At 37.9% G+C, this 137,006-nt stretch overlaps 8 protein-coding genes across 12 annotated transcripts; 6 read left to right on the forward strand and 2 right to left on the reverse strand.

Moving 5' to 3' along the window:
• Window positions 1–9,350: 9,350 nt before the first annotated feature.
• On the forward strand, window positions 9,351–26,009 carry LOC128208304 (exportin-1-like). Of its 3 annotated transcripts, none has more exons than XM_052911859.1 (23): window positions 9,369–9,490; window positions 11,143–11,310; window positions 11,675–11,818; window positions 12,167–12,341; window positions 12,540–12,646; window positions 12,940–13,055; window positions 13,798–14,032; window positions 14,399–14,453; window positions 14,668–14,741; window positions 15,091–15,249; window positions 15,668–15,862; window positions 16,190–16,328; window positions 16,840–16,943; window positions 17,402–17,636; window positions 17,992–18,155; window positions 20,641–20,742; window positions 21,002–21,139; window positions 21,647–21,955; window positions 22,205–22,352; window positions 22,581–22,808; window positions 23,039–23,204; window positions 23,821–23,917; window positions 24,295–26,009. In XM_052911859.1, exons 3-23 carry the CDS (start codon window positions 11,690–11,692, stop codon window positions 24,439–24,441), a joined length of 3,222 nt encoding a protein of 1,073 aa, XP_052767819.1. In that variant the 5' UTR covers window positions 9,369–9,490; window positions 11,143–11,310; window positions 11,675–11,689; the 3' UTR covers window positions 24,442–26,009. The 3 variants fall into 3 exon arrangements, with proteins under 3 accessions (XP_052767821.1, XP_052767819.1, XP_052767822.1); XM_052911862.1 differs by having other exon boundaries at window positions 11,143–11,248; XM_052911861.1 differs by lacking the exon at window positions 11,143–11,310 and having other exon boundaries at window positions 9,351–9,490.
• A 1,293-nt stretch (window positions 26,010–27,302) lies between these two features.
• LOC128208958 (mitochondrial amidoxime-reducing component 1-like) lies at window positions 27,303–38,724 on the forward strand. The gene is made up of 7 exons (XM_052912709.1): window positions 27,303–27,883; window positions 29,121–29,294; window positions 29,626–29,800; window positions 30,034–30,174; window positions 33,090–33,154; window positions 37,708–37,782; window positions 38,061–38,724. Exons 1-7 carry the CDS (start codon window positions 27,651–27,653, stop codon window positions 38,170–38,172), a joined length of 975 nt encoding a protein of 324 aa, XP_052768669.1. The 5' UTR covers window positions 27,303–27,650; the 3' UTR covers window positions 38,173–38,724.
• A 2,595-nt stretch (window positions 38,725–41,319) lies between these two features.
• LOC128208425 (uncharacterized) lies at window positions 41,320–43,386 on the forward strand. Its single transcript, XM_052911985.1, has 3 exons — window positions 41,320–41,734; window positions 42,807–42,955; window positions 43,126–43,386. The coding sequence occupies exons 1-3, from the start codon at window positions 41,320–41,322 to the stop codon at window positions 43,384–43,386; spliced, it is 825 nt and encodes a 274-aa protein (XP_052767945.1).
• Window positions 43,387–46,896: 3,510 nt separating this feature from the next.
• Window positions 46,897–54,073, forward strand: LOC128208072 (calmodulin-beta-like). The gene is made up of 6 exons (XM_052911397.1): window positions 46,897–47,037; window positions 47,274–47,316; window positions 48,285–48,428; window positions 49,572–49,682; window positions 52,247–52,375; window positions 53,681–54,073. Exons 1-6 carry the CDS (start codon window positions 47,035–47,037, stop codon window positions 53,707–53,709), a joined length of 459 nt encoding a protein of 152 aa, XP_052767357.1. The 5' UTR covers window positions 46,897–47,034; the 3' UTR covers window positions 53,710–54,073.
• A 138-nt stretch (window positions 54,074–54,211) lies between these two features.
• Window positions 54,212–59,662, reverse strand: LOC128208071 (uncharacterized). The gene is made up of 4 exons (XM_052911396.1): window positions 59,477–59,662; window positions 57,474–57,534; window positions 57,159–57,262; window positions 54,212–56,416 (listed from the first exon to the last, which is right to left on the reverse strand). The coding sequence occupies exons 1-4, from the start codon at window positions 59,645–59,647 to the stop codon at window positions 56,270–56,272; spliced, it is 483 nt and encodes a 160-aa protein (XP_052767356.1). The 5' UTR covers window positions 59,648–59,662; the 3' UTR covers window positions 54,212–56,269.
• Window positions 59,663–59,708: 46 nt separating this feature from the next.
• Window positions 59,709–67,908, forward strand: LOC128208070 (actin-related protein 2). Its single transcript, XM_052911395.1, has 8 exons — window positions 59,709–59,857; window positions 60,123–60,233; window positions 62,875–63,090; window positions 63,301–63,373; window positions 63,718–63,854; window positions 64,374–64,523; window positions 65,237–65,515; window positions 66,360–67,908. Exons 1-8 carry the CDS (start codon window positions 59,810–59,812, stop codon window positions 66,528–66,530), a joined length of 1,185 nt encoding a protein of 394 aa, XP_052767355.1. The 5' UTR covers window positions 59,709–59,809; the 3' UTR covers window positions 66,531–67,908.
• A 2,554-nt stretch (window positions 67,909–70,462) lies between these two features.
• LOC128207301 (glutamate receptor U1-like) lies at window positions 70,463–82,081 on the reverse strand. Its single transcript, XM_052910142.1, has 8 exons — window positions 81,930–82,081; window positions 80,858–80,887; window positions 76,222–76,386; window positions 75,280–75,472; window positions 74,795–74,953; window positions 73,118–73,283; window positions 71,569–72,145; window positions 70,463–71,134 (listed from the first exon to the last, which is right to left on the reverse strand). The coding sequence occupies exons 1-8, from the start codon at window positions 81,978–81,980 to the stop codon at window positions 71,024–71,026; spliced, it is 1,452 nt and encodes a 483-aa protein (XP_052766102.1). The 5' UTR covers window positions 81,981–82,081; the 3' UTR covers window positions 70,463–71,023.
• An 18,691-nt stretch (window positions 82,082–100,772) lies between these two features.
• LOC128209737 (uncharacterized) lies at window positions 100,773–107,972 on the forward strand. Of its 3 annotated transcripts, none has more exons than XM_052913917.1 (3): window positions 100,773–101,017; window positions 102,569–103,082; window positions 105,294–107,972. In XM_052913917.1, exons 2-3 carry the CDS (start codon window positions 102,569–102,571, stop codon window positions 106,346–106,348), a joined length of 1,569 nt encoding a protein of 522 aa, XP_052769877.1. In that variant the 5' UTR covers window positions 100,773–101,017; the 3' UTR covers window positions 106,349–107,972. The 3 variants fall into 3 exon arrangements, with proteins under 3 accessions (XP_052769877.1, XP_052769876.1, XP_052769878.1); XM_052913916.1 differs by lacking the exon at window positions 100,773–101,017 and adding an exon at window positions 101,028–101,760; XM_052913918.1 differs by lacking the exon at window positions 100,773–101,017 and adding an exon at window positions 101,028–101,760 and having other exon boundaries at window positions 102,569–107,972.
• Window positions 107,973–137,006: the final 29,034 nt, after the last annotated feature.

Raw genomic sequence — 137,006 nt, forward strand, 5'->3', positions numbered from 1 at the left:
TGACTCCTCGCAGCCACACTCTAGCCTTAGTCCTCGCTGCAGCCAAACTCTAGCCTGACTCCTCGCTACAGCCACACTCTAGTATGACTCCTCGCTGCAGCCACGCTCATACCTTACTCCTCGCTGCAGCCAAACTCAAGCCTGACTCCTCAATGCCGCCAAACTCTAGCCTGACTACTCGCTGCCGCCACGCTTAAGCCTGTCTTCTCGCTGCCGTCACGCCCTAGCCTAACTCCTCGCTGCCACCCAAACTAGCCTGACTCATCGCTGCCGCCACGCTCTAGCCTGACTACTCGCTTCTGCCACGCCCTAGCCTGACGCCTCGTTGCCACCACACTGTAGCCTCACTCCTCGCTGCCACACCGCACTAGCCTGACTCCTCGCTGCCGCCACGCCCTAGCCTGACTCCTCGCTGCCGCCACGCCCTAGCCTGATTACTCGCTGCCGCCGCGCCCTAGCCTGACTCCTCGCTGCCGCCACACTTTAGCCTGTCTACGTTGCCGACACGCCCTAGCCTTACTCATCGATGCCGCCACGCCCTTGCCTGACTCCTCGCATGTTCCAAGCCCTAGACTGACTCCACGCTTGCTCCACGCCCCAGACTGACTCCTCGCTGCCACCACGCTCTAGCCTGACTACTCGCTGCCGCCACGCCCTAGCCTGACTAGTCGCTGCCGCCAAGCCCTAGCCTGACTCCTCGCTACTGCCACACTCTAGCCTTATTCTTCGCTGTCGCCACGCACTAGCCTGACTCCTAGCTTGTTCCACGCCCTAGCCTGACTCTTCGCTGCCGCCACACTCTAGCCTCACTCCTCGCTGCCGCCAAGCCCTAGCCTAACTCCTCGCTGCCGCCACACTCTTCGCTGCCGCCACGCCTAGCCTAACTTCCCGCTGCCGCCACGCTGGAGCCTGACTCCTCGCTGTCGCCACACACTAGCCTAACTCCTCGCTGCCGCCACACTCTAGACTGACTCCTCGCTTGCCCCACACTCTAACCTCACTCCTCGCTGCCACCATGCTCTAGCCTGACTCCTCCCTGCCGCCACACTCTAGGCTGATTCCTCGCTGCAGTCACACTCTAGCTTGACCCCTCGCTGCCGCCACACTCTAGCCTGACTCTTTGCTGTCGCCACACTCTAGACTGTCTCCTCGCTGTAGCCACACTCTAGTCTGACTCCTTGCTGCAGCCATACTCTAGCCGGACTCCTAGCAGCCACACTCTAGCCTTACTCCTCGCTGCAGCCAAACTCTAGCCTGACTCCTCGCTGCCGCCACACTCTAGCCTGACTTCTTGCTGCCACCACACTCTAGCCTGACTCATTGCTACCGCCACACTCTAGCCTGACTCCTCGCAGCCACACTCTAGCCTTAGTCCTCGCTGCAGCCAAACTCTTGCCTTACTCCTCGCTACAGCCAGACTCTAGTCTGACTCCTCGCTGCAGCCACACTCTAACCTTACTCCTCGCTGCAGCCAAACTCTAGCCTGACTCCTCGCTGCCGCCACACCCTAGCCTGACTCCTCGCAACCACACTCTAGCCTTACTTCTCGCTGCAGCCAAACTCTAGCCTGACTCCTCGCTGCAGCCACACTCTAGTCTGACTCCTCGATGCCGCCACACTCTAGTCTGACTCCTCGCTGCCGCCACACTCTAGCCTTACTTCTCGCTGCAGCCAAACTCTAGTCTGACTCCTCGCTGCCGCCACACTCTAGTCTGACTCCTCGCTGCCGCCACACTCTAGTCTGACTCCTCGCTGCCGCCACACTCTAGTCTGATTCCTCGCTGCCGCCACACTCTAGTCTGACTCCTCGCTGCAGCCACACTCTAGTCTGACTCCTCGCTGCCGCCACACTCTAGTCTGACTCCTCGCTGCCGCCACACTCTAGTCTGACTCCTCGCTGCCGCCACACTCTAGTCTGATTCCTCGCTGCCGCCACACTCTAGTCTGACTCCTCGCTGCAGCCACACTCTAGTCAGACTCCTTGGTACAGCCACACTCTAGCCTGACATCTCGCTGCCGCCACGCTTTAGCCTGACTCCTCGCTGCCGCCACGGTTTAGCTTGTCTACTCGCTTCCGCTACGCCCTAGCCTGACTACTCACTGCCGCCATGCCCTAGCCTGACTCATCGCTTGTTCCACGCCCTAGCCTGAATTCTCGCTGCCGCCACGCTCTAGCCTTACAATTCGCTGCTGCCACGCTCTAGCCTGACACCTCGCTGCTGCCACGCCCTAGCCTGACTACTAGCTACCGCCACACACCGGACTGATTCCTCGCTGCCGCCACACTCTAGCCTAACTCCTCGCTGCCGCCACGCCCTAGCCTGACTACTCGCTTCCGTCACACTTTGGCCTGATTCCTCGCTGCCGCCACACTCTAGCCTGACTCCTCGCTGCAGCCAGACTCTAGCCTGACTCCTCGCTGCCGCCACACTCTAGCCTGACTCGCTGCTGCCACGCTTTAACCTAACTCCTCGCTGTCTAGCCTGACTCGTTTATGCCACGCTCTAGCCTCACTCCTCGCTGCCACACCGCACTAGCCTCACTCCTCGCTGCCGTAACGCTCTAGCCTCACACCTCGCTGCCACCACGCACTAGCCTCACTCCTCGCTGCCGCCACGCTCTAGCCTCACACCTCGCTGCCGCAGCGCACTAGCCTCACACCTCGCTGCCGCACCGCACTAGCCTCACACCTCGCTGCCGCACCGCACTAGCCTCACTCCTTGCTGCCGTAACGCTCTAGCCTCACTCCTCGCTGCCGCACCGCGCTAGCCTCAATCCTCGCTGCCGCAACGCTCCAGCCTCACACCTCGCTGCCACACCGCACTAGCCTCACTCCTCGCTGCCGTAACGCTCTAGCCTCACACCTCGCTGTCAACGCGCAATAGCCTCACTCCTCGCTACCACACCGCACTAGCCTCACACCTCGCTGCCGCAGCGCACTAGCCTCACACCTCGCTGCCGCACCGCACTAGCCTCACACCTCGCTGCCGCACCGCACTAGCCTCACTCCTTGCTGCCGTAACGCTCCGTGCCTCACTCCTCGCTGTCGGTGGCACCGCACTAGCCTCACTCCTCGCTACCACACCGCACTAGCCTCAATCCTCGCTGCCGCACCGCACTAGCCTCACTCCTCGCTGCCGCACCGCGCTAGCCTAAATCCTCGCTGCCGCACCGCTCCAGCCTCACACATCGCTGCCGCACCGCACTAGCCTCACTCCTCGCTGCCACACCGCTCTAGCCTCACTCCTCGCTGCCGCACCGCGCTAGCCTCAATCCTCGCTGCCGCAACGCTCCAGCCTCACACCTCGCTGCCACACCGCACTAGCCTCACTCCTCGCTGCCGCACCGCTCTAGCCTCACTCCTCGCTGCCGCACCGCGCTAGCCTGAATCCTCGCTGCCGCAACGCTCCAGCCTCACACCTCGCTGCCACACCGCACTAGCCTCACTCCTCGCTGCCGTAACGCTCTAGCCTCACACCTCGCTACCACACCGCACTAGCCTCACTCCTCGCTGCCGCACCGCACTAGCCTCACTCCTCGCTGCCGCACCGCGCTAGCCTCAATCCTCGCTGCCGCCACGCTCTAGCCTCACACCTCGCTGCCGCACCGCACTAGCCTCACACCTCGCTGCTGCACCGCACTAGCCTCACACCTCGCTGCCGCACCGCACTAGCCTAACTCCTTGCTGCCGTAACGCTCCGTGCCTCACTCCTCGCTGCCGGTGGCACCGCACTAGCCTCACTCCTCGCTGCCGCACCGCTCTAGCCTCACTCCTCGCTGCCGCACCGCGCTAGCCTCAATCCTCGCTGCCGCAACGCTCCAGCCTCACACCTCGCTGCCACACCGCCCTAGCCTCACTCCTCGCTGCCGTAACGCTCTAGCCTCACACCTCGCTGTCAACGCGCACTAGCCTCACTCCTCGCTACCACACCGCACTAGCCTCACTCCTCGCTGCCGCACCGCGCTAGCCTCAATCCTCGCTGCCGCCACGCTCTAGCCTCACACATCGCTGCCGCTCCGCACTAGCCTCACACCTCGCTGCCGCACCGCACTAGCCTCACACCTCGCTGCCGCACCGCACTAGCCTCAATCCTCGCTGCCGCACCGCTCCAGCCTCACACATCGCTGCCGCACCGCACTAGCCTCACTCCTCGCTGCCACACCGCTCTAGCCTCACTCCTCGCTGCCGCACCGCGCTAGCCTCAATCCTCGCTGCCGCAACGCTCCAGCCTCACACCTCGCTGCCACACCGCACTAGCCTCACTCCTCGCTGCCGCACCGCTCTAGCCTCACTCCTCGCTGCCGCACCGCGCTAGCCTCAATCCTCGCTGCCGCAACGCTCCAGCCTCACACCTCGCTGCCACACCGCACTAGCCTCACTCCTCGCTGCCGCACCGCTCTAGCCTCAGTCCTCGCTGCCGCACCGCGCTAGCCTCAATCCTCGCTGCCGCAACGCTCCAGCCTCACACCTCGCTGCCACACCACACTAACCTCACTCCTCGCTGCCGTAACGCTCTAGCCTCACACCTCGCTACCACACCGCACTAGCCTCACTCCTCGCTGCCGCACCGCACTAGCCTCACTCCTCGCTGCCGCACCGCGCTAGCCTCAATCCTCGCTGCCGCCACGCTCTAGCCTCACACCCCGCTGCCGCACCGCACTAGCCTCACACCTCGCTGCTGCACCGCACTAGCCTCACACCTCGCTGCCGCACCGCACTAGCCTAACTCCTTGCTGCCGTAACGCTCCGTGCCTCACTCCTCGCTGCCGGTGGCACCGCACTAGCCTCACTCCTCGCTGCCGCACCGCTCTAGCCTCACTCCTCGCTGCCGCACCGCGCTAGCCTCAATCCTCGCTGCCGCAACGCTCCAGCCTCACACCTCGCTGCCACACCGCACTAGCCTCACTCCTCGTTGCCGTAACGCTCTAGCCTCACACCTCGCTGTCAACGCGCAATAGCCTCACTCCTCGCTACCACACCGCACTAGCCTCACTCCTCGCTGCCGCACCGCGCTAGCCTCAATCCTCGCTGCCGCCACGCTCTAGCCTCACACATCGCTGCCGCACCGCACTAGCCTCACACCTCGCTGCCGCACCGCACTAGCCTCACACCTCGCTGCCGCACCGCACTAGCCTCACTCCTTGCTGCCGTAACGCTCCGTGCCTCACTCCTCGCTGCCGGTGGCACCGCACTAGCCTCACTCCTCGCTACCACACCGCACTAGCCTCACTCCTCGCTGCCGCACCGCACTAGCCTCACTCCTCGCTGCCACACCGCGCTAGCCTCAATCCTCGCTGCCGCAACGCTCCAGCCTCACACATCGCTGCCGCACCGCACTAGCCTCACTCCTCGCTGCCGCAACGCTCCAGCCTCACACATCGCTGCCGCACCGCACTAGCCTCACTCCTCGCTGCCGCACCGCTCTAGCCTCACTCCTCGCTGCCGCACCGCGCTAGCCTCAATCCTCGCTGCCGCAACGCTCCAGCCTCACACCTCGCTGTCACACCGCATTAGCCTCACTCCTCGCTGCCGCACCGCTCTAGCCTCACTCCTCGCTGCCGCACCGCGCTAGCCTCAATCCTCGCTGCCGCAACGCTCCAGCCTCACACCTCGCTGCCACACCGCACTAGCCTCACTCCTCGCTGCCGTAACGCTCTAGCCTCACACCTCGCTGTCAACGCGCACTAGCCTCACTCCTCGCTGCCGCACCGCACTAGCCTCACTCCTCTCTGCCGCACCGCGCTAGCCTCAATCCTCGCTGCCGCAACGCGCTAGCCTAACACCTCGCTGCCGCACCGCACTAGCCTCACATTTCGCTGCTGCACCGCACTAGCCTCAATCCTCGCTGCCGCAACGCTCCAGCCTCACACCTCGCTGCCACACCGCACTAGCCTCACTCCTCGCTGCCGTAACGCTCTAGCCTCACACCTCGCTGTCAACGCGCACTAGCCTCACTCCTCGCTACCACACCGCACTAGCCTCACTCCTCACTGCCGCACCGCGCTAGCCTCAATCCTCGCTGCCGCCACGCTCTAGCCTCACACATCGCTGCCGCACCGCACTAGCCTCACACCTCGCTGCCGCACCTCACTAGCCTCACACCTCGCTGCCGCACCGCACTAGCCTCACTCCTTGCTGCCGTAACGCTCCGTGCCTCACTCCTCGCTGCCGGTGGCACCGCACTAGCCTCACTCCTCGCTACCACACCGCACTAGCCTCACTCCTCGCTGCCGCACCGCACTAGCCTCACTCCTCGCTGCCGCAACGCGCTAGCCTCAATCCTCGCTGTCGCAACGCTCCAGCCTCACACATCGCTGCCGCACCGCACTAATCTCACTCCTCGCTGCCGCACCGCTCTAGCCTCACTCCTCGCTGCCGCACCGCGCTAGCCTCAATCCTCGCTGCCGCAACGCTCTAGCCTCACACCTCGCTGCCACACCGCACTAGCCTCACTCCTCGCTGCCGCACTGCTCTAGCCTCACTCATCGCTGCCGCACCGCGCTAGCCTCACTCATCGCTGCCGCACCGCGCTAGCCTCAATCCTCGCTGCCGCAACGCTCCAGCCTCACACCTCGCTGCCACACCGCACTAGCCTCGCTCCTCGCTGCCGTAACGCTCTAGCCTCACACCTCGCTGTCACCGCGCACTAGCCTCACTCCTCGCTGCCGCACCGCACTAGCCTCACTCCTCGCTGCCGCACCGCACTAGCCTCACACCTCGCTGCCGCACCGCACTAGCCTCAATCCTCGCTGCCGCACCGCACTAGCCTCACTCCTCGCTGCCGCACCGCACTAGCCTCACACCTCGCTGCCGCACCGCACTAGCCTCACACCTCGCTGCCATACCGCACTAGCCTTACTCCTCGCTGCCTTAACGCTCTAGCCTCACACCTCGCTGCCACCGCGCTCTAGCCTCACACCTCGCTGCCGCACCGCACTAGCCTCACTCCTCGCTGCCGCATCGCACTAGCCTCAATCCTCGCTCCCGCACCGCACTAGCCTCACACCTCGCTGCCGCACCGCACTAGCCTCAATCCTCGCTGCCGCACCGCACTAGCCTCACTCCTCGCTGCCGCACTGCACTAGCCTCACACCTCGCTGCCGCACCGCACTAGCCTCACACCTCGCTGCCGCACCGCACTAGCCTCAATCCTCGATGCCGCAACGCACTAGCCTCAATCCTCGCTGTCGCAACGCTCCAGCCCCTCGCTGCCGCATCGCACTAGCCTCACTCCTCGCTGCCGCACCGCACTAGCCTCACTCCTCGCTACCGCACCGCGCTAGCCTCAATCCTCGCTGCCGCAACGCTCCAGCCTCGCATAGACCTTTCTCATCCGTATTGCTTTTATTTTAAATTTTGATATGTATGTTTGGGTTAAAATGTTATTATTTCATGGAATAATCAACTTCGTTTTCATTGTTTAATAAGGTGTAAAATGTGTAGAATTATGCCTGGCTGCCCGGCAGCCAAGCTCTATCTCGTTGTCGCAACGTTTTCATGTAGTGAATTGTTGTGCTCGTTGATGTCACGCTGTAAAACTAGCGGGGACACGTGAGCGTAATTTGCTGAACATGTCGAAAATTAAAATTTCAAGCTCATGTTTTGACACGTCTTAGCCACGCTGTTCCAATTTTGCTCACGCTGTCGCCAGGGCAAAAAAACATGAACAAGTTTACACTTAGCCAAGTTAATCACTTAAATTTAGTCAATAGTTTTACTTGATTAACATCAAGACACTTCCCTTCAAGTCGCGGAAAATTACACATACTAAAAAAACCCTTAGGGCCCGTGTTGTTTCGGTCTTGTAAAAAACCTAAGGCCGGGGTGTTTTGTTCGCTTTGTAAACCTCGTAATCACTAGCGGATCCAGTGGGGCGCACACGCCCCCCCCCCCTCCCCAACACACACTTAAATCGTCTAAAAAAGTTTACTATTTATCACCATTTCGGACTAGAAATTGTTAAAATTTTCTTAGGGGAGTACCCTCAACCCCCCCCCCCCTGCCAACACTATTTACCAAATAAATTTCGGTTCTGAGGGAGGGGCGCAATTCAAAAGGTTACGCCCCTAATTTACGCCCCCTCTAACGTGGAATCCTGGAGCCGCCCCTGATAATAACAAGTCCTTAAAATATATGAAGCAATATGCTTTAAAGTTAATAACACAATGTAATTCCTTAAGAAAACGGCATATTTTTTTATACATGCTGCCTCATAAAAATCTGAATAATTCAAACGTTAATGTTGAGTAATTTTGCTTAATATGTTATGAAGAGCAGCTGCCAGATACTCGATCATTTGAACAGAGTTATGTAATTCAATGTCCAAAAAAATTACTCCGTCTTTGTATTTATGTTTTATGTTTCATTAACACTAAACACTTCAATGTTGCTTTTTTATTCAACAATATTAAATATATTACGTAGCTAAATTACTGATAAGATTATTATTTTTTGTCTCTCAGACACAGTAATGTAGTCACTGTATAGATCTACAGTACAGTACGGCCTCAAAATAGTTTGAATTAAACCATTGTAGAAGACCCCCCCCCCCCCTAAAAAAATATAAAAAAAAGTACCAAAACCAATAATAGTGAGTGAAAATTATAATGCACGTGTGTGAATCATGATAGACTAGTGCACGTCTATGGATCATGATATATTTAAAGACTCTTTCGGAGTATAGTTTTGTATATTTGTGCCCTGGAACTGTACATTATGTGTATTTTTTCGATAGTGTTTTTTTCTTCAAATTAATAGGAAAACAATACTTTTGTATTTTCTGGGTACATCATACTCCCATTTATGATTGTCTTTAAAAATACAATACAAAATAATAACTGACCTATTTTCTAAACTGCCCTATTTTCGGTTTATCAACTGACCGATATTTCAGATGTAAAATTCCACAACGTCATTCGCAAACTAACTATTTTCATTTCGCAATTTTGCGATAAAGTAACCATCCTTTTGATTGGCTGTAATAAATAGTTCAGCTGAAGTTTTCCATAGTAAAATAACAGGAATAGTTCGACTAAAACAAAACATGCATAGTAAGTTCGTTCATATTGTGAAGATATGGCAAAATAGTACAGATCTAGTTGTGAGAAATTCTCGTTTTCAAATGTTTTTTTTCTAAAAACAAGGTTCCTTATTTCAATGAACGCAATGAAGTCATCCAATCAAATAGTCTCTTGGTAAGATAAACTTGATGCATAAATTACGGAAATTAATGAGCTTGATTTAAATGCTAAAATAGCTCAAGTTTGTAATTATTACGCCAACAAACGTAAGAAAGTATTAACATCTTTACATTTATGATACAAAATATCTTGAAAGGATGATGAATAAAACCATTTGCGCATTTTAGCATTTTACGGAAATTGCCGATTACAAACGAGATGGCGGCTACGTTCCAGTTCCAACCGGTTCAGGAAAGTTTGTTAGAAATACACAATTGTCCTACAGACACGGAAGATCACCGAAAGCAAGGTAAATTTGGTGTTTATTTTATTATGTGCATATAAAACACTTTATTCCATCGCAATACCGTTGTTTAGAATATTGGCCATTTCCATTCTGAATTTGAGTACCATGGGCGCCGCCATATTGGTTTTGTTTACGGAAGTAACCAATGACTGTCAGAAGAGCGTGACGGGCGCTTTTTTAAATTTGACTAGAACAAGTATGATGTCAGAACTTAACTTTGTCTAAACAACGTGGCTTAACGTTACCATCTCTTTTGTTGAATAGTCTTCAGCTTATTTGTTTATTGTTTTTGGAACAAAATACCTTCAAAAATGATTAATCACATGTGCAACTAATGTTTACATTAATTTAATAATAAAATGCGACCACCCTGAATTGCAACATCAAATACATTTATGGGTAAACCCTGAACTTGTGGAGAATAAATGCTACAGCATATTGAGTTAATTATTCTCATTTATAGCCTGTTGAAGAAAAAGCGTTGTTGTCATTAGTTAAAAGCATGCCGTTTGTCAAAATATAAACAATTCTATATCTGACCGATTTGGAGAAAGCTACCGTAATGCTCCAGTAATGCTGGTGTCTGGAAATACCTTGGTTGTGAAAATATAAATATTAATAATTACTTAATTTTAACTATGAAGTCTTGTTAAACATCAAACCCCTGCATCACTGACAACATATTGTTTTCCCAACCTTCACTCAAAAGTCCAAACAACAAAACCCTATAGCTTAGCAGCCTCTCACAAAATGACAAGAATAAAATTCAAAGTTCTAGTTATAAACTGTCGATCAATTGTAGACATAAAGAATGAATGTGAAAAACCTTGTTCACATCACCAACTTGATAAAGAACCGAATCCTGGCTTAAACCAACAATCGTTTTAATCAAGGCCAAGGGTATACACCATTTCGTTGAGACTGGGTTGGTCAAACTGGTGGAACGTTCAGTGCTGTCAGAACTGATATATAAGTACCCAAGAAATAAAAGCTTTTCAATCAGACTGTGAAGATTTATGGATAAAATTTAACTATTTTGGTAGCAAATCTCTTATCATTGGATCATATTTTAAACACTATATACATGACCAGCATAGTTGGGATGAATTCACAAAATTGCTAAACAAAGCTGGTAAACTATATTGCAATATCTGGGTTTGCCCTTGGAAGGTGTTGACCTGTCCTCATGTCTTTTGTGGGACACACAGGTAAATCACATCTCAAAGAAGGCAAACAGCACAAAGGGCTTTCTGTAAAGAAAAATTAAGGTACACTCTGAACAAATGAAATCTTTTGCCTTCAAAGTTCTTGTCCATCCTTAGCTTGAGTATTGCTCCACAGTTGGGTGTCCTTTTACTGATGCCCAAATATCCCAAGTTGAATTTGTCCAACATAGGGCTGCCAGATAGGCAAAACAGGACTATTGACAAACATCAAGTGCCACAGATATAGTGCAGTCTTACAGTGGTGTAGACTTGATCATAAAATAATAGATTACAGACTCTTGTCTTATGTACAAAATAACACATAACCTAATAGCCATCCCCATCTGTGGCTACCTTATCCCACTGACAAGACCATCACAACATTATCACAACTCCTTACAGATTTGTTTCTGCCACCATCAACTTTTACAAATTCTCCTTCTTCCCCAGAGCTGTCTTCCATTGGAACAACCTCCCACCCAACCTAGTGGCCTGCCCTTACCTGAAGCAGTTCAATCAGGCTGGCGGTCAGATTGAACATGTCTCGACATAGGGAGTGATCAAACTTTTACTTTTAACCTTATCTGTACCACCTATTTTTAACATTGCTTTAATACGGTAAGTTCTGTTTCTTTCACAACCTTTACAGCTTGCAGCTTGATGAACAAATGTGTAGGTCCAAAATTATGATATTTGACCGTTTGACATTAATGAAAAAAAGATAGATAGTAGCAGGTATTGTCATATAAATCTGTGTCTTTGTCTTCATGCAAAAACCTAGATACACAAGAAACAATGGGGGAATTTATTGGAAGGTCCATAACTCTAATTATTTTTTGGATATGTCCCTTATCGATTGAAAACCAGCAGGAGATGAGTGTCCATATTACTTGATGTTTGTTTTACTATGACCACCAAGGCAGTGATTATAGAGTTAACTCTTTTCATTTCAATTATAACTTCACTAATACCTGTATTTCAGAGATATTTGCCCTTGATGCCCTCACCAGCAGCAATGGGGACGTTGGCGGATGAAGCTGCCAAGCTTCTGGACTTCAACCAGAAACTGGACATCAGCTTGCTGGACAACATTGTTACTTGCATGTACACTGGAGATGGCCAACGAGTAAGTGTTTACTAGTTAGTAGTTACTTAAGCCATTATATAATGCCTTAATTGCCGGGTAGGTTAGAAGCATTGTATACTAAACGTTTAAATCCTGACAATAATTCACTGATTGGAAATGAAAAGTAGATGTAAAAAAGCAAAGTAAAAATTCAATGTAGAAAAAATCTTTATTTTTTGTATTTCAATTCATTAGTAAATGGAGTCCTAAAAATATGAGAATATTTCTTTTTCTTGAGAAATTATTGAAATCAAATTAATATTTTATTGTTTGTTGGTTTAAAGACAGCCACATACTCTGATAGACAGTCACTCATTGTTCCTAATGATTTTCTTCTTCTTTTTTCAGCAAAGAATGGCACAGGAAGTCCTCACAAATCTCAAAGAACACCCAGATGCATGGACCAGAGTGGACACAATTCTGGAGTACTCTAGTAACCAGAAGACAAAATACTATGCTTTGCAGATACTTGAAAATGTGATAAAAACTCGCTGGAAAGTTCTTCCACGGCCACAGTGTGAAGGTACCTTTAGCTGGAAACTTATTTTTAATGTTAAACTTAGAATTAATATTTCATCTAACTACAGAATTTTCCTTTCTTGTTTGGTTGTAAAACAGAGATTTGGTTTAAATCTGCTGCGCTAATAAATGCTTTTGTCAGAGTGTCTCTTGCATTATTGTATTTTGAATTCAATTGATTTGTCACCTTCTATATTAACAGGTATCAAGAAATATATTGTCGGTCTTATAATCAAAACATCATCAGATGCACCTACACTGGAAAAAGAGAAAACATACCTTGGCAAATTGAACATGATTCTTGTACAGGTACCATGCTTCTTATGAATATTTTGTCTTGTTATTCCATGTTAACAATGATGAAATTAGTAAAATTACTCTATCATAGATAATGACAGTATAACTGATTCTGTGTTTGGACAGAATAGACAGAAACATTTAAATTATGTTGATGTCTTTGAACTACAAGATAGAAGAATATATTGGCTCTAACATAGTTTTAAACAACTTTCTTTTGACATGGTTGTACATTAATGCTCTTTTAATTGGTAATTAGTTGTAAGGTTGTATTATTTGTTTATTGAGTTTAATTTGTAATGCAGATATTGAAGTATGAGTGGCCAAGGAACTGGCCCTCTTTCATCTCAGACATTGTGGGGGCCAGCAAGACAAATGAATCTCTTTGTCAAAACAACATGACCATACTGAAACTGCTCAGGTTTGTCATAGTAGATGATCATATATCACCTTTAGCCAGTTTTTTTTTTCAAAATAGCAGGGTGCTACAGAAAGTGACGAGGTGCTTAGGGTTAAAAGTGCACATTGTATAGGGCTGTGAAGAATTTCTGTATTATAATTTGAAAAAAAAAGAGTTAATATCATGTTACTGTAATTGAGGAAGTTTTGACTGCCAGATATTAAGTTTGCATGTATTTTTAAGTATCTTTTTTACTTTGAAACAAAACAAAAGTTAATATTTCATTATTTAAAGCATTGACTTCTATGAAGGCAGAAAGGTGCACATGCTGGTCTTTCTGGGGGCAGAAGGGTGTTTCCAAAAAGAACATAGTTCAGCTACCTTCTATAACTCTTAAGCAAAGCCCCAAACTTACAGCAGTTCACATTTACTTGTAATTTACTAAAAATTGAATTTGTATAAAATGAATGTGCTTTTTTATAAAATCAGTGTACAAGTCAAACTAGAAAATGATTGGCTGTCCAACAGTTTTATCAAATTATCATAGTTTAGAACAAAAATGTACATGCATTTATTTAGAATAATTAATTCAATCTTTTTATCATGTAGTTGAATAATGAAATTATGTTTTTATAAAAAATGATTCTGATTACTTCCACTGGAACCTTGTATTGAAAGGAAATGCCATATGTTTAGAACTTATTGTCATCTTTTGTTAAGTTTTTTGTTCTTCAGCTCACCATAATTGTACCATTTATTTCAGTGAGGAGGTATTTGACTTCTCGAGTGGCCAGATGACTCAGTCAAAGGCAAAACACCTGAAGGACAGCATGTGTAGCGAGTTCTCCCAGATCTTCCAGCTTTGCCAGTTTATCATGGACAACTCACAGAATGCACCACTTGTTGGCTCCACTCTTGAGACATTGCTTCGGTTCCTTAACTGGATACCACTCGGCTATATCTTTGAGACTAAGCTTATCTCCACTCTGATTTATAAAGTAAGTTTAGGAAATGGAATAGATTGCCCTAAGTTGATGATTTATCAAGTTTTGAATTGACCAAACAAATAGAGGACCCCATAGGGTTACATCCTGAAAGCAGGTTTACCTATATACATTTATATTTAAATTAATTTTAGGAATTGTTTATCTGAAGTTGATAATTGGCCAAAATAATCAATATTTTTTAATGCCATAAAAAGTCATTAATATTAAAATGAATATGTATTTGATTACTGATTCCTGGTGTTAGCCTCTGGAGATGATTCTTTCTGAATGTCAATGATTGAAGTGTGCATATAACCATTACTTGACAGTTAAACATTATGTATGGGTTGGAATATAAAAAAACTTGTGTTTTTTCAGTTCCTCAATGTCCCGATGTTTAGAAATGTCACCCTGAAGTGTCTTACAGAAATAGGTGAGTTCTTTACTTAAAAAAAGTGTCAAAATAATAATTCAATAAATTGTGGCCTTGATTTTTGAGTGTTTACAACTGTTGTTTTCTTAGCTATTGACATGAATACTTTAAATATCAAGTATTTTTGGAAAACTTATAAATGTAAATTGTACGATATATTTTAATGTATTACACTTACCACCGAATGATATGTGAAGTTATGTATATGTTTCAGCGAGTGTACAGGTTTCACAGTATGATGAACAATTCATCCAGTTGTTTAGCTTTGCATTGACACAATTAAAACAGGTACTAAACAAGTTGACTATTATTAACATATTCTGAATAATGGGTGTTAGTCTAATTTTCATGACACTAAACCACCATTTTTCTAATATATATACATATTCAGTAAATGAAAGGAGAGATGTACTTCTCTCGGACTAACCTGGGAAACAAATGCACTTGGATTCATAAAAAATGTTAAACCTTGTTGATTACTGTTTTAATTTGATTAACTGTATTCCTATTTACACCAAAGTGTCAAATATATTGTCTAATTGAACTAAATGTATTTGAAAATATCAGTGGAGTTATTTGAATTATAAATTATAAAAGCATTGTATAACAAATGACTAAGTGCTTACTTTGTTGTCAGATGTTGCCGACAGCAACAAACATTCGTGACGCGTACCAGCGTGGAACAGACGACGAGCAGATGTTCATACAGAACCTGAGTCTCTTCCTATGTACGTTCCTTAAGGAACATGCACAGCTCATTGAGAAGAAACCAGACCTCAATGAACCATTAATGGCTGTGAGTATTAAAAGTGTTTGCTCTGGAGCCTATCAGACTACCACAATTGTGATTCTGAGTGATAATCAAGGAGACTTGAGGAGACTCCATAGTTTTATATTTAGTAGTCTGGGCCTATAAATAGGTGTCTCAGACTGCAAAGACTCTATTTTTGTCAATGATTTTGACATGGTACTGTGTACATGCAGAATTCAAGGATTCAGTAAAAATCAGCATTTTCAAAACATCTTCAGATTGTCTCTGTTGTTGAATACAAAGAGTTTTTACTAATCAGAAATTGATTCTGGCTTGCAGAATTATGCTTATTTTGGTAGTTGCATTGTTTTTAAAGGTTGGTGTATTCAAAGCTAATGTTTATTGTTTAAAGATGTTTTAGACAATAGATAAAGTTTAAACTTGAAGTTGTAATTGTTTGTAGGCACTTGGGTACCTGATCTTGATCTCGGAGGTAGAGGAAGTTGAGATATTCAAGATATGCCTGGAGTACTGGAACTCACTGGCAGCGGACCTGTACAGAGAGAGCCCATTTTCCGCCACATCTTACTCCCTCCTGGGCAAGACACACACCGAAATGCCCATACGACGACAGCTGTATAACCCTGTTCTCTCACGGGTAGGCAAGTTTGATGAGATCTAATCAGGCACCATTAAAATTAAATGAAATCATGATTTAAAAGAAATGAAAAACCAGATTTTAGATTGTTCTAGTCTCTATTTACAGAAACATTTTATTGGCATAATGCAAAAGAATATAATAATTATAACTGAAAATGTTATAATAATGAAAAAAAGGAAGATAATTACTGAAAATGGTTTTTACTGGTATATCGAAATGCTGTTAATAATTGGCAGAAAACAACATACATGTATGTTGTATTATAGTAATATGACTTCGTAGATAAAACTAAATGGATGTGTAATAAACTGACCCTCTGCACAGGTACGTCGCGTGATGATATCTCGTATGGCTAAGCCAGAGGAAGTACTGGTCGTGGAGAATGAGCAGGGAGAGGTAGTACGAGAGTTTATGAAGGATACAGACTCCATTAACCTATACAAGAACATGAGGGAGACACTAGGTATGTGTTACACTTTCTTAGATCAAAATTAGGACTAGCCTGAAGCAAGCCAAGGCTTGTGAAAAAAACCCAGAGTTATGATGTGTTTGTATATATTGTTCAGGTCTTGGATATAATGTTATAATACTATAATTATCATTTTTGGTAAATGTATTTTGGCTTGTTCATAAATGTTAGTTGTGTTTACTCAATATACAGGAAGATAGATACAAGAGATACAATTCAGTCCACTACAACATAATTTCAGTTACTAGGCAACTGAAAGGAGTTGATGAAGTGAATACCTTTCTTATGTGTGTGTTGTGCAAATGTATCCTATTTTAACATTGGACACACTTAACCACTTTTAAAATGCCGGAAGGGCTCACCGGGCTTAATGAAATTTTCAAGGAAAATCCCAAGAGTTATACTTGTTATTAATGTAAGGATTTAAGTGTGTTGTCCTAAAATTTAACATTGAAGAAATTTGATGCTTCAAAAAGGTCAATACTGGCATTGTTGTATTCTTCAGTGTACCTGACCCACTTGGACTACGCAGACACAGAGGCCATCATGACAGAGAAATTACACAACCAAGTCAATGGCACAGAGTGGTCATGGAAAAACCTTAATACAGTATGTACCAGTTTGCTCTTTTAGTTTGAACCTAGGGTAAAGATAATATGCATTCTGACAGTTAATGTAAGGTGAACAGCAGTAAGATAAGAAGTCTGTAAATGTTAGGTGATTGACACAGTTGTAGATTAGGGCTTTTCAAGTAAAACATATAACCAAGCAGGAAGGCAATTTTTAAATAGTATATGGGTGGATGTCTTCGCTAATTTGGACCCCGAAAGGGTAAATTTGCTTCTGTAAGGGGATGGTATATTTTAAAAGTACCTCCCCCTCCCAGGGGTTATATGGTTAAATGGAATAGCCCTTAGTCAAGCCAATAACAAACTTGAGTACCCGGTATTATTGAAAAATTTCAAAGCATTATGATAAGAAAATTTATATGAGTGTTCTTGGTTCCCTATACGAAAATGAATGTTCTTACAAGGGATAAAAGTTTCACCTTATAAATCCATTTGCAGTTATGCTGGGCTATTGGCTCTATCAGTGGAGCCATGCACGAGGATGATGAGAAACGATTCCTGGTAACCGTAATCAAGGACTTGCTGGGCTTGTGCGAACAGAAGCGAGGCAAAGACAACAAGGCCATTGTGGCCTCCAACATCATGTATGTGGTGGGACAGTATCCACGTTTCCTCCGTGCACACTGGAGGTTCCTAAAGACTGTCGTCAATAAACTGTTTGAGTTCATGCATGGTATGTGTTTCAAATTATAGGAATGTTGGAATATTTTTTTCAGTTGAAGCTTCAGGACCTTGTATGCAATCTGTCTTACACTCTAGTAGAAATATGAGGCAACTCAAAGCAGTCAGATATATGTCATTTAACCATCATACTTTTAAAAACCAGCCTTTAACATCATTTGTAGAGCCCAGATCCAAGGAGTTCATGTGTTTATTGATCAAGTGTAAAAGGATAGTGCAAAGGCACTAGCGATGGTTTAATGCGAACAGACGCATAAAGATTGTGTATTTTGTAATTGTCAGTTATTATTGCAGTATGGTGATGGCCATATAGCGCATTAATCGTTGTCATTGTCTTTTTTTTCTAGAGACCCATGATGGTGTACAGGACATGGCATGTGACACATTCATAAAGATAGCTCAGAAATGTCGTCGCCACTTTGTACAGGTGCAGGTCGGGGAGGTGATGCCGTTCATAGAGGAAATACTCAACGGCATCAACACCATTATATGTGATCTCCAGCCGCAACAGGTATGCAAATCACATTGAAACTTCAGTCATTGATCAAAGCAAGAAGTAAAATTATTTTCTTAAATTATGGGAGTTCATTGTAACATTAAATCAGGTTCTTGTAAAATTGTCAACATAAGCTGCTATCATCAAAATACTGCCACACAGTTGTTTATTATACCCCCGACAAACGAAGTTTGAAGGGGTTATATTGGAGTCACCCTGTGGTCCGTCAGTTTGTCGGTCGGTCCGTTGCAATTTACCTTGTCCGGAGCATAACTTAAAAACTACTGGATGGAATTGGATAAAACTTCATACAATGGTAGAGCATAATGAGAGGAAGTGCAGTGTACAATAACCATAACTCTATTCTTGCAATACTGAGTTATCGCCCTTTGTTACTTTTTTTTTGTCCGGATTATAACTTGAAAAGTACTGGATGGAATTCATAGGAACTTCATACAATGGTAAAGCACAATGAGAGGAAGTGCAGTGTTCAAGAACCATGACTCAACTTTAGCTAATTACTGAGTTATTGCCCTTTATTTGTTTTTTTTTGCTGTCAGTTTTTTTCCAGTCATTAACTTGCAAACTACTTGATGGAATTTATTAAAACTTCATACAATGGTAAAGCACAATGAGCGGAAGTGCAGTGCATAAGAACCATAACTCTATTTCAGCAAATTACAGAGTTACTGCCCTTTGTTACTTTTTTCTTGTCCGGAGCTTAACTTGAAAACCATTGGATGGAATTTAATAAAACTTCATACAGTGATAGATCAAATGAGAGGGAGTGCAGTGTACAGGATCCGCAATTCTATTTCAGCTAATTACAGAGTTACTGCCCTTTGTTACTTTTTCTTGTCCGGAGCATAACTTGAAAATTATTGGATGGAATCTAATAAAACTTCATACAGTGATAGATCATAATGAGAGGAAGTGCAATGTACAGGAACCGCAATTCTATTTCAGCCAATTACACAGTTATTGCCCTTGGTTACTTTTTTCTTGTCCGGAGCATAAATTGAAAACTACCGGATGGAATGTAATAAAACTTTATACAATACTATAGCACAATGAGAAGGAGGAGTTCAGTGTACATGAATCATTACACTATTTTAGCAAATTACAGAGTTATTGCCTTTTTCGGTGTGTTTTTTTTTGTCAAACTTTTGTCCGGACAGTTACTTGAAAACTACTAGATGGAATTTCATAAAACTTCATACAATGATAAATCATAATGAGAGGCGGCGTTCGGGGGTATTAATCACCTTCAGTGATAGCTCTAGTTTCCATTAAATAAAAGCTTTATAAGATTCATTGATATAAAGTGAAAAACATTATTTGTTTATACTAGGGATGCAAACGAATGGCAAAATTGATATTCGAATATTCGGTAATTCTTTCGAACGAATATTCGATTACCAAGATACATCTTTTAAAAGTGTAGTAAACTTTTATAATATTCTCTAAAGTAATAGCCGGGGCATTTTAGCTCTACTTTGTCGTAACAACTACGCGTGGCGGACCCTGAATTTTACCAAATGAGCCTCTGAAATTCTTCATTTCAGAAAGACAAAATTCATACTTTATGAACAAAGAAAAATAAACAAAAACTTTTAATTAATATTCCTCTGCCTTCATATTTGTAAACCACGTGAACCTAGATGGATTTCTGGTCAATTGGCGTTATGCGCCAATAGAGAGTCCGTAGGACGAGCAGCCTCGTTCTGGGATTGACCTCTACTATACAAACTACGGAAAAACTAAACAAACTTGGGTACTAGTTTATTTCAGAAATTCTTAATTTACCTAAAATTATTGGATTTTTTCTGTCACTTGTTGTTTTCTGTCACTCCCCGTGTTTTTACAATAAGCCAGTTATTGTAAAAACACGGGGACTTTTTAGAGTACCTGACGATATGTCCCTAAATGATACATGCCGCGTGTTTAGTGTATTGTCATCAGATTCACACCTCTGGCATTATGGGCAAATCGTTGTTAAAACAAGACAAACGAATCTTGAAACACAACAACATAGTTGTAGGCAAAATATTTATTATTATAATTATTCAACACAAAAAACATCGAATATTCGAATACTGATTTTGACATTCGAATACCAAACGTTTGATCGAATATTCGAATACTCGAATATTTGTTTGCATCCCTAGTTTATACTAAATAAAACTTGATTTTGAAGAAAGCTGATAGCTTATGAGATCACTTACGATTCCGTTTACTGGGTAGTAACCAGTACTGTGTCCTTTTTGAAAGGCCATCAGATAGTTCCCCTCCCTAGTAGGAATCAAACCCACAACCTCTCAGTTGAGAGGCTGACACCTTTACCACTATACCACTATCACCCTGATTAGGATCAAATCCACAACCTCTTGACATACAATACATTATTGTGAATTTGATCTAAATAGTTTACTCATAGTAAGGTGTTTTCGATTTAGAAATTGTTAAGCTCTCTAGCTGATATTTGTTTAATCTGTTTCAGGTGCACACATTCTACGAGGCAGTGGGGATGATGATCTCTGCGCAGACTGACCAGGTGGCCCAGGAACACCTGATTGAGCGCTACATGCTGCTCCCCAACCAGGTCTGTTGGCACTTTTTATGATATTATTGCTGTTAACAGGTTGTTTCCCGAAGCAAAAAAGCTGCCATTTCCCCCCAAAAAAGACACTTTCTAAAAAAAAAGATGTAAAAGTTGTTATGTTCCTTTACACAATGACCTATTAACAAGAAACTGTAAAAAATTTAAATTCTGTATTTTTATTGATTTTCATTTTATTTGTTATTTGTTACAATCAAATAGGCAAAGACAGTTTAAAAATGTACATAACAAACCACTGCAGGTCTGGGATGGAATTATCAACCAGGCGACCCAGAACGTCGAAGTTCTCAAGGATGGCGATGCTGTCAAACAGCTGGGAAACATCCTCAAAACCAACGTCAGAGCTTGCAAGGCTCTTGGTCATCCATATGTTGTACAGGTAAGAAGTCTTATATTTGTACATTTAGTCTCTGACAAAAAAATGTTCCATCATCTAAAAAAAAATTTGAGATGTGATAGCCTTGGTGTCATTGTCATCATCATGCAAAATCTTACTCATAGCTGAAAACAGTTGAAGATAATTATGTTCAACTTGGTACACATGTTGCCAGTGACAATACTGGTCTTAATAATTGCATAGTTATTATGACTATAAGTGTTAATAAAAAAATACAGTTAAAGGCCGCTTTAAGTGCTCTTGTTTTAGATCTGCGTGTTTACTTTTGATTACCTTGCCATTTCTAGATATTAAATTGTGCCTAGAATGCAACACATCATCAAATTTCTGGAGGATTGATGTTTTGTTATCAACCAACAATTCGTTTCAGTTGAACAGATATTTTATTTTGTTGGAACAGAAATAAATGTGTAAGGAAGAAGGAGTGGCGTTTGGGGGAAAAGTAGTGGTTGAAACTATTTATGTAGAGAACCTCCAATTGTTTTTCAGCTTGGGCGCATTTATTTGGACATGTTAAATGTGTATAAAGTGATGAGTGAAAACATAAGTAGTGCCATTGCATCCAATGGTGAAAGTGTGACAAAACAGCCGCTCATTCGAAGCATGAGAACTGTGAAGAAAGAGACATTGAAGCTTATCTCCGGCTGGGTCAGCAGGTCAAGTGATCCCTCAATGGTGGCGGAGAACTTTGTTCCACCCCTCCTAGACGCAGTATTACTTGACTACCAGCGTAACGTGCCCGCAGCTAGAGAACCAGAAGTATTGAGCACCATGGCAACCATTGTTAACAGATTAGAGGTATGGATATGAGGGCACAAAACATTTGCTAGCATATTGGAGTCAGAAGATTGTAACGGCCAATGCTATGAATGTTTTAGAACATTGCAAACATTCATGGAAAATTAATACTACATCAGCCTGTTTAAAATCATCTTTGTTGAAACACTTTTAAAAGGATATATATATATATATATATATAATGCTGTCATTTTGTAATATGATTTTAATGGTGTATGAGCTCGTATGATATAACTGCCAATGTTTCAGAACCATATAACGAAGGACATTCCCCAGATATTTGACGCGGTGTTTGAGTGCACCCTGGAGATGATCAACAAGGATTTCGAAGAGTTCCCGGAACACCGCACAAACTTCTTCCTCCTCCTACAGTCTGTTAACACACACTGCTTCCAAGGTATGTATTACAAATCCAGGAACTTGATTGTATCGAGGTATTATATGATCATGAAATGGAAAAAAACACATGTACTTTTAAAGATATTTGAAAGTTAATTAAATTGTTCTTAAACATGGTTTTGTTCACATTGTGTTTTTTAAGGGGATTTTTTGAAGAAAATTAGCTCTTTAATTTTGTTTAAAATTGTTCAGTGGTTTTAAATTTTATTGATTGTGTATTTTTCAGCATTCTTGAACATCCCAGCAGCACAGTTCAAGCTTGTGTTGGACTCCATAATCTGGGCATTTAAGCATACAATGAGGAATGTGGCTGATACAGGACTTGACATCTTGTATGTGCTTCTGCAGAACGTGGCTAATGAGGAGAATGCAGCACAGAGTTTCTACCAGACATTCTTCACAGACATCTTACAGCACATCTTTTCAGTGGTGACAGATAGTTCACACACTGCAGGTATGGGTTGATGCCATTTATTTCAAAAGACTCAGGAAAGCAAATCAATCTCATCCAGGAACTGATCAATACTAGTATCAGAAACAAAATGTAAATATTTATGAATAATACAATTGCTAGTTTTGGCAAGAGATGTACAACACATTCAGAGCCTGTAAAAAATAAAAATAATTAAGCATTAGTGTGGAAGGATTCCGGCTTTTTCATTAAATTGTGTTGTTTTTCATTAGGTTTGACGATGCAGGCAACCATCCTGGCATACATGTTCAGCCTGGTGGAGCGAGGCAAGATCACAATCCCCCTGGGCGGCAACACGTCCACTATTGCCGACAACATAGCATTTATACAGAACTTCCTTCTTAACCTCCTGAAGGCAGCTTTCCCTCACCTGAATGAGTAAGTGTACCGGCCTATAATAGTGACAGTAAGCAGCAAAAGCCTGAATCAATCACCTGCAGGATATATGGGTCTTGAATCTTGTTTATTATATATACGGCCTTGTGGGTTATAATCCTGTTATGATATGAACTTATAATATTCAGGCTTGTTCAAGAAATGTCATTCTTTTTAATAATGTTAAATAGTGTAATAGGTATTAAAGTGTGTTCTGGAATATCACGTCGCTATTCAAGGAAATACTGACTGTTATTTGGGGCTGTTTGTACTTGATAAGCAGTTTCAACCTCACCTCTTGTGAATTTCTATCCGCATACAAGCTTTTGCACACTATTTTAAAAAAGAAACGCATCCTGCCAAGCCAAGCCAAGTATTTTTAATTATTAAAACAGACACAGTATTTTGTTGTCTCAAAACAAGAGTGTTGACTGTAATAGTTTAACACAGCTAGATCTTGAGCTAACACTTCAATTGTTTATAGACTTTCAAGTATACTTCTTAAGCAGTATTCCTTATAAGGATAACATTAAATTTAATGTAAAATGTAACTTGTTTCCTAAAAATAATTCATAAGGAAATAGTGTGTAATTTATTACAATGATATTCTACCTTTCAGACCACAGATAAAGATATTCATTGAGGGGCTGTTCAGTTTTAACCAAGACATAGGAGCATTCAAGGAACATTTGCGAGACTTCCTTGTACAAATTAGGGTAAGTCTAGAATGAAAATAGTCTTGAAAACATATTAGGAAATGTGACAAAATTATTATTGTTTATTAAGTAGATGGTATAGGTTTCTATTGTAGGATTGTCAAATAGTATACCATGAAATAAAAAAAGATAAGAAATGATCACACACTTGAATTTTATTTTGAAGTCTAAACCATCCTAGATGTATTTTCGCAAGTATTTGAATAATCAAACATTTTCAGTTTAATGATGCTTCCCTGAGAAATAGGCGCAAATTTTCAGCCTCTCAAAATTGGTCTCAATAAGTAAATACTGCAAAATGTAAGCGGAACTGTTGTAACCCTGTCAGGAGTATAAATTGTCGCCGGTTTGTATGAACCTTATATGTTCTGTTACAGGAGTTTGCGGGTGAAGACAACAGTGACCTGTTCCTGGAGGAGCGAGAGACGGCCATCAAGCAGGCCCAGGAGGAGAAGAAAAAGATACAGCTATCCGTGCCTGGCATCATTGGCCCACACGAGATACAGGAGGACATGCAGGACTAGGGGCAGGACAAGGGGCGTGAGACCCGCATTGTGTAGGAATGGGGAATGACGTTGCATCCAACGGGGCCCGGGGCGTGGGATGGCTCACTGCCTTGGTGACATGGTTCCTTGGATGGCCACAGCATTGCTTCCATTGTGGACTGTTAAAGTTGAGCAGATAGGAACTGGAATCTTCTTCTTTTCTTTTTATAGCTTTTGAGAAACTGAAAGTCTTAGTCTTGTGATGGAAAAACCTCATGATAAAGGAATTGACAGAAGTTGTACAGTGAATCACAAATCATGAGATGGATTATAGATGTTTATATCCTTACTGTGTATGTGAAATACAGGCCCCTGCAGATACACCTAGCAAATGCTTTGTGTTTTTCAGAGATATGTGCTTGCGCAGGAGTGAAGATACAAATGTTTTCTTTTGCTTTATTGATTAATCTTGCAAATAAATGGCCCAAAGTGAGCTTATCTTTTGAATTGCAAATGGCAGATTGCAAATTGTAGAAGAATAGGAGACTTCCTGATGGCAAAAGACAAATATATATATTTCATGATGAATGCTGAAATAAAATGCAGATACGCCTGCGTGAATATTTTCTTAATCATGTTAGGATTTTGCACAAAAAAGGTCTTTTGGATCAGTTTGATCTGAATTTAGATATTGTGTGATTGTTCAATATTTGAACTTGCTAAATAGTCTTGTTAATTGCTGCATTAAGTGCAATATAATTATGTGTATATTCACTTGCTTATTATCTATGATATGACTGCTTCTGGGGACTATAAACTCTTTAGTCTCGTAGTAATGGATACAGCAAGTTTTACCATAATTGCTTTTGTAAGAGAATTTTACGACATTTCCATTTTGCTTGGGAAAATCCTCATCCTGTGTATGACATTGGCACTTCTCTGAATCATTGATGATAAAAAAAAAAATGAAATTTCATGAGTTCATGTCCAAACATCATTCTTCATTTAAGAAACGACTATCAAACATGCTTATTTGTACATTGTACATTTATGTGGATATGTTCATATTTAAGTAAACTATGTAGCGATTAATTTGAATGACTTTAGTAAATATGTTGATCAGTAAAACACAAAACCATACATTTTGCAAGATGATAGCAAATAAAACATGATTGTCCTCATCTATTGTTTGTACCGTTTGCTAGGAACTATGTTTTAATCATGTAACGGTTATTTCCCACTAATATATAGGTCATTGCCATTTGAATCATCCTGTGCACAATAATCCATTAGGCCATTTACCATATATGTTTCCTGTGTCATGATTGACATAATCCGAAACCAGTGATTTTTTTTTTCATGTCTGTAATCTGACTGTTTAACAAGTGTATGTACATATTAAAAGTTGGTACTTAATTCATGTGAATGTGTATATTACCAATCCTTGAATTTATGTTTGTACAGAAGTGTTCACAATGATCATTTTTCACTCTGACAGCATTTTTTTTTTCACCTCAACCATGTTATAAAAATGTATGTTGTTCTGTCGTGCAGGATTAAATGTTCTTATGTTATGATGAAAGTTGACAATAAAGTGACCAAAATTTCATTGTCTTAGTTATCTTTTATTCTCTAATATTTGAAGACATTTCCCGAAAGGAAGAAGGAAATTATTTGCAATTTACCTGATACCGTCGTCTTTCAATGTAGGTGACTACATGTGAAGGGGGAACTATTGACAGGCCGGTATTCATAAAGACTCTTATGCAAATTTCGAATTTCATAATTTAAATTTTCAAAATCAAATTCAAAAAAATGTATAAGTGTTCTTAACACAATTTTCGATAAAGTCTATGAAAGTGAAATATTTCAAAAATCTGAACTGTTTTTATCAAAATATAAACAGTGAGATACTGAAATGAGAAAAGTGATTTAAATGAGGAAATAACTACAGATGATTTTTTAATACTGGCTAGACTTCACAGTTTGTTTGGCTCTACAGACTTGGTGTCTGCAGCTGTGGTGGCGTAGCTGTGCAAAAACCTGAACTTGGCCATGACTCTAAAACTGTTCAATATATTTACATAGGACTTAATACACACGGTTCTAGTGGCACTGCACATCGATGTTATTTCTACATTATTAGCACAGAACTTGTCGACTGAAGTCACAAAACAGTGTTGATATCTTGCAGCAATAAAAGCAGATTTATGACAGTCTGAGCGGCTCTTTATCTTGTTTAAAATGTGAGCAAATATAGCTCTTTGAACTTCCTACATCGGCTTAGATCGCAGACGCTATCAGGTGGCATATTCTTGTGTGATTATTAAATTGTAACCCACCATATTTAATCTGTTAAAGGCACAGCACATATATGTATAGGTTGGTGCATTTTTTTCTACTTTTAATGCATTTTCATGTTTTACTGGTTTGACTTAAATGATTTAACACCCAGAAAAAGCATATGCATTATTGACTGATTATTTTTTTTACCTTTATAAATGTTTTTTTTAATGGCTACGTAGCCACAAATTCTCTAATAATATCCAAATATCGCTATTTTGTTATCTGCACCTCAATCGAGTGCGAATTTTTGTTTTTATCATTAAAGTCAAATTAGTTAAATATGAAAATGCATTTAAATTTTAAAAAAATACAATAAAAAATAATTGCATTAATACCTATATTGTTCGCCTTTACGGGCAAAAATAAATCGAATACGAACTACTTTAAGTATTACTCTAATTATATTGAAATTGAAATGTACCATGATATTTGTGTACACAGTACTATTAATGGTTAATTAACTAACTAGCTTTTTACTCGGTGTATTGACAAGCTGCATGATTGTACATGTTTATGGTTTACATAGCATGACAGGGGTTAAAATCTGTGTCGAACCTACTTGCATCACGAAGAACAATCTTGTACAAACAAGAATGTTAACTGTGTTGGATATATATTAATAAATAAATCTACGTGCATGTAAAATCTAGTACAGAAAATCTACTAACTAAACGTGCCGCTGATTTTATTAATATTCAGGGGCATTAGATGGGTTTTATTGTTGAATATTTAATTGGACATAAATTTAGACACCTGTATTTGTTTATAAATACACACGTGTTTACACTCAACGTTGTTAAACTACTCAACCGAGCAACGTGTGTAACGGTTTGTGATCATCGTATTTGTTTATGCTCCTCAGCAAATAGAATATAACGTCACATCACCGGATAGTAACAACCATGACAATAATGTCGATGCCATTAAATAACGAAACCCTTGTAGCCTTGCTGGTTGGTTCTGTGGTGAAGTTTCTTGGCCTTGGCATTATTTCGTCTCGGAAGAGGAAGGAATTGGTTGGTCACGTTTCACGTCTGTACGTTTTCCCGCTGAAATCTGCGCGTGAGCTGCCGGGCGAGACCCATGAGGTGGAGCTCACTGAATATGGCATCGTGTACCGGGGAGCTGGGGACAGGTATGTGCATTTGACTAACAGACACTCGTATATACTGCCGCTCGGTTGACTTAAAAACAGTCGTATATATTCCCGCCTAAGTCAGCGCTGAGCTGCCAAGTTGAACTGACCGGATACTGATCATGTCACCATGTAGCGGGTGACAGGTTTGTGCACTTGAACAACAGGCAGTCGTATATATTCCCGCTGTAACATGGGCGGGAGCTCCCTTGTTGGACTGACCGGATATTGGTAATGCCAGCCGGAAGTGAGGTATATTGGCCGTGGCAACATGTAGCGGGGGACAGGTATGTGTACTTGACTTAACAGACAGTCGTTTATGATCCCCATGTAGTCTGCGCGATAGCTACCAGATTGAAATAACCGGATACTCGCCATGTCACCAGGTAGCGGGGGACAGGTATGTGCACGTGACTAACAGATCTGTCGTCGGTCGTATATATTTTCGACTGCGCGGCGAGCTGCCAGGTTGAACTGATCACAGGGGCGGTTTAATGGAACTGACGTTAATGGGGACGTATCTGAAGGGTGCAACATTTTGAAATGACGATATCAATATGGTTAATGCTACTAGCAGGGGGAGGGCAATCTATGTGCACTTGTTTTCCAATTAGTCGCATATATTCCAGCTGTGGTCAGCGCGGAAGCTGCCAGGTTGAACTGACCGGATATTCATCATGTCACCTGGTTGCGGGTGACAGGTATGTGCGCTTGACTAAGAGACAGTCGCATGATATTATATTCCCGTTGAAGTCAGCGCGGGAGCTTCCAGGTTGAAATGACCGGATATTGGCCATGTCTCCAGGTATGTGCACTTGACTTAAAGTCGTATATATTCCCACTGACGTCTGGTCGAGAGCTTCCTCGTTGGATCGACCGGATAATGGCTGTCACCGGGAAGCGGTATGTGCACTTGACCTTCAGACATATAATACCACTAGATGTCTGCGCGAGAGCTGCCAGGTTGACCGTAAACACCAGGATGATGCAGAGCCACATTTTTTTTCGGCTGCTTATTACAGTTGAAAGTAACCAAAAGACAAGCATCTAGACTGTTTATTGAAAAACACGCCCTGTTCAGACATGTAATTACTCGATATAATTACAAATTTAAGAAAGATTTCTTATAAGTATATCAGATAGTACACCGGCTAGCCTTGTTTGATGACATGAATAGAATTGTAACATGATGCTTTAATAAAACATATCGAATCCTTTAATTCCTTTGACTTTGCAGACACTGGTTGGTGACGAGGAATGGTGACATGATGACGATGAAGCAAAGCGCCCGGCTCACCCTGATCAATACAAGCCTTGAGGCGGACTTCCTGTGCCTGGATGCTCAGGGTATGGACACGCTCAGGCTATCGCTCCAACCGGAAGTGGATCCAAAACGAGTCTCAAACGTAACGTAGGTTGCCGTGGTATGACACGTATCGATCATTGATTGATCTGTTTGAAATCTTAAAAGCGTAAACATAATGTGTATGTTTAAATGAATCAATTAAATAACCCTTATAAGTAATTTATTTCATTATTGCAGACGTTAAGAACCAACCGATAACTATTTTGTAACCATCTTTAAAAAATAAGATGCAGAAAAAAGCTCAACAAACAAGATTTGTCCGCAGCAAAGGGTTCGATATTACCTGTATGATCTGGAAACTGACATTTTTTCTTGCATTATATTAGTACTACTAGAGACGACAATTATTTTTAGTTGTTATCATCTGTCGTCTAAGGGTGAAGGAGACGCCTCTTCCGGCGCTTGATCTGGGAGACAAGGCGGCGGCCTGGGTGAGCGCTGTGCTGAGGATGGATGGGTTGCGGCTGCACCACGCCGCCCCAGGTCTTCAGCGCCGCCTGTCATGCAAGGTCCAGAAAGCCTGGCCTACACAGATCGCAGACACGGACGAGGTGGGAGATTTGAAATTTATTGTTCTTCATAATCGTTGAACCAACTTGTCTGTGGTTAAATGTAAGACATGTTTGGTTTGTTTCACCGGTATGATGTATCTTTGTTAATAAACAATATGTTATTTACTTCATTATGTCAACCATTTGCCACGCTGACATTAAAAATAAGGCGATGCAGTCAATTTTTGCAGTAGGACTTTCCTTCATATTCAGAAAAAAACGTTTTCTTTCAGGTAGCTTTTCAGGATTTCGGACATTGCATGATAATGACGGAGTCATCGCTTGATGAGTTGAACGACCGCCTTCCGGAGCAAATGTCCGCCATCCCCTTCCGGCCTAATGTCATAGTGGATGGTAGCCGTCCTTTCGATGAAGTGAGTAATATATTATGCAATGGTGTGTGCACTAGCGGGTCAAGAGGGCAGGGCGCACCCGGCTCGTGTCCCCCCCCCCCGCTCCCCTCCAGAAAAATCGTACAAGTTTACTTATTATTTCAATAAAGGAGAACTAAAGTCATTAAATACCCATAGTGCACCATTTCGAACTAGAAATTGTTTAAATGTTCAAGGGGGAGTGACCCCAACCACTACCAACACTTTAAACCAAATGAATTAAGGTTCTGACGGAGGGGCTCAAGTAAAAAAAATACGCCACAAAAGTTTCGCCCCCTCGTCAAATCCTCGATCCATCCATGCCATGGGGTAAACTAGGAGATTTTGAAATCGGCGATTACAATAAACACCAACTTTAATTAGTTCAATCATAAGAAAGAATCAACAAAACTCATAATACCGCAACCAGAATTGTTTCTCCTGTTGAGTTTCGGCCGGTGTTACTACATGTTTGTTTCAAAGGCTTTAGGAAATGCTCATGCATATGGAAAGCCTTGCTGTTCTTCACCTTTCATAGTTGATTTTCCAGCAATCTTTTTAAAAATAAATGGACACAGCTAGCCTGACTTTCAACTAAGTTCATCTACAAATAGATTTTAGCTGTGCCTTGCGAAGTGTATTGCAATTGTAGTGAAGTCTTGGATAAAGTGTGTATTTAAGTTATAGAAGGAAAACTTTGTATTCAAAATGGTTAACGTGGTCTATCCCAAAATTGTCAATGAGTCCGTTCTTAGTTCGCAGTTTAGAAAACCTTGGGCAATGCTATCAACTATTTATATGGCTGATAACAAGCATGGATTCATCCTTTATTTAGTCATTGCCCTACCACAACGTCAGCTTTTTATAGTGGTTTAATGTAGTTTCATCCGGTTTTGCGCAAAATTTGTCATTGAGTGCGTACTGATCGTTAGCGCTGTGACATGGACAATGTTTTTAAACAGGCGCGTCGCTGACTGTACGCAAATACGCAGTTGCGTATTGATTTTTTTATCATACCCAAAACCCTGAATTTGAAATAAAAACCGAAGGAATATGGGGTGAGGGGGATCATTCATATATTTGCAAATTTGAAATGAACCGAAATGTTAAATAGGGGACCAGGTATACATTTTATAAGCTATGTGTTTCATAACTGAATCTAGGCTGGTAAAATTGAAATATGACCTATGGCTAAATGATATTTAATGAATACAATAATTTTACTTCCATTTTTTTCAATTTGGATGAAAAGCTATAAATGTACGTGAAGTTGTCGGTCTAGCGGCGGGATGCAGGGGCATATTCAGGCATTTACCGTCGTAAGAGGTGGTTTAACTTAGGGCCGTAACCTTTTGATTTGCGCCCCTCGCTCAGAACCGAAATTTGTTTGTTCAAGTGATACAGGGGTGGGGGAGGGTACTCTCCTAAGAACATTTTAACATTTTCTAATTCGAAATGGTGCATCATTGGGTATTTTATAACTCGTTTTCTCCTTTATTGATAGTACGACTAAGCCCTTATTATCCACATATAGGAATAACCTTGTCCCGTCCGTCCGAGATTCCCTCCGTCCGACATTCCCTCCGTCCTTAGATATGGGGACACGTCTACTCTTCTCCATTACTCCATAATTATTATATTTTTAAAGTATTGCCTTAACACTTCATACAACTGTATAAATGTAGATTGCTATGCAAAAATAATAAATGTGTATAGTATTTTTAAGAGTTATTACCCTTGTTTATACATATTTCACCGCGCAGCAACTTGAAGAGTCTTTGAGGTATTTACTTTAAAGGTGCACTCTTACTTCCAGATAAGATTTACCACAATTACTAATATTGTTTTAATATTCCAAAAAGGATGAATTCATGTCGGAAACAATGGTTCTTATGAAGGATACCAAGTTTAATTTGAAAGAAATGAGCATAGAACACGGAATTTCTACCTTTATATGAGACTATAGTAGACCACAGTAAATCTTTTAGCATTCACCAATCATTTAATATTTTTGCGCCTTCTGCTATTAAATACACGGTTACAATCTTGTTATCAGTATTTAATATTTTCTATAAATACATTATTTAATAAGTAGTTAAAGGTTTATCAGTCAAATTCGATGTTTGTTATACATGTGTATGTTTATATTTTGAATAAGAGTGTCACTTTAAACTTCATTTACAGCTATATGTCATTGAGGAGAATTTCAGTGTACATGAACTATAACTCTGGCTGCGGTATTGCTTGAGTTGTTGCCATTTTTTTCATTTTCATACGTATTTTTGTTCGGAGGATTTGAGTTATTAATTTTAAACTTCATATACAGATAAATCTAACTGAGAAGTGTAGTGCACATGAACCTTAACTCTGGGTGCAGTATTTTAAGTTATCGCTCTTTCTTTATTTTGATATTTATTTTTTGTTTGGAGCATTCAAATGTACAAAAGAAACATATTTTTTTGGTCAGTCAACTTGATTTAAATCTGCGGTATGAGTTTAAAAAGATAAATAGAAAATGTCATGCATTATTTCACAGATGTTTAGTCCTTGTTTCTATTTAGAATGGCCATTAGCTTAATTGATGCCGGGCAAAGGGCATTTAAGGAGCATACACCACTCCATAGGTTACCTCTCATTACAAGAGGGTGCTGTAGTGGGGTTATTATTCACATCCAGTGATAATTCTAGGTTTAAACATATATGTTGATGAAATACGTAAAAATATATAAACATGTACGTACCGAACAAATTTGGATTTTTTTTAGTAGAATGTGTCCGACTGGATTGGAAAACAGGCGTGTTAAATAATGCTCATATGCGTTCCTTTCCATGTCCGTGTTTACTTGCTCTGGATTGAAGAAATACCTCATAATATAGGAGTTTAGATTCCATTAAATTCAAGCCCTTCAATTTTGCAGGACAACTGGAAGGAAGTACACTTCGGCGAATCAGCGGCCGTAAGATACGTTGACAAGTGTACAAGGTACATACACACAATTTGTTTCCGGCTTAAAAGTCACACCACCAGCAACAAGTTATTGCAACATCATGTTAATACCTGTTGTTGGCACGATTTTATGCGAAAGTGTGGTCTTGTGTTGTGGGATAAACCGAAGTTCCCAGAGGAAACCCACTTGTCCGCCTGGTGACCACAAACCGAACTCACATGCGCCCAGGCCGGTAATCGAACCCTAGGAGAGAAGCGAGTGCGCTAATTCCAACCATGTTGTTATTTTTGTATTTCAATGCATACTTATTTTTAACTCATTTGTCTTTAATGTTAAAAAAGCATATAATTGATGAAAAATATTAGCGATACTTCGAGGGTTTTTTTATACGCCCGTTTATAGTTTTACAAGCGGCGGGTTGGGGGAGGGGGTGCGGACAGGCGTCGTCCATTATGTTGTCCACTCAATAACTTTAGAAGCCATTATCCAATCATAACCAAATTTAGCCAAAATGTATTTTCATAATATCACAAACAAGTATGATAATCATACATATTGCTTTAGACACTCGAGCGTTATCGCCCTTTAATTATAGAAATTACCTTAACTCGGTCAGATCAATATTTTTAGAATCCTTTTCCAATCTTCACTGTGACCAAATTTGGCCAGAATGTGTATGGGCGGAATGTCTTGGTTTGGCCAAGTCACATCAGTCTTGCAAGTGTGACCCTTGATTTACAGTGTCTGCTCTCTAAACTTGATTTAATTAACACGTATTTTATTATATTTGGCGTTTTTCTTTTAACTTTTTACAAAGACTAACACATTTTTACAACTGTACACAAATCATATGTTCGTTTTGTTTTGATCATTAAAGTCAAATGAGTTAACCATAACAATGAATAAAGAGTTTTCCAACATTGAAATTACATTTACGCGGCTGCAGTCTCACAGATTGACCAATTAGACAACTTTTTCTCTTTTTTTGCCTTATAATCAGGTGATTTTAGCACAAGTGTTTTAAAAGCAGTCATATAGGATAACACACAATAGAGCAGATCTGAAGTGTTTGGAAAACTGCCGAAAATTTATTTTTTCCTAAAGCTTTAGTAACGCTTTAAGCCATAAAACATCATTTTTTTAGCGTAAATATTAAAAACTGCGATCTGTTTTATCAGAAATTTAATATCGACGGTTTTCAGACACTTTTTGGGAAAATTTGGCTCACTCCAAGACAAAAAAAAAAAGTTGTCAAAACGATCAATCTGTAAGAGTGCAGATTTAATTGAGGTTTTACTTATATCAATGCCAAAACCTTGGCGTCGTAGTCGAGGATTGGTCAATGCCCTAACCTTGGCGTCGTATTCGAGGTTTAGTCAATGCCTTAACCTTGGCGTCGTAGTCGAGGATTGGTCAATGCCCTAACCTTGGCGTCGTAGTCGAGGATTGGTCAATGCCCTAACCTTGGCGTCGTATTTGAGGTTTAGTCAATGCCCTAACCTTGGCGTCGTAGTCGAGGATTGGTCAATGCCATAACTTTGGCGTCGTAGTCGAGGATTGGTCAATGCCCTAACCTTGGCGTCGTATTCGAGGTTTAGTCAATGCCATAACCTTGGCGTCTTGGTCGAGGCTTGGTCAATGCAATAACCTTGGCGTCGTAGTCGAGGTTTCGCCAATGCCATAACCTTGGCGTCTTGGTCGAGGCTTGGTCAATGCAATAACCTTGGCGTCGTAGTCGAGGCTTGGTCAATGCTTTAACCTTGGCGGCGTAGTCGAGGCTTGGTCAATGCAATAACCTTGGTGTCGTAGTCGAGGTTTGGTCAGTGCTTTAACCTTGGCGTCGTAGCCGCGGTTTGGTCAATGCTTAAATCTTGGCGTCGTAGTCGAGGTTTGGTCAAGGCCATTACCTTGGCGTCGTAGTTGAGATTTGGTCAATGCCATTACCTTGGCGTCGTAGTCGAGGTTTGGTCGATGCCATTACCTTGGCGTCGTAGTCCAGGTAGGTTTGGCCGATGCAATAACCTTGGCGTCGTAGTCGAGGTTTGGCCGATGCAATTACCTTGGCGTCGTAGTCGAGATTTAGTCAATACCATAACCTTGGCGTCGTAGCCGAGGTTTGGTCAATGCCATTACCTTGGTGTCGTAGCCGAGATTTGGTCAATACCATAACCTTGGCGTCGTAGTCGAGATTTGGTCAATACCATAACCTTGGCGTCGTAGTCGAGATTTGGCCGATGCCATTACCTTGGCGTCGATGTCGAGGTTTCGCCAATGCCATAACCTTGGCGTCGTAGTCGAGGCTTGGTCAATGCAATAACCTTGGTGTCGTAGTCGAGGCTTGGTCAATGCAATAACTTTGGCGTCGTAGTCGAGGCTTGGTCAAGGCCATTACCTTGGCGTCGTAGTCGAGATTTGGTCGATGCCATAACCTTGGCGTCGTAGTCGAGGTTTGGTCAATGTCATTACCTTCGCGTCGTAGTCGGGGTTTGGGCGATGCCATTACCTGTGCGTCGTAGTCTTGGTTTGGCCGATGCCATTACCTTGGCGTCGTAGACGATGTTTGGCCGATGCCATTACCGTGACGTCGCAGTCCAGGTAGGTTTGGCCGATGCAATTACCTTGGCGTCGTAGTCGAGGTTTGGCCGATGTCATAACCTTGGCGTCGTAGTCGAGGTTTGGTCAATGCCATTACCTTGGCGTCGTAGTCGAGGCTTGGTCAATGCAATAACCTTGGTGTCGTAGTCGAGGTTTGGTCAGTGCTTTAACCTTGGCGTCGTAGCCGCGGTTTGGTCAATGCTTAAATCTTGGCGTCGTAGTCGAGGTTTGGTCAAGGCCATTACCTTGGCGTCGTAGTCGAGGTTTGGTCGATGCCATTACCTTGGCGTCGTAGTCCAGGTAGGTTTGGCCGATGCAATAACCTTGGCGTCGTAGTCGAGGTTTGGCCGATGCCATTACCTTGGCGTCGTAGTCGATATTTGGTCAATACCATAACCTTGGCGTCGTAGCCAAGGTTTGGTCAATGCCATTACCTTGGCGTCGTAGCCGAGATTTGGTCAATACCATAACCTTAGCGTCGTAGTCGAGATTTGGTCAATACCATAACCTTGGCGTCGTAGCCGAGGTTTGGTCAATGCCATTACCTTGGCGTCGTAGCCGAGATTTGGTCAATACCATAACCTTGGCGTCGTAGTCGAGATTTGGTCAATACCATAACCATGGCGTCATAGTCGAGATTTGGCCGATGCCATTACCTTGGCGTCGATGTCGAGGTTTCGCCAATGCCATAACCTTGGCGTCGTAGTTGAGGCTTGGTCAATGCAATAACCTTGGCGTCGTAGTCGAGGCTTGGTCAATGCAATAACTTTGGCGTCGTAGTCGAGGCTTGGTCAAGGCCATTACCTTGGCGTCGTAGTCGAGATTTGGTCGATGCCATAACCTTGGCGTCGTAGTCGAGGTTTGGTCAATGTCATTACCTTCGCGTCGTAGTCGGGGTTTGGCCGATGCCATTACCTGTGCGTCGTAGTCTTGGTTTGGCCGATGCCATTACCTTGACGTCGTAGACGATGTTTGGCCGATGCCATTACCGTGACGTCGCAGTCCAGCTAGGTTTGGCCGATGCAATTACCTTGGCGTCGTAGTCGAGGTTTGGCCGATGCCATAACCTTGGCGTCGTAGTCGAGGTTTGGTCAATGCCATTACCTTGGCGTCGTAGTCGAGGTTTGGCCAATGCCAATACCTTGGCGTCGTAGTCGAGGTTTGGCCAATGACATTACCTTGGCGTCGTAGTCGATGTTAAGTCAATGTCATAACCTTGGCGTCGTAGTCGAGGTTTGGCCAATGTCATTACCTTGGCGTCGTTGTCGAGCTTTGATTAATGCCATAACATTGGCGTCGGTGTCGAGGTTAGGTCAATGACATTACCTTGACGTCGTAGTTGAGGTTTGGCTAATGCCATAACCTTGGCGTCGTAGTCGATGTTTAGTCAATGCCATTACCTTGGCGTCGTAGTCGAGGTTTGATTAATGCCATAACCTTGGCGTCGTTGTCGAGGTTTGATTAATGCTATAACCTTGGCGTCGTTGTCGAGGTTTGGCCAATGCCATTACCTTGGCGTCGTAGTCGAGGTCTGATTAATGCCATAACCTTGGCGTCGAAGTCGAGGTTTAGTCAATGTCATAACCTTGGCGTCGTTTTCGAGGTTTTGTCAATGCCATAAGATTGGCGTTATGGTCGAGGTTTGGTCAATGCTTTAACTATTGCGTTGTAGTCAGGGTTTAGTCAATGCCATAACCTTGGCGTCGTAGTTGAGGTTTGGTCAATGTCATGCCATTGGCGTCGTAGTCGAGGATTTGGTCAAAGTCATAACATTGACGTCGTATTCAAAGTTTAGTCAATGCCATAACCTTGGCGTCGTAGCCAGGGTTTGGTCATTTGTATAATCACGGTCGTCGTTATCATAACTTAAAAACTGATTTCATGTATAGTTCTATGCATGGCTTACATTTCGATATGTTGTATATATACATAAAATTATGACAGCCGGCAATGGATTTATTTTGACCTCTTTGTGATATATTGCATGCTCCAGGTGTTTGATAACAACTATACACCACGAGACTGCAGAAAAGTACAAAGATGATCAACCTCTCACGGAACTGAAAAAGTAAGGAATATTCTGATTTTGTCCTCATTAATATGTTTTGGAAATAAAATGTTTTCAACTTATAGTTACAAAACACGTTTTGCATATGACGTCTTTCTTCAGTTACGTAATTCAGGTCATTATCCATGGACATTTGTCTACTCGCAATGGTTTTTGTTTATAAAAATGTAACATGCCCGTTATGGAAATATTTCTCAAAACATTATTGCACATGATTATTACAGATTGAACATCTATCTATGAAAGAGTTTTATAGAATATGCCATACTTTACCCCAGGTACCGATGTATGCCCCCGTACGGTCCAAAGCCATGCATGGGCATTCACACGGTTGTATTGAAACCCGGCCACATCCGCCTCGGTGACCCCGTCTACGTGCTTCGGAGGTAGCGACATGGGGATGCATGATGACGGAATTATGATCTGGAGCGTATAGAACTGATTTATAATGTTAGATTTTGTTAATTATCGTACCGACGCAGACAGACCGATGCAGTCAGAGCTTGGACATACAGCAGGGATACCGCAGCCCGTTTCATCGTTGTACCGAAGCAGAGAGAGCTAGAACACAGGGGCCCGATCCAATGAAGATCTTTGGCGATCTTTGTCGTAATATGGAAGTGTCTTAGTGTGATTTTTTCATCATTGTTCTGCATATTTGTGTGACTATTGGGCCAGTATCAAAGAACACGAAATTAACAACATACAATAAATGAATGATTCAATTTGTGGCGTTTATACAGTGATTTATTGAGTATTTAAGCTACGGCTAATATTGTAACACATGAAGTGTTTCGATTGTACAGATACTATTTATTGAAGTCTGTGTTAGGTTGTAAATGTTGTCTAGTATATATCAGACACTTTTACTGTATTAACCAAAAGTCTAACTAGAACAACGGCGGAACACTTTTTACATGTAATACTGGTTTCCGCACTGTCGTTATTAAAGAAATGACCTCGACTGAAACTTGCATAATTAACACTAGATTTGATGGAATGACATACTATCACGGTACCCACTCATTGGTAGAAATAATAAGTGCATCTGGAAAAGAAACTGGCAATGAAAAAAGATCAGATTAAATCCGGATCGCTGGACTGCCGATCCATCGTGATTTCCACTACACAATCTCAACTGAGTCTTTGGACTTCTTATATATTTTTGGCAGAGCTTTTTTAGGGTTGTCTATTTTAAGGTTATTGCTTTGACGTTCGATTTTTAACATGCTATACATATATATCTTTATATATATATATATATATATATATATATATATATTGTTTGACTATTTCTATATATTATATATAAAAAATATACATAAATGTATGCTGTCATTAAATAGTTTACTGATCTGCGGATAGAAATGAATTTTTGCGGGTTGAACCGTACAAATCAAATGTGTGGCTTATTCAATGATAAGCAGCCAGAGGTCACGTGGTTTATCTTGGGCTACCGTAAGCTATCACTAGAAACTCTTCAGAAATAAATGTTTTCAATTTTAAGCAGATTTTATACAGTTCACCTCCAGCTCCGTCAATTCGCCTCCGCATATCAATCAAAACAAGTTAATATTCATTGTACTGTATCTCTTTGTTTACGTTTTATATCCGAGTAATAATTAATCGAAATATTCCATTAACAGTCGAACCCCGTTGGCTCGAACTCGCTTGGCTCGAACTCCTCGTTGGCTCGAAATGGATGATAAGTACCGATTTCTAAATGTAAGCATTACCGCTTGGCTGGATGTTTTCAAAGGTTCGAGGTATTTTTGCCGGTCCCTAGGAGTTCGAGCCAACCTGGTTTTACTGTATTGTGTTTGCCTTTTTCATTATATTATCCACACGTGCATATGTTCATTTCATAGCTTGGACGTCAAATATGATCCTTCAGTCCTAAATGCTATTGTTTCAAAAGTAATAGACTGTAATATGAAATGCGATATTATTTCTTTTTGATCAGTTAATTTCGTTAAGTGCAGATGAGTTGCTAAGTTACTGCTGTGTTCATAGAACCCATGTGTTGAATATTGAAGTACCTATATATATATATATATATTTATATTTATATTATACAATATATATATTGGACTTAATAACATGTTAACTGTTTCTATGGTGCAAGTCAATAAGTGTTACCGACGGTTAGGAGAAACCTATGCCCAAGCTGAGGCACAACAGTTTTGGTGGCGGCGGTTCGATTGGCATACACGTTGCCAGTTACGTGATACGAACCTTATAACCCAGTGCTTATATATTAATATAGTGCATTCATTCGGTTTAACATAGTTCTCAATATTGGATTAAACTGATAAGTGTTTACATAATATGATTAGTTAAAGAACATGAGCGGCAACGAAACAGACGAGGAGGTAACCTTTCGGACGGTAACGACTCGTGACGAGGCCGCAGACGAAGTCGGCGCTACCAACAAAATAGAGGGTTTGTCCGGCAATAACGGAGGACCTTCTCTAGCCGACGAGGGCGTGGGCATGACCGAAATGATAACGTAATCAGTGAACTCAGGAGCCTTGAGAGAGCTCAGCGTTAACGCAAAGAGCGATCCTCGGCGACGTGTGTGCATCCACATGCAACAACGGCATGAGGGGAATATACTGACGGGGACCCGCGCGTCGGAGAGTCGCACGGCCGTAGGCGTGATCTAGGGTTCTACGACGACGTTAACAATTCATACAATGACAGAGGTATGGCATTCCCGTGGCGACAACAGTGTAGTGCAAAGCAATAGTACGATCGCTCCGAACCAGGGTATGGTCTTGGGAACGATGACCGGCAAGGAGAATTGGATGGTGTGGATATCGAAGGTCGAGGCGATTGCGGTTCGATATGGTTGGACGCTAGACGACAGTATTGACAACTTGTTAATCTACTAAAGAGTAAGTTTGTGTTCACTAAGCTCCCCTCATGTGTATACTGACTATAATGCTTTAGTTGCTGAGACGACGAACCATTTTCGGTTGATAGAGACCACGCAGTCATACGTCGTTTAGTTGAGCAATTTGCCGTGGAGTTCCACAAGGAGCCCACAAGCATCGATGAAGCTGTGTTTCAAGCGGTCAAATTCAGAATAGTGCCAGAAACGACCAAAACCGCTACCTAACTAGAACAACGACTGAGGATTGCAATGCCGTGACTACACCGGAAGTAGATGGTGCTATTCGGCGGACTCCCTCGAATCAGGCAAGCGAACGACCAAAATGTACAAGCCTGAAGCTCAACCTGAGGCGGACAAGGCGCAGCAGACACTATTAGAGCGGTCTACGGCACGAAAAAATGATTATGGAAAGGAAGATGTTTATGATATTATTGTTAAGTTTTTATTCACGTTCTCACGCGACGACTTGGATTTAGGCCATATTCACCAGACTGAACACCGCATCGACACGGGCGACGCAGCTCCAATAAAGCAGCGTCTTCAGAGAGTTCTAACGGCGTACGCAGACGGCTTTTGGCGACCTTCTTCAAAAGGGCGTTATTAGGAAGAACACGTCTCCGTGGGCGTACCCAATTCTTTTAATGCGAAAGAAATCCGGTGCATTTAGGCCTACGGTGGACAATCGCAGGGTTAACGAGCTAGTAAAACCGGATGGCTTCCCATTGCCTAGAGTGCAAGACTGTCTGGATGTTGTGGCTGCTTCGACTCTCTTCCGCAGCCAGGACCTAACTAGTGGGTACTTTCAGATTCCTCTCCGAGAAGAGGACATTCCAAAACATACATCTGCCTGTAAGTTGGGTCACTACGAGACGACAAGGATGCCTTTCGGTTTGAGCAATGCTTCTGGGACGTCCCAGCGGATGATGGAGCTAGCTCTTCACAGGTTACAGTGGGTCACGTGCTTGGTTTACATCGACGACATCATTGTTTTCGGTAAAACATTCGTCGACCATATGAGCCGACTTACGGAAGTGATCGAGAGAGTTAAAAGAGCAGGTCTGAAACCGTAGCTCTAAAAGTCATACTTGTTGATACCCGAAGTTGCCTTCCTTAAGTGATGGTGTGCGACCGGACCCGAATTATGTAAGCAAGGTCCACGGCTAGCCCGAGCCACATAACCCAAAGCAGGTAAATCAATTCGTTTCAACCGTGTCTTATTATCGGTGTTTTGTCCGTGATATTGCAACGGTCGCCAGGCCGCTTGTAGAGCTAACAGAGGTTTGCAAAGACTTCATCCTGGACGCCAGCTGTGACGAGGCTAGTGCATCACGACAAGCTTAAGCAAAACCGAGGATCAAACTTCCGCGCGTGGATATTTCGCGCACGTAGTCGCCCGTCAATGTCGGGCAGAAATACACATTAGTGATTATAATTGTGAATAAATGTATGTTTAAATTTAAGCATTTTTTTTAATTAAGTGGGACTTTAAAACTGTGCTATAAGGCAAATGTGTATACACATTGTTTGTTAACTGTATTTTGATTAATCGTGTATGTTTTGCCCCAGTCATGAAGAAAGTGTAAATTAACATGCTCATTGCGAATAAACCTTAATACAAAAAAATAAATATATTGAATACAGATGTGTGCGAAGTTAACTTTTACCGAAAAATTTTACCGAAACTTTGTTTGGGCGAGCCATATATCGCGCCAAAATTAACTTTAACTTAAACATGTGGTGAAGGCAGAGCATGTGTATGTCCACGCCAATTCATTAACATTATAAATGCCGTCACTACATTTCGGAATGCAGCCTCATATGCAAAACGGAAGTTTGCCATACAGGTGCCGAGTTTGTGGCAAGAAAGACAGACGCTGTCGTTTGACACCACGTTGCCGAGGAACATGTACCGTTCTACTGCCGCCTTTGTGGGATCCGGTCAGCAGATACAGAGGGCCTCGCGTCCCACCTCTATAAGTGGCCCCAACACCTGGCCGCTGTCGCACGGATCGGCGGAAGTGTAGTCCTGGGAGGGGTTTTGGTTAGGTCAGCCAACCCAGTAGACCTAAATAATGTCATTGAGCGTGTTGAGAATACCCCAATGACAGGCCAAACCTTCGATTTACAGGGTCAGTCGACGGTTCCCCAGGGGCTCCTTCCGGCGACTTCTTTGGCGAGTGTCAAGCCATTACCGGCGGTGTCTTCCTTGCTGACAGCGACACCGATAGTGAATCTAGCGCAGCCGAAAGTCGACACCTCAGAAATGTTACAGCAAGCGTGGGACTTAGCCAGCCGGCCGCTTGACACACCGCTGCCGCCCAGTACGCCACGAACGCAAGCCGACAACAACCCCTGCAATTCCCCAGTGAGTCCAGCCGCCCCAACGCCGAGGCTACAAAAGCCAACCGGACCATCGACACCGATGTTTGATTAGGTTTGGGCTTCAGCCTACAACAGAGGTGATACCCTATTTACTGGGAACGACGTGGACAGTGTTACAGCTTTGCCCCCACAACTCATACACAGCAACCGATATAGCTGCCACGTTGCGCGCCATGAAGGAGGCAGTGGAGGAGATCGCCAAGAACACGGCAACAACGGCCAATGCTTGTTCCCATATCCTTGACGAAGTTAAAAGGAGGGGTCGTGATGTCCGGGACAGGGACATAACCAAGAGGAGCCGTCCCGTCAAAGCGAACGGGTATTAACCATGGAAATTTTTTCATTAAACGATGAGTCTAACAATGGATTTGATTTATCGGTATTCACATGGTTTAATCTACATCTTAGCCAAGTGCAATTTCGGATTAAACCTGTTTTAAAACCATAAAAAATATATATGCTTTTCCCTGGATTTATAGTGTAGAACATAGGATTATACGTGATATATCCCACGGATTTAAATAGTGTCTCATATGTGGAGTTCTAAAAATGGTGCATTTCCTGGATTAACAGACCACAAGGCTGTTGCCTGTACAGTACGTTTCTAGCGACATTCTATTTTCATTTACAGTTGATAAAATTTGACAACATTTATACTGATATGTGATTAAAAAGGGATGAATTGATATATGGACATTTTACTTATCTCAGGTTAAGCTTTGATTTATTTTTAATATCTAGTCATCAATTGCGTTAATTGATATTTTAATTGTAAAATAGTATTATAACATTTAATTGACATAATCCTTCATGCGTTTAGGGTAGTACACCAATACCTTTTGTAGGATAAGCCAGGAGGAGCATAGCTTTCTGTCGAGGGGGTAATGATCATTGATGTGTCCCGATTTTTGAATAGGCCTCCCTGTAATTCTTTTTTATTTGTAAACTTAAATCTTACCTATTTTCAATTTCTGTACAAAGCGTTCTGCAGTTATGATTGTTATACACTTATTACGAAAGGGAATATTGTCTGTGATTATCTTGAGTATTTGGGTCGACCTTGTGACGCCATCACCATCACGGTAGACTCCACGGGAGGTCGACCCGTTTTTTTTTACATGGACAGGTCGACCAATGTGTACATAAAACCTTGAGGGCTTATTAATCGTGGATAGCTTTGCTAGTCGTCGTGGAGTACACACGCAAATTTTGATTTTTGAATTTGTGTACATACTTTTTCTGAAAATGAAAGCTTTTAGAATATTAACGTTATTTTAGAAAAACGTTACGAAATTCGTTTAATACATATAATTATGCAAACGTTTTTTTAGAAAACGCTTTTAACATTAACTATTTGGACATAAACTTAAACATATGGCTATTTTGTTTCAAGCATGATTATGATAACTTCCTTCACTAACGAGATTTCAAATGTTTACATCTTTCGCGCTCGCTTAACTTTTAATGACGTGGCGTTACGATTTTCGTTGAGTGCAGAAAAGTTACCAAGTTACTGCCGTGTCCATGGAACCCATGTGTTAAATTTTGAAGAGCCTTTATATATTAAATAAAATGTTGACTGTTTCAATGGTGTTTACAGTTAGTGTCACCGATGGTAAGGAAATGAAACCTGTACCCAAGCTGGGGCACAACAGTGTATGCATTTTCAATTGGTGTATTTTGTATTTATAGTGGTCTGACCGGACAATGGGAATTTGGTAATAACACCTGCATTTAATTGTCGGTTTTATGAAACGCAACAACAGTAACTCTTTCTAGTTGCGATATTTTATATGAATTTTTTCGCCTTTTTTAAAGAAATGCATAATTATGTACATTATATGGAAATAAATACATAGGGCAGAGTAGTTTACCCCATCCATATTCTTCCAGCGTGTGGGTGAAACTTGTCCATTGCAGAAGATGAAACCTTTGAAAAATAAAGATAATTCTATAAAATTCCGTTCATGTGACTTGCCCTCCAAGGGAGGTTCATGTTTCAGGACGAACGAATCTTGTGAATCTTCCAACAATGGCAGGTGATTTCTTTCCGATGTTCCAACTACTTCGATTTCAAGAAGGCAATTTATGATGTTTTACACATAATATTGAATGTTCCGATTAAAAAAAAATGCAAGAAATTTGATGACTTTTACGAATGTAAAGAACTTTCACGGCTACTAAAAACGTTGTATGTCTGTGTGTTTTTTTACGTTGAGGGAAAATCACGGACATTTCTTATGTATGAAATGGTAAAGGGCCTTCTACTGTGCAAACGCAGGTCTGGAAAGTAAACAATTAAACGTTTCAAAATGTTTTATTTAGTTTTGATGAATAATTAATTTTGGAAGAAAAAAAACATACATCCTTCACGACTTGTCTTTGGAAGATAAGGAGTTGAGAGTTTTGGGATAAAAAATAGCAACAGTAAAAACAAACTTCTATAATTAGGTTTATTTTCTAAGATCATCATGTCCAAATTGAAGTAAATGTCATTCTCCTTGAATATCTTGAGTTTGCATATTAAATTTCTTATATTGTCTTTAGTGTGCCATAATGTCAATTTTTGTGTACATTGTACTGGTGTTTAAACTGTTTCTCTGTCGTTATAGCACATGCGTATTATATGCCTTGATACAAATAAAACTTAAAACTTGAAACCTGGAGCATTTTTTTCAAATTTATAAGGAAGATATGCAATAAAAAATAATGGATTACATCCATGTCTTGGTTACAAACATGCAAATACATTTCTTAAAATAGCTGCAATCACCACAAAGCTTTAAGGCATTGTGAAGTACTGACTATTTTTACACAAACACATATTCCTTTTGCATAAAGACAACTCCGGAAAAATGCAAATGCCTTTTGATTGCAAATCTGATAAAAATCTTTAGTTTTTGCTTTACTCCTAATTACAGTTACATATGTTGCAACGGATATATGTATTAAGCTTGCTAAATATTGAACCTCAAAACTAAATAAAAAAATAAATGTTTGAACATGTTGTTTTGCTTCGGTCCTTCAAACGACCTTTGCACTGTGGAAGGCCCTTATAGTGTATTAGTGTTAACTAACAAAAATAAATAGTTTAACGTGACACAGTCGATAAGCTTTTAATTTGTATCAGTACTTTCTAACAATCTTTAACCTTTTAGTGGTCTACAATTTATTGCGTAAACTACCTACTTAATGGGTCAGCCACTGGTTTTATCTATCGCTTTTCCAGATTTAAATCAATAACGGCTGACTGCCGCCAATTTGCCAGCGCCAACATCTAGCTGCGTCCAATACATGAAATAAAATTGGAAAACTTGAGAAATACTGTCTCTCATTCCACTTAAAAAGGTTAAGAAAGCAATTACTCGCAATACACGTTAGACTGTACAGTGCGGGTTTCATTCGAGTTTCACCCCGATACGATGATGATTGGTGTCGGTTACAAGTCACAGTGCTTGGGTCCAGTAGCAAGCTAGGTAAACCAGGTAGATAAATCCATCCTGAGAGAAAATATATCCAAGTTTTGTCACTCCTCAGCGAGCGTGGCAGCGTCGTCGGAGAGCGAGCCCGACAGACGGGCATAGCGCGAGAAGCAAGATCACAACATTTAGCCGTTTATTATAATGACTAATCTCAATTAAAAGATTAGGATTAGTACAAGTCAAAATAATTTATCAATTAGTATTAGGTTTAAAAAGGAACACCCTTGAATGATCTAAACCAGTTGATTGAAACCATTAAAATATCAAGCTCCAAGGAATTGAGCGGAAATTATTCAATCGACCGAAGTTTTAAATGCCATCGTATTTTTATTTTCCATACTCGCCAGGAACATTGTCAAAGTAATGCAGTGCTTATTCAATTATTGTTCAAAGTAATTAACAGAAAATTGAGTTGCTTTCCAAGGGCTGTAACGAACAGGCATACTGGGAATTCATGTTTCAGGACGAACGAATCTTGTGAATTTCTCAAAAATGGTAAGTATTTTTTCTAATGTTTTCATTAACTCGATTTCAAGAAGGCAATTTGTGGATTTATGTAACATGTAAAGTGAAATGTTGTTTATATGTCTTGATTTTTTTTTAATTAATCGGCAATCGTATTAACATCTGTTAGTAGACATATGAAAAATTATGCGCATTCTAGAACCTCGTTGAAGATGTTTAGAGAATACCGAATAAAAAAAAACCCGTGTCATTGCTCTTTATTGCAGAGTAAGACCAGCCTAAAGGGTTTGACAGAGTCTCAAGTGGAAGGTAGGGGCACATTTTTATTTCTATAAATCAGGAGCGAATTCAGGATTTGAATCTAGAAGGGGGCGTTACTTAAAGGGCGTTACTTTCTGACTTGCGCCCCTCCCTCAGAACCGAAGTTTATTTGGTAAATATGTGTTTGCGGGAGGGGTGCATTTTTTGTGTGTATTTTATTACATTTTTCTCCTATATCGAAATAAAAAGTAAACTTGGACGATTTATTTATTTTATCATTTATTTATTTATTTATTATTTATTTATTTATTTATTTATTTATTTATTTATTTATTTATTTATTTATTTATTTATTTATTTATTTATATATTTTTTTATTTTTTTTTTATTTATTTTTTTTTTTTTTTTTTGGGGGGGGGGGGTCCGAATTCCCCCCTCCCCGAACCTGCTAATGTAGATAATGTGCATATTGTAAATACAAGATGACGTATTGTTCGGATACTGGGCCTTTTGGGAGCCGAAATACGTCATTCTGTATATTCGACATTTAAGGTTCCCAATCACGATAACTATATGTTTTAAAGTAAGCCATCCATCATTAGGATGATAAATACAGTTAGTGCATTTCAGTTATGTACATCGAGTTTGTTTCTATGCAGTTTTTCTTTATGTTTATGATGATTAACCATTATATTATTTTTGCCTGTATTACATTTTAATAAGACCATATTAAAGATGTTACAATTTATGTTATGATATATAAAAGGAAAGTAATAAAACACGTTTTACTATGATTATATAGCAATTTTATTCATTTGTTTCTTATATAGCATACTACCAATATAAACTGTCCTCGGTAAAAACGATAAACATATAACTGAACATTTGTAACTTTAAAATGAAACTTCACCAGTAGATTTTTTTTGCATTAATGATTGATATGGTTTACCTTAAATAAACTAAACAAAGACAGTTAATGTTTATATATGCTGGTTTTGCTGTTGTTTTATTTGTAGAGTTGCGGAAATCGTTCCAAGTTTTTGACGCGGATGGGGACGGACGTGTGTCACGTGATGAGCTGCGGACGGCCATGAGGCGCCTTGGACAAAACCCGACCGAGGACGAAATCGACGACATCTATGAACAGGTGGACGCCGACGGTACGAACAACATACCACGCCCGCATTGCTTAGCCTGACTACTTATATGTTTATTTAAAATTCGTCTGTATATTGTGCTTGTATCATATATGATAGTGTTTTCTTTCTCTCGTTCATTCTTTAACGTTCCAAATAGTAGGTTAACCAGTCGGCTTTTCCAAATAGCTGTTTAACCAGTCGGCCGTTCCAAATAGCAGGTTAACCAGTCGGTCGTTCCAAATAGCAGGTTAACCAGTCGGCCGTTCCAAATAGCAGGTTAACCAGCCGGCCGTTCCAAATAGAAGGTTAACCAGTCGGCCGTTCCAAATAGCAGGTTTATCAGTCGGTCGTTCCAAATAGCAGATTAACCAGTCGGCCGTTTAAAATAGCACGTAAACCAGTCGGCTGTTTCAAATAGCAGGTTAACCAATCGGCCGTTCCAAATAGCAGGTTTACCAGTCGGCTAAAGCCGGTTAACCAGTCGGCAAAAGCCGGTTAACCAGTCGGTCGTTCCAAATAGCAGGTTAACCAGTCGGTCGTTCCAAATAGCAGGTTAACCAGTCGGTCGTTCCAAATAGCAGATTAATCAGTCGGCCGTTTAAAATAGCAAGTTTACAAGCCGGCCCTTCAAAATAACACGTAAACCAGACAGCAGTTCGTACAGTAAAAAAAACATAGCTTGCGTATAAATTACAATGATATTTCAAAATACCCACGCTAGTTATTGAACGCCGCTGTGGACAATTATTATCATGCTTGAAATAATACATAAATTCAATAATTCGAGAGTGCAGTTACTAATTGCATGCATATATAGCATAGAGGACCAACAATCTGAAACTTTGTTAGAAACAACATTGTTGTTAGGGACATCATCGTTGTTTTTTTTGTTTATTTTGAAGGTGAAAATATTATGTGCTCATATATTTGAATAGAACAGCTGAAAAAGGTTCTCTCAAAACTTGTAAAAGGCATAGCAGCTCACAGGGGTGTCCGAAAAAATTCCGTGATATAAGTCACGATATCTGCGAAGTGTTCAATGTCTTTCTCCTTTCTTTCAAATCAGCCGTTCTTTTAATAAATTCACAATGTTACCCTTTACCCTTGTTACTTCAATTCTGTCACTTTATATACGTGTGTTTAAAGGTTATGATATTTGCACAGGGAGTGGGACGATCGAGTTCGAGGAATTCGCGGAGATGATGCGGCACCGCTGGGAGACGGTAGACGAGAAGGAGGAACTCCGCCGCTCATTCCGGGTCTTTGACAGGGATGGTGAGTCACTGAACTTCCCAAAAACATTTGCCGGTTGGTGTGAGAGAGGGAGAGGAAGAGGGGTGTTGTCTAGGAATGATGCGGCACATTGACCTTATTTTTTGTTTTATTGTTCTCCTTTTGTTGACTGGTGTCGAAACTTTATGGCGAACATAAGGAAAAAATACCGAAACCAAAAACACTAATGTGCCACACCAGAGTTAATTTTTTGTTGGTCTCACCTTTTTTTCCTCGAAGTTTTTACGGTGTTTTTTATCATACTTATTAAAAGCATTCCTATTATCTTAGGCAGGACCTATCAGACTACCACACTCTGTAAGTCCAAAACGATGTGCTTTTGATACACGGTAAGAAAACCATAAATAATTAAATGAAAAAGAACAAAACAATTAAAACACACTATCCCATGCTTACTTTCTGCTGGCAATAACACTCATTATTTTAGCTCAACTTTTCGAATAATAAGGAGGCTGTACTACTTGCTACAGCGTCGACGTTGGCGTTTTAGGGCAAGTTGGCTTTTTCACTTTTGAAATCTGGTTATAAGATTGAAACAGCCTAGAGTAGACCGACATGAGTACGTCGTCAAACTCACATATGGTATATATAATTTAAGATAGGTTAAAATGATGACCAAACTTGGTTAATTTGAAGGTCATGGGGCCCCTAGGGTCAGAGTCAAGGTCACTGTCCTAAAAATAGATATTGGTTGGTACTGAGTAACTTAGTTAGGGCTCTCATATTGCAACCTAACTTGGTATATAGGAAGAGGTTATTGAGACATTTCATGTGACTGTGTTTGTGGCTCCAAGAGTAATTGTCAAGGGCAAGGTCACTGTTACTAAAAATAGAAATCGTTAGTACTGAATAACTTTAGTAAGGGTTGACATAGTGTGATCAAACTTGGTATATAGGGAAAGTTTATGGATACCTTTCATGGAATTGCGTATGGGGCCCCTAGTGTCAAGGTCACTGTTACTAAAAATTGAAAAGGCTTAGTACTGAATAACTTCAGTTTGGGTTGTCACATTGTGACCAAAATTGGTAAATAGAGAGAGACTTTTCATGGGATTGCGTTTTGGGCCCCTAGGATGAAGGTCAATGTCACTGTTGCCAAAAATAGATAACCGTTTGGTACTGAATAACTGTAGTTAGGGTTAACATATTGTGACGAAACTTGGTTTGAAGGAAGTGTTTATGGAGGACTTCCAAATGGTCAATTCCGTGGTCACTGTTAATAAAAGTAGAAAAAAACAGTTATATCTAAAACAGTTATATCTAAATCTAACAACGAAGGCTAGTGTTCTTCTGTCAATCATTGAAAAACAGGTTTCGTCATATTTATTTTAAGACAAAGCTGCGTAAAGTTGAGCGCACTGTCCTACGACAGCTCTTGGTTTTATTATGGTACTTGTCCAGGATAAAATCCTGCACTTCAAAGCATCTATTTAGTTGAATGCCATTTGTTCTTATAACGTATTCATCTAGTTCTGCTCTGCACGCATCTTCCTTTAACTTATCTAAGATTCAACAAATTACCAGCATGTCTTTCCCAGACAATATCACGAGATAATTGTTCCGTATTGATTGCATGTATTACATTACGAAATAATGATTTTAGTTCTTCAAAATAGAATTTCATCTTGAACAGTCTTGTTTTATCAATTACGTTAAAATAATTCATCACGGCCATGTATGATCTATTACCGGTGGTAATAAAACAAAGAACAACATTTAGGTAAACAATGTCCCTTATTTTTAAAACCACTGTTAAGGTAATCCATCCGTCATTTCATAGTCTGGTGACCCCTAGTCTGGTGACCGCTAGTCTGGTGACCCCTAGTCTGGTTACCGCTAGTCTGGTGACCCCTAGTCTGGTGACCCCTAGTCTGGTGACCGCTTGTCTGGTGACCCCTAGTCTGGTGACCGCTAGTCTGGTGACCGCTAGTCTTGTGACCCCTAGTCTGGTGACCGCTAGTCTTGTGAACCCTAGTCTGGATTACATGCCCCTACCACTTTGGTACCTTTTATGTGTTATATAGCATGCATGGAGCAACAAATTAAGTACGTGTGGCCACTTGACGAAGGTGGGTAAAATGCCGGACGCCGGAGTCAAAGACATGTTAACGCAATAAGTGGACGAATATCATTACGACGTCACACAGCGGAGCCCACCGGCGCCAACTTTAAACCTCGATTTGTATCGTGTTTGTTTTTTCAGAGAGCCTCGAGCGCTTCTTTTAAACCGTGTATTCTCCGTCAGATGAAGATTTTATCAGCGACGTAGAATTACACTACGTAATGACGTAGTTGGTCGAAATGACGGACGACGGGAATCAAAGACCTAATAATGGCTAACCTAGACGGCAAGATAAATTATGGCGGAAACAAACTTATATAGTTATCAAGCATTCTCGCTACTCAGTCTCAAAGCGGGGTTACCTTACGTCATGACGCAGCTGGGTGAAACAACAAAAGCCGACGCCAAGACGAACGCTAACACCGCTTGAAATAAAGACATTGATGAACACAATGAAAACTACTATTAATATATGACTTTTTAGGTGACGGCTTCATAAGTGAGGCGGAACTACGTTGCATCATGACGCAGCTGGGAGAAATGACGGACGCAGAGGTCACTGACATGATGAAGCAAGCCGACGGAGACGGCGATGGCAAAATCAACTACGAGGGTAATTACTGCTTAAAGACTTATTACTGACAAAGTATTATAACAGTTACGTGTGTGTGTGTTTATCGGGCTATGAAAGGGTTTCATCCGCGTATATCATGGATACTTGCGACCAATGTAATTACTAGGATACAGAATTACTCCAAATTTGCAAAGGATCACCTAAATGAACTACAGATATGTCACTATTATTAAACATACACAGTTCCTTTATTAGATAGATGACCTACTGACCTAGTTTTTTATCCCTTAAAACTCGAACACGCCCAAACTTCATGTAGGTAAATTATGATTTGACCCAGTGAAACAATCGGTTTATCATATTAGATGACCCAGTATCGAACTTGGCCAATTATTATTGAGTCTAAAATCCGAGTTAATTTTTGGTTTACAATTGTTGTTGATATTGCACCAAATGCGGTCTCCAGTGTACAAATAATAACCATGGTTTGGCATAGCGGCCTTACAGCCATTATGATCGAATGTCCGAGCATTTCGTAAGCATTCTGACTAAGTTTCATTAACATTTGGCCAGATTGTGTATCTAAACTACTCAAAACTTGCCATGGATCATATTAAATGACTTTTCTAAAATGTTATAATAACTTACAGTATATTTATGAAATGAAGCAGTAAAGTAGTTATTATAAATAATGGTCACACAAAAGGCCATTGGATACATTCAATCTGTCATTAGTTTGTTATATGTTTAACCAAGTGACATGAATATATGTATAACTGTATGTATTAAATCGATTTGTCATTGTATAAATCCTATACACGGTCTGTTCTGTTCTGGTTTGTATATAAATCATTTTATCATTCTTGTGTTTGAATTGTGTTGCATGTTAACTTATTTCTAGGCAATAATATACTGTTCGATAAAGGCAATGCAATGCTCGTCTATACTCAAAAGGCTACAATGTTGACCACTCTTGTGAAAACTGGGTCAGTAGGTCGACAAATGGTAAACAATCGTTACACCAAAGAGGCAACATGTTGGGCCAATCTGACCGAAACTTGGTATATGTTGCAGTTTCACCTCTTGACCCCAATGGTTCTCTTTTTGCGACAAGACAGTATTAACAAGCGAACTTTTGTAAACCACTTTTTACCTGCTTTGTTGATTTAGCTGTGCTTATTTGATCCAGTATGTTGGTATGTCATTTAGTTTAAACAGTGTAAGTTTACATCTATATTACATTAATCCAAGGTTCAGCGCGATGCGAAAGAACATTATATTTATGGTTTGTATGGAGTAACGTCCCTTGAGTGGTAAGCCATCTATTGTTCATCTTTTTTTCAGAATTCGTGCGGATGATGACGGCGAAATGAAAACACCGAACACATTCTGCTTTCCGAAGAATTAATTTCGCTTTAAATGATGAACGTTGTTGTGAAATAGTTAAATACTTATGCCCACAAGACTTCAAGTGACACTCTTATTCAAAGTCAATACATACACATGTATAACAAACATAAATTTTGAGTGATAAACATTCAACACCTTACTAAACAATGCATTTATTGAAAATATTAATTATTGATATCATGATTGTAACCGTGTATTTAATAGCTGAAAAAGCAAAACTATCAAATGATTGGTGAATGCTAAAAGATTTACTGCGATCTTCTATCGTCTCATAAGGTAGCAAAGTCTCATAAGGTAGCAATACCGTGTTTTCTGCATATTTCTTTCAAATTAAAGTCGGTATCCTTCATAAATACCATTTTTTCGACATTTGTTCATCCTTTTGGTATATTTAAACAAATGTATTAAATATGTTAAATCTTAATGCACGACCATCCTGTTGTAAAGTAGCAAAAAACCCAGAAATAAACAATTATAAACCTTTATTACTTCCATAATAAATCTTGTTATTGCATAGATAAAAATGTATATGTTAAACATACAAACATATTACTATAATCTTAAAAAACCTGGAATGAAAAGAATATCTTTCATGAAACAAGCGGACAATTATTTAAATCATCTTATAAAATTTAAACTAAAGATACATTATTTTACAACAATTGCCATTTTAAACAGTTATTGCTAGACTTTTTTACATTTTTAATCAGGTTTCTCTTGTATTCAAAATGAAATTATACTCTGTTAAAGACTGAAAACAGCTGACAAGAAGTCCTGTCGTACAGTAACATTGTAATAATAAAAACGCTCGTTTTGTGAATACATTTTTTAAAAAACTGTTCAACACTCTCATCATTTTGGCATTGCTTCAGTGGAATAAAAATTGTACAGTTAAACATCAATGAGTATTTTTTTTAATTTAGCACATTCCCTCTTGGTAATGAATTTAAGGGATCCGATACACAAACTACTGAAAGTGTGAATGCCGGCTGGCCCAAATCATTCTGGTTTTGAAGGGCATTATATGTAGAGAAAAATACATTAACATTTTACTGGAAATGATACTACATATAATTCTATTTTGCTTTGAATGATTACAAAATAGCACATACCACTTCAGTTGGAATAAAGAACAAAATGACAAAATGTAATTTCTCTATCTAATGGTATAATGTAGTTTTGGTTACTGTATTTTACAAATTAGTCATCAGCAAGCAGACATTTATGATATACTATAAAGACCAACTAGGGCCACCAGGCATCCACATTTAACATGATGGTTAACGGAACTAAATGGAATCGGCAGAAAGATAGCTAGTATGGGTCAACTATCTTAAGCTGCTGTACGGATACTGACCCAGCTGGTGCCATGTGACACTGGCCAGCCAGTCAAGGACTCATTATGCAAGACAGATATGGCAAGCTTTGCAAGCTGGCTACTTTCTGGAAATTCACAGCCTTTCCCACATAAAAATTTAACATGGCACAAAATCAATGTATCAAAAAATTGTAAACTAGTTGCTAAGACTACTGCATACATTTGTTTTGATTAAAATATCGATGGCACCATTTAAAAATGCCGAACTTACATTTTTGTACTTTTTCAGGAGATACAAAAAACAATATAAAATGTCATATACAATGACATGTAGGTTCGGGTTTTTCTGCAACTTCTTCTGACCAGTAAACTCAATTTCTATTGGCTGTTAAGTCCGGTGTTTTCAGAAAAGGCGGCAAACTAAAATATGTTAATAGAAAGATGAAAATCCTGAAATAGCAAAAAATGTAGGTTCGGCTTTTTTAATAAACTTTTTATTTGATTAAGTAAAAATGAATATATCTGACAAAAGCTGACATATATCTTTTCACATTTACTACAACAACAAATATATATAAGCACCCCAAACAGATGCCAAGGCTTGTCAGATTTTTCAATATGAAAAAGGACCATAACATATATTAATGCCAGAATGAGAGAGCAACTAGTCGTCACACATGTCCATACTGTCGCTGAAATTTATTGTAAACAAGTGTACCAAAGTACAAATTAATAGCTTTGATAGTTTAAAAGTTAATATTACAAATGAATTATAAAGATGTTCGCTTCAGGCAATAACAACGCCATAACAATACCTAGGTGTGCTTTTGTGAAAAACAGACAAGTCAAAAATTTATATGAAAGAAGTAGGTAACTAGAGTGGTATGCCTGTCGATATGTATTAAGAGTAAAAAAATGGAAGACAAAAAGTATGAGCATCATGTTCTCAAACAATCTTAAGTCACTATAGAAGGAAAAAGCTTAATGCTGTTTTTTAGTGCTTGTGTAAATTGTGTAATATTCCAGATTTGAGAAGAGTTCTGATGTTTTTAAAGAAAATTATCTTTATGATAATCAATTCATGATAAACTTATTTCTATTTTGTGAAATCAACCTTAAAAAAAAAGATTTTTATGCTTAAAATATTTCGAGAAAATGGTTCCTAAAGAACACAACCATGATGATCACCCTGATACACTAGGATGCTACAACTCATTTTTGAATCGTTTCTGTATATCATCCTCCTGCTGCTTGATCAGGTAGTCCATGTAGCCGACTACCGGGTATTTCGGCTTGTAAGTCTTCTCATAAACCTCGTCCAGACCTTCAAGCTGCTTGTCCGTCAAACCAGTCTGAAATAAGAGGACAGGTAATGATCGGTGAAATATAGTGGAAGGCTAGCATAACATAAATCACAGGCCTTTTTCCATGTTAATGTATCTCATGGATCAAATTTTCTGATACATTCCAAATTGAAATATTCTTAAAAACTGTGCATACAGGTAGTTACTCTCTGAATATCTTTCCCAAGGATTGTTATAATGAATTTCTCCCAAATTTGGTGGAAATCCTCATTTCCCAAATCAATAGAAGAGGGTCTGATTAAATTTAATTTACATGTATGTGTAGGAGCAAATCATGCACTCTGAGGACAAAAAGTCATCTAAAATCATTACTTAACTTGCATCTAAGTTAAATAGCAACATTAGTTTGTGTTTGCAGACACTTCACTACTGGCATTATTTAAAACTGAACAAAAAAAAACTACCAGTAAATCAAGAAACTTTTACATGACAACAGACCAGTGTTAAACAAAAAATAATATTTGAGTTTCTTTACATTTGCAACTCATCATTTAATTCTTCTATAAGACACAAGTCTGGAATATTGGGCTTTTATCTTTATTTCCCTCTGGTTTCTGTACCATTGAACAGATCCCTGAGCAGTGGGTTTTTGCTTTTTCAAAGCCTAATCTGTGCACTATGAGTACATTATATTTCAAGTCACTAGTGTCAGCCTTAATTGCCATTTGGCCATTATAAAAAAATAGTTTAAATTATTAATTGAATTGTCAGCTGCAGCCAGGACACCTACCAGATCATGAGTGAGATCCTTCTCTTCTAGTGACCAAAGAGCATGAGCCTTGCTGGCATCTTTCCCAACCAAAATGTTGTAGTCCGACTCCTTCCCGTAAAACCCTGGAATAATGAATCATGTAGTTATATGTTAAGTAATAAAGTCAAGACAAAATAGCATGGGCCCTTCTGCTGTCATTTCATAACAATTATAAGGGGTTGTCTTAGTGTCTTTACTACATAAGATTAGAAAAGAGAAACATATTTTTTTGTTAATGCAAATTGTAAACAATTATGTAAAAACTATTGCTAGATAGTAGAGGTATATGCTTACTTTTTCCAGATGTCACATCAAACACAACCCCTTTAAGAGCTAGGTAGATTGGCAATTCTGGCTGGAAAATAAAAATTCAACATACTTATACACTGGTAACAAGTTACATTCGAAAATAACAAATAATCTTCAATTTCTGAAGAGCACTTCCGAAAATAAAAGGAGAGATAAGGACTAAGGTGGTTGGATTTATCCATCTTATTTACCTCATTATTAATTAAAAAAACAAACACCACCTATGTGAAACCATGAGTCATCATCAGTTATGTGATCATGACTGCTACATACTTCTAATTATCACTCATCAACTATGGATACATCAATGTTGACAGGTGGTGCAACTTAAGTATGTTGAGAATTTAAGTCTGTCTTTTCAACACTTTTTAAAGAAATCCTAACCTCAACATTCATCAAGTATATTTGAATTGTGTTGCATCTGTCACTTCCTTTCCTAGGGCTATTAATTTAAATAATCAATTTATGCTATCATAAACTTTAAATGTGCCATTATTTTTTACATATGAGTAAGGTAAGAGAGAGAGCTTTTCAGCATGAATGTGAAATGATAAATTCAATGGCTAGCAGTTTTCTTTTTATATTATTGGACCCATTAAGTTATCTAACAAAAAAGCAATGATACTGTTTCGTTCTGACACATTCCCTGCACAAATATGAAAAAGTAACAGAGTCTTTTTCAACCGACATAGGAATGCACAAAATTACAGACAATATGGTCCATGGTCATTACAGACCATATTTTGGGACATTACTAACAATATTTTGGGACATTACAAACTAACTAGAGAAACATAACAGACCATGATTTATAATTTATTTACAGTTGGTTTTAACATTATTCTCCTCATCCTCTTTCTATTTTAGTAAATAAATGATTTGCTCATTTTGATATAACACCTGCCAAATTCTTCCATGAAATTCAGTGGTTGGAATAAATACCTTAAGAACAGTGAATATAACAAGAACAAGATATTTTAATAGATCTTTCCAGTGTTTAAGCTAAAGAAGTTGTGAGGATGTAAGATACAACTCCTGCATTTATATATAAAGAATGACGTTTGATTGTTGCAATCTTTGCAAATTATGTCTAAAACAGGTAATTTTGAAAGCATTTCAACCAAAAAAATATTACTATGTAACGACAAACTTTAATTTCGTATAAGTGTGAAAAGCCATCTTGATTGGCATACTTTCACTGTACCATTCTCATTGTCCTAATGTTTCAGTCACTTTCAAGCATGGTACATAGTGCCCCCCCCCCCCCCCCCAAAAAAAAGGTACATGTAAATTATAAAATTAAAACAAACTGTAAATAAAATTATAATTCATGTTCCATTATGCTCTTCTAGATGGTCTGTATTTTCCCAAAATAGGATCCTTTCTGTCTTGTCCAAAATGTCAATGGTCCGTGTTTCAATATTTTAGCTTAAGTAATATGATACTCCCGCCTACTGTTATGCTCCTAGGCACACAGTTGTCTTGCTAAGTTCTTGGTGAACATATGTAGATGAATAAATGGCATACAAAATTTAGTTGTATTCTATTTTCCAGAAGCACCAAATATTAAATCAGTCCGTAATGTCTTGATACCAATGCACAGGTCTATGCGAAATTAAGGAGAAAAAGGCCTCGAGGCTAGACTGCTACCATTTTGGCAAGGCCTTAGTCTTTATTCAAAACTGAGGAGGTTTTTAAACTAACCTTTAAATAGTTTTAAAATGAACAATGCAATGAAATCCGCACAATATGTCAGTTTTCAATGTTCTATTTTAATATTCGGCCAACTGGGAAACTCAATCTAGTATATTCAGGCCTGACTTAAAAAAATGAAATATTTAAAACTGTTTCCAGTCATTTGACATGTTGGATGATCAAGCCCCAATTCGTTCATAAGCATTTGGCAACTGTAACTTCAAACGATACAAATGTATCCGAAATCGGTATCCGAAATACAAAAAAGTAAGGTAAACAGAAGTGTTTCTTACGTCTGATGCGTCGTATTTGGCTAATTCGTCAGCCGTGAACATTTTGGGTGGTACTCCTCCTTCATTTGTTTCAATTTCCACTCGAACCGGTACATATTTATCGCATAAAACAAGAACAAAGCAAAAATATGGTAAAGCCAAACAAAATAGTGATGACTTGGCCGCAGACATGTTGAAAGTGATATGAAGCAGGATCCGATTAGTCAATGAGCTTCGCATGAACCAATCATGACTCAGATAACAAATTTTTGACATTGGGAGTTACTTCCGGAAGGAAACTAAACAATTTCATCGTCTAATGTAAATACCTTGGTAAATCCATCGCAATCTGCAATGGACAGCCAAGGTAGAAGAGTGATTGTCTGTGACAATGGTACAGGGGTGAGTAAAACATTGATTCAAGACATTTTAAGCGAAAAATGTCCTGAGTAGCCAAACAATTTTAACACCTAAAATACAAACCCGGAAGTGAAGTAGCTGTCAAAATTAAATCTTTATATGAAAAGTTAGTTATTCGACATATAATTTCAGCTTAAATGCTTTTTAGAAATAACTATTTATGTCGAATTGTATATCAATTATTTAATTTCCTGATATTTGACTTTTTAACGTTGATGATCCTTATGTTTACTATTTCCTATTTCAGTTTGTGAAAGTAGGAGATGCTGGTTCTAACTTCCCCTCTCACATTTTCCCCTCATTGGTTGGAAGGCCAATTATCAGGTCTGCTGTCAAGGTCAATGATGTGGAAATCAAGGTATTGAACAGGCCAGGCACCTTCCCATACCAAGCTATAATATAGCATAATCAATCTGTAGTCTAAAATAGTAGACGTGTTATAAGGGATTATTCCAATCCCTAACGTCTAACGGGAATGTGCAAAAAACAGGGGTGTTTTAAAAATATTGAAATTGTTTTAAGTGAAGTATTTTATGGTTGAAATTGATCATAAAGAGTTATATTCATATTTTACCATGTAAGTGAAATGTTATTTTGCACTAAACAAGCATTTAATGCATTAAAACTAGTTGTTTACCTTTCGAATAAAACGAAAGTTGACTGACACAGAAAACAATTATGCGAAGGGGAACAACTCGATACAATCGTAATAACTCGGCCTCCTCCGACAAAGCTTCGAGATAGACCTCGTTATACAATCGTAACAACTCGGCCATGGCCGAAATGTTCCGAGCGATTTAAAACTGTGCCCTGAAGCCTTGCAGGTGCCCTTCATGTATATATCGTTCTGTTTTGACAGAATGAAATGAAAAAAAGCCGTCAAACTCATAATTATAAGTTGGATATTTATTTTGTGTGTGCGGAACTAATATAAAATAACATTATCTGGTAATATTTCTTGTTTTTATGATATTTTATAGACTCTATATGCTTTAACCCGGAATACTGATCGGAACAACTACCCACTTTTGATACTAAACAATATATACGTGAAGGATTTGCCATATCAAAAATCTAAAAAAAATCCGCCAACGTACAATTATTTGGACTAAATCAATCTGTAATAGCCCACCATTTGGGCTTTATTTCAATGAATGATAAAGTTGACTGCACCCCTGCGTCCTGTTTCATGGGCAGGGGTGTAGGGTAGTTGGTATTATAGTACCTTTAGATGAAATGCAACACTAAAACATTAACAGACTAAAAAATTTTAATGAAATGCAATCAATTCTGACACAGCCAACCACTTACTGATGTGTTAAATGTAGTTCTTTTCTTAAACAAATTTATTTCTATGAACACTGATTTCTGCTTGCATTTAGTTTATTTTCTTATATTTTTGGCACAAACTTGACCAAGTAACACTTTTATTTCACTGAAATGTGTGTCTAAAATTGGATAAGATACATGTTTGTAACTTGTAGTACCAATCAGTGGTCTAAATTAGCCAGGCCCGCAAATCCTGCACCAGTGTACGAAATTCGGATTTGAATCCACTAGCCCATTCGGGCTACCAGATAGGAAATTTTACTAGCCGAAAACCAATTTCACTAGCCCAAACATAAACACCATATTAAAAGTATCACTCGTTTTGGAAGCATTTATGAAAACACGCTCATTCAGTTTCAATAATTCAATAAATGTTCCTCAATCTGGACAAGTCAATGCGTCAATATTTTATTAAGCAAAGTGAATTTCTTGCAGACTAAAAAAATTGGGCGCCCCATCCCATGGAAAAGCCTTAAAAAAGGTAAAAAAAAGGAGAAAATATTGTCTGACTCTGTTGAACATATCATTTAAGATTGTAAGAACTATGCGTGTACAATTAGTAGAATTATGCGTGTACAATTAGTTCTCTTATCCAATGCAACCTTGTCAAATCCGAAATGCACCAGCAATTGTGCAATGATTTTTTTTCTACTTTCAGTTTCACTTTCAAATTCCGGAAGAAGAAAAAATTGATGCCAATATTCCTATAAATGTTATTTAAAATAATGGCAAAACAATTTAAAGGTATATAATAGAACCTAACTGTACTGTACACTGACAACGATTTAACTATGTCCAATAGTTCTCCTTTAATACTTTTGTCAGGAAGTAAACGGGCACCTGTTTCCCTCGCATAAAAGACGATGTTTGTAATTTTCTTTTACGCATTAAAAACTTAAAATCTATCATTTAATTTTGGACAATAATAAAATATATTTAAACAAAATAAATAAAGTATCAATTTTTATATTGATAATTAGCGTCTAAGCTGCTTTTCACTGCCATCGTATTTAGCGAAAACTGCCGAAGTTATCGTTAACTTACATAATGGGCGGAGTTATTGACGTCATTGAGTTTGACTGCTGCTAATAGTTAGTAGTTACAAACAGATCGATAATCACTTGTCACTTCGGGCTTTAATTACTCTAGACATGTGTTTATATATATTAATTGAATAAAGAAACATTCTGCTCATAGCTTGCAGCCCTGAACCGCAGAACAATTAGCTTTTTGATCATCGTAAATTTCGGCAATTCTGACTTCGCTTTGTTCTTTCGCCATTGTCAAGACGACTAAGTCGCTCAAGATGCCTGGTAGGACGCATTCTTAAATAATAAGCGTATAAAACACGATGCTTTACGCTTTTAATTGGTGTTTTTTGTTTTATTAAATTACATTTGGAAAAAACGGTAGCCCGATCGGGCTAGTTTTTACGGAGATCCGGTAGCCCGAGCTGAAATTCGGTAGCCTCGGGCTATCTGACTACCGCGAATTTCGAACACTGCTGCACTCGTAAAATGCTTTACAGGGTTGCTCAAATACTGGATTGTGTATAGCAGCTCTTGTTAAAAAGATATTGGAAAGCACTTTAATAAGGATAAGAGCTTATTTGTTCAAAGTCTAATTTTGTTGACTGACCAAAAATTATTTACAAAAATATGTGTTTACAGGATATTATGATTGGTGATGAAGCCAGCCAGCTTCGCTCCATGTTGGAAGTGAACTATCCAATGGAAAATGGCATTGTGCGAAACTGGGATGATATGCAGATCCTTTATGACTATACATTTGGCCCTGAGAAAATGAAGCTTGACACCAGAAACACCAAAGTACTCCTTACAGAACCTCCCTTGAATCCTACAAGGAACAGAGAAAAAATGATAGAAGTAAGACTCATTTTGCTATTGTGCCTATTTGTGTTTCAGTCCATCTTTGAAAGAATCCCATGTATGGGACAGTCTGTATCATTTTAGCCATTCTCGCAGCATGAAGGTTTTGATAAATGGTTAAAAAATCATTCATGTGCAGATTCATCCTTTTAAACAAGAATATTTTCATTATGAATGATGAATGTTATGATAATATTTTTATTTCAGGTGATGTTTGAGAAGTATCAGTTTGCTGGTGTCTATGTTGGAATTCAAGCAGTTCTTACACTCTATGCTCAAGGTATTTCTCATTCTGAAATAGTAATGTTCTCCTTGTTTTGTTTTCTCACATCATGTATATCCTATTTGCTGAATAATGGATCAACCTAGACTGGAATAAGTTTCAACTGACAGTAATTAAATTGTGATAAAGAAAGAAAATTGAGTTATTTTTTCCATATTACATATTTGAATTGAAACTGTGCTTCTACAGTATCTAAACAATTCCTTTCTTTCGATGTTGTTAAGTAATTTAAATGTATTTATGTTTAGTAACCATACTTACTTTGGATGCTAGGGTTAAACAGTGACTCGATTTTCACATCTCATCCCTATTTAATATTTCACCGTACATGTACATTTCAGGTTTGATCACTGGCGTGGTGGTAGACTCTGGTGACGGAGTGACCCATATATGTCCCGTGTATGAGGGATTTGCTCTTCCCCATCTAACACGTCGTCTAGACATCGCCGGCAGGGACATCACCAAGTACCTTATTAAGGTATGCTAATCTCCACTGAGTCCAGTGGTAGTTTGTTCAATTTTGTTTGCATGAACACAGATATTGAGTCTTACATTCAATAAAATATGGATTTAGACCACTGTAGAAGGAATTTGTTTTGTTTAATAATAATTTTTTTCCAACAACTGAATGCACCTGTAACAAGAAGGCAGTTTAGTTGTTTTAGATTGAGCCTTTGATGATAAATCTTTCCCAATTTATTTTTATAATGTTCAGAAAAGGTTAATTAATAAGTTCTCAATTAAGGCATTGAGCATTCAATTTATTTGTTATGAAATATGCCATATCATATTTAAATAAAATGTGTGATGATAATTTACGGCTAATACAGCTTGAAGCTTCTCATCGTAGTGTATGGTATGTTTCTGGAATAGGATCATTGATGTATAGTTAAATGATTCAGCTCTTGAAATCATATTTCTTTGCTTTTAAAGTTTTGCTTGAAAAAGAATAAATTTTGCATGGTCTAAACTAGTACATGTTTAATCTTGTCTACAGCTGTTGTTGCTACGAGGTTATGCCTTCAACCACTCCGCCGATTTCGAGACTGTGCGTATCATGAAGGAGAAACTATGCTACGTTGGCTATGATATTGAGCAGGAGCAGAAACTTGCTCTGGAAACTACTGTCCTTGTAGAAACATATACTGTAAGTTCTTAATTTCTTCATCTTTTTAAAATGCTTCTATTCCTATTTATGGTAGAAAAACATGATCACCTCTCACCCAAGAGTAGGATCAATCCCCACCAGGGTTACTTTCTCACTGCCACACAAATGGACATGGTGAATTGAACTCAAGAGTGATTGCTATCAGCTTACAGCTAAAATAATTTAGAAATTTGTATTATTTGTAACAACAATATGTAGCATGAAAACAAAAGTCAAAGAAATATCAGATTTGTTTCCTTAACAGAGGTTTTTACAGTTCATAGCATAATAAGTTTTTTTTCACTTTGAAAATTTCCTGAGTTTGCAAACATGAACCCTGAAGGATCAATAGAAATTTATTGAAGATAATTGTCTAATGCTCTGAAAGATGTAGTAATGCTCTTCTACTCAATTATATGTACTTGCTTGACAAGTTGTTGACAACACAACCTGCTTGCAGTGAGTTTTCACAATGGCTTTTAGTCAAATGTATGAAAGTGTATGCGTTGTTGCATTTTGCCATCCATGAGATAGTGTAGGGGCTGAAACCTTTGTCATGCATATGCTAAATTGAGAAGCCAGCCTGTCAAATGACAGTCCCATGTCTGTAGATGAAAGGTGAAGGTCACTTTCATCATTGGTCATAATTGCTTGTGATTTGCCTTTCTAGAGGGTATGATTTTTAATTCTAAAAAATGATGATTCATTTCCAGTTACCAGATGGTCGTGTCATCAAGGTTGGAGGAGAGCGGTTTGAAGCCCCGGAGGCTCTTTTCCAGCCCCACCTGATCAACGTGGAGGGTGACGGGGTGGCAGAGATGCTCTTCAAGGCCATTCAGGCAGCTGACATCGACACTCGACCTGAGTTTTACAAGCATATTGTGTTGTCAGGCGGCAGCACTATGTACCCTGGGCTCCCTAGTAGATTGGAGCGGGAGTTAAAACAGCTTTACCTTGAGCGAATACTTAAAGGAGACACTGAGAAACTAAGTGTAAGTTGATAAATATGCCCTTGTCTTCCACTATCATTTAGTTTCGTTGCAATATCAGTTAGTTTTGCATTAATGAAGCAATTTGTTTTTAAAACTGAAAAATGAATGAGGTGGTGTAGTGGTGTAAGTGTCTGTCCCTCGACTTATATTTGGGATTGAGTCCAATAAGGTCATGGAGCCATTTCTAATATCCGCTCATTATTGACACTCATTGCTTGCATTTCAGTTCCTGAATCATTAAAATATGCACACGAGTTTTGATCACTATAGTATAGAGATCAAATGAAATACTAAAATGAAAATGGAAATCAATATTTTGTATACTATATAAACTTAATATTGTGAAAAGACTGTAAAAAAAAAGTATTTATATTCAATTTTCAAGCTGCGTTTATGTTAAGTTAAAAATTAAGGTACAATGTATCTATGAGCCTTGATGTTGTCGTTGGTTACTGCAATGACCTTGTTGTCATAATGCAAATTCTTAACTATGAGTCATAACTTGATATTAACTGTTAAAGATATCATCATGAAACTTGGTACATATACTTGTCAGAATAAAATACACCTGTATAGAAAGTCACATATTTCTAGGTGATGAAAAGCTTGATGATGTTGATATCTGTTTGGTGTGCTCTTATTTATCAGTGGTTATGCAAGACTAGGCATATTGGGAAAGATGACACATACCTGTCGAAATTGTTATTTTTGGCATGCAGTGTTAGCAATGGGGGGGGGGGGGGGGGTGAGATAATTGTAATCATGAGAAATATAAGTATAAGAACAGCTAAAAAGAAGCTATAATAGATATCATGATATTCATGTTAAATTTATCTTCTCACAGAAATTCAAGATCCGCATAGAAGACCCGCCACGGCGAAAACACATGGTGTTCCTTGGTGGAGCCGTATTGGCCGATATAATGAAGGATAAGCCTGACTTCTGGATGACACGAGAGGAATACGAGGAGAAGGGGGTTGGGGTGCTCCAGAAACTGCTTGGCCCCGTCAAGTGATTTATAACACATTCTTAGGGACCACTTGCTATGATAATTGACTTGTAGGACTTTTTTTATTTTCATCATGAACAAAATTGATATTGCAATACATTTTTTTCCCGTAATTTAAAGTTTTATACATGTATCTTTTTTTTGTGGCTTTGTTTGAATTGTGTCCTGTAATGTTATTACGTGCTTTATGTTTCGCCTCTAGTATTAAAAAGGTTTGGTAAAGGATACTGAAAGACTATTTTACGTTGCTAATCCAATGTCTCGATAGACTGTTACTGTATTTTACAACATCTGTTACTGTGGTTAACCACTAAATGTTGAGTATTGCAGCTATATGTGATTTCAAATACATTTCAATTACATGTTAGTTCCACTGTTGGTATCAGAATTATTTTACTGACATTTTGTGCCAATGCAAAGTACCGTCTCCTCTTCTGCTTATGATACATTTTTTTACCTATCATTGCTTAACAAATACATGTAGGGTTATTCTTGCCTGTTTAATGAAAAAAATTGTTATTCATATTTGAAGGTAATGTGTTCGATTAGAGTATTAGTCTTGCTTGGAAAGCTGTTTGGATCCACTGCTTTTTAACTACGCATGACCAACATTAAAAGAAATTGATAAAAACAATAACTGAGAGTGGATCTGGTATAAGATTTGCCTGATGAGTTGCTTAAGTGATGTTGAATTACACATCTATATTATACAAAATGTAATACACATGCTGGGCTGTTGAATGGTATGTTTAAATACTTATTATTATGAAATGTTCAACTTTGTGGTCATTTAACAACATTTCTTTGCCAAAATACTTTGCCTTTTAGTGACATATTGCTTTATTATTAGCTCTTCCGACTCTACAAGTTGTCAAAGTCGTCAAATATCATATGAAACTTGGTACACATGTTACAAGTGACAAAGCATGTTGTTATAGTAACTTCAATGAACATTATTTATTTATTAAAGATAATCACATGAAACTTAGTCGACATGTTACCAATGACAAAATGCCCATGTGTATTAAATCACACAATTCCGACAAAGCTGCTTTAATAAAAGTGGAGTTATGCCCCCTGTTTATCGACTGAAAAAAAACGGACAAGCATTGGCATCTGCTTGTGGTGCCCTTGGTGTTCTATCATTCCTACTCAGACATACACTGAGAACATTTCTACCATAGCAGTTAATGTGTTGTTATGAAAGACATCATACAAAAACTTTGTGGAGAACGGAACCACCAACCATACAGTGGTACTGTTGCACTTTCAAACGGTGAAACTTGAGAAAGGCGTCATATAAATGATGTCACTATTCATGCATCTTGTTGCTGTATATATACGATAACTATTATTATGTAAAAATAAATATATTTAATTAACAGTGGACGTTATGCTTTACACCCTGACTTTCACCTATGAATATGTAGCCATTCTTACAATACACTTAAATGGTAATGAACTTGGTCCATATACAGCCATCAAATTATCCTTGTCGGTACGGTTTATATTATGATCATAACTATGGTCATACATTTGATAGATTTACCGCTATAAAACTGCCATACTATCGACAGTATACATTTCATTGGATCATATGAACTAGTTCTTGTTTATTTTCGTTGACAATTCATGGTCTCTTTCTGCAAAATATCGGCGTTATTCAATTATTATAAACATTTACATTTACTTGTTATGGTTGTAATACTAAAGCTGCATATATTTCGTGTTCTTATCTCAAAGAACAATCCACCCATGTTGGGCAAAGTAGCCCATCGGATTGTTTCACAGTAGAAGTTCGCATCTCAACCTTAACTCTGTAACTTGTAGATTACAGAAGCAATTGATTTGACCATGGTTGTCAATGAAACATTCAATATTATAGTTGGTCAGTAAGCAATAGCACATGGTTGTATTATCCAATGGCTTATTAATTTTGACCAACTCTTAACTACCTCCAGCAAGTGACCATATGGAGCGAGGCGCCCATTCGCGTCAGTGAATTATTTTAAGACGGAGTTTATTAAAAGGACATTTCAAAAGGGCTCTGACTTTTGAATTCCCTGTATCATGGGAATTTGTTAGGCATGTCATTCGTCATGTTGGCTAAAAGGTCAAAATCACATATTTCCAAAAGCCCATTTTCAAAAGATACCGTTCAACTAATTTTGTAACTAGTCTTGTACAATCATAGTATAAGACAAAAGCAATGATTTCATCACAGAAAAGGGGCTCCAACTTCTACACTTCCCGTTTTTTTTTTTGTTTTTTGTTTTTGCCTTTTTAAGCTAGACCCTATCGTTTTTTGAATGCCATAACTTCAGAAAAAAAGTGACTGCAACTCCCAGTTATAGCCAAATCTGAAAAAAAAAACAGTGAGAAATAAGAAATATTTTCTTATTTTCAAACCTTTTATATATGACGGGGGAGTATTGCTGTTGTCATGTTTGCAGTTACATATATCTTTCTACCTAGGCATTTGGAAAACATTTCACCGCCTGGACTGGCCGGGCCAACAATTTCCACTTCCATTTCTCCTGCCTTTACTGCACTTGTAGTAGTATATAAGGGTCGCTGTGTCTCGCCCGGGGGGCGCAGTGACCCTTTTATTTTTGGCCGTCAAATTTGGCGAAAAGCGATTTATTAGTCTGTTTTTGTGGGTTCACTTTTTTAGGCTATACTTTTTGCAGTGGTCAAACTCTTAGAAACAAAGTCATTGTTGTTTTTATGAGTGTCCACATACTTAATAAACAATTTAAACCATGTGTTTTAAAGGAAAATCCTTGGTTATATGATTTGCATACTTGGATTGTTGGTCGGGCAGGCAGGTTTTTGCGCAGGCTTCCAATAGGTTGTTTCTGCTGAATGACTTGAATAGTGATGAAACTTAGTTTAAAGGAAGTTTATTTGAAGAACTCGCTAGTGATTGCATTAAGAGTTTGTGAGATAAGGCCAAGGTAACTGTTACTTAAATAGAAAAATAGTTTCCGTTTAACATTGATGAATACTAGTGAAACTTGATGTGTAGTGGCTTTGTGAAGACGTAGCTTGGAATACTTGGTGATTTCTGATGGTAAGGTCAAGGTCACTGTTACTAGAATAGAAAAGTGGTTTCCGCTCAATAACTTAAGTAAGCATCGATCGATAATGACGGTATTTGGTGTTAAAAAAGATTATGTGAAGACCTAACTTGAGATTGTTTGAAGATCTTTCAGTTTGTGGGTCAAGGACGCTGTTTGTTTCAGATGAATAACCGGAATAAGGAATAACTTATCATATTAAAATTTGATAAATTACAATAGTCACTTAAAGATATACATCCGCCTTGGACACGATCGTATGACGAGAAGTTTTCAATTTCTGTAAAGAACGGAAGATATTGCACCACTCGGTTAATCATTACACTTGATGGTATAGTCATATAGGAATATAAAACCAGTTATTTCAATCATTTCAGCTTCCCGATATTTTTCAAATGGCCTTTTTAGATAAAAAAAATGTTGTAAAAGCATTTCGACAGGATATTTCTTCAATCTGATTTTTTTTTTTTAATTTCGAAACGTTCCTGACACGATAAAATACTGAAATATTCTTATTGATCCATTATGATAATAATATATTTGTTTCAGAATATTGTAATGGAGAGTCCGCTATAATTGTTATTTTTCAGCTGTTTACATATGGCCACATTCCTTTTAAATCAAATCAAATGATTTTAAATAGTTGTTTAGTGTATTTCTTCATCGATTTATTGCTGGGTTATGGTGAACTGAGATTTAACATCCTCATGGTCAACTATTAGCGTTGTGCCTGCACATGAATGAACGTACATATACAATGCTAAGACCCTGAAATCAAGTCGCAGGTCTATCACTTCTTACTAAAATAGACTGCCATAGATACTTTATAATGAAACACTGTTTTTGTTTGTTTGTTTATTGTTTATATTTTTCAAGACGAACACAGCAATCAAACTACAAACATGTGTGCAATATACACAAACGAGTATTATATGATTAGTATATATTATAAGTTTATAATTGAACTGGCTACCTAACGATAGAAGTCAAATGAAAATGTCAGATGAAACCTGCATTTTGATATGCACGTAATTAGTATGTCTATTCATGAAACTTTGTACTATCACAAAATTTATAAATATAGTAAAAAGTACACGTCACCAAAAACATACGTCACGTGGTCAAGCACGGCGCTAAGAAAAATGTTAAAATCGCGCATACAACAAGGTGGAATTGTGAAACAAAAAAACATTAGGGGCAACTAGTTAAACATAACAAAGATAAACATATCTTTGAAAAGAGGTCAGCATTACATATAATGATAATGTTAGCACCAAAATGTTCGTTTCAGATGGGAAATACGTTTCTCACAAAGACAGTGGCGACCCATTTCAATCTTTAAGTATACTTGGAACTCCAGCTGAAATCTCTTCTATGTTAAGGCTAAAATGGCTATCGTCCATTTAAATTGATTTCCATTCAAACTTGAGTAGCTCCGCCCTTCTTTGAGTCGACAGCCAATAGCATGTCGCTGGCGTCAAGCCTCTGGTTCGCGCGCACGTGGTCGTCAACATCATCGTCGTCTACGGTCTGCAGAATATGGCGGGAACTGGGTTATTTAGTTTTGGGGAGAGAAAACCAAGACAATTTATATCGCATTGCTTAAATTGTCAGTAAGCGAATTAAATTATGAAGGATACCGAGTTTAATTTGAAAGAATTGAGCATATAACACTGTATTTCTACCTTTTATGAGACTAAAGTAGAACAAAGTTAATCTTTCAGCATTCGTCAACCCTTTAATATTGTTGCGCTTTCTGCTATTAAACACACAGTTACAATCTTGTTATCAGTAATTAATATTTTTCATCAATGCATTGTTTAGTAAGAAGTTAAAGGTTTATCAGTCAAAATGTATGTTTGTTATACATGTGTATGCATTGATTTTAAATAAGAGTATCACTTAAGTATACCTTCGCCAATCGGACCACACACTTGAATATATTAATCATAGTCAAGACTTACAGTTTCCGCACACTTGTAGATGCATATCTCCGCTATTGTAACGATACCCCCAAGAACAATGGCTACGATCAGAATAAGCAGTGCACCAGCCAGGTCCGCCAACCCTACGAAATATACAACCCTGTTGGTCTCGTCGTACAGCATGGGGTTGTACGCCGCGGCTGAACATTTCGACCGAGTCCATCTTTTCTCTAGTTTTCTTTGCAAACCAGACTCCTGTGCTTTGAGCAAATTCATATTAAACTCTCGTTGTAACGATGATCCCTTTTCAAAAGCGAATCCCGTGCCCTTCGTGACTATCCCCTCAGTGACCATGTATAAGTTGCAAGGCAACGTGTTTGTTACAAACGTAGCTGCGTCCGACTCCATTATCGCCGCAAAGTCAGAATACTCTCTTGAACGCAGATAATTTACCAGGTCCTTTGTTGTGTTCAGTTGCTTCTTCATTTCCTTTCTCGTTTTAATGATTTTCTCATATATTCGTTTGTCGATTGGATCAGATGATTCTTCGAACATTTTCTCCGTGGTGCCAAATCTGAGGATGCCGATACCGATTTGGTCGTTGTTCGCTAGGTCCCTGTAAAGTAATGTACAGTCAATATAAAACTGCATATAGAATATATTTTACATATTTTTCAATGGTTTCCGGAGTGGATGGGAAATTTCGGGTTTTCGCATCTGCTCCGGATATATATATATATATATATATATATATATATGATACTTTTGCTTGCATAAATTGAATTAATGTTTCACATGATCTTTGAAACAATTCATTTGCATTTCACTAAAATGCGCGTGCGTATCGTTTTAGTGGCGTCGTCTCTGACGCGCAGTTATTTAAAATCAAGGTACAGTTGACGAGTTTGGTTATGCTGTCTATTCAGTATTGCCAAGCAATCATGATTTGTCTGAAACATTTGCATCACATATAGAAGCAATTTGTGACAGCAAAAACAGGCGCATAAATACATCCTTAACATAGTGATGTGTAGGTTTGATTGAAACTGTTTCTTGACAGTAACGGCGCGTGGCTGCATCACCGTCAAAGCTTCCAGGCACCGTTCTAAGCAGTAGTCTGACTCCATGACTTATAATGACATTCATTTATATACTGGTAGAGGACGGGGCGACCCTTTTACAGAATCCCGCGACATTACACGAAACACAAAAGTCGTCCCGATTGTATTGAAACTTTATTTTAAATAAAGTTTCAATGCAATCGGGATAAATTATTTGATACATTATTTGACAACAATGAGACACAGTCAACGCAGCAGATTAAGTAATAGGTTTAAAAAAAATACTATAGTCATATTAACCACCCCTTTGAGGCCGGTACTATCTGCCGTGACCCAAAAAATGGTTATCGGCCCATAATCCACCCTTTTGAGGCCGTTACTATTTGCCGAGACCGACAAAATGGTTATCGGCCCATAATCCACACTTTTAAGGTCGTTACTATTTGCCGAGACCGACAAAATGGTTATCGGCCCAAGTGCGAACCATGCACTATATCAGTTCAGTAAGTTGGACTACATGTACTCACTCAAAGCTTTTGATCTTGGAGTATCCGGGAATGGCGAAGGGTTGGGGAGGCTCGTGAATGACGTTGATGAGGGAGGCGATATAGAAGAAGAGGAAGAGGAGAAGGAACGCCCACCAACCCAGCACAACCAGCCGCCCGCCCACCGACCGCGGGGCACGCGCATAACCTATGGGAGAAATAACGGAAAATATAGAGTAATGGAGAACACTTCAGATAGAGGTACACTTCTTAGTAGTGTGGACTTCTTTTTGTGTTTTGAGTGTTACATCCTTCAGTTATGAGATCAATTTACGTTCAAAATCCCACAGTGATTTAAAGATTGATGAGCGATCTTTACGGTACATTTGAAAATAAGTCTTAAATAATATTTGAATACTTAATTATGGACGAAAATCATAAGTATAGGGCATTTTTATAGTGTCACTAGATAAATTAAATACATGCAATTCATTCCAGTCTATTTTTTTCCGTAATTGTAATATTAATTACACGAAGTAATGTGTCAGGGTAAATAATTCCATGTTTTTGTTCAAGAGTATCATTAAACACACTACCCTGCAGTTAAACCACTATGGTTGAGACAGGTTAAGGTATCTCGCCTATCCATATCAAGATTGGAGAGCGAGCGCGCTGTGGATGAACTAGAATGAATTTAGACAAGTGAAGCCCTCTCACCTATCCACACATACCTTGGAGAGCGAGCGCGCTGTGGATGAACTAGAATGAATTTAGACAGGTGAAGCCCTCTCACCTATCCACACATACCTTGGAGGGCGAGCGCGCTGTGGATGAACTAGAATGAATTTAGACAGGTGAAGCCCTCTCACCTATCCACACATACCTTGGAGAGCGAGCGCGCTGTGGATGAACTAGAATGAATTTAGACAGGTGAAGCCCTCTCACCTATCCACACATACCTTGGAGAGCGAGCGCGCTGTGGATGAACTAGAATGAATTTAGACAAGTGAAGCCCTCTCACCTATCCACACATACCTTGGAGAGCGAGCGCGCTGTGGATGAACTAGAATGAATTTAGACAGGTGAAGCCCTCTCACCTATCCACACATACCTTGGAGGGCGAGCGCGCTGTGGATGAACTAGAATGAATTTAGACAGGTGAAGCCCTCTCACCTATCCACACATACCTTGGAGGGCGAGCGCGCTGTGGATGAACTAGAATGAATTTAGACAGGTGAAGCCCTCTCAACTATCCACACATACCTTGGAGGGCGAGCGCGCTGAGATTGAACTAGAATATGTTGAGACAGGTGAAGCCCTCTCACCTATCCACACATACCTTGGAGAGCGAGCGCGCTGTGGATGAACTAGAATGAATTTAGACAGGTGAAGCCCTCTCACCTATCCACACATACCTTGGAGGGCGAGCGCGCTGTGGCTGAACTAGAATGAATTTAGACAGGTGAAGCCCTCTCACCTATCCACACATACCTTGGAGGGCGAGCGCGCTGTGGATGAACTAGAATGAATTTAGACAGGTGAAGCCCTCTCACCTATCCACACATACCTTGGAGAGCGAGCGCGCTGTGGATGAACTAGAATGAATTTAGACAGGTGAAGCCCTCTCACCTATCCACACATACCTTGGAGGGCGAGCGCGCTGTGGCTGAACTAGAATGAATTTAGACAGGTGAAGCCCTCTCACCTATCCACACATACCTTGGAGGGCGAGCGCACTGAGGATGAACCAGAATGAGTTGAGACAAGTGAAGGACTCCTGTTCGCGTAGACTCGCCTCGCGGTCCTTGGCCATCCTCCGCCACTCGTACGGGTTGAAGTGTGAGATGATGTAAAGCACCGTCCCCGTTACCAACAGCGCTGCAAAACAACATTGATAAGAGTTATATATCAGCAGATACGCGCTTTTACGTGTACAGCTATTTAAGTGCTGGCCAGGTATAGGTCATAAACTTATCATTTGAACTCCTGCATGCATTTCAAATATGGAAAACCTGCCTAATATGGGCAGAAATACGTGGGACACACGTCTATTATGGGTAGCAATACGTGGAACAACCGTCTAATATGGGCAGATATGGGCAGCAATACGTGTAACAACACCCATGGAACACCTGCTTTATATGGGAAGCCAGTAACAAGTGGACCAACTACCTAAAAATAACAACGATACGAAAACGACCTACCTAGGATGAGCATAAGCCAGGCGGAAAGTTCCATTGGACGGAATGGAAGTGACAGTTTCTCTCTTAGAGGCTTGGATTCGTTAGGAGGCTTTCGCATCAGGATAACCGGTCCTACTGCCGTGAAAAGAGATGAGAAATCGACATGCTCCGCGCGCCGACCGACCACCGTCAACGGACCCGCGAAGTCCGCATTCTGCAAATTAAGTTTGTAATTCATATTCACACATCGACAATTTGTATGGTTTGCACAGTGTATAATATGATTGAAATGGATGTAAAATTGATTACTAAATCAAATATTTAATGACAGAGATTAAATGCACGTTTTGTTCGTTAGCGGAATGCAACATATTTAGTAATCTTTACTCTGGCAAGGGTTTTACTAGTATATTAAACACTGCAAACAGTAATTTTCTTTCGCTCATTGGTATAAGCGACGGAAGAGGACAAAGATCCGTCATCATTGTTGGCGTGCCCTTTGCCCCCAATTATTCCATTCTCATTTGATATCATTTGCCTCACATTGTTATTAACGACGTTTCTCATCATACCTTGGGAAGCCGCTGTCTACCCCGATACTTCACCGTCCCCTCCTCCATCACCTTCCCCCACAAGTTGCCCTACCTTGGTAAAGACGTCTCTCATCTTGCCTGTTTTTTTTTAAAAACCATTTAGAAACCGCTCCCGCCCACCTCCATGCGCCAAGTAGTCTTACCTTCGTAAACATATATTTCATCATGCCAGTCCATCACACATTGAAAAGCAATTGTCTACACCGGTGTTTAACCGCCCCTCGCCCTTGTCCCTTCTTTCCCTTCACAATATCTTCACCATGGTAACGACTTCACTCATAATGGCGGTGTATGAGGCACTTGGATGCCCCGATATGGAGCAGGTGCCTCGTCATCCTCTACTCCCCCGTTTCCACACAATTTGGCTCACCTTGTTAATGACGTCTCCCATCATTCCAGTCCATGAGCCATTGGGAAGCAGCTGGCCGTATACGTCTGCCTCAGTTACTGTCACGTTGTAGCCCATCTCCGAGAAAAGTTCCGGAAGCATTCCCACATACTGTCCATCTGCATCCTTGTATATGTAAGGTTCATTCTGCAAACATGTCCGTAAAAGTGTTGAAGGATGAATATTAAGGCGTAATTGAAAGATCCTAATTTTAATTATCAATTATCATCTTTGAGCATTTAAATTTTCAAATTTCAACTGTCAAAATGTTCATAATCTATATTAAAGGTATGAATGTTTACCAAATCGTTTACTGATTACCAAAAGGGACCATTATATGCCGAAAATAAAATGCCTATATAAAATACACATATGATCCGCCCACCTATAATTAGCCGCAAGGGGCTTATCATATGATACTCATACTAATATTTTGCCACAAGGGACCTATATACCCAAATGATACGCATACTAATAATTTGCCACAAGGAACCTATATACCCAAATGATACACATACTAATATTCTGCCACAAGGGGCCTTTATACCCAAATGATACACATACTGATATTTTGCCACAAGGGGCCTATATACCCAAATGATACACATACTAGTATTTTGTCCCAAGGGGCCTTTATACCCAAATGATACACATACTAATATTTTGTCCCAAGGGGCCTATATACCCAAATGATGCACATACTAATATTTTGCCACAAGGAACCTATATACCCAAATGATACACATACTAATATTTTGCCACAAGGGGCCTATATACCCAAATGATACACATACTAATATTTTGCCACAAGGAGCCTATATACCCAAATGATACGCATACTAGTAGTTTGTCGCAAGGGACCTATATACCCAAATGATACACATACTAATATTTTGCCACAAGGGATCTATATACCCAAATGATACACATACTGATATTTTTCCACAAGGGGCCTATATACCCAAATGATACACATACTGATATTTTGCCCCAAGGGGCCTATATACCCAAATGATACGCATACTGATATTTTGTCCCAAGGGGCCTTTATACCCAAATGATACGTATACTAATATTTTGTCCCAAGGGGCCTTTATACCCAAATTATACGCATACTAGTATTTTGCCACAAGGGACATAATACCCAAATGATACACATACTAATATTTTGCCACAAGGGACCTTTATACCCAAATGATACACATACTAATATTTTGCCACAAGGGATCTATATACCCAAATGATACGCATACTAATATTTTGCCACAAGAGGCCTTTATACCCAAATGATACGCATACTAATATTTTGCCACAAGGAACCTATATACCCAAATGATACAAATACTAATATTTTGTCGCAAGGGACCTATATATCCTAATGATACACATACTAATATTTTGCCACAAGGGACATATATACCCAAATGATACGCATACTAGTATTTTGCCACAAGAGACATATATATATATATATATATATATATATATATATATATATATATATATATATATATATATATATATATATATATATATATATATATATATATATATATATATCCAAATGATACGCATACTTATATTTTGCCACAAGGGACCTTTATATCAAAATGATACACATACTAATATTTTGCCATAAGGGACCTATATACCCAAATGATACGCATACTAATATTTTGCCACAAGGGACCTTTATACCCAAATGATACACATACTAATATTTTGTCGCCAGGGACCTATATATTCTAATGATACACATACTAATATTTTGCCACAAGGGATCTATATACCCAAATGATACGCATACTAATATTTTGCCACAAGGGACATATATACCCAAATGATACGCATACTAGTATTTAGCCACAAGGAACCTATATACCCAAATGATACGCATACTAGTATTTTGCCACAAGGAACCTATATACCCAAATGATACGCATACTAGTATTTTGCCACAAGGAACCTATATACCCAAATGATACGCATACTAGTATTTTGCCACAAGGAACCTATATACCCAAATGATACGCATACTAGTATTTTGCCACAAGGGACCTATATACCCAAATGATACACATACTAGTATTTTGCCACAAGGAACCTATATACCCAAATGATACACATACTAGTATTTTGCCACAAGGAACCTATATATCCAAATGATACACATACTAGTATTTTGCCACAAGGAACCTATATACCCAAATGATACACATACTAGCATTTTGCCACATGGGACCTATATACCCAAATGATACGCATACTAGTATTTTGCCACAAGGAACCTATATACCCAAATGATACACATACTAGTATTTTGCCACAAGGAACCTATATACCCAAATGATACGCATACTAGTATTTTGCCACAAGGAACCTATATACCCAAATGATACGCATACTAGTATTTTGCCACAAGGAACCTATATACCCAAATGATACGCATACTAGTATTTTGCCACAAGGGACCTATATACCCAAATGATACACATACTAGTTTTTTGCCACAAGGGACCTATATACCCAAATGATACGCATACTAGTATTTTGTCCCAAGGGGCCTTTATACCCAAATGATACGCATACTAGTATTTTGCCACAAGGGATCTATATACCCAAATGATACACATACTAGTATTTTGCCACAAGGAACCTATATACCCAAATGATACACATACTAGTTTTTTGCCACAAGGGACCTATATACCCAAATGATACGCATACTAATATTCTGTCGCAATGGGCCCATACAAACATGATTATCCCACCAATATTTTGCCACAAGAGGCCTTTATACCCAAATGATACGCATACTTATATTTTGTCGCAAGGGACCTATATATCCTAATGATACACATACTAATATTTTGCCACAAGGGATCTATATACCCAAATGATACGCATACTAATATTTTGCCACAAGAGGCCTTTATACCCAAATGATACGCATACTAATATTTTGCCACAAGAGGCCTTTATACCCAAATGATACGCATACTAATATTTTGTCGCAAATGACCTATATATCCTAATGATACACATACTAATATTTTGCCACAAGGGATCTATATACCCAAATGATACGCATACTAATATTTTGCCACAAGAGGCCTTTATACCCAAAAGATACGCATACTAATATTTTGTCGCAAGGGGCCTATACAAACATCATTATCCCACTAATATTTTGCCACAATTGGCCTATATACACATTTCCCATATTTTGCGATTAGGTATCTATAATAACATTTAATACTCCTATCCATATTTTGCCGTAAGAGGCCTCTATACAGATAATAATTAATATGATACTTCTACCCATATATTGCCACAGGTTCCAATATATATATACATACTGTACTACAATCCATATTAAGTCGCAAGAGACCTATATACACATATGGAACTCCTACCCGTATACTGCCACTATGGGCCTATAACACATATGATACTCATACCAATGTTTTGCCGCAATGAGCCTATATACACATACTTTCGTCCTACCCATGGTTTGTCTTAAGGGACCTTAATAGTCATATAATCTTCCTAGCCATGGCTTGCCACAATGAGCCTATATACACATATTATCGTCCTACCCATGGTTTGCCGCAAAAGACCTTTATAGTCCTAGTATCGTCCTAGCCATGGTTTGCCGCAAGAGGCCTATATACACATATGATACTCCTACCCATATTTTGCCACAAGGGGCTTGGATTCGTATTTGATCCACATTTCCATTTTTTATCGAAAGTGGTCTAGCTATAGACACAGACGTGATCCTATTAACCCCTCCACTACTTCTTCTTCTGCTACCTCTACTACTACCACCACCATCACCACGACTACCGTTCGTATACTGCTGCTGTTGCAACTGCTGCTGCTGCCGCTGCTGCTGGTTCTACTACTACTACTACTACTACTACTACTACTACTACTACTACTACTATTACTACTACTACTACTACTACTCCTACTCCTACTACTACTACTACTACTACTACTACTCCTACTACTACTACTACTACTACTACTACTACTACTACTACTACTACTACTACTACTACTACTACTAATTCTTCTACCACCACCATCACCACCACCGCCACTTCCACTACCACTACCACTACTGTAACTACTACTAGTACTTCTACCACTATTTACCATAACCACCACCACTACTATGACACCGGTATTTTTTTATTACGCAATATTTCATGTCTTTCATGCAATCATATCAATTAACAATTTAACAATATAAACATGATTGTAATTATAACTATATCATCAACATGAACGTTTCCTCCCGTGATTTTCGCTGAAATCGGTGTTGATATAATCTAATACTATAATACATATAGTACACACACATAGATCGTATATAGGTAGATTTATAATCGAATACAAATGATCACAAGAAACACTTCTATGTGAACGACTGTTAGAGAAATTCCTACAAGACTAGGTAGCCGGTTTACGTATGAAAACATATGTTCCTACTTTGTCTTCGGTGCAAACTGAACATACTATAAGCTCTAAGTGTTCGCAGGTCGGAAATTCTGCACATATGATCAATAACAAGAACTTATCGTGTGAATGATTCGGAAATCATACTTACCAATACAGTAGAAAATGTCAGTTCTTTACACTGAAAAGCATAAAAAATATATCAAGAATCAAATTCACAAAGTCGCTTGAATTTCGGAATCAGCAACCACATCATTTAATCCTTTCAAATATGACGAAAAATTAAATGTTTTCAATTCTAATATCATATAGGTTTTACCAGACGTTGCCAACACTATTGTCATAGGGACTAGAACTATCATTTCTCATCTGGGGATATGGACTCGCGTACGTGAGACATCAGTTTCCATAACCAAAGAAAACTATTCCCCCCAATTTACTATACTGGTGAAAACTGAAGAGCGACGTTGAGTCTATAAACCACATACATGTATGCCCATTTGTGTATTCGATCAAATATAAATAACCAAATAAAAAACTACATAAATTTTACCACGATACTTTGATTATCGGCTAAAACGTTTGAACAAAGCACAGAAAACAAAAAAGTTTATATCTATCTGCGTCAGTGCGTGTTTATCCAGGATTCTGGGAATAACTGTGAAGATGTTGTTGATATGTGTTCTATTGCGGGACAGAAATGCCACAACAATACAATCAACCTCTCTGTATTTATGCAAAACCAATCTCTTTATTTATATTCAAGACGTGCGCTGTAATAGACTGTGTATCCTAAATGATAGACGTATCTAACTTGCTTAGGTTCTTTAAAAAGGTTCAACAATGATGCACGTGCACTGTATATTTATTAAGAAAACGTCAAAATGTGTGCATGTTCTGTTTTGCATTCTCTAAAGAACATCAGTTTTAACGCTATAATTCTTTCTGGTATATCTTTAATGATCTCCCTCAACATTACAAGAGAAACTATGATACTCTCATTAATAACGTGTAAGAAGCTGGCACTGATCTCGCCAAATAAAACACTCAGATTTTATGTGAAGCAGCACATTCTCACTTATTGATATCACTATTTCCTCTATACTACAAGGTATACAGCTGCTGTTGATAGGGAAATTGATTTCTCCATAACCTAGAATATGAATAACCACTACCAAGTATAAAATATCGCAAAGTGAAAACAGAAACGATTGAAAGCATACCTGTACAAGGGAGAATATAATCCCAAATAACATCCACGTAAGGGCCTCCATGTCCCCGCCTAAATATCAGTTGTGAACGTCTCTGACAGCCGCTGACACGCGCCAAGAGATTCAGGCCGCGCGGAAGGTTGCGCGTGCAGTACTCGTTACCATAGTAACCAGGTAAAAACGCCACAGCGCTGAGCGATCACTGCCAATTATTATATATACTTGCGGAATAAATAACTATGTACAAAAAAACATACCGGGTATCAAATAACTCCGCGAATTGTAAAGTATTTATTCTGAACATTTTTATGAGAACATACATCTTGTTTGTATTAAGTATAGTTAAGTGTTTGTTAGTATGCATTTTATCAATTTAAACGTTGCCAGACCGGACGCATGTCGGGCGACCTTTTTATTTAAAAAAAATAAAATTATTAGCAAACACTAACCTGCCTAGTGTTCAAAATTATGTTTTGTCTATTTGCCCAGCCTCTGTTTAAATACATTGCAAATTCACTTAATTAAAATCAATAACGACTGACTGTGCTGACTAACCATAATACATGTATGGCTGATTTAAAACAACAACAACAACAGCCTTCCATCCCATTGGACAAACCATAATTTCAAACACTTACCGAAGTTCGGCGGGTTTTTCCTCGTTGGTAAATATGCCTGGTATTGCTGGATCTGTTTAGTATTATTACTTTTGCTCACTGGTTGACGGATGTTAACGCGGCCATGTTCCTAGCAGCGGAGGTTAACAGACCTAATGTCCATGCCGTCACGATACCATTTGCTGAGACTGAAAAATGTTTCGCTGTTTTCCGGCCATGCCAGGGTCTGGCTACCTTCAAAGAAAGCATTTACTAATTAAACAAAGCAGGGTAGAGGGAAGGTTTCTGTATAAAAATATAATTTCAAAACCTTTCAAGAGTTGCCTGAGACCAGACCCCACGTAGTTTCTATTAAGAGGTTATATTTATGAGCATATCTTATCACGTGAAGATAATCTGTAATAACTTCGTTTTCTTCTTTTTTCGAACAGTATCAATAAAGATATGATCCAAATTGAGAGCAGTATTACAGCAATGCCGTGTGTTCCATTGCTTCCACCGAGTGTCATGTTACAGCGAGTCTATATAGACAACGACCTAGCATGTTGAAATGTGTTCAGTTTTAATACTGTCATCAGAAAAGAAGTCTGAAATATATATCTTAAGTACATACATATATACGAAGCTGCAATGGAACGCACATTACATGTAATGCAGTAAGATATTTTGTCTAACTTTTTATTATTTTACTATTAACACTCCATACACCAATGGTACTGTATATGTAAAGTAAACATGTTTCATATCTTTGCCTTGTAAAATGTTCAAAATGATATATTCAAAATAAGATCCACTCTAACTGTGTGCTGTTATACCTAGTATGGCATTGTGGTTTGCTTTGTTTAAACGATATTATATGTCACGAGAAACTGTAATTATCGTGAATAAAACACGTCTGTTCTGTTCACATTTCACCTCGAACCAATGGTTGGTTGTTTTGTTGCTGTTCCTGACGTGTGTTATGTTTTTTAAGCAAGAACATTTATGCATTATATAGTAATTATAATAAAAATAATATAAATAAGAGTAATAAATAATAGTACTACTACTACTGCTACTGCTACTGCTACTGCTACTGCTACTACTACTACTACTACTACTACTAATAATAATAATAATAATAATAATGATAATAATGATAATGGTAATTATAGTATTAATAATAATAATAATAATAATAAGAAGAAGAAGAAGAAGAAGAAGAAGAAGAAGAAGAAGAAGAAGAAGAAGAAGAAATGAATTTATATTTTCGGAAAGAAGTTGAAAATAAGCCCGTGGTTTCCTCCTCAATCCTTTACTTACATAAGTATATTGTAAATTGTATCATCTGTTAAGTGATTCTTAAGTGTTCATTACGATCTGTTCTATTCCATTTCTTACCTGGTTCCTCGATCTACCTATGAAGCGAGGATTTCATTCATTCATATTTTTTCTGCAACTGTTATCATGCATTATGACATAACATCTATTCCATTCATGATAAATGTAGTAACACTGTGTCGAGATATAAACAAGATAACATGAGATCATATACTGAAGCGAGGTCACTGCTCTTCGATTTTTTGCCCCTTTACTTTTCGTCCGTCGTCTCATGAACGTCGGGAAGAGGACAGGGGGCTAGATCATTTTCTTCTATGCAAATTGTAAGCCAATATGTCAATCCAGTAATTGCTACACACCTTGTTGTAGGTAATTCTTCCTCTTTCCACAGACAAAGTTTCATGAACGTAGCTTGAAATACTTTTGAGTTATGCAACGATCCAGTTAAAAAAATGATGTTTTCAGAATTTCTGTTGCCATTGCAACCATATTTCATGGTCCGACAAAACAAATACATGCATAATTTACAAGTGAACCTCTGTCCATATACCAAGTTGCATAAACATTGCTTGAATGGATCTCGAGATACCTCAGTGAGGGGACTCAAACAGGGTATATTCAACCAAGAGGTATCGAAAGCAAAATAATTATATACACTTTTCTGCTGTGAATAGTTTTGAATCCGTATATATATCAGTGTATAGTGTCAGTTATAACAACTTACTAGCGGATCCAGGGGGGGGGGGGGGGGGGGTGATGCACCCGGTGCCCGTCCTCCCTAAGATCACCCAAGTTTACTCTTTATTACAAAGAGGAGAAAAAAGAGTAGAGAAATACGCCCAAAATGCACCAGTTCGGACCAGAAATTGTTAAGATTTTCTTGGGGGAGTACCCCCAACCCTCCCCCATGTCAGCACTTAAAAACCAACACATTTTAGTTCTCGGGGAGGGGCGCAAGTTAAAAGGTTATGTCCCCTTACACCAAATCCTGGATCCACCCCTTTAAACATATTTATTGTTTCGCACTTTTCTTTACGACTTCTTTCACGGTATTGTTAATCCATAAGTCCGTTCCTGAAGTGAAAAAGTCGCTGACTTCAAATTATGATACACATCACATACCAAACTGAAAGACTCGTGATCATTAGCGATTCTCAGACCTAAAAACGAATCCTCTCAAGGCTAAACAATTGTGCAGAAGTTTGTTTGCATTTCCTCCACAATGTTGGTAATGTGCTTGCAATAAACATAATGGGGGGAGGGGTTAAGGTACAAAAAATCGGCGTGGAAACATTTACAATCGAGTAATAACCATGAAGTTTGGAAAATAGGAATATATACATGCAAGCACATCTACAACATACACAGATATGCCGTATTTGCCGAGTAAATACGAACAATTGTGGATAAAATCAACACGTTTTTTTGTAAACTGTTCAATAACTTTTTATGATACCAAACTAAGATGTCGATCGAAGAATGTGTTTTTCTCCACATACTGGACGCATACATTTTTCAAAATTTAAAGAAAAAGTCCACTTACCAGGCAAAAGTTGGTACCAGAATCGGTACTTTTCATTCTAAATCCGCCATTTTGTTTGCCATGAAACATTTTTCTCACTTAATGTTTGCATGAAACGAAATTACATCCCCCCTCGCTTCTGTAAAAACACCTGTCCCTCTATGCAAAGTACAATTCTATTCATTTTAGAGGGAGAAATTATTAGATAGTTCCCAAGTTAAAAAAAAATTACTTCGCATATCGCCCCGTATTTAAAATTAGAATTAAGGTCTCACACTAAAACTTTAAATTCAAAATGAATGACAGTAAATATTTAGTAATCAGACGCTCGCACGCGGCTATGTTAGTAGTCTTAATTTAATTTTGCATTCAAAAATATAAATAAAGCGGTCTGTGATTGTTATTTTTTTATTTAACTCATTAAACCGGAGTTTAACATATTAGTTATTCTGAGTTGAGTTGAGTTGAGTTGAGTTGAATATTAGTTTTGCATAGTTATGCAACTTAATATTTATTTTAACTGATAACAATGTATTTTTGCGTGATAAATCACGTGCGAACAAAAATAATATTTATAATGGTTTCCACATTTCCAATCCCAATACAAAATACTGAATTTAACAAAAAGTATTTCCGCTTGCGTCATTACGCCAGAATAGCGTTACACTTGTTTGCCTGTCCTTTTGGCGGTACTTACGTATATTGTATATGTATTATTGTTTCAATGCAGAATATTTTTAACAATTTATAATAATAATGATTTGAATGTACCAAAGAATTATTTTCCAAAATCGGAGGAACCAATAACTGTATAAGAAGTTACAAATGAGTTTAATCCCTACGGCAGTGATAATATGTTAAATGAATGTTTCATCGAAACTGTAGATATAATATCTTTGCATTTATGTGATTTGTTTAACAAAATATCAAACTCGGCTTATTTTCCGGAAAATTGACTGCAAGGTTTATTATCCACATTCATAAAAGGTCAATGGCTTTCTCCTCAATTTTATATATCATATGTGTATGTTGTTAATGTTTATTTGTTATAAATTAAATACTGTTAAAACCCAAAGGGTTCAGAATCTAGGAGATGTACTTTAGTAAGCTGTATATCAAAATTATTTACCATTGTTGTAAAAGAGCGTGTTAAAAAGTTTTGTGAAGAACATGATATTATTTCAATGTCCAATTCGGACTTCGGAAGGGGCGCTCTACTACTGATTCTATATACTTACTGTTACCTCTGATACAAAAGTATTTGTTTGAAAATGAAATACATTATTATTATTATTATTGTCGAAATGAGAATTTGCTTTGATACTCTTTATAGAAATGCACTATGTTTGCAGATGAATAAATGTTAAATACAAGGAAAAATGCTTAGAATCACTAGGGAATCCGGAGGGGGGAAGGGGGGCGCGCGCAAAAATCGTCCAAGTTTACTTTATAGAAGAAAAAAGTAATAACTACGCCCCAAACGCATCATTTCGGTCTAGAAGTTGAGAAGTTGATAAAACTTTCTTGGGGGACTAGCTCAAACCCCCTTCCAGCACTTATCAAACACATTTCGGTTCAGATGGAGTGGCGCAAGTAAACATATTTCGCCCCTTAGTGACGCCCTCTCTAAAGACCTCGAGTCCTGTGACAATTTAAAACTTTCGCAATGACTTATGTAGGTCAAGACTTGGACTGAATATTCATGCCTTTTGAAAGGCGGTTAAGTCCTTAAGACAATTGGCAGCTTCCGTTATATTTTGTGGTAAGTCATTTTAGCTACTTCTTTGAAGCCTTTGTGTAACTTTGCAATGGTAGTATCTTAACTTGTATCTCATACTGACTGTGTTTATAAATGCATTTACAATGTTTTGTGTTTGAAAACATAAATTTATTAAATTTCTCATAAAAGGGTTATGTGGTGTTGTAAATATGGATTGGCTGCAAGGTGTATACTGAACATTATTCAGTAAAAACATTAAACATAAGTGAATCTGGATTATTCATAACCTTATCCCAGTAGCTTAAAGCTCTTTGTTTGCATATAACAGACAATGGAAATCTTCCCAGCTCACCAAAACGGCTACATTTGAAGTCTGGGAGCGTACTCCTAACAGCAATTTACAAAATTTTGAGTGCAACTTGTCGACATTATTTGAGTTGCTAATCTCCGATACATCTTAGCCATATAAAATAATTGGTACAATAAGCGCATCAAACAAAGAGAGTTCTGTTTTAACATCTATATTGACACGTCTAAATATCGATAATAAATGACTATATGCTTTCAAAGCTTCCTTATTTAAAGTATTTATTACCCGTGATAAGTGTAATGAAACTTAATCCCTAGATAAAAGGATTCACTGACAATTTTAATAATATCACCATTGATAGACCAATTGAATGTGGTTTTTTTAACATTTATCTTTAAACCCGATTTGCATGAATATTGATATATAGTGTCCAGTTGTAACTATCTGCACTGGTAGTGAATAACGCAAAATTATCAGCAAATAGTAGCATAAATATGAATAGCAAGCGTAAGTCTTTTTCCGTAAGGTTTGTAAAATCTATAGAAACTTCAATGTCATTTATAAATAGTATAAACAATAATTGCGACAAGGGTTCACCCTGCTTAATGCCAAGAGTAACATTTACCATTTCAGAATATGTCATACAAGCAGAATCGTTAATACAAGACTTTACATTGAGATAAATAGCTTGAATCATTTTAAGCATTTTGCAACTCATACCAGATTTTAAAAGTTTAATCCAAAGCGCTTCATTTATGACAGTATCAAACGCTTTTTCGTAGTCTATAAAAGCACAATACAACTTGGATTTATTAGTAATACCATTCTGAATAATAGTATGTACTATAAACATTCAATCAGTTGTGCTACAGCTATCTCTAAACCAAAACTGAGATGAGTTTAATATATGTGTTCTCGTTCACACCACTTGTCTATTCTATTCCTTAAGGTAATTGAACATATTTTAGCAATAGTATGTATTAATGTTATTCCTCTATAGTTAACAGCACAAGGACGATCACCTTTCTTTAAGAGAGGAACTATGACTTTGACTTCTTTACACCAAGCATCAGGATAATTTCCTTTGTCAAAAATAAAATTAAAAATCTTAACAAGATAGAAGGAAATAAAATGCTAAGAATCAATGAAAAAAACAAAACAACAGCAACATTATTTTGCATATCAGTACTTTGACGTATTTTTAAATTTGAATTTTTTTTTTTAAATTTCTGTGATCTTAAAAGGGCAGTCTAAATCATCAACATTTATTGTTTCCTCTCTGGTTACAAAATCATCGTTGTCGAATGAGCTGAAGTGTGGAGTGTTTTATATGTCCTTAAAATGTTTAATAAAATCATCAATATTGACATCATGACTACTAGAAGAAGGTTTAGGTTTATATTTGTATATATATTTCCAGAACTTTCTTGGGCTAGATTGACGTAGATTACATACGGTTTTACGTTCCTTGATATAAAAACACGTTTAACATTGCAAAAGCTAGCTCTAGCATTTAAAAAACCTAAACGATTTTCATTCGTAGGTGAATCTATAAATACCCTTTTACAATGATAAAATATATTTTTATGTTCTTTGCAAGTTACATCAAACCACATTGATTTTCTAGTGTTGCATTTACGTGGAGGGTTTACATTGAAAGACTTTCCATTCAGCTGAAAAGATTTATCATAAATAAGATCACACAGTTTGTTTATTCATACATCAAGTCCACATTGTCATGTAATAAATTATTGGTAATTTCATCGAATATTCGCTTTTACCGCCTAACGCCTGTCGTTACTCATTGGCATCGCAAGTATACCAAATAATCTTATCATAAGTAGAATTCAAGGTTTTATCATTATAAATTGTATTACAATTAAAAGTAAAATCTGTCGGTCAATGGTCGGAAAACTCTGTAGCGTCTATTTGGTTAGGCCGAATATATGGTTTAAATTATATAAATTAGGCCTAAGAGGGAAATTGTTTAGTGTTATAAAAGGCATATATAACAGTGTTAAAACACAAGTTAAACTTCATGGTGAAACTGGTGAAATGTTTGAAAGTTTTCTCGGTGTCCGGCAAGGGGAGTGTTTAAGCCCTTTTATATTTTCTATGTATCTTAATGATTTAGAAGACGAGTTGTTTCTAAATGGAGCCAAAGGTATTGATCTAAACATGGTTAAACTCTTTTTATTGATGTATGCAGATGACATCGTAATTTTTGCAAAGACCAGTGTTGAAATGCAAACTAATCTTAACATTTTAGAAAACTACTGTAGAAGATGGAAGCTTTCTGTAAATAGAGATAAGACTAAAATTGTTGTTTTCAGAAAAGGCGGTAGATTAGCACAAAATATTCATTTTCATTATGGTGATTCAGAAATTGAAATTGTACCAAAATATTGTTATTTGGGAATTGTGTTTACGTCTGGAGGCTCGTTTATTGAATGCATGAAAACATTGTCAGGACAAGCAAATAAGGCAATTTTAAAAATGAAGAAATACCTTCAAGGCTTTGTTAACATATCGACTGAACATGTTTTAAATTTATTTGATAAACTAGTTAAGCCTATTTTATTCTATGGATGTGAAGTTTGGGGATTTTCCCGTGCGAACAACGTAGAAAGAATACATACTATGTTTTGCAAGAATTTACTTGGTGTTAAAACTTCTACACAAAACGATTTTATATATGGAGACCTAGGCAGGATTGATTTTTATTCGATGAGATTAACAGTTATATTGAAATATTGGTTTAAGATATTACACTGTAGTGAACGAAAATACATAAGTATTATATATAAAAGCATGTTAATTGAAATTGAAAATAATCCTGGTAAAAACAACTGGGCGGTTATGGTGAAAAACATGTTATGCGCATTCGGTTTTCAAGACGTTTGGATTGCACAGGGTGTTGGTAACAATAATAATTTTCTTAGCATATTTAAACGTCGAGTTAAGGATACTTTTATTCAAACTTGGTATAGCAGATTAGAAAACTCAACTAGAGCAACTTTTTATAAAGTATTTGCAAATTTTGAAATGCAGTCATATCTTAACCAAGTCAATATTCAGAAGTATAGAATAGCACTTACAAAATTACGTTCGTCTTCACACCGGCTCGGTATTGAGACTGGTCGATGGAGAAACGTGCCAAGAGAAGAGCGGTTATGCGCTACGTGTAATAAATTAGAAGATGAATATCACTTCTTATTTGAATGCATATTGTATAATGATATACGATGTAAATATATCAAGCGTTACTATAGAGAAAGACCAAGTATGTTCAAAACTATTCAGTTGTTAAAATCCAACAACGCAAATGTTGTGAGGAAATTAGCTGTATTTATCTTTAATGCTTTTGAAATAAGAAAGACACACACCCTAATCCAGGACAATTAAGGAAGACCTAAATTGTTGTTGTTGTTTTCTTCTTTTTCTTAATGCTGCTCGACCAAGATATTTAACCAGTTTCATCAAAATCTTTATTCACTATTAAGGTTATAAACATTATATTATTATCATATTGGTATGCTGAATACAGTGTTGTCTTATGATCTGTCCATTTGTTTAAGAATTTCATTGATTTTATTTATTTTTCTTAATTTCGATCATGGGCCATTTGCTCGTAATTAAATATGTATATACAAGCGGAAGTTTTCCCTATAATAGGTATACAACAGATAAAATATTTCAAAGTTAATGTACTTAGAAAGGTATATTGAATCATACAGATACAGTTGTTAACATTGCGATATAGATAAACCTATTTATAAATAATTAAATATGCTTCGCCATACATGTATACATAAGCTATTGTATTATGTTATGTAATAATTTGATCAAGGGTCATATTGGCCTATTTCAAATATGTAGTGTGTTGTATGTTGCTTTTGAATAAACTTTCTTCTTCTTCTTCTTCTAGAACGTTAAAACTATCTAAGCAAGTAAATAAATTGTAATTTACTATGACATAGTCAACAACACTAGAAGCGAATGTATTTCTAATAAAGTTATGACATGTAAAATGATCTGGCTCTAATCTACCATTGACGATACAGATGCTATTTTCTTTACAAAGTGATAATAATTTGTTACCAAAAGGATTAGTCTGGTCATCTAAAGACGAGCATCGTACTCCGGCATATCAACATATCGATTAAGATTAATATTTTCAATTATATCTGATCGTTGACCTACCCTTGAATTTAAATCACCTGTTAACATTATATCACTCAACTGACTATAACATCTTATGTCAACAGCAATTGTTCATAGAAATCAAATTCAAATAAACGCGAGTTTTCGTTCGTAAAAAACATTTGAATCAGTTGGTGGTATATAGCATGCCCAGACAAATTAGGAAAATAACCAGGTCATTTTACAGTATCTTTACTCTTCTCACATTTTCGTATTTATGAATTCTTCTCTAAGTTTCATAGCATGCTACACAAATTTCGCAATGTTGTTAATAGTTTTCTTATTTCTATTACACGTAAGGTACTTAAATTTTGCCAGTGTCGACCAGGTTGATTTGATACAATATTTATTTCTAAGATGTTCATAAAACTTACAGCAAAACATAAAATGGTATTTTGATTTTGCAGTGTTCTGAGTACATAACTTACAAATTCTATTTTCCCTAGCGCTATTTGTATATCAACCAGTTTCTATCTCTAAACAATGGGCAGAGAGTCTGAATTTAGACAATTCTTTTCTATATTTATCACTCTTAACGAAAATGAGATAATCTTAAAACATAAAATCCGTTTTGAACATACAATAATAATGCAGTTTTGTTTGATTTGATAAAGACTCATGCCATGTCTGAACATACTGATCTCTTATTCTTTGAGTTATTAATTATATGAAGATAGTAAGCAGTATTATCAGGTTTGAAAACATTAACGCTATTATCAAGACCAAGCCTATTTATATATTTAACTACAGACACTATTTGCTGTCTATTTTCCACCTGAAGTTTGTTTTCTGCATTAACATTATATTGTTGAATTAAATATATGCTATGCCGTTATGTTAATCAATATGCTTTAACCCTCGAGTATTTTTTATACCTAATAAATGAAATTTTGAAATTCATACCATATTAGTGATTATTTCAAATAAAAGACAAGAGGAAAAACTAGCGACATCAACTTTCAACATCTGAATGCGTTTCAAGTCGATGTCAAAGTAACAATAATCCAACGTCAATTTAGAAAAAAAGTATAGTTTTCTGCATTTCTATGAGGCAAACACGTTAATCAATTGGTCAACACCAATGTTCATGTCCTTATGTACATGACAGACGTCATTGTTGTTCCCAAATAGTTCTTTATGCTTCCATACCACTAAATGACCTTTCACATGTGGCCGACGTCAGTGGCATGGCCAAAAGGACCCCGATGATGGTACAAATGCAAGGATACAAGTCCTTGCACGTCTGAAGAAGGAGGGTGTCTTGGAGTCTTGAAGCCTTAATGTCTGTCATACTCCATCTAACTCTCCATCTAGCAATTTCCGACTTGACTGTCTTGTATGTTTGAGGGAGGTCGGGGGCAAAGGCGGCATATATTGTCGGCAGCATATTATCCCGCAGGTCAGCCAGTCTGGAAGGCAATTAGTGTAGCGTACAGTACCGATCTTCATTACCAAGAATGCGAGTTTCCATTTCCTGAACTAAATGGTCCAGGAATGCATTCTAAAAGTAACCCTGTAGTAAACGGACACCGTTTGGACATCAGGGTTAACTCTGTTCTGCTGTCGACCAGCTCTTCTCGGCATTGATGGTGAATGTCAAAATCGTTGCTAACATCTACGGCCTTGTCGTATAGAGCATCCTAAAACATACTGATCAGCCTTTTCATCGTTGCACAGCTTATTAACTACACGTGTTTCACTCACGGCATGCAACAAGTCGTTGTCCTGCTTTTGTAGGAGATTTGTCAGGGCTACTCAGAATGTCTTCCGCCACAAGGAGCACGATTATGAATTCGAATCGCAAAATGGCGGCCAGATATTGCCCTGCCTTTTCGTCGCCATGTGCCTTTAATGTCTCCAATGCGTGAATCACTACAGGGAACGCATTCTTGAATGTTTCAAGAGCGTCTGTCCGACTGGACCAACGATTTTCACACAGAGTACGAAGCTTAGTGCGCTGGATCATTTCCTCTTGCGTAGCAACATCGTGTAACAGCTCGTCCTGGAATGCGAACAACCGTTTAGCTGAATAATAAAACATGCATGTGGTGAACGTTCACCAAGAACAATAAGAGCTTGAAGTCCCCGAAATTTCCCAGACATATTTGATGCAATGTCAAAGCACTGAGCTCTGATCTTAACTATATCGAGATTTGCTTCTTGCAAGAACTCAATAATGTTTGCGCGAAGTACAACTCCCTTGATGGATTCACACTCGACGAATCCAAGAAATTCTTCTCGGATTACGCAAATACCATCGACGAAACGCACGCAAAAAGACAGTTGATCTTTCGTCGATTTGTCTGTTGTTTCATCAACCATGATCGCATAAAAGGGGCACGACCGACAGTCTTCCAAAAGTTGTTTCTCCATCTGACTTGCGCAAATGCCAATTTATTCATTTTGGATTTCTGGTGAAGTGTATTTACCGTTATAATGTGTGCCGCCTAGATGCTTTGCTAGGATTTGTTCATTTTGTGCAAATGTCCTCAGTATAGCCATGAAATAGCTGTTATGTTCGTTATGTCCGCGTAATGGTTTATACTGTTTTGCACAAGGCGCAAATAATTCTGGACAATATGTATCAATTTACCGATTCTTTCGCACTGGACTCACAATGTAATTTTTTCATTATACTTTTAACAATGCGTTGGTGTCTACAATCTGATATAAAGACTTTAACATTAAACGAAAATGAAGCGGGATAAAAAAAATCGTGTACGCGTTCTGTTATTAAGGATTCCGCATTTTACATTGTTTGGATAAACATCCTGTCATTTGTTAAAAGCAATATGTCAAGGCCGCATACTTAAGAAATCGGATACCATTGAATAACTTGTGTTATGTTGTGAAATATTCTAGTACATTAGTAACACTATATAAATATGCGGTTTGGTTTCCCAGTTTATATACTGTGAAATCATTAATAACGCAGGTCAGCCAGTCTGGAAGGCAATAAGTGTAGCGTACAGTACCGATCTTCATTACCAAGAATGCGAGTTTCCATTTCCTGAACTAAATGGTCCAGGAATGCATTCTAAAAGTAACCCTGTAGTAAACGGACACCGTTTGGACATCAGGGTTAACTCTGTTCTGCTGTCGACCAGCTCTTCTCGGCATTGATGGTGAATGTCAAAATCGTTGCTAACATCTACGGCCTTGTCGTATAGAGCATCCTAAAACATACTGATCAGCCTTTTCATCGTTGCACAGCTTATTAACTACACGTGTTTCACTCACGGCATGCAACAAGTCGTTGTCCTGCTTTTGTAGGAGATTTGTCAGGGCTACTCAGAATGTCTTCCGCCACAAGGAGCACGATTATGAATTCGAATCGCAAAATGGCGGCCAGATATTGCCCTGCCTTTTCGTCGCCATGTGCCTTTAATGTCTCCAATGCGTGAATCACTACAGGGAACGCATTCTTGAATGTTTCAAGAGCGTCTGTCCGACTGGACCAACGATTTTCACACAGAGTACGAAGCTTAGTGCGCTGGATCATTTCCTCTTGCGTAGCAACATCGTGTAACAGCTCGTCCTGGAATGCGAACAACCGTTTAGCTGAATAATAAAACATGCATGTGGTGAACGTTCACCAAGAACAATAAGAGCTTGAAGTCCCCGAAATTTCCCAGACATATTTGATGCAATGTCAAAGCACTGAGCTCTGATCTTAACTATATCGAGATTTGCTTCTTGCAAGAACTCAATAATGTTTGCGCGAAGTACAACTCCCTTGATGGATTCACACTCGACGAATCCAAGAAATTCTTCTCGGATTACGCAAATACCATCGACGAAACGCACGCAAAAAGTTGTTTCATCAACCATGATCGCATAAAAGGGGCACGACCGACAGTCTTCCAAAAGTTGTTTCTCCATCTGACTTGCGCAAATGCCAATTTATTCATTTTGGATTTCTGGTGAAGTGTATTTACCGTTATAATGTGTGCCGCCTAGATGCTTTGCTAGGATTTGTTCATTTTGTGCAAATGTCCTCAGTATAGCCATGAAATAGCTGTTATGTTCGTTATGTCCGCGTAATGGTTTATACTGTTTTGCACAAGGCGCAAATAATTCTGGACAATATGTATCGATTTACCGATTCTTTCGCACTGGACTCACAATGTAATTTTTTCATTATACTTTTAACAATGCGTTGGTGTCTACAATCTGATATAAAGACTTTAACATTAAACGAAAATGAAGCGGGATAAAAAAAATCGTGTACGCGTTCTGTTATTAAGGATTCCGCATTTTACATTGTTTGGATAAACATCCTGTCATTTGTTAAAAGCAATATGTCAAGGCCGCATACTTAAGAAATCGGATACCATTGAATAACTTGTGTTATGTTGTGAAATATTCTAGTACATTAGTAACACTATATAAATATGCGGTTTGGTTTCCCAGTTTATATACTGTGAAATCATTAATAACGCAGGTCAGCCAGTCTGGAAGGCAATAAGTGTAGCGTACAGTACCGATCTTCATTACCAAGAATGCGAGTTTCCATTTCCTGAACTAAATGGTCCAGGAATGCATTCTAAAAGTAACCCTGTAGTAAACGGACACCGTTTGGACATCAGGGTTAACTCTGTTCTGCTGTCGACCAGCTCTTCTCGGCATTGATGGTGAATGTCAAAATCGTTGCTAACATCTACGGCCTTGTCGTATAGAGCATCCTAAAACATACTGATCAGCCTTTTCATCGTTGCACAGCTTATTAACTACACGTGTTTCACTCACGGCATGCAACAAGTCGTTGTCCTGCTTTTGTAGGAGATTTGTCAGGGCTACTCAGAATGTCTTCCGCCACAAGGAGCACGATTATGAATTCGAATCGCAAAATGGCGGCCAGATATTGCCCTGCCTTTTCGTCGCCATGTGCCTTTAATGTCTCCAATGCGTGAATCACTACAGGGAACGCATTCTTGAATGTTTCAAGAGCGTCTGTCCGACTGGACCAACGATTTTCACACAGAGTACGAAGCTTAGTGCGCTGGATCATTTCCTCTTGCGTAGCAACATCGTGTAACAGCTCGTCCTGGAATGCGAACAACCGTTTAGCTGAATAATAAAACATGCATGTGGTGAACGTTCACCAAGAACAATAAGAGCTTGAAGTCCCCGAAATTTCCCAGACATATTTGATGCAATGTCAAAGCACTGAGCTCTGATCTTAACTATATCGAGATTTGCTTCTTGCAAGAACTCAATAATGTTTGCGCGAAGTACAACTCCCTTGATGGATTCACACTCGACGAATCCAAGAAATTCTTCTCGGATTACGCAAATACCATCGACGAAACGCACGCAAAAAGACAGTTGATCTTTCGTCGATTTGTCTGTTGTTTCATCAACCATGATCGCATAAAAGGGGCACGACCGACAGTCTTCCAAAAGTTGTTTCTCCATCTGACTTGCGCAAATGCCAATTTATTCATTTTGGATTTCTGGTGAAGTGTATTTACCGTTATAATGTGTGCCGCCTAGATGCTTTGCTAGGATTTGTTCATTTTGTGCAAATGTCCTCAGTATAGCCATGAAATAGCTGTTATGTTCGTTATGTCCGCGTAATGGTTTATACTGTTTTGCACAAGGCGCAAATAATTCTGGACAATATGTATCGATTTACCGATTCTTTCGCACTGGGGGATACGGTATTGTTTATCGATTCACATTTTCCGGACAAGATATCCATACAGCCTTCGGCACGAACAAACGCATCAAGACGGGATTTTTCAACTGCATGACGATTAATTAGCATTGAAATATTCTTCCAATCCCATGTGCCGGCTGTAAAGGCTTTCTCTCGTCCGTCTATGCCTCCGAACAAACAGCAGTTCACACAAAAGACGGCATCCTTTGTCATGGAGTACCTCAACCATGGTGTTTCCATTAACCATTTTCCGCTGAGATTTTGCAGATTACTACTTGTTCCAAATGCCATGGAAAAGAAAACTACAATAATAAATAATTGTATTTAAAATTCAAATTGTTACAAGACAAAGAATAAAAAAAACCAGCCGGACGGGCTTCGAACCCGGGTATGTCCGGTTGCGAGGCGAGCACTGATCATCTACACTATTGTCTCAGTACCATTTTAAGTGTATTATATGTTTTAAACCAAAAAATGAACACTTTCTTAATGACAGGACAGATCCACTTTAAAATATACCTGTGATTTATTGTACTAAGCACACAATTTAATGCAATTTATAAAAGGTTTTGAACTAAGAAAAAGACTGACCATGTTGGAAATGGGAACTGAAGACATGATTTAACAACTTTTGTTTGGTGTCTCGTCTACAGGGGGTAAAGTCCTATATATCCGGATACTTAGGAACGTTTTCGGCCATAATGACCTCTGTCAGGTTCTTGGTCTATTTACATTTCAAAGGAAAAGTGAGGCAAACATCGTTTGAAATGTTTAAAAGACGGAACTTTAAAATACGCGGCAGGTCAAAACTCTACAATATGCGGGCTCCAGTCGGTCGAACTCTTTATTGCATTTGAGGCATTTTTATTTTTTCGACTTTCTGGGGAAATGTGTAGGCCGCGGCCTACGCATCCTATAGGAAGCTACGCCCCTGTTCATGATTTAGCAATACCCAACTCGCCACGGTTTTGCGGGCTCTAGGTCTTGGAGAACAATTATGGAAATATTACATTTTGTTTCTACTTGATTTAAAACTGTAAGAAAACGTTTTATATAAAGTTTTAAGACAGTTTAAGTATTTTGTTAGAAGTTTTAACACTAAGTTTATTCGAAACTGGACATCATTAAATTGTTTTATTAAAATACCACTATACGATCATCGATGCTAGATGAATCGGTATATCTGTACACCTTGATAAATGTATATAAACATACGAATATAAATTAGTTTGTTGTTTTCATTCAAGCATACTAAAAATAAGGTCACATAAAGGTGCTACAACCATGATATCTATTAAACCATAACCACGTATTAGTAAAGATATAACATATTTCCAAAGTTTTGAAGCAGTTTTTGCAAATAACTCAATATTCGGAATGAGTACAAAATCCACAGTTTCAAGATGTTCACATCATCACTATTCCAGACACTATACAAAATTTCAGAATAAAAGTTCCAATATCTTAGCCATAAAACAATAATTTCACAGAGCACAGAAAAACACGTCTTCTGCACGTCTGCTAACGGTCACTACTAATTAATGAAAATTATAACTCGTAGACACTTTAAAGACAGGTGTCGATGCTGACTTTTTATCAGTAGATTCAATGTATGCAAGCAAGCTGAAACCTGTAATGAACCAGTCGCATTTTGTAGTCTTGGAAGACATTGCTGTGTCCTTGACAACTGCTTAAGTATCAAAGAAAAAAATGGATATAAGTGGACTGACTTATGACAGGTTGTGTTTAAAGTGCAGAACCATACTATTACAAATAATATAGGTTAGTTTATTCAAAATACATATTGAGATAATGTTCATACACATATATAGACAGAATGAGAACATACACAATAAAAAACCCTCACAATATAAAACGTTACGGAATTTGTAAGCATAATGATTACGCATGGCTAAGTTTGTATGAAATTTAATATATATTCTACATTGCTTTTGCTCTCGAGCCTAGTCGGATATCGACAAAAAAAAATTAAAAAGGTTCTTTGGAGTCCCCGCTTTGTATCAAATCAGGAAAGACGGAATCATCTCAAACTCAATGACCGACCAAGAACCTTATACAATACTTAGGTGTCAACGCGTCAGTTTTTTTTTAAGTTGAGCCGACTTATCTTATCAGTTACTGTCTTGTTAACCAGGTTTTCAACGAAAACCAGGTTATTAGAATGAGGTTGTCGTTGGGCGGGCGGGCGGGCGTCAAACATTGGTTTCTGTTCAATAACTTTAGTTAGCATTGATAGATATTGATGAAACTTGGTGTGTAGGTAGCTTATGGGAAGAGCTAGCTTGGGATTACTTTTGAGTGGGGAGGGGCTAAGGTCAAGGTCACTATTACTTAAAATAGAAAAATGGTCAAGGTCACTGTTACTTAAAATAGAAAAATGGTTTCTGCCCAATAACTTTAGTTAGCATTGACAGATATTGATGAAACTTGGTGTGTAGGTAGCATGTGAAGAGCTAGCTTGGGATTGCTTTTGAGTGGGGAGGGGCTACGGTCAAGGTCACTGTTACTTGTTTTTTTTTCTATTAAAATGAAAATTTACTCAAAGATATGAAGACTAATAATTATTGATTTAGGCGCATATTTATTTTGTATGGAATTTTTTTAATCACCTTGGTCGGCCACGATGGACTATTTTCTAATAACACGTATTATTTCCACGGTCAATTCCTGTTGGATACTGGCCGAGATTTTTTTTTATGGGGGGGGGGGGGGGTGGTGCAATATTTAGGGATGGCGCTCCCGTAAATCTAAGTTGCATACTTAATCTAAATGTAACAAATGCACAAGTCTTGATATCATACAGTATACTTTTTTATTTTAGTTATTCATACTGAATAATATGATAACGATATAAAAGTTTAGCTATAGTTGTAGTATTGTATTTCACATGATGCTTGGTTATGAATGAATAAGCATGTATCTTATAATTTGAGATCTTTAAAATCTGACACATTCCACATTCTGTTGTAAGAACTAAACCAACAAGGTATAACACTAGACTCACAATGTAATTTTTTCATTATACTTTTAACAATGCGTTGGTGTCTACAATCTGATATAAAGACTTTAACATTAAACGAAAATGAAGCGGGATAAAAAAAATCGTGTACGCGTTCTGTTATTAAGGATTCCGCATTTTACATTGTTTGGATAAACATCCTGTCATTTGTTAAAAGCAATATGTCAAGGCCGCATACTTAAGAAAACGGATACCATTGAATAACTTGTGTTATGTTGTGAAATATTCTAGTACATTAGTAACACTATATAAATATGCGGTTTGGTTTCCCAGTTTATATACTGTGAAATCATTAATGTTCGTGGGGCATTAATGTTCGTGGTTTCCGTGGGTAGGGTGGTCCACGAATTTAAGAGCCCACGAAATATAGACCCTTTATTCACCTTTTCAACTGATATGTTATGTAGTTTATTCGTTACAGAAGTCGCAGTATACAGCGTTTATGAAATTTTATGGAAAAACATAAAATCATTTATAAACTTGAACAATAACCTATTAGTTGTGTGTCACCTTTTTAACCGTTAGGGTATTTTCTTAGCATTGTTTATTATCTTTAACCAATCATTTGACTAGATTTTATCACGTGACACGCCTAAGCCAATGACATTGTTTCTTGGCCATTCTCAGATATTTTTCGGCGTGGGTGATTGCCTCGCCAAACTTATTAAATTTTTGATTCTTTGTACAGTGATTCCAGGAATTCAAGGTTATTCCTTTGCGACTTTCATTACCTTAGTACTTTATTGGTTATATGGACGTATTATAACGGGGCGGCGACCTTAAAACAGGTGTTATTTCGGGTGCAAAGTGGCCATTGTACAACAATTTCTCTCGCACAGCGGCGCTCTCGCACGCTCTCGTGGTTCCTTTGTGATTGGACGTGATGCATGATGGCGGCGCCCATCTCAGAACGTTGTAAGATACAAATCTTGGGACATTCCTACGTCAAACGTCTTCGGGATTTCATTCGTCAGTCGAGCACGTTGCAGTTTCACTTGGGCTTACAAGGTTCTCCACTGATTCAATATACAGGCTTTCCCGGCGCTACTGTGTCCACGTTACGTCATCATTTGGACACAGTTTCGGATTTCGAACCGGATATTCTCGTTCTTGTCATCGGAACAAACGACGTGTATTCCAACGATGTGACTCCACTGAGTGTTGCAGCGAACATTACCGACTTAGTGGACACGTTATTGTTTGTTCACCGTATCCCAAAAGTGATCGTTCTGCAGACGCTTCACAGACAACCATGTCTTGTGCATACCAGATTTCCAGTTGACATACATTGGTTCAATGCGAGAGTTGACGACCTTAACATGCTGCTGATGGACAGGCTCAACCACACCAAACATCACCGTTCCTATTTATGGCGTTTAAAGGGTTTCTGGTCACCCGAATGCAAACACCGGAATTTTGCCCCGGATGGCTGTCATCTGTCTCATGACGGTCAGCTTCGCTTTGTTAGCAATATCAGAGCTGCTGTGGTCGCTGCCCTGCGAAAGTCCATCACTCATTGATATACCAGATACGTATCTGCTTGTTTATTCCTTTTTCTTTGTTTACGTTGTTGCAATTGGTGCATTGCTTACCTCACTTTTCCAATGGTTCCGTGCACTTTATTCTTACCTACTGCAGCCCAGTTGTCGTGCTGTCTACCATTACATCTTCACATCATCACAAACCATTTCTTTACATATATGCATATGGCTTAGTTTTCATGCATATTTTTATACTTATCTGTATATTTGCTCGTATTGCACGCACATGGTTAGTTTACGTGCTTTCATTACTATGATCCCTTCTGTATGGTTGACTCACATATGGTTTAGTTTTCATGTGTTGCTCTAACCGCCCATCCCCCCCCCCCCCCAACTTTTTGCTCGCATATGGCTTAGTTTTCATGCGACGCGTTACCCCCTTTCTTTGGATTGTTCTGGTTTATATCCATGCCAGCTATCCAATGTTCCTTATGCTCGCATATGGCTTAGTTTTCATGCGATGCGTTATACACTCATTTTGCTTCCATGACATGCTTACGTTCGCATATGGCTTAGTTTACGTGCGACTGTGTCTGTGATGCATATTTACCTTTGACATATATAACAACAGTATCTTTTGATGATTAGATAACTGTTAACCATAAATTTGTTAGTAATCTTATCATTCCTTCACTCGGCTGTCATATTTCTAATTTCATTGGTCAGCCGTCATTGTTCGGTTCAATTTTTTACATCTTCTATGGCGTATTTTTCAGATGAAGCCAACGAAGAAACGTAAACGGGCCAATTCCACGCCTGCCTGTGCATGCTGCGCCACAGCGACCCGACCAAAAGGGGTCCAGGACACTGCACCGCTGGTGGCTTCGCCTCTCTTGGGCTCCTCTGACCATCCCAAACAAGCTAAACAGGGGAAGTCCAGAAAAAGAACTGCTGTTCAAACTCCGCCTCTCCAGAGGTCGGTCGCTAATGGACCTAACCTCCCACTCTCCCCCCAATTGGACACTGTTGATGATCCGCTGGACCTACCAGTTATGACTTCTTCTCCTCCAAGGGACTGCGACGCGGAACTTCCGTTCCAACAACCCCATCATCAGACCGCTGGTGCTCCACAGGGATCCCTGCTGGACACCTTCGCCGCGCCAGGACAATTTTCAGTGCCACACCAGGGCCTTCACAACCATATGAACATTTCATCGGATTCAGACAGTGACGATAACGCCCAGGACATGCCACACTTTCTTCAGGCCCATTCAGCGAATTTGTTGCCAGGTAACGGTGTTCACTTCACAGAGCCAATAAGTACTCCTATCATTAATCAAATCCCCAAATCAACCCGTAAAGACATTTGGTCTAACCGTTTCGTTGATTTCGCATCTCTTTTGCCTTCCACCACTTCTCCAGCCACTCCTCAATATACTTTACAGTTAGACAGCAACTCCAACATCTCCTTCCAACCGACCTCACGCTCACGAAAAATAACTTCTATTGACTCTTGGACAACTGCTTTCCTCCGTTTCACTGCCATTTACACGGCTAAATTTCCATTTGAAACTGCCCAGCTTATGAAGTATGCTGAAATCGTGCGTGACATCGCATCCCGTCGCCCAGGTCTGGCTTTCTTGAATTATGATTCTCAGTTTCGAATGCTTCGACAATCTGTCCTCCTCCCGTGGGATCGACTCCACACGGAGTTCTGGTTAATGGCCTGCACTTCCTTTCAACAGCCTACTCCCCAGTCCTTTCGAGCCCCCCGTCAACCTCTCCGATCCTTTCGATCTAGCCCACAAACCCACTCACGACCTTTCCATTCCAACATCTGTTGGAACTACAACAAGCATTCTCAATGTCGCAACTCCCACTGCAACTTCCCCCACATCTGCGGTTTCTGTAAAGGCCAGCATCCAGCGTTCAACTGCAAATTCTCCAGCAAAGACGAGGCCGACAAAGCTCTGGCAACCAAACCCCTCCCCCCCAATAGAAAAACAACTTAGCTCCCCTGTCACCCCTATCAATATACCTATCTTGGCTCCATTCCTGTTGGGTTATCCTTTTGCAGATTACTTGATCCAAGGTTTCCTACATGGTTTTAAACTGGGTTACCACGGCCCTCGCCTCGCCACGTCTTCATCCAACCTCAAATCCTGCTTTGACCATCCTGACCAGGTCCGCATGAAAATACAGAAGGAATTAGATACCGGTCGTGTTCGTGGACCTTTTCCTTTCCCTCCTTTTACGAATTTACGCATTAGCCCCATTGGTTTGGTTCCTAAAAAAGCCGCAGGTCAATTCAGGATGATTCATCACCTTAGCTACCCGAAGGGCAGTTCTGTTAACGACTTTATTGACGAGGATTTGTCTACGGTCAACTACAGTTCCTTCGATGATGCTGTCGCACACCTACTAGAACTCGGCCAAGGTACACTTTTCAGTAAGACGGACATTGAATCCGCTTTCCGCCTCATCCCTATTCATAACTCTGATCACCACCTTCTTGGTTTCAAATTTGATGACAATTACTACTTCGATACTTGCCTACCAATGGGTTCTTCATCTTCTTGCGCCATTTTCGAACGTTTCAGTTCTGCTCTTCACCACATTGCCAATAATGTCCTTCATATTCATCATATGGTTCATATTCTTGATGATTTCTTGATAATGGGCCCATCCAACTCTTCCACATGCCAGACTGATTTAGACAACTTCTTACAATTTTGTGCCCTTATAGGGGTTCCAATAAAACACGAAAAAACTGAAAATGCCACCCCTATTATTACTTTCATGGGTTTAGAACTAGACTCTTTGCTTATGGAAGCTCGATTGCCTCATGACAAATTGATTAAGCTACGTTCTCTTCTTGCCTCTGCTTCTAAATCCCGAAAAATCACTTTGAGAGACCTACAGTCTTTGCTCGGCTTGCTAAATTTCTGTTGCCAGGTTGTTCTACCAGGTCGTTGTTTCTTACGCCGTTTGACCGACCTCACCAGAAATGTCTCCAAAGCACACCACCGGATCACTCTATCCCGGGAGAGCCGAAAAGATCTCCACGCTTGGCATTTATTCGTTGATCATTTCAACGGCCGCAATTTGCTCCTACATCAACGATGGGTTTCATCTGTTTCCCTACATTTGCATACAGATGCATCCGGATCCCTTGGTTACGGCGCTATTTTCAATTCTCATTGGTTTTACGGCACTTGGCCTTCTCTTTGGCAGCCCAACGACATTACTTTCAAGGAACTACTGCCCATAGTTTTATCCCTTGAAATCTGGGGCCCACAGCTCATCAACAAATGCATTACCCTTCATACTGATAATGCAGCTGTTGTTCACATCATTAATAAACAAACATGCAAAGCTGCTCCAGTTATGTCACTCGTCCGTCGTTTGGTCTTGGCCAGCATGAAATTCAATATTCTTCTCCGATCGGAACATATAGCGGGCAAACACAATCATTTACCTGATCTTCTTTCTCGTTTGCAGATCGAGAAATTCCACATGTTGGCTCCACACATGGACAGGCACCCCACCACAGTTCCAGGTCACTTGCTCCATTGAACCAAGCGGTGTACACCCTTCTTGAATCTTCCCTGGCACCTTCCACAAAATCCAGCTATCAGAATGCTCTTAAGCACTACCACGTCTTCCACCATACATTTTATGCACAGACACCGTTACTTCCGGTTTCCGCTGAACGCCTTGCTCAATTCATTGCTGTTTGTAACAGCCGCGGTCTACAAGCCTCCACCATAACTTCTTACATTTCCGCCATAAGCTACGTCCACAAACTACACAATATGGCTGTTCCCGCTGACTCATTCCTCATCAAGAAATTACTTCACAGTCTACGTCGTAATAAATGTTCAGACATTAGACAACCTTTCTCTCTAGCACAGCTCAGCGCCCTGTTAACTGCCCTAAAACATGTAGTATCGGATCATTTTACGCGTACCCTCTTGCGTGCAATGTTCCTCCTGGCCTTTTTCGGACTCTTTCGTGTTGGAGAAATTGCATATTCCCCAAAAGGCTCCCAAAACCTAGTCAAACGTGAGGATGTTTCATTTCAATGCTGCAACTCTATGGTTTCCTCGTTTTCTATAATTCTGAAACAATATAAACATTCCCAAGGACGGCCTTCTGCTGTCCCTTTTTCCCGTCAACCCACCCGCCATTTATGTCCCGTTCACTCTCTTTTGCGCTATTTATCGCTTACATCCCACACTTCTGGCCCCCTTTTTGTGCTCCGCACCGGCCTACCAATCACCACCACTTATTTTCGATCGATACTCCGAGCATGTGTGCTGGCTTGCCATTTAGATCCCCAAACGTACACAGCACATTCTTTTCGCATTGGTGGAGCTACTCTTGCTTCCAATAATCACATGTCCGCCTGTGACATCCAAAAGTTAGGCCGTTGGAAATCCTCCGCTTATAAGAAGTACATCCGCACTCCCACCCTTCCCTTGGCCTCCAGTAGCCAGGAATCGGTATCCATTCAGCCAACATATACTTTGAATTCTCCACCTTCTCTTCCTTAAACACCCATTCATTCCATTACTTCTTGCACCGATCTGACAGTTTGGGCTGCAGGTCTATTATTTACCGTTCGCAGGCCTTGTTCTGACAGTTTAAGGCTGCAGATCTAGTTACCTGTATACATTATGTGCACCCCCAGTGTTATGACAGTTTAACGCCTCGACCTGACAGTTTACGGCTGCAGTTCTCGAGATGTTCATTTCCTGCTGGAGTCTGACAGTTTACGAATGCAGTCTTTCCATTACATGTCTTATGTAGATAATTATCTGACAGTTTAAGGCTGCAGATGTTCCCCCTTTTAAGTTCCCTGCATGGATCTGACAGTTTAAGGCTGCAGGTCACCATATATATGTTATCTCTTGCTCTGTGAACACCGTTACCACTATGCATTTATTCTGTATATTCTGTAAATATTTGTTTTTGAGTTTTCTCAATGAGGGAAATTCTGACAGTTTAAGGCTGCAGATGTTCCCCTAATATGTTCCCTGCATGGATCTGACAGTTTAAGGCTGCAGGTCACCATGTATGTGTTACCTTTTCCTTTGTATACGCCATATACATTTCTGCTGTATATTCTGTAGATGTTTGTTGTTTTGTTTTTTCTCCATGTCTTGCCATGTTTTTTTTTTTATGCCAGTTCACATTGTATATATTTTATTATGCTCTACATGTTCATCTTCCGTACATTTATAGTCGACGGTTTAAGGCCGCGGCGACCTGTTCTGTTGTAATTATTTTTGTATTTTTAATTTTCAGTATAACGGTTTCAACCATCTTTCACTTTAATTCTCTGTTGATTTCCCTCTCTTTAGCCAATTTAAGAACACTGGGTTGAACCAATCCCAGTCTAGTCTCTCTGGGTGGCGTAGGATTCTCCTGTTGGCGGTTTTATCCACCCAGATATGATCTTTTGGAAAAACTACATGTATATATATAATAGTTTAGAACACTTTTATGGCATTTTGAATAAATGCCCCTTTTTTCATTCAATCAACGTGTTTGTTTTTCCCTTCGTCCATACTAGTTCGCCTTAGACTGGTTTTTCGTTCTACCTAACCATGGTCAATATATAAATGAAATTTTATGGAAAAACATAAAATCATTTATAAACTTGAACAATAACCTATTAGTTGTGTGTCACCTTTTTAACCGTTAGGGTATTTTCTTAGCATTGTTTATTATCTTTAACCAATCATTTGACTAGATTTTATCACGTGACACGCCTAAGCCAATGACATTGTTTCTTGGCCATTCTCAGATATTTTTCGGCGTGGGTGATTGCCTCGCCAAACTTATTAAATTTTTGATTACCTCCTCCTCCCCTCCTCCTCCTATGCGGTTTGATTATAGAATATTATTATTTCATTTTATTTACATTCTTTCCTTTTCATGATTTCTATGTTTAACTTTTATTTCCTTTATGTAAAACCTACATTTGTATATATATTAATTCTTAACACTTATGGGGCGGTTTTATCCACCCAGATATGATCTTTTGGAAAAACTACATGTATATATATAATAGTTTAGAACACTTTTATGGCATTTTGAATAAATGCCCCTTTTTTCATTCAATCAACGTGTTTGTTTTTCCCTTCGTCCATACTAGTTCGCCTTAGACTGGTTTTTCGTTCTACCTAACCATGGTCAATATATAAATACCTGTCTCCCTGTATATTTTACTATTTTTGTTTTATTAATATATTATATCTGCCTTTAACAAAAAATAAACCAAATCAATTAAATGTGTTTTTATGAACCAAATGAGAGAAGCACGTGTTTAAACGTGTGCTGTTTATGAAAATCTCCAGGTTTACAAGATGTGCGTGATGAGTGTCGGTACTCGATTTTTTTATTTAATGAAATAATTAATCGATCACATTGGAGGTTACTGAGCACCAAACATGACAAAGTACTAAACAACGCGTTCAATATGCTTATTAAACGAAAAAGTGTGAATAAATATTGAAATTATCTTGTTTACGCAAATATACGCACCTTTTCGGTGTTTTCACAGTTTGCAAAATTCTTAATTGGTATTCAATGGCTTCCCCTACAGTACTGTTAAGACCAAACTTGACAGTAAGTGCACTTCGTGTTCACTATCAGTTCACTTCGTAGTGCACTTCGTAGTGCACTAGGGTAAGACAAGGGTAAGACAAGGGAAAGACTAAATGGAGACAAGGGGCTAACCAGATAAGGCTTCTTCAGTCTATAATAAATGCTATCTTTACAGTGAAACTTAGAATGATGTGTTTAGTTTCAACAGATGTTTTAATGTTAACTATTATAGAGAATAATTATAATCAATTTTGACCTTTCATTTTAACAATATAGAATTATATGATTGATGTTGTTTTATAAAATAAAGTTAATTTGTCAAACATTTAGACATTTAAATGTTTTTGTTTTCTTTATAAATATGCATTGCATTATTTTCATATTAATTGATAGCTTTAATTATATAATTTGGTTCGAAATAAAAGGGTTTCATCTTCAAATACTTTTATGACATAACGTTCAAAGGAGTTCATGAGCCTTTCTTTAAAGTTTCACAAGGTGATAATTACACGTTGTTCGTTATTTGTAATTGTTAATTATCAAAGTTCACGCCTTATATATTGTTCCAAGCTCAAACTGTGAAATTGTTGTGCCATTGTTGATTCATTCAAAGGATATATTAACAAAGATTTTCTTCCAACTCTTCTGAAACTTTCAATTTTATGTTTATTCTTGTTTAACAAATGTGTTCGGATTTAAGGTGACAGCCTGACAGCAATCATCATCAAATAAGTACACCATTAAATATTATAGTATATTTTCTACATTGTACCCAGATTTATTAATTGCATTTCTAATTTGAAACACATAATAGATAAACGTATATTTTAGGCATTTTGTATTATTGGTTATGCTGCTCCATTATTTAATGAAATACTATCCATTGAAGGCTAATTTAAGCCTTCTTTAAGAGCCCCCCCCCCCATAGTACACAATTCTTTGTATTGATTTTTATCTTTATTGCCTCCTGCTAACTATCAAATCTTAGATCTGTCAGTGTTTGACTTATTGTTTTATTTTGATTACTTTTTAAATGATATTAAAAGCACTATTTCGATGCTTTAGAATAAGAATATGAGTAGTAGTATTTTTAATATCCCATTAAAATTATTTATATTTTACAACTTAAATGGAATAAAACCCTTTTTACTTTTTTTGTTTAATATTTACTCCCAATCAGTCAAATTAATACATTTGCTATATGCATATATGTTTATGCAAGAAGTGGTTGTGTATTAATGAACTAATGCTATTTTCTACTCTAAATGTTGTCAACTCTAAATGGCCCCAAGCCAATAAACAAATACACAGGAAATTGGCCCCTGCAATGACACTAGTGCAATAAACAAGGGATACACAGCAGACAATTAACATGACAACCATTCCTAAAACTAGGCCTTTGACGGAAACTCAATATATTTTTTACGAATTTTGTTTTAGAGAATAGATGCAAACAAATATGTTTTAATAAAAGATGGAAAATAGTTAATTTTTATTATATTTTGTGTTGCAACCGCATAATAAAATAAAAATACTATTTCTTAAAGTGACACTTTTATTCAAAATCAATACATACACATGAATAACAAACATAAATTTTGACTGATAAACCATTAACTGCCTACTAAATAAGGCATTTATGGAAAATATTAACTACTGATAACAAGATTGTAACCGTGAATTTTACAGCAGAAAGCGCAAAAAATATTAAATGATTGGTGAATGCTAAAATATTTACTGTACACTACTGTAGTCTCATAAGATAGCGTGTTTTATGCTTATTTCTTTCAAATTAAATTCGGTACCCTTATAAGAACCATTGTTTTTGACATTTATTCATCCTTTTTTGAATATTAAAACAATATTATTAATTTTGGTAAATCTTATTCTGCATCTTAAATGACACTTTTCATCATTTGTTAATCAAATTATTAAGAGTGGAGATATTTAATATTTACCATGCATATCATGTATTTTAACATCAAATAGCAAGTTTAATATGAAATAATATTCATTGTAATGCCTGGTTAATGGTTTGCATAGGATGTACATCATGTATTGCATTGAAATCTAATCAAAGTTTACAGTGATCCATGTTTCGCCAAAACTTTTCAATCCTTACACTGAAAAGCGGCGGAATAGTCGAGCGCGCTGTCTCTGTGACAGCTCTTGTTTGAAAGCTGCTTGCTCACTCGAGCAGGTCCAGCATGATAATTATGATTAGGTTTGCTTGTATTATGAATTTAGCCATAAATAAGAAAGTCCCTCAAATTCCTATTATAAATAAAGTGTTCAAAAAATATAATAGACAACTTTGTTTTTTATTTCAGGCATGGGGTTTTATGAGTCGTGTTGCCTTACAAGCCGAGAAGATGGATCATCACCCAGAATGGTTTAACGTTTATAACAAGGTCAGTCTTCTTGCTTGATATTTTCATATACAAATAATGAAAATGGCAAAAAAAACACCACTGCCTGAGGGTTGTATTTCATCTGTAGGGGAATTGGGCAAAAAAATACTAGGAAGACAGCCTTATATAAACTTAAAATATGCTTGCGAGTCAGTTAAACAAAGCTGACAGTGCCTTTTTGCACTGAAGAGACAGTCAGTTTGTACCCCCCCCCCCCCTTACCCCCCCCCCTCCAAAACAGCGCCCCAGTTTCATCACTTGTTAAAGCTTCCTATGCCACCATGACATTCATGTAATGCTATGTTAATATTTAAATAGCCAAGTGATGTGACACTGTTGCATACTTAGGTAAATAGCAACAGCACGTGGTTTCTTTAATCAGGCTTTAAACAGGCTATATATTTCCACTTGATCTGAATATAACGATGGAAGCTTTAAGGACAAGCTCAGTAGCCACAATTTTAGATCCAATTTTAAGGCAAACAATCACTTAGAACTATATTGAAGTGATTAATGACATGGTTGTTAATGCTGCACTCTCACATATTGAATGTTTTGACAACTTTTTTATTTTTTGTCTTGGAACAAGCCAATTTTTGCGAAAATCTGTGGAAACCAGTTAAATAAGACTGCTGACAAAAAAATAGATCGCAGATTTTTATATTTAAGTTAAATTTTTTTATGGTTTATGCATTTTTTTAAACTGTTAGTAACCGTTTAAGCCATAAAACATTAATATTCGAATGGTAATATGAAAATCTATGATCTGATTTTTTGTCAGCAATCTTATATCATTAGTTTGCAGATATTTACGCAAAAATTTGCTCTTTCCAAGACCAAAAATAAAAAAGTTGTAAAATGGAAAATCTGTGAGAGTGCAGCTTTAACTTTCAGACATGAAATATTTGATTATGTGCTAAGATATATATTAAAAAAAATCATGTACAGCTGTTACAGTTGACTCTTGTGAGGAGCTCTGCAGATCACAAGTGTATCCATTTAACTTCCAGAGCAGTAAAGATTTGAAAGTTAACAAATATGACATTATCAATGTAGTTAACTTGAATAAAGTTCTGAACAGTCAGCCCCTTGTCAAACAATTCGAAACTGAGAGACCCACTACAGTAACAATACAACAATCATTATAAAAATGTCAAAATATTATTAAAGTTATTATCTCTAAATGCTTCAATAACTTGAAATGCTCATTGTTCATTTGCATACAGTAGTAATATTATATACAACACTGCAACAGTGTGTGTTTACTGTACTATGTACAATAATCCTGTTTTTCAACCCTATTGTTTAGTAAGACGTAAAAAGAAATTGTTCATATCCACTATTATAAACCTGCCTTAAAACCCATTTTTTTCTCCCGATGCTACACTTTCTGTTTGCCATATTGTGGATTCTTTTCCTTAGTTCATAAAAAATGTGCATTAATTTGAGTGAATATGTCAAAATTTGACAATTTTATATCTTAAGTTGTCTACAATAGTTATATACCTTAATATAGGTTGGTTTGGAACAGAATCATGGTTCTCCAAAAAACCCAAAAACAACAACAGTTGAAAGTCTATCTTCCTATCTTATTTTTTTAGTAGAAACAAGGGAAAAAAATGATGGATGAATTGGACTTTTTTTGCTAAGACTTTGCTGTATATAAAATTACGCATTAAGCATTGTTTATTTGGTGCTGAAGCTAACATTTGATAATACAGAAAAAAGGACATATAAACTACTACTACAAGTTTGTGTATATGCATTATAATAATGATTTTTACTTATTTTATGTCTGCAGGTTCAAATCACCCTGAGCACCCATGATTGTGGAGGTCTGTCCCAGCGCGATGTCAAACTGGCGACATTTATAGAGTCTGCCGCTGCTGCTACCAAGTCTTCCTAAGCTCTCTCAGGCTACACTCAACCATATATGCATTTATGGCCACACACCACCATTCTAAATGCATTTACAATTTTTACATGTACAAAAACATTCCATTTTGTAATACATTTTTTGGTTCAAAAGTGTGATAAAGAATTATAAAAAGTGTGATAAAAAATTAATGAATGTCTTTTTGAGGATTATTTTATTTCCAAATTTACAAAGTTCTATTAATAATATGCAACCAAAGCATACATGTTTTTATTATTAGCATGTTTCTAGTAATATCATACATATGACAAGCAAGAATGCATGTAGTTTTTAAAGAGAGCATTGTATGTATCAATATTGTTCAAGCAAGTATATATCTTGGCTAATTGTTGGTATTGTTACATGTACACTTTTTTTACTTTTTGTGACATTTATTCTGGGGCCATTCTGAACTCCTCAGCCTTTTTGCATCAAAAACAACCTCGAATGTATGCCCGTACATCAGTAGAAGTAGTTTGGAAAATTTTAAATAAAAGTTTTAATTAATTGTTAATTAAGTGTTTTAATGTGTATCATACATGCCTAAGTTTAAAGTGATTGTCAGTGAAGTGTTTAAGTGCATAAATAATTAAGATTTCCAGAGTAAAGTACTTAGGTTTAACTGCTTAATTGAAATTACTAAGGGATCTACTTGCAGTGCAGTGAAATCTAAAGATTTCTGACATTGTAAACCATCCATAAACATCTGAGATTGTGTTTGATGGAAAATGGCCGAGGAGTTACGAATGCTCTGGGGCTAAATTTGATATCAAAAATAAAATTTAATCTTAAATTTAAGATCAAGTGCTATGATTGGACAGTAAAACTAGTTGACCAATAGACTGAATGTAATTACATGGTCATCTTTAAGGGATAAGGATAAGAAATTGAATATGGGTTCTTGCCTCAAAGCTAATTTAATCAAATTGTCGTAAAAACAATTTTTTTTTTGGAAACATATATTTGCTTTTTTGTTTATTCATTTGCTGGATATCATTGTGTAATAGTAAATCAATCATAAATTTTATTATGATTTGATAATGTTCCTTATGATATGCATTTGTTAGTACTTTTTTATGAAAGTAGTGTGACATTTAGCAAATCTAGAAGTTCATACATATATATTTCGCTACAGAAATTGCACTCTTGGAAATGTTCTGTACTTTGTTAAGACAAGTTGACAAGCCTATTGGTTGCCCTTGGCTCGTATTAATGAAACCTCTTAAGTCATTTTCTATCTAACGTCATTTTCCTAAATTAAGTATATCATTGTTCAAATGACATTATGATGTAATAATTTCTTTACTACTTTATATTCATTGAATTAATAGTATAAACAGTGTTTTTATGTAAAAACACTTCTACTTTTCTTTTAATTTGACAGGCTCTGACAATTTTAGTAAATCCACTTAAGTTAGGAAACAACTTAAATTGTTTGATGAGTACAGGCCAAGCTTTCTAAAGTCTGTAAAGATGTGGACAAATTTCAATCTGTTTCACTTTTATAATTTATAGGTAGTGTTGTGTATAATGGATCTCATAGTTTGAATTATGTATGAGCTAAGTTTTAAACTGAAGACTCAATATTAATGTTTGCATCAGGAACAGACAAAACGTTGGAAAATATGAATTTTGTAATAATTATTACCTACTATTAAGACCAGTGTTGACCAAAGCTAGGGCTTTTGCTGTATCATAATTCAACAATTTCTCCATTTTTGACGACATACCTATCCACTTTTTGTTCTAGTCACACAATATTGCATTTCTGTGTTACAGAAGCAAAATCAGATATGTATTCGAAATACATTGTAGCATTAGAACTCATTCAATATAGCTTAGTACTTATTCTATATAAGCTTTAGTGCGTTTATCTGCTGATTATTAGAAATACTCAAGTATAAATATATTGATATTGCAAGAATGAATGTTAGAAATTAACTGGAATAACTTAAAAAATCCATATACATAAACATATGATATACTTTGGACACTGTAACACTCTTGTGTTTCGCCTTTATTTCAAATGTTCTTTATTTCTAAATGATAAAAATCATGAAATAACATAAATAGACATTGAATTGACCACTACAGTATAAGTAAATTTAACACTTGATAGTTCTTTTAAGCTTGACAAAATGTTTTTGTAAAAAAATAGACTACTTTAATAACTGTAAAAGTTTGGCTGCCTTTTACTATTCATAGTTTTTTATACAAATGTTTATTGCATAAAATGTCAACACAGCTATGTCCATTACAGAAGTCTTTCGATCTCCCAGGGCTGCCTTTATACATTTAAGCCAAATTTGATGTTATACACATATTTTAAGGATGGTTTATTGTTGGGATTATATATACCAAAATAAAAGTTAGAGGGTAGAGTTTTGTGTTTCAGTTTTCCCTTCATAAAGTTCGGATTTATTATGTATTATCCCCCGCATTGACAACTTTGGAGAAATCCAATGTAGCGGAAGTGCCCATAGAGTTTGATAGGGAAAATATGGTTAAACAGTTCTCACGAATTAGTCTTTTAACAGATCAACTTACTTCCTACATATATGTTACCATAATTATTGGCTTTTAAGATGATGTTTTTGTTTTAATTTTATGATTTTTACATTTTGTCCTTTTACGGTTTTGTTGGTCACCAAAAGTTACATTGAATTAAAAAGTACGATGCAGATTTGTTTTGCTATTTAAAGTTACTTATTGACGTCCAATCGCTTAGCTTCCAGCGGATTACGATGCAGATTTTTTTCTCTTTCAAAACAATGCACTTTCCGACAAAATGAATTTATAAATATCTTTTGGTCATTTTTTTACCATTTATGTAAAACTAGTAGAAAATCGATGCTCAGGAACTGTGTATTCAACTACGATAAAGGTTTTATGGCCCCTCCTGCGACGTGATCATAGTGATCTCAGCAGGTTGGGAATAATCCATCGGCAAGGTTATGACACTTCAGGTATGGCATTTATAAAACGAGGTTTGTCATTGATAGGTATAAAATTATTTCATAGCTGTCTGGCTCCTTTGTTCGATCTAAAAATAATTTGTAATATATGCTTTACTGCAGTTTCCCTATTATCAGTATCATTATATCAAAAAATGATTCTCGATGTGATGTGATGTATTTTTGGGTTACAGATGTTATTGCGTAACAGATGTTCATAATTTTAAAATTACCGAAATATAGTTTAAATAACTAAATAATGTAACTTAAATAACTAGTGTTGGCAACGCCGACGACAGGCAAAAAGGAAATGGTAGGCGTGTGTATGTGTCCAGGCAATGTTGTCTGGAGCTTAACTTGAAAACGACTTTGAGGTTTTGACTTCAACGTTCATATCTAGATCGATCTCATTTAGAAGAAGTACAGTGCAAAGGAACCATAACGCTTGGTGCAGTATTTCAATTATTGTCCTTTTGTAAATTCTTATACTTCATATGTGTTGAAGTTGCTTTTCCCTTTGTTAACTACATGTATCTGTATTTTAATTGACATGTGTATATGCACTAATTGGCATCTCGTACCACTTTAGCGAGTGTCATAAACGTGTGACGTAGATCCCGGAAATCACGGGCCAGCGCGTGGAGATTATGCAGACGATCTAGGACGATCGCATATTTGATTATTTTTTTTTCAAAAATGAAAAACCACGAATATAAGTACCCACGAAATTGTATTTTTTCGGCACACCACGAAATTTCATGCCAACGAATATAAATGATTTCACAGTACTATATATATATATATATATATATATATATATATATATATATATATATATATATATATATATATATATATATATATATATATATATATATATATATAGCGGAGATTGGTCCTTATATAAGGTCACGGGCCTTAGTTTTGTAGGTGTACATATATATATGAACAACATGCATAACAGATTTCTACACCAAATTGATAACAGGAAAAATGAATAGGTATGTAATTAATAAAATACAATCATCAGCACCACGTTCTCCATATTAAAACATAACTGTACATTTGCAATGTCGAAGCACACCCGCAAACTTTTTTAATTGTTTAATTGTGTGGATTGCATTGGTAGGAGCTGGTTGTGCAAACACCTTTGGTAACTCGCAGTCTTATTGAAATCGCTGTCAAAGTATGTCCCATCATCAAGTATTGCTGTAGCTTTAGTTGCATAAGCGAGGGCTTTTTCCTTTTCTCCTCCAAGCTCATGTATCCTTGCGTTGCAAAGTGAATATAACATCTCGCGCCGCTTTTCAATGCCCTGGAAATGCTTATCCTTTACTTGTCCTACCAAAAGTTTCGCAGTTACCAACTGGCAAGGTGTGCACTCGATGGATCGATCGATGTCCAGCTTTGGTTGAATCGCTAACAACACCTGAGCCATGTTTAGCTTAAAAAGTCGGTCCAAGAGCATCTTTTCGTTGTCAGGAACTATCAACAAACTCTGAAGCCCGCGGTCACATTCTTCCATTACATGCTCAAGGTACAGGTTATCTTTTGTTTTGGCGTACAGCAATCTGAACACATATTGTATGTCATGGCAAGCCATTGTTGTAGCAAAAAATTCTTGACAGACAGAAAGCACTTGTTTTGCCTGTACCACAGCAGCCAAGCTACCGTTTACATCTCCCCGCAAAGCAAAGTTGATTGCTGTTTGGGTCATGACAACAAGGTGTGCAATAGAATGGTCGACATCATTAGGAATGTTGTTCATCATTTCTTCTAGCAAGTCCATACGCTGCTCAGACGTTTCGTCCCTAAAGAGTTGAGCTCGAAGCCACATGATAATCGAGTAATTGTGGATTAAAGTTTGTTTTTTCTCTATGTTGAATGACAATGATATTTTGTCAACCTGCTCACGTGCTAACATTTCAAGACAGTTCTGTTTGTTAACATACACATTGTCGTCAAGTAAAGACTTCAACTGTTTGTGAAAATTAACAAGATGCTTACAATTGTGTCTGTTCTTCCTCAGTACTTCTACTCCTCTTTTAGCTTCAAGCTCGTCGGCAAATGCAGGGCATCCCATTTGCCGCAGTATAACAATCGCTTGATCATATCTAATCAACTTGAATAAATCCGCGAGCAAATTAACAAAAGTGTCCTTTACCGTACATCCGAGTGTTTCTTTGGCAAACTTTGCTCGAAGAGTGTTTGCTTGTCTCTTATTAATGAAACCAAAACTTTCTATATCATTTATCGCAGAAATTGAATCAATTTTCGTATGTATGTACTTTGGAGCCACCTGTAGAAAAATATATACACCTGCTGTATCCATTACTTGTAGATGCGCTTCAAAACAGCAGCTCCAACGATAAAACTCCAACAAATAAGAATGTTTTGTCACTACAATGTAAAACGCGATTTTGTCCCATTTAAAATTGGTTTGCCTACTTCTTTTGTTCAATGATTCTCTGGTGAGCATGCGCAATGAAATAAGCGTGCAACACTGGGTCGGAAAAGAAGCCATGCAGCATGAGGTATCATGTGACATCAACATGGTTTTCACATGAATCACCAAGGACCCGATAATATGAACTAAGACTGCCTCCTACGGACTTGAAGTGTTATTTCCGGACACTTGAAGTTTACTTAATGAATAAGTGAAACATACTAGGAGTAAAAGGGAAACGTTTTTTTTGTATATGTTAATAAAACTTTTTAAATAACAAGCAGTTCTGTTGCTGTTAGCAATTTATTTAGTGTATACGCAACAATCTTCAATAATAGTGTATACATTATATATAATGCATTACTTTATATTTTATATGAAGTTTAGAGTTATTCTTCTTAATTAACTTAAATAAAGCTACTATGCATTTGAGATCAAGTACACAAACGCATTTGAGGAATATGTTACAAACAGAAAATAAATAAAAACAAGAGCTGTCACAGAGACAGCGCGCTCGACTATTATGCCGCTTTTCGGTGTATGGACTGAAAAGTTTTGGAGAAACATGCATTGATCACTGTTATATTAGATTTCAATGCAATACATGATGTGCTGAGATATTTACATAAATTGAATCGGAAAATATTTGAGGTGGTACGCAAACTTTAAAATAAATTGTAAGTTGATAAAGGGGCATAATTTTGTCAAAATGTTTGATAGAGTTACCTCCTCCTGTGTACAGGTTGGGGGCATGATGGTGAACAAGCGTGCAAAGTTTCAAAGCCAGATGTCAATGGACTTTGAAAATATTTGAGGTGGTACGCAAACTTACAAGTAAATTCTAAGTAAAAAAGGGGCATAATTCTGTCAAAATGCTCGATACAGTGACCTCCTCCTGTGTACAGGTTGGGAGCATGATGATGAACAAGCGTGCGAAGTTTCAAAACAGTATGTCAATGAACTTTGAAAATATTTGAGGTGGTACGTAAACATTAACATAAGTGCTAATGCTGACGCTGACACTCGGGTGACTAGCATAGCTCTACTTATTCATCGAATAGTCAAGCTTAAAATAATCACATATCAATAATGTTGCACTGAAGTATATTACAAGCAGGGGTAATTATAATTTTAACTAGAATTGAATGGGCAAAAATCTATTTAAATATGATTGTAAAACATGGCAAAATATTTAATCAATTACTAATAATTATGATTGTATATGAACAATATGTAGCCAAGCAGCTCTGGAAAATTGTCTGCAAAATATCTCAGTGAGAATACAGAATATATTCTTATTTGTTGGTTACAAAAACATACACCACACCCCGCCAAAAAAGTTGCAAAATGTTAATTATGAACAAATGTGTTGTTTAGATTTTAAGGGCAAATACAATTCTGCTTTAAATTCAGAATTATCTTAAAGATGCTTTCAATAAACTTTAAAATAATTTGTGTTTGCAATGACAAATGTGACAAACATCATGTCTAATGACCAAAATTATCTAAATTTCAATTAATGAATATTGTAAACAGCTTTGCTAAAATCAGGTATAAACCAAAAGACATGCGACAGTTAAATATGCAGCAACACATGTATTTTTTACAGATCACCAACAGTGACCTTTGTACCTTGCTTTTTGATAAAAAGGTTGTTGTTTTTTACATCTGGTGGGAAATAAAATTGTATGAATAAATTAATGTTAAAATTTTCTAACTTTTAAAGGCCCAATATGTTATGACCTCTTATGAGGTATACCCTAAATGAAGCATGAAAATAGTCAAAACCAATTGTTCATATCACGGGACTTTCAAGACCCAGTGTATTAAAGATTAAACTTATCAAGGTGTAATTACAAACAAATGACTTCTAACCCTCACATAATGTTTAACCCACAGGGTGATCTAAAAAGAAATGATAAAATGCAATTTCAATCAACATTCAACACAGCTGAAAATATATTCTAAATTTAGCACCTATATATAATATACAATAAAAGTAATAAAGTCAGTAATATTGTTGGAATACACCCAAATAAGAACCCAGTGAAAAACTGTCAGCTGAGTTCACTAAGCACTATTTCATATATTTTTTATATTTGTTGAGTGTACCAGCCAATAGAGCAAGACCAAATTTCAGTTCCAAAACCATTTATATATTAAAACAATTGAAACAATTAAAATGATTATATTATATAATTTATACAGAATGACATAATGAGGCTATTAAACTATTCACATATGTTAATATGCACAAATTAAGGCTACAGTTATCTACTATTAATTTATATACATTTGAAAAAATGCTTGCAATATGTACAGAGTCAAATTATGTTGATAAAATTCAGTGTTCTCAAAAGCACAATCAATGTTTTCTGTACTGACAGCTGGATCTTCAACGTTTAACATATATCAGTTCAACAACATACAGTGATCTTGGATTCACAGACAGTAAAGACACCATAACTACTATGTATACATCGAACTGGTGTCTTCTTGAAAAAAATCATGAATGAAAGAATCCGAACAAACCAGCAAAAACTGAAAGTATCTGGTTTTAAATGCTAAATATGGCACAAAATTAACAGAACAGAGTTTTGCAATTGTCTATACGTTGCTCAATTATTACATATTTGCTGTAAATGTCACATTTTGTATTATTCACACAAACATGTTTGACAGGGGTGACTAACATCTGCATTCTCTAGAAATATGGGATTCTGTGCTGCATCCAGTTTCAAATTGTTTGACCACTTCAGGCTGCTGGCACATCAGAATATGAAAATAACATAAATGCAATGTTTTTAACAGAATAAAAGTACTAACTACTACTGTGAAGGTATACCAGTTAACAATCATTTGAGGCATACACACTTCTTTATGTAGTCATAAATTTGATATAGTCACATATGGTGATAATTAAAGAAGTCCAACTTCAACACAAATTATTTATATATGAAACAACGTTTCAGCCATTCACCTTTCATCAGGTTGTATGTATATAATGAACAGGAAATGACGTCAACATCAAATGACGTCAATGTTGATAACGTTGATATAGTCACATAATGATAGTCATAGTGTAATTTGACGGATTCAAAGATCAAGACAAAATAGATGAAATATATTATGTTTGAATATTTTGCAATGAGTATTAAACAACTCCAAGGTAATTGACTACAAAGAAGCATTTTGGAGGAGTCAGAAATGCACTTGCTTAGAATCTCTTCTTACTTGAAGACATTTTCCATTCTCTGGAGGTGGTATGGAATTCCAGACAGAACTATCTTGAGCAGGATTTTTTGTCCATAAAGGTCCTCTCGAGCTTCAGCAACCAGGTGGCTATAAAAAAAACAACCAATACATTTGTGCTTTTACAGAATGTTGAAATGTATTAAGAAGTATTGAGGGATAATTCAAAAACCTGAAATTTATAAAAAAAATAGTTCATTAGAAAATGATATAATCTCATGGCCGTGACCGGAAATAATTTACAACCAGCATGAAACAATGTTATTCAGGAATGAAACAAACAGAAAAGATAAACTTAAAAGATTCAAACCCGCTACTGTTTGGATACATTTTCATAAAGTGATTGTGAAATACTAATAATTTACCGAATGATGTCTAATCCAATTTGAGTTCGGCTGGCTGGTCTGTCATCATCTCCATCTCCAACCTGTTGCAAACAATAACAAATTAATAATAAGTTATTAAGGAATTGGATTACTAAAAAATGTCCACTATACCTGGTTGATGTAATTACTAAAAATCATATTTTCATAAGGACATTCACTAAAGGCTTCGAGTTGGGTTGGTGATGCTGGCATGTATGCACCAGTCAATTCGAGGGGTGAATGCAAAAAGGTTCTAAGTGACATTAAATAAAGAAGCAGATGAAACCTTTTCGCTTTTACCCCTCAAATTGTACCCCCCAGGTCCAGGGAATAGCAGGGACTTTGACTTCCGGTCAAGTTAACCCCGGCTAAAATCTCCGCCCTGCGGGGACGAACAAATGGTCAAATCCCTGCCAAATGCCCCCGCACCCCAGGGACTCTTGGTAGGCCCATTCCCCGCTATATTTTGCGCAAAGACAGTACCACCGTATAAATCCAGCACTGCGGGACCACCTGAAAGGTAACTAGAGCTATCACTGAAGGTGATTAATACCCCCGAACGCCGCCCTGATATGAAATTGCAGTCAACTATTTGGAAAGCCAACCTATACATGACAACTTTATTTTATGGATTATTGTCATTGTAATTTGCTAAAATAGTGTAATGATTCATGTACACTGAACTCATTCTCATTGTGCTGTACCATTGTATAAAGCTTTATTACATTCCATCCGGTAGATTTCAAGTTATGCTCCGGACAAGAAAAACGTAGCAAAGGGCAATAATAACTCTGTAATTGGCTGAAATAGAATTAAGGTTCCTATACACTGCACTTCCTCTCATCATGATCTATCACTGTATGAAGCTTTATTAAATTCCATCCAATAGTTTTCAAGTTATGCTCAGGACAAGAAAAATGTAGTAAAGGCCATAACTCTGTAATTAGCTAAAATAGAGTTATGGTTCTTGTGCACTGCACTTCTCTCATTGTACTTTACCATTGTATGAAGTTTCAATAAATTCCATAGAGTAGTTTGCAAGTTAATGTCTGGAAAAAAATGACAGCAAAAAAAACAAATAAAGGGAAATAACTCAGTAATTAGCTAAAGTAGTGTAGTGCTGACATGAGAAAATAGTAACTAGAATATTTTTTACTTCTTATATTGATACTTATTGTTCTGGGTGGTGAAAGTTATATTCACAGATTTCCTAAACAAAGATAAAGTTTACAGATGCAACCTCACATTTGACAGTTTTTACATTATTTAGTTTTTGTATTAGATGAAAGAATCAGCTTATTTTTGTATCATTACAAAAATAGATCTCAAGTGTATGAAAATGTCCTTGAATTACATTTTTCCTAAAACATTATTAAGTAACAGGGCTTTTTCTGCCCAATTTGGGAAAAAGACCCTAGACATTTTGGATAATTTTGCGTCGTGAAAATGCTGAAATTGGGAGAATTATCTGTTAAAAGAATATAAGTATCTACCATGGCCGAGAGTGTAAGAGTGTTTTGCGGAAACGAGGTTTACCGAGTTTCCGCGAAACACCCTGCGCGAGGGTCGGATGAACCTATCTTACACAAGCGGCTATGGTAGATGCTTTTTCTCCCACTTCAGTTAAACAAAATTAAGTAAAAATATATTTTTTGCTGGAACTCTTTTGTGCTTAGTGAAAATAATTGCATATGGATATGCGATAGCACGTGGTTGTCATGGATATGTGCGCAATGATCCAGTTAATGTTAATAGTCAAATCGGTCTTTTTAAATAGTTCTAAGGAGAATGAATCATTATTTCTTGAATGGTGCGTGAAAACTGTTTTATGGTGACATTTGAAGCGAGAAATAATTAATTAGCGTTCTAAATGTTACCATAAGACAACATTTCCTTGATGCTACTGACGACAGTCTTCAACAATTACAATGTTCTGACCATTAAAAGGGAGTTCCATACAGGCATTTTATCTTCGCCCATGGGCAAGATAAGAATATCTAGCATGGTTAAATTATGGGATCTACTTATCTGAGGTGGGAGAAAAAGCTGTCTAGTCTCCTGCAAATTAGGAAATGATTTTATATTTGTTTAATTCCCTTTAATAGAACCAAAATGGCTGAAATATCAATCCTTGGGTGTAAATATATATTGCAATTAATCAATCATGACAGATAATATTTCATACAGATATATCTGAATGTGATGAAAATCAATGATTTCCGAGTACAATTATTAAAAAAAACTTTACATCACATATAATTTATTAGGATGTTGGAAATGAACCAGTACATTTTAAAAGACTTTCTAAAAAACATTTCTGAAGATTGGGAAAAACATCTTATATTTTGCTTTGGGAATGCCATTATGGGTCCGAAAGTCGAACCCGTGGGTAGTATAGAAAAAGCCCTGAGTAAGTACTACGCTTTTAGCCATGAGACATATTTTTTATACTAAATAAATTCCAATGAAACTGTCCAATATGTATCTAAAACCCTCATTGGCAGCTAGATGGTTTATGAAAGGGCTAGACACCAGATGGTCCAAAAATCAGCAAATATATTATTTCCCAGTTCATATTGTGAATATTTAGCATACATGTAAAAGTGGCTTGATAGAAACAGACTCATATACTGACAATATTTTTTAATCAACAGGTATTTATATGGTACACAAACAGTTAATTTTAAATTGGTAAAACACAAAAAAACAGCGAAAGAAGCATTGCGCCATTAGCAAAGGTTTTCACAATTTCTTTTTTCTTGCAACTGTACAATCTGGTGTCCCTTAAAGTTGCACTCCCACAGATTTAAGGTTTTGACAACTTTCTTATTTTTGTCTTTTAACAAGCCAATTTTTGTGTAAATGCATGGAAACAAAAAGACTGCTGATAAAAAATTTGATAGCAGATTTTTATATCTTATTTCAAAAAATTGATTTTTTATTCATTTTTCTTAAACCATTTGTAACGTTTTAAAAACATAAAACATTAATGCACCACAGTTACATGTAAATTGAATCCAATGAATAATTAAGAAAATCGAATGTATGATTTATAAGTCCGCCATCTTTATTAAATACTTTCCAACGGGAAACGAGGCTCTCCCCGAACACTTAAACAAGATCCTGACTCCTTCCTCCATCACTCAGAGGGCCTCCTGATCCCCTCCACAAACTTCCTTAGCCACTCCGATGGCCTCCTGATACCCTCCTCAAACCTCCGGAGTCATTCCGAGGGCCTCAAAATACCCTCCTCAAACATCCGGAGTCACTCCGAGGACCGTCTTACCCTACCTTGAGCCTGGTTTCCCGTTGGAAAGTAACTAATAAAGATGGCGGACTTATAAAGCATACATTCGATTTTCTTAATTATTCATTGTATTCAATTTACATTTAATTAGTCAACGTAGTTCCTGGCCGACGAAAATTTCATATGGGAACATGTAGGATCATGTTAACTGTAAGCGAAACCTGATTGGTTGACCTCTTTTTTAGACGACTTCTCCATTCTATACATTTAGGTACCCCCCTCCCCCATGTAGGGTTATGTGACCTGTAAGAGAGACCTGATTGGTTTACCCTTTTCTTTAGACGTGTTCATTCTATAGCTTTAGGAAAATCAGAAAACCAAACAGAAGGTAAATTGATATTTTTTATCTTCAAGTAAGAGCTAAGATAATATGCAGTATCAGTATTATAAGAACAGGTATAAAATGCAACAAAAAAAAATGTGAGCGTTGAGTTTATCAAATATCATGGATGTGTTCGATTGAAACAATCCGACGGAGATCGCGTGATAGCTAGCAGAGTTTTAATTCACGATGGTCGGAAGTATTATAGACATTTCTCGCTATTGGTTCCCTATATTTTTCACCAAGAAATGACAACCAATGTTGTACAAGGATATAATCAGCACAGTTCGCTTTATTTTAAAATTGATAACAATAGTCAAACTAGGATTGAAAAAGAACTCGAAGAACCAGTCGAAAGGCACATTTACAGCAGTCTGGTTACGGGCGCAGATTTAAACGCATATTATAGATAATAGATATAGTGTTGCAGATATCAAAGGCGAAGAAGGATTTGCACTGTTGCAGATGACATACACAATTAATGTGTTAGTAAACGCATATAACATAGAGATATAAAAATCGAACATAACCTGTAGACATACAAGCTGGGTAATAAAATGTCATCGAGAATATTACGTATGTAGTATGTATGAATTGTAGCCAGATATAAAACTTACTTGATTTAATTTTGTAGTAATTGTAGCTTTAAACCTAATGCTCAGTACAATGAAATGAGTTCATTATTTGGACAGTTGAGATGTTTAATTTTTAGCACACCTTTTTACAAACTAAGAGGTATGACTGAATACAATATTAACATAATATTTTAATGCAATCATTATTATTTTTAACTGATCTGGCGGCGTCTTTGATACCCAGCATCAACATTTGTCTTGTTTATATATGGAAAACGCTTAAAACATAAATAAAACTACAACTAAAACACACAAGAACAACTCCGTTTCGTATTATTAGACATTTTATTTTACATCATTAAAGACATTTATTTTACTTGAAAACAAGTACGCGTTGCAAAACTATCAGATACAATTGTGTTATGGAATTAAATGGCGTCTGTATTCTGCATTGTGTAAGGATTGAAAACAAATAATTTCCCAAAGCACTCTAGTCCGAACGAATTAAAGTATCTTTGAATGATTTTCACTGTTTTGTTTCTTCCTCTTGCTCTGCATCCAACTGAGGAACGTCGTAACTGTCCAAGAACTTATCGAACAGAAATCTCCGCTTAAGGATGGCGTACTTTACGGCTTCCTGTTCGTCGTAGTCCTCTGTTTCTTTAAGTTGATTAACTGTTTTCTTTATGGTCTTATAGATGGTATCTCGCTTGATAGAGTCAAACCATATCAGCTTTGCCCCAAAACTATTCATCAGGGCCTTTCTGTAAGTACCTCGCATATCCTCAAAGACATCCTTCTTGGCTTCGCTTTCACTAAGGTCGGTATCATCCTGCATAGTTCACGCACTTCCTCCTAATACTGCGAATGACACTCTTGAAAAGCCTCATCGACAACCTCTTGCCAAGGATCAATACCCGAAGAGTTCTCCGAGGTTACAGACATGTCGTCGTCGCTGTTATCAGACTCGTTTTCATCAACAGATCCAAAAATATTCTCTTGGTCAGTAACGTCAGACATACCGTCTTCATCCGAATCTTCGTTTGTATGCGCAGACCTTTTATGTCGCAACATATTATCGCGTCTTCCGAAACTTTTCAAACAAATATCACACTAGTGCATCGCAACAAAATCCTTAAGCGCTATTAATGAGGAGTGAGTGAAACATTCAGCTTTATACCTGCCCGATGGTAACGATGTTTTCGGACTTTTCTGAAGTTTGTCTCGGCGTTTTCTGTCTAGATGGTGCCACCTTTCTAGGTTTCTTGTTGCCCTTATTACCGATAACATCCGCACTGAGCACTTTGCCTTTTCGTTTTTTGCTGGCTTCTTTCATTCTTTGTAATTACAAGTCAATCCAAGTCCCTTTAGGTTTCGACTGACGGTCAAGCATGCTTTTGGCGATAGCTGTCGTCTGTTCAGCCGGGAGAACCATCCGTATATACATTTTGGAGAGAGGCTCATGTCTGTTTCGAGAGGCACTGCTTTTCAATTTTCTCCTCATCTTATATTTTCGTGTATCCAATAGATCCATTTTTTTCCACTAATGTACGACTTGACTACTTGTCATCCAAACACTCACTGAGGTTGAAAACTTTATGACACTTGATTTTATAGTAGCATCATTAACCGCGCGGTTTGTACCAAGTCTTTTCTTCAAATGCAGCAAAAATGTTTTCTGATCCTGAAACGTTTGCTCGCAGCATATACATGTGTAGGAATAATACGCGCAGGTATGCCATACTCATAAATGGTGCACCAGAATTCTCCAGGAAAAGAAAAAGTACCTACATTTGACGCACGAATATAGACGAATTTCATTCTCGTTTCGTTCCATTATAAATGCAGATCTGTCAACGGTATGTCGCCGGACACTGACTTTGATTCGACACAAGTATATATACACATTCCAAGAGTGAACTTGTGAAAACACTTACTACTCTGGTACCATTTTTATTGAGTCGTCCGTACTTTCCACCCTTACTGTGGAATCATCTAACTGCTCCACAATTATGTACGGTTCAGGCACCTGTAAAATACATATTAATTTCATGATGTTGTATTTATACTACCAGTGTTGTTCCTACTTTTAATGTTGTTTTTGATATGTTTCAGGCTCTCCGCTTTGTTGTTAAGTCTCATGTGTACACCTAAATATTTTTCTTTTCTTTTATGACAAAGACTGTAAGTGGGGAGCATTTGTGTTAAACACAAAATTGTTGTATTATATTAGTTCCTATTTCTAGTTGGATTTTGTGTTATTTCATATGCATAAAGCTTACAATCATCTTGTTATATGTTATTTCTGTTGTTATATATATGTATAGTTACAGTGTTAGTTCTTACTTACTATTGATTTAATATTTTATTCAGATATGATCCATATTAACTTTAAATACAGTAGAGCATTCAGGTATGCCCTTCTTTGTTATCACAATAATAAATAAATTTCACTGAAAACTAATTTTGAAATTTAATTTTCAAAGTAATGTTTTTGTACATACCGAACAAGGTGTGCAAGATGTTTTCTTTGTTCTGCAATAGAATCACATTTCATTTATTTCATTTTTTATGGATGTTTTAATTTTGTTTCATCCATATATTCTGTTTAATATATTCTGTGCCATATAATAACCTCATATATTACCTCATATATTTTTTGGATGCCATATGTACCTCATATACTACCTCATATATTTTTGCATGTCATATATGTTACCTCATATACTAGATCATATATTTTCGCATACCAACATTTTTCCACATTGCATTGTCATATTCATTTTACATTGTTTACTAATTAATTCTACAATCATTCCCATTCATTTTGTCAATTTACTGCCAATAACAGTATTATTTGGTATAAAAGGGTATTTTTAAATCAAACGTTTAATATCATGTTAATGTTTGTTAACTGTTTTGATATGTTGTTGCATTTTTTTAAAAAGATGTTATATTTTCTAAAGAAAAAAGTGTAATCCTTAATAAATAAAAACTAAAAACCTACCTCTGTTTAACTTCTCCAATTTCCTTGGTGAGCTCTGTCAGTTGTGAACTGACAGTTTGCAGCTGAAAAAAAGCAATACATATTTTTAAAAAGTGGTTGTGGTTTATGACAAAAAAATCCTTCTTAATTAAAGTTATTTTTTTTTATCAATGTATGAGTGTATTTGACTGGATTATGACTTAATAGTATCCAATGAAATAGTATTACAGTGCAATAGAAATAACTTGATTTTTTTTAATAATTCAGCACACAAATTATAATCACAAAGTCGGTTAAATAACAGTGAAAACTACTTACTTCTCTTGTTATTTGGTTTTGGTGTTGCAGCACACCAATTTGTTGACGCAAATTTTGCGTCTCGTTTTCAAGAAGGACAATCTGAATAAAAAAGTTACAATAAAAAGCTTACAACTTAATAATAAATGAAATGAATAGACACTGATTCAATAGACTAGCATTTAAAGTGCGGATGTATCCTAAACAAGGGTCTAAGCTAAACCTAAAATTTAAAAAAAACGTAAACAATATTCTAATTCTAAAAAATAGAATATAATAAATAATTTGATAAATCGTAAAACAACAACAACAACATACCTTGTTAGACAGAACAGAATTTTCCACTTGACATTTCAGCAACTGCGTCAACACAACGTTGAAGTGATTGTTGGACATGTTGATTGTTGGAGGGTTAAAAGTAAAATGATGTAAATATATATGGGTTAATTCATAAATGTAAGACACACCATAACCATAACAACATTTTTAGTTTTTAATTAAAAATGGTTACCACCGTGACTTTTTTTCAAAAGGATGGTTTGTTAAAATATATCAATTTCATATCTATTCGAGATGTTTTAACTTTCATGGTAATGTAATGTTTAAATTATACTATCTAATGTTTAACTTATACAATTTTATTTGATGATATAATAACGCTTTTCATAAACAGTGATACAATTTACATATATTTCTTATTTGTAAGGGTAGGGCGTCTTTCCCACACCACCCTCAATTATTTGAATGTCAGTGTCACTATTTCATAAATTAATTTCATAATAAAAAGCCATTACTGAAAACGTGAGAAATTTCACATAATAAATTCGTTTTCATAGTTGGTCAAATGGACTTTTAAAAGTGTGTCAGGTCTTAACACACACTTAACCAAAACAAGGTTTAGTTTTGAGCTGTATTAATAATACAATCTTTTCAAAAACATATAAATGTATAAGCACATAAACAAAACACAAGAATGCATAGATATTAACTGGTAAAAGTAAGCATTTCGTTAATACAAAATTGAAATAGATTTTGTCAGGATAGAATGCCTATCCATTTCGTCACAGCACCCTTAATTTAAGTTTCTATATCAATATCATTATCTCCTTAATTTATTTCATAATACAAGTCATTACTTGAAACATGGGGAAAATTCAGATAATACTCAGTTTTCTTGATAATAGATATCATTAAAACTTGATTGAGATTACTAAAATTGCAGCAGCATGTATATAAAGCTTAATATAAAAAACAAGGGCTAATTTTGAGACCACAAATATAGATACACTAATGCTTGTATGTACGAGTTGTTTCCAGTAGACTATATACTAGTATTGTATTTATACCCACAGTAAATACATTGGAACTAAACAACAATGAAGTCAAAAACGTCACTCTTGTATACACCTAGATGTATTCCACTCTACCAGTAACTTCCCATACACCATGTATTATGTTTATACGATAGCAAACATGGAAGAACGCTCCCCTCATCCCGTCGGAGCCAATTCCTCCGTTGGAAGACCGCTCCCCTCATTTATATACTACTGCCACTGCCTCAAAACGCCTAGACGTTCAAATGCAACGTTACTTCGCTTATTTTGCCTGATTATAGGGGTTCCATGTTAAAGTTGCACTCTCATAGATTGAACGTTTTGACAACTTTTTTTTTTTGCGTAAATCCATGGAAACCAGTTGTATAAGACTGTTGACAAAAAATTAGATCGCCAATTTTTATATTTAAGTTAAAAAGTTGATGTTTCATGCATTTTCCTTAAACCGTTAGTAACGGTTTCAGCGCTAAAACATTAATTTTCGAACGGAAATATGTAAATTTACGATCTGATTTTTGTCAGCAATCATATATCATTGGATTGCAGATATTTACGCAAAACATTTGCTCTTTCAAAGACAAAAAATAAAATCATTGTAAAAGAGGTATATCTGTGAGAGTGCAGCTTTAATGGATATTGTAACTTGACGAGAACAACCGCCACATTTCATTTGGTCATTAGTTGGTTTTATTACGTGGGCTTGTTAGAAGCGTGTGCATGCGCGCTGGCTAGTTTAAAATATTTACTAAGAAATGCAAAGAAAATAAAGAAAACAAAGAATCACGGCGCATACAGCGTTGCATTGTTCTTCAGACAACGTTCAATATAGGTCTTGTATTGTCCACGTGATTTGAACATAATGAACATCGCACCTTAAGTAGCAACCTTCTTATGTATCCAAACTATGAGTACAATTTCATGCCCTATACTCGAAGACGTTTCTGCAGCAGGGCGTCATTAAATATATGTCGTACGTAAGTCGCCATAAATCGCCTTTCGCACATCCTTTTCTTCCTCTGGATGCTCTTTAGACCGTCCATGTAATGATCTTACACGTGTTTCGACCCCGAGATTAGACAGACGGATTCGCCTTTCTCGGCTACGTATCAGTAAAGAACTGCAGAGGAGACGTCTGTGTTCATCGCATGGGACTGACCGGATGCATCGCGATGTTATGAGCAACCGTCCGTATGAATACGGAATAAAACATACAGGGCTTACGTTGGATTGCGTGCTTGAGTTGGAAAGGATTGGAGGCGTCTTGATAATGGTATGGAGCGGTATTGCTCATAATACCTTAGTTCCTCTGGTGATCGAATGTAAGTTAATTGTTTAATTGGTAATATAACACATGAAACCGACTTACATTTATTGAGGAAATAGTGAAGCATCTGTTTTTCATAAGCATTGATTGGCTTAACGGTTTGCGATATTCGCTTGAGTCTAGGGGATTTCATACATTGGTTTTGGATTTTTAAAATGAGAGTATCAACTACATGTATGTCTTCAAAACAAAAGTGTATGAATACGTTTCTTTTTCGAGTCAGTATACCACTTTGTATCGGGTTTCGAACTACATGCATTCATATCACCTGTGCAAATGGTACACGACTTTGACAGCGTATCTGGTGGTATCGGTGGAGGGGATGACTTCTTGCACGGTTGTCCCGAAGCCCAAACGCGCGCGTAACAGTTCATACTGTTTACCGGTCTATAGTTAAAAAATGTTATGTTGACTACTATTTGTAAAACAGTCGAAAATAGTAAATTACACTTTTATAGGACATCGAGTAATAATATACTGTTGTTGCATGGGTTATTTGTGCAACAGTCAAAACTGTTGTCCCGAGGTGGAAGGGATGACTTTTGAACTGTTGTCCCGAGGCCGATACTACTACTACTGCTACAACTGTTACTGTTGTTGTTGCTGCTGATACTAATTCTGCTACTGCTGCACATTCTGCTACTTCTACTACTACTTAGTCCAACTAGTAGTACACTTACATCCGGGATTTAACGGGTTGGAGGGTAGGGCAACCAACGGACACCGTCTCGCAATTATGAAAAATATCAGTCTAGTTTTCAGGCTGATGATTTCAAGTTATTATACCTTTAAATCGTCTTTGATAACTAAACTATTAAATTACGGGTATCATGAATACTCTGTAGTTCACATAGGGCCCCCGCTTTACCCCCCCCCCCCCCCCCGCCCTATAAACTTGGTACCGAATCGTGACTAATCGTCTAGGCAGATCGAGAGAGTCTTCATGAACGTGGTAGGGTCGTAGTAGAATCGCCAAGATTGTGAAGCTCCACGAACCTGCAACGCTTATTTGAACATGTTCAAAACAAGCGAAGCAGGAGCGTTGCTAAAATGGGCCAGGGTAAAGCGTTGTAAGAACGTAGTAAGATCGGCATAAGCGTAGAAGCATCGTGGCAAGATATTTATTATCGTTATAACATCGTAGTGCATTTAACGAATAATTTAACTACGCTTATACATGCTTACGTCGTTTCTTCCATTCTTAACTCACAGCCCATTCTATCGCTATGTCCAAACTGAAACCTTCTTTCTGCAGCTAGCCATGGTCGGACCCAGTATCTTCTTTAATGACATTAAGACATTTTACACAAAGTTTACGATTTTTCTTTTGCAGAAAACCACTCTCTGTGTGCCCACTTCATATTCAGACAGGTAGATACGCTAGCAATAATACAAAGGTATTGCACAAAACCAAAGAAAACATCATTGTTGTAATTCCAATGATATTGAAGATGAATTTCCCTTTGACTGTTTGTCTCAATCTTTTAATGATTTTTCAAAGAAAATATATTAAGCTGTGATACGCTATTATACAAGACCGTCTGTATTTAAATATTAACAAGCAAATTCGTTGAATTGATATCTCCCGCCTGATAAGGCAAAGTTCATGGATTGGACATGAAAAGTAGGAGGAATATTCCTATATTAACATGTAATATGGCTGCAGAGAAATGGACCGTTATGAAAGTTGGATATAAGTTTGAGTTTGTTTGGAATTATTTGTAATAAAAGTTTTGTATATAGAGTAACTAACATTTGTAAGATTTTACCTGGTGACCTAATTTTTTATCACATGTGACCCAGTTTTAAACATGTCAAAGAGTTCATCAAGAAAAAAACATTCTGATCACGTTTCATGAATATTAGACCATGTGTAATGCCTCTAATGTGTTCCAAAGATTTTTCTAAGATTTGAGCTAGTGAACTAGTGTTTGACCCCATGTGACCCACTTTTACAAGCGGTCCATATATCTCATCCAGTGGTACATCCTGACCAAGTTTAAACATAATCTGACCAATCATTACCATGATTCCTGACAAAAAAATCTAAGATTTGACCTTGTGGCCTTATGTTCAATCATATGTGACCCAGTTTTATATACGTCCAAGAGTTCATCAAGGAAAACTTTTTGATTAGGTTTCATGAATATTTGATGATGTATAATGCCTCTATTTTGTTCCAAAGATTTGACGTTTTGACCTAGTTTTTGACCCCATGTGAACCACTTTTACAATTGGTCGAGATTTGATCAAGGGAAACATTCTGACCATTTTCTGATCAATGTCTACCAAGATATGGTTCCGGACGGACGGACGGAATGACTGACCACGCAAAAAACAATACCCCCTCCCTCCCGAAGCCTTTAATTTGGCGGGGGATAACAATTATAGCAATCAAATAGTAGAACTGAGCTTATAAACTTGTCTGTTTGTTAAAGATTCGCTTTAAGGGGGATCCACAATAGTTAATGTTAGAACTTTTAAAGTAAAACATGTTCATCCTCTGATTTAGATATATTATTATAGTATAATAGTTACCCAATGCGTTGTAACGTATTAACTTGTTTGTGTACGTACGACACCGTTTTAAGTATGCATACACGTTGACATTGATCATTATAGACATATGTGTTGATGACAAAGAACAATATACAGGTCTAAATAAACAGTTTACCTATTGTTATACAGGGTTTCCGTTAAACAAAATTCCCTCACTAGAAATATGCTAAACCTCCCAAAATTGCGGTCCAAATGTAAATGCATTTTGTATAAAACTTAATTGCTTTTCAACTTCCAGCATTTGGGATAAATCTGAAAGGTTTGACGTTTGAAATATCAAAACCTGGACCCGGTACTGAAAGCGACATTTTGAAGTCTCGATTTAAAAACTCTTTAGTCTTTACTGTTTCGTGGGGTAAGTTTTTTTTTAAATGCACCAACTTTCATATTTCATCAGAATAATTGGACAATACGAGTAGTGGACTTATTTGAGAGTTAAGGAGACATCAAATTCCTTAATTCAGAGAAATTTGAATACATGTACTATCACTGTTCAGTGGGGTTTGCGTTTTTATTTTAAATTTCTTTCATATTCTATCAGAATAATTGTACAATACTAGAAGTGGACTTATTTTAATGTTAAATAGACTTTTTATTCCATATTTTAAGACAAGAACTTCTAGAATTGATGGCAAGATTAGCTTATATTTGTGTATTCATACTTCCTATGGGTGCTCCGAGTTAAAACAGTCATGTTGTAAATATCTATTTAAATCTATTTCAAATCAGTGTTTTCGTGTATATTTTTTCGACTTTCAAAAACCTTACGTTATTGTAATAAGTAAAATAAATCTTCTAATCCAGGCGCGTAGGAAGGACATTGACATTGGGGCCGCGGAAGGGGTGGGATGGGGATGGGTGTCCCCTCCCGTCGAGATTTTTTTTTTCAATCTTAAGCATTGAAAGACTCGATTTCCAGTTAGTTCAGGTTTTATTTACAGGTTTTATCTAAACCCTTTTTCGGTTAAAATAACATTATGAGCAACAGCGACATGTTAATTATTGCACAATCTTAAATTATTATACACGCCAGTATTTATTTACTTTTAAATATTCATATTTGTGCAGTCTCACAATGTATGTTTAATAACAAATTAGCGCAGTTTACTTCTTCATGGTGAAGCCACGAGTGACCTTGAAACCATTGCGAGTTGAATGCCCCGTGTTCAGTTTTTTAGTGCCAAAAGATCTCTTTGAAAATTTAAAACTTTTAGGCAGAGTTCATTTTTATACCAGCGATATGTTTCTTGTCTGTTTGAATCATTAATACTAGTATCTGTATTCCACGACTGTTTATAAATATCAATCATTCTTTGTCGTATTATTTCGATCGAAATCGGTTGTATATCTTGATTTAACATATTTCTGACATTCCAATTTCATCTAATATTTTCTTTATTTGATATGCCCAATTCATTCCAAGTTGTATGTATTATTGTTGTAAACGTCATTTTTAACATTCTATATGTATTTTTTGATTAATGATGTATTATTAGATTTAAAATTCGTATCCAATACTTAAGCATTCTTATTTTTCGTTCAGTTATCATTGGGTGCCTTCCTAGTTCACCATATAAGGCGGTGAGATTCGTACTTTTCCTGACGTTTAAAACTTTTCTCATGAATTTGCAATGAATTAGTTCAAGGTTTTTTTGCTGGATGGAATCCAATGATTTTTGAACCATAATTAAGAATTGACCCAATGAGACTGTCAAAAAGATTAGTTTTTTTTTCGAAAAATAAAAAAACATCAAACTTGAACTGGGGTCTCCCTGTTTCACGCCGATATTTGATGTAAAGAATGGAGATAGGTTTGTTTTATATCGTACACATGCCTTGACGGCACTACACATCGCCTTGATGGCCTTTACGAAACGGGTGCTTATATTTTCAGTTATTAACTTATAGAATAGATGTGATCTTGTGATTTTATCAAAACACTTCTCATAGTCAACAAAACAACAATACAGTTTCATATTTGAGGAAAGTGTTTTTACTATAATTGAATGTAAAATATACACACAATCAATCGTAGACTTTCCTTTTTGAAATCCAAATTGATTTTCGATAATTTTATTATTAATACTACTCCACGTTGTTAGTCTATTAAGTAATATTTGAGAATATATTTTCGAAAGAATATTAATGAGAGTTATTCCTCTATAATTCTTTGGCTCGTCTACATTTCCCCCCTTAAAAACAGATACTATCATACCATTCCCAAAGGATCTGGGGTATTCTCCTGTAGAAAAGATGCGATTGAATAGTTTCGATAGAAATGGTGATATATCTGTAAATATAGTTTTATAAATTTCCGCGACTATTCCATCCAAACCGCTACTTTTATTATTGTTTTGGGAAAAAAATGTTTGTTCTTAATGCTTGGTTTTCATTATAGTCTAAAGTACTATATAATGGTTTGAAATGGTCATATAAGTCTGACGCATTTAAATTCTCAGATTTGGGTTGACTTTTTTATATTGGCTTTTAATTTTATTCCAAAATTCCTTGGGTTTTGATTTACTCAGGTTTGCCAAAATTTCTTTTTCTTT

Source organism: Mya arenaria, chromosome 11 (assembly GCF_026914265.1).
Source record: "Mya arenaria isolate MELC-2E11 chromosome 11, ASM2691426v1".
NCBI classification, from domain to species: domain Eukaryota; kingdom Metazoa; phylum Mollusca; class Bivalvia; order Myida; family Myidae; genus Mya; species Mya arenaria.

What these genes read in the sequence shown, in the direction of transcription:
- LOC128208304 (XM_052911861.1), top strand. Translation starts at nt 11,690, where the DNA reads ATGCCCTCACCAGCAGCAATGGGGACGTTGGCGGATGAAGCTGCCAAG. An exon ending in GTGATCTCCAGCCGCAACAG is followed by an intron (nt 18,156 to 20,640) that starts GTATGCAAATCA and finishes AATCTGTTTCAG; the next exon opens with GTGCACACATTCTACGAGGC. An exon ending in AGATAGTTCACACACTGCAG is followed by an intron (nt 22,809 to 23,038) that starts GTATGGGTTGAT and finishes GTTTTTCATTAG; the next exon opens with GTTTGACGATGCAGGCAACC.
- LOC128208958 (XM_052912709.1), top strand. Translation starts at nt 27,651, where the DNA reads ATGACAATAATGTCGATGCCATTAAATAACGAAACCCTTGTAGCCTTG. An exon ending in GTAGCCGTCCTTTCGATGAA is followed by an intron (nt 30,175 to 33,089) that starts GTGAGTAATATA and finishes TCAATTTTGCAG; the next exon opens with GACAACTGGAAGGAAGTACA. An exon ending in CCTCTCACGGAACTGAAAAA is followed by an intron (nt 37,783 to 38,060) that starts GTAAGGAATATT and finishes ACTTTACCCCAG; the next exon opens with GTACCGATGTATGCCCCCGT.
- LOC128208425 (XM_052911985.1), top strand. Translation starts at nt 41,320, where the DNA reads ATGCGAAAGAAATCCGGTGCATTTAGGCCTACGGTGGACAATCGCAGG. An exon ending in CGAGAGAGTTAAAAGAGCAG is followed by an intron (nt 41,735 to 42,806) that starts GTCTGAAACCGT and finishes TTCGATTTACAG; the next exon opens with GGTCAGTCGACGGTTCCCCA. An exon ending in TCAGAAATGTTACAGCAAGC is followed by an intron (nt 42,956 to 43,125) that starts GTGGGACTTAGC and finishes TTTGGGCTTCAG; the next exon opens with CCTACAACAGAGGTGATACC.
- LOC128208072 (XM_052911397.1), top strand. An exon ending in GACAGAGTCTCAAGTGGAAG is followed by an intron (nt 47,317 to 48,284) that starts GTAGGGGCACAT and finishes TTTTATTTGTAG; the next exon opens with AGTTGCGGAAATCGTTCCAA. An exon ending in TGGCAAAATCAACTACGAGG is followed by an intron (nt 52,376 to 53,680) that starts GTAATTACTGCT and finishes TCTTTTTTTCAG; the next exon opens with AATTCGTGCGGATGATGACG.
- LOC128208071 (XM_052911396.1), bottom strand. Translation starts at nt 59,647, where the DNA reads ATGTCTGCGGCCAAGTCATCACTATTTTGTTTGGCTTTACCATATTTT. An exon ending in CCAAATACGACGCATCAGAC is followed by an intron (nt 57,535 to 59,476) that starts GTAAGAAACACT and finishes TTTATTTTCCAG; the next exon opens with CCAGAATTGCCAATCTACCT. An exon ending in AGGATCTCACTCATGATCTG is followed by an intron (nt 56,417 to 57,158) that starts GTAGGTGTCCTG and finishes CTCTTATTTCAG; the next exon opens with ACTGGTTTGACGGACAAGCA.
- LOC128208070 (XM_052911395.1), top strand. Translation starts at nt 59,810, where the DNA reads ATGGACAGCCAAGGTAGAAGAGTGATTGTCTGTGACAATGGTACAGGG. An exon ending in TCAATGATGTGGAAATCAAG is followed by an intron (nt 60,234 to 62,874) that starts GTATTGAACAGG and finishes ATGTGTTTACAG; the next exon opens with GATATTATGATTGGTGATGA. An exon ending in GAGACACTGAGAAACTAAGT is followed by an intron (nt 65,516 to 66,359) that starts GTAAGTTGATAA and finishes ATCTTCTCACAG; the next exon opens with AAATTCAAGATCCGCATAGA.
- LOC128207301 (XM_052910142.1), bottom strand. Translation starts at nt 81,980, where the DNA reads ATGGAGGCCCTTACGTGGATGTTATTTGGGATTATATTCTCCCTTGTA. An exon ending in CTGGCTTATGCTCATCCTAG is followed by an intron (nt 74,954 to 75,279) that starts GTAGGTCGTTTT and finishes GTTGTTTTGCAG; the next exon opens with CGCTGTTGGTAACGGGGACG. An exon ending in CAGTGCGCTCGCCCTCCAAG is followed by an intron (nt 73,284 to 74,794) that starts GTATGTGTGGAT and finishes TTTCTCCCATAG; the next exon opens with GTTATGCGCGTGCCCCGCGG.
- LOC128209737 (XM_052913916.1), top strand. Translation starts at nt 101,737, where the DNA reads ATGGCTGTCATCTGTCTCATGACG. An exon ending in CTGTCATCTGTCTCATGACG is followed by an intron (nt 101,761 to 102,568) that starts GTCAGCTTCGCT and finishes CGTATTTTTCAG; the next exon opens with ATGAAGCCAACGAAGAAACG. An exon ending in TTCAGCGAATTTGTTGCCAG is followed by an intron (nt 103,083 to 105,293) that starts GTAACGGTGTTC and finishes TCTCGTTTGCAG; the next exon opens with ATCGAGAAATTCCACATGTT.